The 140,278-nt window shown below is 35.4% G+C and overlaps 3 protein-coding genes, 1 long non-coding RNA gene and 1 pseudogene across 8 annotated transcripts; 3 read left to right on the top strand and 2 right to left on the bottom strand.

Moving 5' to 3' along the window:
- Positions 1-21,113: 21,113 nt before the first annotated feature.
- Positions 21,114-33,220, bottom strand: LOC138328060 (uncharacterized). The gene is made up of 4 exons (XR_011209156.1): positions 32,965-33,220; positions 24,199-24,359; positions 22,227-22,284; positions 21,114-21,479 (listed from the first exon to the last, which is right to left on the bottom strand). It is a non-coding gene; the product is annotated as an uncharacterized lncRNA (long non-coding RNA).
- LOC138328059 (uncharacterized) lies at positions 32,638-58,661 on the top strand. 2 transcript variants are annotated; one of them, XM_069274660.1, is made up of 12 exons: positions 32,638-32,789; positions 39,506-39,623; positions 42,032-42,187; positions 42,438-42,511; positions 43,474-43,519; positions 50,382-50,452; positions 51,091-51,181; positions 51,827-51,987; positions 55,018-55,222; positions 55,896-55,982; positions 57,459-57,554; positions 57,647-58,659. In XM_069274660.1, the coding sequence occupies exons 1-12, from the start codon at positions 32,782-32,784 to the stop codon at positions 57,938-57,940; spliced, it is 1,407 nt and encodes a 468-aa protein (XP_069130761.1). In that variant the 5' UTR covers positions 32,638-32,781; the 3' UTR covers positions 57,941-58,659. The 2 variants fall into 2 exon arrangements, with proteins under 2 accessions (XP_069130761.1, XP_069130762.1); XM_069274661.1 differs by lacking the exons at positions 42,032-42,187; positions 42,438-42,511; positions 43,474-43,519 and having other exon boundaries at positions 57,647-58,661.
- A 3,082-nt stretch (positions 58,662-61,743) lies between these two features.
- On the bottom strand, positions 61,744-65,166 carry LOC138327127 (glyoxylate reductase/hydroxypyruvate reductase-like). Its single transcript, XM_069273111.1, has 3 exons — positions 65,136-65,166; positions 64,031-64,201; positions 61,744-63,648 (listed from the first exon to the last, which is right to left on the bottom strand). The coding sequence occupies exons 1-3, from the start codon at positions 65,164-65,166 to the stop codon at positions 63,053-63,055; spliced, it is 798 nt and encodes a 265-aa protein (XP_069129212.1). The 3' UTR covers positions 61,744-63,052.
- A 4,950-nt stretch (positions 65,167-70,116) lies between these two features.
- LOC138326909 (piggyBac transposable element-derived protein 4-like) lies at positions 70,117-71,682 on the top strand (annotated as a pseudogene).
- Positions 71,683-94,948: 23,266 nt separating this feature from the next.
- On the top strand, positions 94,949-105,814 carry LOC138326908 (uncharacterized). 4 transcript variants are annotated; one of them, XM_069272886.1, is made up of 5 exons: positions 94,949-95,244; positions 95,713-95,808; positions 101,816-102,002; positions 104,928-104,995; positions 105,671-105,814. In XM_069272886.1, the coding sequence occupies exons 2-4, from the start codon at positions 95,728-95,730 to the stop codon at positions 104,993-104,995; spliced, it is 336 nt and encodes a 111-aa protein (XP_069128987.1). In that variant the 5' UTR covers positions 94,949-95,244; positions 95,713-95,727; the 3' UTR covers positions 105,671-105,814. The 4 variants fall into 4 exon arrangements, 2 of the variants coding, with proteins under 2 accessions (XP_069128987.1, XP_069128986.1); XR_011208973.1 differs by lacking the exon at positions 95,713-95,808 and having other exon boundaries at positions 94,958-95,244; positions 105,671-105,813; XR_011208974.1 differs by lacking the exons at positions 94,949-95,244; positions 95,713-95,808 and adding an exon at positions 96,342-96,677.
- Positions 105,815-140,278: the final 34,464 nt, after the last annotated feature.

Genomic DNA, 140,278 nt, shown 5'->3' with positions numbered 1-140,278 from the left:
CAGTGTCGTCACTAATTACGGTTTGCTGGTTGTGTAGTATACCACCATTGGCCGGAGCAGTGAACACAGTGTCGTCACTAATTACGGTTTGCTGGTTGTGTAGTATACCACCATTGGCCGGAGCAGTGAACACAGTGTCGTCACTAATTACGGTTTGCTGGTTGTGTAGTATACCACCATTGGCCGGAGCAGTGAACACAGTGTCGTCACTAATTACGGTTTGCTGGTTGTGTAGTATACCACCATTGGCCGGAGCAGTGAACACAGTGTCGTCACTAATTACGGTTTGATGGTTGTGTAGTATACCACCATTGGCCGGAGCAGTGAACACAGTGTCGTCACTAATTACGGTTTGATGGTTGTGTAGTATACCACCATTGGCCGGAGCAGTGAACACAGTGTCGTCACTAATTACGGTTTGATGGTTGTGTAGTATACCACCATTGGCCGGAGCAGTGAACACAGTGTCGTCACTAATTACGGTTTGCTGGTTGTGTAGTATACCACCATTGGCCGGAGCAGTGAACACAGTGTCGTCACTAATTACGGTTTGCTGGTTGTGTAGTATACCACCATTGGCCGGAGCAGTGAACACAGTGTCGTCACTAATTACGGTTTGCTGGTTGTGTAGTATACCACCATTGGCCGGAGCAGTGAACACAGTGTCGTCACTAATTACGGTTTGATGGTTGTGTAGTATACCACCATTGGCCGGAGCAGTGAACACAGTGTCGTCACTAATTACGGTTTGCTGGTTGTGTAGTATACCACCATTGGCCGGAGCAGTGAACACAGTGTCGTCACTAATTACGGTTTGCTGGTTGTGTAGTATACCACCATTGGCCGGAGCAGTGAACACAGTGTCGTCACTAATTACGGTTTGCTGGTTGTGTAGTATACCACCATTGGCCGGAGCAGTGAACACAGTGTCGTCACTAATTACGGTTTGATGGTTGTGTAGTATACCACCATTGGCCGGAGCAGTGAACACAGTGTCGTCACTAATTACGGTTTGATGGTTGTGTAGTATACCACCATTGGCCGGAGCAGTGAACACAGTGTCGTCACTAATTACGGTTTGCTGGTTGTGTAGTATACCACCATTGGCCGGAGCAGTGAACACAGTGTCGTCACTAATTACGGTTTGCTGGTTGTGTAGTATACCACCATTGGCCGGAGCAGTGAACACAGTGTCGTCACTAATTACGGTTTGCTGGTTGTGTAGTATACCACCATTGGCCGGAGCAGTGAACACAGTGTCGTCACTAATTACGGTTTGCTGGTTGTGTAGTATACCACCATTGGCCGGAGCAGTGAACACAGTGTCGTCACTAATTACGGTTTGCTGGTTGTGTAGTATACCACCATTGGCCGGAGCAGTGAACACAGTGTCGTCTCGTCACTAATTACGGTTTGCTGGTTGTGTAGTATACCACCATTGGCCGGAGCAGTGAACACAGTGTCGTCACTAATTACGGTTTGATGGTTGTGTAGTATACCACCATTGGCCGGAGCAGTGAACACAGTGTCGTCACTAATTACGGTTTGCTGGTTGTGTAGTATACCACCATTGGCCGGAGCAGTGAACACAGTGTCGTCACTAATTACGGTTTGCTGGTTGTGTAGTATACCACCATTGGCCGGAGCAGTGAACACAGTGTCGTCACTAATTACGGTTTGCTGGTTGTGTAGTATACCACCATTGGCCGGAGCAGTGAACACAGTGTCGTCACTAATTACGGTTTGCTGGTTGTGTAGTATACCACCATTGGCCGGAGCAGTGAACACAGTGTCGTCACTAATTACGGTTTGCTGGTTGTGTAGTATACCACCATTGGCCGGAGCAGTGAACACAGTGTCGTCACTAATTACGGTTTGCTGGTTGTGTAGTATACCACCATTGGCCGGAGCAGTGAACACAGTGTCGTCACTAATTACGGTTTGATGGTTGTGTAGTATACCACCATTGGCCGGAGCAGTGAACACAGTGTCGTCACTAATTACGGTTTGATGGTTGTGTAGTATACCACCATTGGCCGGAGCAGTGAACACAGTGTCGTCACTAATTACGGTTTGATGGTTGTGTAGTATACCACCATTGGCCGGAGCAGTGAACACAGTGTCGTCACTAATTACGGTTTGCTGGTTGTGTAGTATACCACCATTGGCTGGAGCAGTGAACACAGTGTCGTCACTAATTACGGTTTGTGGTTGTGTAGTATACCACCATTGGCCGGAGCAGTGAACACAGTGTCGTCACTAATTACGGTTTGATGGTTGTGTAGTATACCACCATTGGCCGGAGCAGTGAACACAGTGTCGTCACTAATTACGGTTTGCTGGTTGTGTAGTATACCACCATTGGCCGGAGCAGTGAACACAGTGTCGTCACTAATTACGGTTTGCTGGTTGTGTAGTATACCACCATTGGCCGGAGCAGTGAACACAGTGTCGTCACTAATTACGGTTTGCTGGTTGTGTAGTATACCACCATTGGCCGGAGCAGTGAACACAGTGTCGTCACTAATTACGGTTTGCTGGTTGTGTAGTATACCACCATTGGCCGGAGCAGTGAACACAGTGTCGTCACTAATTACGGTTTGCTGGTTGTGTAGTATACCACCATTGGCCGGAGCAGTGAACACAGTGTCGTCACTAATTACGGTTTGATGGGTCTTATGTGTGAGGAAGATATAGTGTTACTAACGTTACTTACACTTTAGAATATTCTAATAAATAACCAATCTCTTAACTAGGTCAACAACTAATCAAATGGTATGTATATTTCTTAAATGTTGGTGGCTGAAATATATCCGCTGTTTAAAATTAGAAAAGAAGATATAAATAGACTTTTGATCAGTAATTAGTGTATTTTAATCGTTCCTGTGAGATGTTGAAATTCATACAATATATGTACCTATGGTGTTTTCGGAAGTATTGCAAATTGAATGTACTCACAACAATGTACACTATTACATACTCGTGCTGAGTACTAAATAGAAACTTACTTGGTGTAAAATGATTAAACATATTTGGTAAAATAATGAATATGATGTATAATTTTTCGTTTACTGCCGTTGAACCCTATGTGTGAACGATGAAAGTATTATACTACTGTAGCGAGTGTACATTGTATTGAATGAAGTGATGCAACAACACTGTAGGAAATGTACGTCACAAACATTACTAAGAGAAAAACGTAATGGCTGCCGGGAGGCCCGCCTCGCGGTAAGTTTACCTTTGTTTGTATCGTTATCAATCAACTTATTAATTATCAAGACCGTCTAAAGTATGTTAAATGTATTCAAGATTCATCGACTGTTAATGGATTTCTTACAGAATGTGCCGTTTTTCAAACATTCAAGGACAAACATCGTTCGCTCGCACATCAAACGTGGTTATCGTAAAGACGTCTACGTGGAAATGCAGCAAATTACCCCTAAATCCCCTTTTTCTAGCATAATTTGATATTCTAAATTAATTGTAAGCCATACCAAACTCGTTTAGAACAGAGTTTGCTAAATGACGAGCAAGAACAACTTGTATAGGTGACTTAAGTTAAGGGGGATATCGTTAGGACACACACAAAACAGTGTTGTAGTCAGGACATGTTTCACGAATGAATATTCTTTTTGTCGGATCTTTTCAAAATGTTTTATTTGTGTTCCATATGTCCAATTAATGTATAAATATCGTTATCATACTGTATAACATCCCTTCATAGAGAGTATTTATATCAAGCTCTCTGTTACAGCAAACATGGAGACGGAAGTTGCTGAGAAAGTCCCAATTTGGAACCGTTCCGAAAACAAGAAACGAAAAAAAAAGAATACCATTGGAGAGCGGAAGAGTAAATAACTTACATTGGCGAAGTTAATAAATAAAAAAAAATATTATTCACAATTAGAGTCATTTACATACATATATAATATATATGTGTAAGAAAGGCCTGAACACGTTAGCGAAATAGAATGCCGTGTTGATATCTATATTTTCACTATACAATATTATATTTATGTCTTTATTACAGTATTCTATACGTTTGTCGTCCATAACATAAAGCTATAATCCACTTATTAGCAACAAAAAGGTTTGTATTTAAAAATTGTTTTGTGGTAAATTACCACTCTAGATTTCTTAATTATGGAAACGACTCTTATACAAGCAATTTTCAAAGGAATTATCAAATTTTAAAGACACGTAAATCCAACATTTGTAACTTTTAAAACATATGATAACTTATGATACCGAGATCTATCATTATTGTTACAAACTCAGAATTGGCACATTAAATATGTGAATATACGGTACATGTATAAACTTATTACTCAATCGTAAAAGAAAAGAGATGTATGCTACAAACTTTAAAATATATGTCAACATCATAATGTATACATAGAAAAAGAAATTGTGGTTATTTTACGAGATCGTGAACCACCCGAGAACAAACAACAGATTATATAGATTCTTGACACTCACATATATTTCTGTCAAATTAATCATCTTTTCAATGTTCTAGTCTTTTCTTTGCTCGTAATTTTATAAAAATTCAAAATAAAAAATGAAGACAAGAAGGTCCAAGGGGGACCTATATGCAATATGATCCCTTAAATTCTTTCTGGGAAATAGCATAAATATCAAAGCCGCATATAATATGCGTACGTACCGAAGGGGTTCTACCAATGAATTTAGAACGATCCCATTTAGTGCTTTCTGGAATACCAGTAACAAACTCCGATTGACAAAATTCAACATGGCTGTCTGGCGGGCATCTTGATGTTATTTTTGTTTTTGTTTTGTTTTTTATCACAACACTTCCGGAATTACATACGACACATCAAGGTACCAAGGGGGCCAACTCAATGAAAATGGATATTGTCATACATTTTTTTGTATTTGGTGGATGGGCTGATGAGTATATATGACAGTCATGTGATTTTTTTTCCAAAAATACCAGATTTGAAAAATTGTAAAAAAATCGGGATATTTACTATAAAACAGAGAAAGGGACGACAGTCGCCATATTGGATTTTTTACCCCCACCTCGATTAAAGTTAATTTTTTTCACAATAGTATACCTTATTTCCTAGAGTCATAGTCACGCATCAGTCCTCCGATAATCCATAATTACACACATACCATGCAAAAGCAGGGGCGGATTCAGGTTTTGAGGTTAGAGGGGGCGTGGGACCAAGCAAATCAGGCGAGGGGTCTGGGGGCCGCCTAGGCCCCCAGAAGCTCTAGAATAAATGGTGCAAAATCCTGCATTCTGAGGATTTCATGAACACATTTTCCAGAAAATAATTGAAGCCATTTAAGGATGTTTATTTATGGTTTTTCGTGTCAAGTGTCATATTTTTTTATTTGAAGTTTTGATTTAATTTTTTTTTTTATTTACAGAATTGCAATATCAAAATCTTAAACATTTATATGGACATAAAGCGAAGAAGGGTGGGGGTCTGGGGGCCGCCTAGGCCCCCAGAAGCCCTCGAATAAATGCTAATAAATCCTGCTTTCTGAGGACTTCATGTACACTTTTTCCAAAAAATAATTGAAGCCATGTAAAAATGTTCGTTTATTATTTTTGACGTCTAATATCATATTTTCAATATAAAGTTACAGAATTTCACTGCCTAAAATCTGAATATTTATAGAGGCACGAAGCAAAGAAAAGGATGGGGGTCTGGGGGCCGCCTAGAACGAATATACGTACCCGGCCTACTATGCGTTTAGGCCGGGTACGAATACATAGGGACCAATTCGTACCCGGCCTAAAGGCATAGTAGGCCGAATACGTATTGGTCCCTATATCGTAGTGGAGCACTGCCTCCGAAAATCACTCGGGCACAGTTTTTCATACATTTTTGAAGGTTTCCGATTATTTTACGAATATAAATGCATTTACATATTATTTTTGTCCAAAACAAATATAAATACCATGCTTGCTATCTACCGTACCGCTCACAAGACGTCAAAATCACATTTTGTGAACTTGCCGTATAAATTCCCTTCTGAAAGACCTTCATATGTATAATGTAAAACAATAATGCCTCGATGAGAATTTGATATTTTATGTGGTTCGGTTTTATTGCCTAGTAGGTAAGCTTTATCAAATAAGTACGATATAATGCAAACAGCCTTTTATAATGGTTTGCATAATCATCACTTTGCTCCATTAGCAGTAATAGGCACCAATTGTAGCTCTAAAGACGACACCATTTTCAGTCTAAAATACTTTTGAGCTACAATATTGCAGCTAGGGGTCGCCTATTGAAGGTTTTTATAGGACTAATAAAAATATATGTGAACTTTTTTAACGATATAAGCTTTTACTTTTATACATTATCTGTCAGATTAGATAATGTATTTTCACTAACATACACAATCTTCATAATTCATGTATTAGACAATGAAAGAAAAGAAGGCTAGTGGTCTGTCTATGGCCAGACGCTGCCTGGAATTATTACTGTCATCCTGTTTTCTAATGGGGAGCCTTTTGTCATGTGCATTAATTTTTTTAACATCGTTTGTCCTATCTTATAACATTATCGTTAAGATATGTTTTTTGTTGAAACAGAAAAGGAAGGCATCTGGCCATTTGGTTTGATTTTCCACTTTTTCTTTACACACATTTTCTGAGGACAAATAAAAGGCTTCTAGAAGCATTCGACGTCAGTAGTGATCTTGTAACTGGCGTTTTGAAAGTACGCACACATTTGTGAATTGATAGTCGGATTTAATACAGGACTTTAATGCTGATTCAAAAATGTGTAATATATCATTTGCAACCTGAAGAACGAAGGGCATGACATATAGTCAACCAGCGAAGACTCATGGCCAGCTACAATTCCTTCCACCCACCCCCTCCCCCTTTTCTTTTATTGCTAAGGATATCGAGATATAACCTGTCAATATTGAAAATTAATGACAATAAATTATCTAATATATTGGGATTTTATCGTTTTTTAGGAAAAAGTAAATACTTGACGGGATTTACATTGTACCTTTTAAAGCGACGGAGATAAAACCTTAACTTACACGGAAAAAATATATATAGTTATTCCATTGCGCCTGGATACAAGTATGTTCATGCATGTATGTACCACAAAGTCGAATACATTTAGATTTTAAAATGATAACATCAAACGGTAAAGGTAGGAAATGGAGCTTTCTGTCTAATTCTCACTCTTTATCTAATTCCTTATTTTTCCCCTTTTCCTTTCTCCCTCTATTTTTTCTTTCTTCCTTCTTTTCCTTCTTTCCCCTCTTTCTTTTTCCCTTCTTTTTCCCTTTTCTTTTTTTCTCTCTCCTATTTTAGGGGGGGCGTACGCCGGGTCCGCCCCCCCTTGGATCCGCGCCTGAAAAGCATATAAACGATGTCTATATAGTCAAACGCAATATTTTAATCCAAAATTACCGGCGCTTTCTGACTTGTGACATCGAAAGCAACGTTCTAGTGAAGAGCGATTAGAGTGACTTCCCCTGCAATGTCATTCAATGGGTTTAGTCAGAGGTATTCCGATACGTTTTAATATTCAAATTTTCCGCGAAAACAAACGTATCGGAATATCTCTGATTAAACCCATTGAATTACACTGCAGGGGAAGTCACTCTAGTCGCTCTTTACTAGGACGTTGCTTTCGATGTCACAAGTCAGAAAGCGCCGATAATTTTGGATTAAAATATTGCGTTTGACTATATAGACATCGTTTATATGCTTTTGCATGGTATGTGTGTAATTATGGATTATCGGAGGACTGATGCGTGACTATGACTCTAGGAAAAAAGGTATACTATTATGAAAAAAATAACTTTAATCGAGGTGGGTGTAAAAAATCCAATATGGCGACTGTCGTCCCTTTCTCTGTTTTATAGTAAATATCCCGATTTTTTAATAATTTTTCAAATCTGGTATTTTTGGGAAAAAAATCACATGACTGTCATATATACTCATCAGTCCATCCACCAAATACAAAAATGAATGACAACATTCATTTTCATTGAGTTGGCCCCGACACATCAAGGTACCAAAAGAACTTTCATATACTATACTCGTGTTCTATCTCTCTCTCAATATACGTATTATCAGAAACATACATGTATGTTTCTGGCATTATACCTCATACTTCTAGTTTCATTATTACATTCAACGTATATCAAATAAGTTATAAAAAATATCTTCCTCATGCTGACGGCGGTGCAGAAATGTATTTTTAAAGAACGCAACCCTGGAGTGACAAGGAGAAAGCAACTAAAGAATAGAATGATGGAGACATTCGATAAAGTAGCAGGATAAAGAAAGTGTAAAGTGTAACCACTGTCGTTGGCAACGGAAGTGTTTTTCTGTCTTAGTACATTAACATCATTTATTAAATCTTTCGCAGTGAAATAAAAGGTTTACGGTAAACATAAAAGCGATATACTTTACTTCAGTGATATTTTCACACACTTTTAACCAATCGGAATGCAGCCTTGACAGTGAAAATATCATTTTGATTTTTACGTCATTAGTTTGAGCGTGAAAATGACGTCATATTTTGTGTAGAAATATGACGTTATGTTCACAATAATACAAAGTAATAATCGCAAGGGCAAATTACTCTGTACCATACAATGGCGGAATAACCTTTGGCCATTTATTACATATATTTCTGTCAAAATAATCATGCATTAAATATTTCTTGTTTCCTGATAAATCAAGTGAGGTGGGAACTTTGATATTTTTACGAGTGCTTCCCTCTATATGAATCGCGAGTAAAATATTATAATCCCTCTTTACCTCCTTCCTCTCTCTGTCTTTCTCTATTTTATTATAAATTGGCAATATATTATTCATTTTGTCTCCCTATCCATGTCTCAACATTTATATATGAAAATATCTATAATGTAACATGCATATTTATGTAAATAATTATTTGTGAGGAAAAGGCTCTCTAAGTTATGGAAACTTGTGCCTAATACTTGTTGTTAAATTTTGGCAATAAAATAGGTTTGAAATAAACTTATTCTGATGTTATGCTATGACACGTCTTTAGATTTAAACCATGAGTGGCATGAACCCTGTTTCTGCTCGTGCCTTTTCTTATAACGTGCTCGAAAATTTGGTTGGAATACGATTTTTTTCCACATTTAAAAGCGACATTTCCTGGTTCTATTTTGAAGAATCTGCATATGCCTATTCAGGCTGGTTCGGTTAGCTAATTCCATGATGGACCATCAGTTATGGTGTTTCTTCCAATTTCACTAAGCACTGCCTACATCTTTTGCGCATCATGATTACACAATTACAGTGTATAATATTTTAGTAAGCATGTAAATGTACGTGTCCTAACGTTCTATGTCCAATGATATTCCCCTTCTTTGAAGTTCTCTATACAAGTTGTTCTTGCACGACATTTAGCAAACTCTGTACTAAACAAGTTTACTATAGCTTACAATCAATTATTTAGAATATTAAAATATGATAGAAACGGGAATTAAGGGGTAATTTGCTGCTTTTCCACGTAGAAGTTCCGATGAATCTTGAAGACATTTAACGTACTTTAGACGGTATTGATAATTAATTAGTTGATTGATAACGATACAAACAGAGGTAAACTTACCACGAGGCGGGCCTCACGGCAGCCACTACGTTGTTCTCTTAGTAATGTTTATGATGTACATTCCCTACCGTGAACAAGACAGTCGGTCCCACTGACCCTAATTAGGTGGCGATGATTGGCTGAACTTGAAGTAGCTGAATATAACCGAACATGCTGAGTTTAATATGACATGCTGAATATAATCGGACATGCTGAGTTTTCGGTCTTCACTCTGAATGTAACCGAACATGCTGAGTTTTAATCTGACACGCTGAGTTTAATAGTACACTCTTGAGTTTTCGGTCTTCCCTCTGAATTATAATGTAACACACTGAGTTTTCGGTTACAATTCTGAATATAACCTGACCACACTGAATATAATCGTGACACGCTGAAAAACTCAGAGTTGTTGCTTAAACCACCCAAAAACGAGGAAATTCAGAGTTTTATATTCACCAGTGTAGGCGGAGTTAAAAATCATTGAACTCTCATATGCTGAAGATCAAACGTCAGCTGAACGCAGTGGCTAAATTTCTAACCCGTTTACCTTTAGCGGCTATCAAAAAACATTTCTAGTACATCTTCATAAAAAACGGCTACTTTCGCTGTAAAGAGTGATAAAACCATCCTACACACATATACATACATGTAGTCACGTCACTAATAATTACCAGCCCTATTTGCAAAAAAAAACATTTCTCTAAATTTTTGACAATTGCCTAATTAAAACTCATGTCACCTGCTCGTAGAATATAAATGAGCGAGGCAAAAACTATGACTAAACGTATTGATAACATGTATAAACCTTAGTGATACTATATTTCATGTGTAACTCAGCGTATTTGCTTGAAGAAAGCAGAGTTTGAAATCAAATTTGATTTCATTTACCTAAAACACATATCTTTTAATCAATTTTGTAGCTATAGCCTTTCGTTGACAAAGAAGTTCCATTTCCCTTTAATTGTAGTTAATAATATTTTTCAAGATCATACAATTCGTTTTATTCATAAATGATGTCACAAAACAAAATTCTTGGCAAAATCTAAAATATCAAAATTTCATGACGAGTATAAACCGGGTTATAGATTCATGCGGATTTTACCTGATTGTGTTTAAATCATTACATTTCTTGGTATTCTTTTTTATGTAATATTTGGAGATGATAACATGCTGAGTTTTTTTTTTTTTTTTTTTTAAAAAAGTTTCCTTTCTTAAAGTAAATGTTCAAGTTATCAGACTTTAAATATTAGTCCCACAAACATTTAGGAGTTGTAAGATGGTACATGGAAAAATCACATAGATTATATTTAAAAACAAGTTTATCGTTTAAGATATACTCTAGATAGGAACTCTCTCCAAACTATCTACTTTTCATTTATAAGACCGATTCTAGAATATTATGATTTTGTATGGGACAACCTACCAAATTATATATGGCAAAATTTAGAAAATATACAATTTGAGGCAGCAAGGATAGTAACAGGTGCTACATGTACCAACTTATCAAGTATAAGTCTATTATATAAAGATTATCTATCACGTATAATTCCAAATAAGGTATCAGAAGGTCATATGTATATACTAGACATTCAGACAATTTACAGCTACTAAATTGCAAAACATAATTTTATAAAGATTCTTTTTTTAAATTCTACAATTAAGTTATGGAATTCATTACCAGTAGAAATCGTGAAAATCCGTCTATTGGCATAATAAAACGCTTTTTGCAAAAAAAAATATAAATAAACCCCCCCTTAGATTTTAACTCAGGAGTTAGCAATCTTCAAATTTTACACACTCGCTTAAGACTAAAATGTAGTAATCTCAAACAACATTTATATGTAAGAAACTTAGAAGATAGTCCACTTTATACCTGTGGTTTAGTCGAAACTAATCATCATTTTTTATCATCATGTTAATTTTAACTATAATACAATAAGACAAAATACACTACATCAATTAGATATAATTCTTACCGAAAAACTTTACTTTCGGGAGATGATAGCTATTCAATAACCAAAACAAAAAAAAAAAAACAAAAAAAAAAAAAAAAAAAAAAGCAAAACAAACAAACAAACACCAAAACGAAGAAATATTTCAAGCAGTACATACCTATATCAAATTAAGTACATATAAACGTGTGTTGTTAATACTGCCTGTTAATTAATAACACTTTATACTTTTGAATCCATTTTCTCATATTGTAATCGCTACATGTATGTTCATTGTATGTATTTATCTTGTATTCACCACATGTTTCTATGTACACGTATTTTTCTAAATGTAATATTTTTCTGCGTTAAACTTTCTTTATACATATCTTGTAAAAGGTGTTTCCTGTGCCGAACTTACCTCTGGCTTGATATTTCAGGGAAAGGAATTTATATACGCTTTAAGCTTGTTTTCCGATCCCGAAATGTGTTTATTTTACTGTATTATATGCAACATTATATGAATAAAATACTGTTTAAACTAAATATTAGTTAATAAAGTTAATTATTTTCAAATCCTAATGATATCGAATGCACGTAGATTTAAAAACTGTATTGTAAATTATATTATTGTTGAAATTAAAGTGAATAGTCGGGTAAAGAAACCCAGTCTAAATGCGTTCACTGGCCTTCCAAAAGTTCTCACATATTAATACGACGGTCAAGTTCTGCTTAGTTCCCCAGTTCTGACCATTAAAGTAAAGAAAAGTTGAAAGCATTGAAAGCGAGGCTGTGTGGAAATGTAACCACGGACATAGTGAGCCGGGAGGACGTTTTAGAATTACCATACACTGTACTTTAAATTAATTTCTTCGTACGCAGACAGATTTTGACGAGAGATTTTATTTTTCCATTTCATAAGAAATTATACTGGATACATTCACACCATTTTTACCGACTTTAGCCATCCTTGCCCGACTGTTCACTTTAAGTTCTGTACCATACAAGGTATTTTTATTACTGTAACTATACACTCGGAGTCGCTGTTACTACAATTTATTTCGCAAATATTGTATCGGTTCATAAGAGAAATCATTACGGTTTTTCGTATACGTATCTGCCTTTCATTTTTAAAACTCGTTTATTAGATCATGACTGGTTTCATTGTACATAATTATAAGCTTACATGTACATGTATTTAACACATATATTGTAATTTGTACCAGTTTATTACAGAAATCCTGACGGTTTTAAATTTGTAATCGTAAATTTATGTTCAGGTCAAATTTGAGAAGTATTAAAATTTAAGCAAACCCCGCGTCTCAATTTTCCTCGTGTCACAAAAATTTGCGTCCAATTAAAATTAGATGTTATAGGCCTATTCATGTGACAAAATTATAACCTTCCAGTATAATAGGCAAAATATACCAAAAATACCAGAGATGTTAGATAAAGATTTCTACATGTACGTACAGCACTACAAGCCGTACATTACGTTACATGTGTGCTTGATGCAGGGTAGATTTTATGTATAGATTATGAGTTTCCTGACCTTCCCGAATTCATATTGTCGATAATGAAAACTAAGGCCGGTTACTTATTACTAAAGAAAATAACACTAGCGATAATATGATCAATCTTATGATGCATGTATACATATGAAGGCCCCGTCCATCATCCAAACCCACGTACCCTTCAAACTATATTTGGCCCCGCCCATCTTGTAAACGAACTATCCAATAAAAACATTTTGATTTTCGACGCCGCGAATTACTTGTCTTTGATCATGTACTATTAATACTTGTCGTAATTGTATTACACTTTCGGCGTTCACAGATAGGGTTCAACGGCAGTAACGGAAATATTAGGCATTCAAACGTCATTGTTCAATATGTAATGTAAGCTATTTCAGATAATAAATAGGATGAGCAGTCGAATAGGAAGCTGACCACATACATTGTATGTAACTCTATACCAATATCGTGACTTAATGATGGTGACTGATGTACAGATGCTAAATTAGGATCATCATCATTCATTATCTATCAATTAGTGTTTTTCAGATGTATGCGGGTATGTGTGAAATAAATATAGGTTATACAACGACCCAGCGTATTTATACAATGCCAGATAGTGGAATAACACGACGTATTGTGGTAGAAACCGCATTTATGGAATAGGTACGTGCGAGTACATGGCTTCGGGGATGGGTTCACTTTTATAGTAATTTGATAAATTAAATTGCAAATTTTAAAATTTTAAAAGGACATTAACACATTGTCACGTATTTTGCAATCTAATTTATTAAATTACCATTACTTTGTCCATATTATGAATTAAATTACACGTTATACATATTAAAATGGCATTACCATTACACGTTTTTTGCAATGATTTAATTAAATTACCATCACTTTGTCTATGTAATTAATTAAATTACACATTACTTTTAATTTATACTTAAAATACACAACTTGTAGATATGCCAAGTGCTGTTCAACAAGTAAAGAATAACTTTATTGTTTAGGTTACATTTGATAATCATCACAGTTTCAAAATTGTTGTGCTTACATCTGATCACAAGTGTTACATAGCATGGTAGTTCGCGGTAACACAAATAAATATTTATCAATAATTGCCATTTTGTGAATCCTATAGATGTGATTGAAGTCTGTCCCGATGCATTTTAGCCAAAACTTTCATCAATATTCTTTTTCTAAGTTGTGTTTGTGAAAAAATCTGAAAGAAGCCACACTTATGGTGCCATCTTTGAATTACATAGTAGGTGTACATGTGATTCTTACCAAGCTGAATTTAAACCACCTGGTCAGGATTAGTGAATGTAACGATTAGACTGGATTGCCTGCCGTAGTTTTTCTACTCTCCGCTAGGCTTCACTCTGAAAATAGTATAAGAGCGCTGCCTAGCGGAGAGAATTGGTACTAAGGCGGTAATCCAGTCTAGTAATCACCGGGGCTAAATCGTATAAACCAAGCTACGCTATTTACGCTCATGGAAATGCTTCTTTTACACAGAAAACTATCGTCTGGAGGAGCGTATATGCTAAATATTTGCTCGGTGTTCAATTCACGGTCAAGAATCCAAATATGCAAGTTGTCCACGGAACAGTAGAGTGTTTGGCCAATGGGTAGAAGCAAAACTGATGTTCTATTGTATAATACGTTGTCCTGTATTTCGTGCACAGTATTGACGGGTATGTCATATTTTGGTTGAAATTTTTTATTATTGTTATATATTCAAACAGATATATACCTGAACGAGAGACGGAGGTAAAACTGAATTCATTTCATTAAATTATCACAGATTTCAATGATTAGGTGACCTTTTCTTGTTGAATGTTACTGTTATAACTACATATTCTAAATTACGCATGCGAAAACGCTTACCAGCATAGTGAACAACATATAAGGCAGTGGATATATTAGTTCCTAAATCATTTCCTTTTTTTCAGGAGAATAGTAGGTGCTGCCCCTATTGCATGATCGAACAACTGAATTCAGGTTCGTTTTAAAGAAATCACACGCGATTGTAAAAACAATCTGCCTCCAGTAGCTTTTCCTGGTGTCCGTTAATTTAGAATTACGAGGCACTTTATAAAGACTGTGTATTACAAAATGTTCAATTTTTCTTTCTTATAATCCATAGTCATCATCGGAAATCAGGCGAAATTTTGTTTTTTAATACTTTAAAAACAAGACCATTACGTTCCCGAACGAAAATGTAGAACAATAACATGAAATACAACATTTATATCGAATAATGATATTACAACAGTAAAATTATTGATTCTCTGTGCCAATCTTTAAACAATGAAGGCTCATGTGGCTGATTGGACGCATGACGTAGTGAAATACTGTGGAGTAGTTACATATAATACCAATGTAGCTAGTATAGGGCGACGCTGAGGAACAGACGACCCGCGTTATGAGAATGTATCTTTATTTGTTTTCCCTAAAACTGTTCATGAAGTGATACAGAGACAGTATTAATGGTTAATATATTCTGCAATTCTACAAAATTGTCAATTTTCATGTTCACATTATAAAAATATAAAGCCATATCGTTAGGTATGTAACCTGTATCTTTAAAAAGACAATTTTTATTTTAACATGTATGAAATAGAAACGTGCGATGTTTAACACTGATCATTTTCATATTAAGCAAGTTAATTAATTAATACACATGTATATATATATATGATCTTAAATGAATGCTTGTTTTATATCAGATTTTAAGGCTCCCAAAAAATAAAACTTTGAAATTCATAAAATTTTATTTGAAATGAACACAAATAAGATACTATTTATCACATAATTACAACAACCTACCTTTTAAAGAATCTCAAAATGTATCACGAAATTCAACGAAGGCCACCATTCTGTGCCGAAATCGAGACATCATTTTATTATTTCTGTCATGACGTCACAATGAATTTCCAGCCAATGATAATCACTCCATGTCATATTACACCAATGAAATACGCAAAAAATATAAAACAGGCGAAATCACTGGATATCAAGGGGATTATGTGATAAAAATACTTTTACCGAATATGTAGGCATCCTTTCGTTTCCAATTTGGTAAATTAGGTATTTGTTACTAAGATAGCATTCTAGGGAAAAATTAAGGCAAACTCATCTAAACCCACCAATTATCTTTCATAATTTGATTTTTTTTTCCAATCTCTAAAATCTATCATAAATTATGAATATTTCGTTTTAAATTATTATTGCCTTACGTCCAGATTTTCTTTATAAAACACTTTATAAATATAATTACCGGCACCGTATGCACTTGAAAACTTGTTTAACATGATCTCGGTAGACAGGGAGACGACATAAAAATATAATTGGATTAATGACAGGGTTGAGGGATAAAGAATAGTCACTTATGAGGATTAAACTGTCTGGCACATAGTGGTAACTCATAAACCATATAATTCTGGCTATGTAAGGGGAAATACACACAATAGATATTAGACTCATTACAATGAGGGTAATGTAAGGCTTCCAATAAGTTTGTCTCTTTTTTATTTTACCTTGTGGTAACATCTTACATCTGTTATGTCCAACCAATGAAGATGACTGAAAAGTTGTGCTTGCCTTAGTTGAAGTTATTGTAGTTCTTGTTTCCAATTTGCTGAGCACAGATGTTGATGGTTCCTCAATCGGAGTAAGTGAAGTCGCTTGTTTACATTTACTGTTTAAGTTATGTTGGTTTGCAATTGTAATTGATTTGATAGCACTTTCCGTCTTTGAAGCTGGATCAACGTTTGTTTGTTGAGTAGGACGTACATCAACACGGCTTGCTCTCCTCTTCAGGCGGAAAACAATTAGCAGATTAACTGTTGTAATTCCTAACACTGTAATCAGCAAGAAGACAGTGTTTGTATAGCCAAGAATGTGATAGTTTGACGGAAAGAGATTTATATCCATGCATTCATTCACTTGCCCACTGCTGTCGTATAAAGAACAGAATATTGTACTGTTGAATAACACAGCGAGTATCGGTACAACACACGACGATATCACAGAGAATGCTTTCCCTATATATTTCTTATGGAGGAGTGGATATTCAACTGACACATATTGTATAACTGAAAGTAGAAAAAGCATTGCCAACGATGATGAAGTGGAAATAAAATCAAGAAGCGTTTGAAGAAAACATGACATGTAACTTTTGTTGCCGATCACTTCTCCAACTCCCCACCAAACAGTTACCAAGCCAAACAGCATATCAGAACAACATATCGGCATCAAGTAAACCACAAAGGTGGAAGAATAAGTTTTCCTTTTGAATGTCACGAATAAAAAGTAACAGTTTAAGATAATTACGCTTGGACAAATTAAGCAACCAAAAGCAACAATAATGGTATACTCCCAGTTGGCGATATGGTTATCCGATTCCTGATGCGAGAGGTTTGATAACGGTAATATTTTCATATTAGCCATTGAGTCTTCAGTGATGCCAGGTATGATTATCTCGACTGGTGAGATGGGCTAATTTGTATGCGTGTGAATGACCACACACACATATGACGGTCACAACAGAGTTTGCTTCATCGCCTACGTGTAATTATGCAAATACCACAGGGGGCCAACTCAATGAAAATGGATGTTTTTATACATTTTGTGTATTTGTTGGATGGACTGATGAGTATATAATATATATGACAGTCATGTGATTTTTTTCAGAAAATATAAGATTTGAAAAATTATTTAAAAATCGGGATATATACTATCTGTTTTATAGTAAATATCCCGATTTTTAAAATTATTTTTCAAATCTCGTATTTAAAAAAAAAATCATATAACTGTCATATATACTCATCAGTCCATCCACCAAATACAAAAAATGTAAGACAACATCCATTTTCATTGAGTTGGCCCCCTGTAGCAAATACAGGTAAATGACGTCTTTACGGTTATCACCTTTTCCAACAAAAATGTAAACTATTAATTCATATTCAGTTAATTGAAAAAGTAATTTTGACTGAAATCGATGCATTCACCTTCCACCACAAAATTCAATACAAAATTCAATATATACTGATAACAATGCATTAAAAATGGATGCTACACCGCTGACAAATGGTATTTTGTCTCTATCAAAAACAGGTGCAGACGAATAAGTAATTTTGTACAGTTACAACAGTTACTTAATTAACACCATTACCAACATTGAATAGATTGAGCTTCTAATTTTACTTCAAATTAAAAAAAAAAAAATTAAAAGTAATTGATTGCGTCCCAAAGCAAATCATGCCACTATATCCTATATGGGAATACTGATAGCGCATGTACCAAAAGTAAATTAAATTATTTTTCATTATTTTTGTGTTTCTTTTCTTGTAAACTAAATCTAGAAAATAGGTATACAAGACTAGCACACAAAAACGTAATACGTGTACTAAGAACAGTTTTGGAAATTAGCAGGAAAATAGTAAATTATATGAAAAAAAAAATATATATAGCGTATACAGCAGTACAAAAGGTTAAGAGAACCTGTATCGCTTTATATATTGTATGACACATCATTTACAATGTATTTTATTTGAGAAAAAACTATGTTGAGGTTTTACTTGGAAATATCATTAATTATTCATTTATTTGTTCTTTTACATGTGCAATAAGATTGTTATTAACTATCATTTCTAATTTTTATAAATGTTAATGGGTTTTTTTTCCAAAATACTAAAAAAAACGAGTGTACTTTTTAATGTATTTATACTAACGCGTGGATATTGTAAATAATAACAAGAATAAGAAAAATCTGCATTCTATTTTGGTAGCACGATTCCGATCGGTGTAAGTGTAGCATTGACAATTGTGATGCTGTTTTTTTTTAGTTTTATTACGGTACTATACCATATGGGATATGGCAGAATACATGGGGCGCTGCTCTGTCGGGGACTGATACAGTGTTTTGTGGCTTGCAGATGCAACGTCCTGCATTGGACTTTGAATCACAGAAAAAATGCACCCGTATGAATATTGTATGATAAATATAATAAATGCAAATAGAGTTTCAGATCTCCTGGTTAGGTGTTGGATTGGAGGAGTCACCAATGCAAATCATCTACATGTACTATAGTGCTATTAATCAGCTGTTATGATATTGGCCCAGTTATTATGCCGAGGTCTGTGATATTGGACCGAGGCCGAAGGCCGAGGGCCAATGTGACAGACCAAGGCCTAATAACTGGGCCAATATCATAACAGTTGATTTATGACACTTTTATTAATTAACTATCTATGTCTGCATACATTTAACATTGTAATTTGTAGGTCTAGATATCTGATTTATAACTTAGTCTAAGTATATTACTAACTGCACAGTCAGTGATAAATCTACGTGTGCATCCCGCATCCATCATACCTAGTGATGTCATCCATCAAAACACCAAGCATATCTTCGCCGTTTTTTGCATATTTGTCCCTGGCCCTTTTGACAGACGACTTGTCAATCTCCATGTTGTTTGTTGACTGATCTCGTAAACCCTCTAGATGCTAGATCAAATAACTTAATAACACCGAGAACTTCCGAATGACGAGGCGCGTTCGATTTGGCGCGTTTTTCAATATTAGCCGAGTCCAAATCGGCCAATACGAGAAAAAGTCGGCCAATATCATATTAGACGAGTTGCGTCAATTTTTTTCAATATTGGCCGAGTTTGGCCAGATACAGCTCGGCCGGAAAATCCATACTAGTGTAATAACATAGACAGTTAATTAATAAATGTATATATAACAAGGGAGGCCTTCGGGATCTATACCTTACTAACAACTCGTTATACATATGTACATGTATGTCCTCATATCTAAACGATTTAAGCGATCTCTAAATACTTTTGGAAGAACTGCTCTCCTTTCCTCGCAAACAGTATACTAAATGTATACATGTAGATCTTAATATGCCAGACTTTCAGTTTTGAAATTTAAGTCTGATTTTGGACTTAAGGCTGCCTCAATAATTAAGATAAGACAGTCTCAAGGTTTAAGGCCAAAAATTAATTTTAGAATTTAGTCTTTGAAATAAGTCAAAAATCTTATATGCAAAATAGGCTTTATGTTCGTTTAGTGTTCCCGGGGCCTGGTTACTTACGTTAAATGTATAACAATTTCAGGTACTATAACTCACACATTATATTATCTTGCAGTGCACTTTAAATATACTCAACACACATAAAACGGCCTCATTCAATAGTAAAAGTTTTAATATGAATCAAGTAATTGATCAGTCCTCACGCCTTAGGCATACTTTCTATGTAGTATAAGTTTTATCCATTGTTAGTTTCAGAGGAGCCAATTATATCCAAATTGATCGTTTTTGGTTCACAGATAATATTTGAACCATTAGACTAGTACAATGTAGAATCGCCATATCACATAAATGCTACCAAATTCCATAAATGCTACCTGTATCCAATGCTTAGTTTCAGACACAGGGACCTGTGGTTTCAGGGAAGTCGTATAAAATAGCCAAATTGACCTTTTTTTGCGTTGGCACTCTGAGGACAAGTCCAATAATGTGAACAATTCTGAATCCATATCCCATTTTGAAATTATTAATGCAATATAAATGCTATTCGATACCTAATTTCAAAGAAGGAGTGGTGGTTCATTATGTACAGGCATTTGTACAAGCTTGAATTATCCTTGCATAGGGATGATGCTCATAAAATGATTGTTATTCAATGTTCAGGTTCAGAGAAGAAATCGTTAGATGGCCAGATTGACCCCTATTGGTTCCGTCTCTCAGGCCTAACCATGATCATTTATACAATTGTGAGTTTTCACCCTATAAAGATTCTAACTGTCAAATGTGGTTGAAGTTCACCAGTGGTTATGAAGGAGTTGATTTATTACGGATGAATGGACAGACATGCGCTGAACATTGAATGACCTTACCTTTGTTGTCAGGCGATAAATACAAGACAATTAATTCTTACATTTTATGTATGTGCTGATTTAAACATATACTTACATATCTAAACATATAGGAGTTACATGTAGGCGTAGGTTATCCATCTCATGTTAATATAAGTTTTATGATATGCTAACAAGATTATTGATGCGGATTCAATCAAGCATAAATGTCAACAAAAATAACTTTATTATTAACAAGGTACCAACACCAATTGTGTTAAAGAAGTTTATGCTATTCTCTGTTTTGGTATCACCGTCCATTATAGATTTTTGCTTACCCTTAAATTATAAGCTATTAAAGAAAATGTCCAAGTGATATATATAGATCAAGATTTCTTCGATCGATCATTCTCAGTTATCCACTTCAGTACCATTTCCTGAATATCCTCAAGGCAGGGGTGTACATTTGCAACATCCTCGTGAGAACAAAAGTGGTATTTCCCCTTTGTTTCCACACTCATGTTCGTCTTTTGTGATGCCTTTCCATCCTCCAGACACGATAAATGTGACAGGACTTCCTGTATCAAACAAAAAACCATCTCATGAAAGTATTAGCCAGATACTTTTATTACAAAAAAAATTCAAGTTAAATCAGTCAGTACTTAATTCTTTTCATTTTTATGGTCTTCCCCGATACTTTAGGGGTTAATGACTGTCATTATATCCAACCCTTAACTATTTCATATTGAAACTGAAGGCAGCAGAAAATATGTAGGTAAATTGATCATTTGATTTTTATCAAAAGATATTAAAAGTCCTTTGATGTACATCAAAATAGCCGTATAATGGTACTCTGTGGTTGACTGTGTGGCTTTGAAGTTGGGCGTCGCTTCTTTGCTGGCATGTGATTGGTTCAGTTTTTTCCCCTGAGCTGTCTTCATTTTTACTATGTCTTTGGGAAGCATCTTCCAGGAGTGTTGAGATCATAAGTGATCCGAACCCCTGGAGTATCGAGGATGGGGATATATTTAATGTCAGTGGTAGTAGCCGTCTCCTCTGGACCATCAAGGATGATTTATGGTGTGACTACATTTTATACAGCATAAATCAAATGAAACATGAAATGCATCATTATTTCCCTTATTAACCCTTGACCTAATTACATATTACAAAATATAAATTAAATAACAATTAACAAACATTATGTATGAAATCAATTCAGATGAAAGATGGCACTCTAAACAATAGTGGATTCAAAACAAACTTTTTAAGCAACTTATTTTTAAGCGAATTATCATCAGATATTGGCAGAAATACACACTTACTCATCCTTTCTTGTCTTTGGAAAGCTGCTTCAAAATACCAAATACATACTGCAGGTATCTAAAATATAATATTATAGATATCTTAAATAGATGAAACTGCGCGTATTGCATGACCTTTCCTAACAAGAGGTCCAATGGGTCCGTGTTGTTCAACTTATTATTTCAGCCAGTTTAACAAGTAACTTAGTATTATGAATCATAGTGTCATGCACTGCATTTGTTTTGAAACCTAAACTTATAATTTACATATGTTATATGGACACTTCGAGTTACCTCCATAATCACATTTCAGGAGTTTAGGGTGAGGGGGATGGTGGGGGTGGGGATGGGTGGTAGGTTAAGTAAGTTGATAAACCAATAACTTTTGCAACTATAAATGATGCTATGTGATACAATTCCCAGAATAATGTGAAAATTACAACTCTTAACTTACATTTCTACATGAAAGTACAATCATTATAGTGCTACAGCTGGGATACATGTATACCACTCACCTATATGTATGTGTTGTTAGAACCCTGATCGTGAGATGTACAGATATAACACTCACCTACATGTATGTGTTGTTAGAACCCTGATCGTGAGATGTACAGATATAACACTCACCTATATGTATGTGTTGTTAGATTTAGAACCCTGATCGTGAGATGTACAGATATAACACTCACCTATAGCTACATATATGTGTTGTTAGAACCCTGATCGTGAGATATACAGATATAACACTTACCTATATGCATGTGTTGTTAGAACCCTGATCGTGAGATATACAGATATAACACTCACCTACATGTATGTGTTGTTAGAACCCTGATCCTGAGATGTACAGATATAACACTCACCTACATGTATGTGTTGTTAGAACCCTGATCCTGAGATGTACAGATATAACACTCACCTACATGTATGTGTTGTTAGAACCCTGATCCTGAGATGTACAGATATAACACTCACCTACATGTATGTGTTGTTAGAACCCTGATCCTGAGATATACAGATATAACACTCACCTACATGTATGTGTTGTTAGAACCCTGATCCTGAGATGTACAGATATACACGCCACTCACCTACATGTATGTGTTGTTAGAACCCTGATCCTGAGATGTACAGATATAACACTCACCTACATGTATGTGTTGTTAGAACCCTGATCCTGAGATATACAGATATAACACTCACCTATATGTATGTGTTGTTAGAACCCTGATCCTGAGATGTACAGATATAACACTCACCTACATGTATGTGTTGTTAGAACCCTGATCGTGAGATGTACAGATATAACACTCACCTATAGCTACATGTATGTGTTGTTAGAACCCTGATCGTGAGATGTACAGATATAACACTCACTTATATGTATGTGTTGTTAGAACCCTGATCCTGAGATGTACAGATATAACACTCACCTATATGTATGTGTTGTTAGAACCCTGATCCTGAGATATACAGATATACCACTCACCTACATGTATGTGTTGTTAGAACCCTGATCCTGAGATGTACAGATATAACACTCACCTATATGTATGTGTTGTTAGAACCCTGATCCTGAGATGTACAGATATAACACTCACCTACATGTATGTGTTGTTAGAACCATGATCGTGAGATGTACAGATATAACACTCACCTACATGTATGTGTTGTTAAAACCCTGATCGTGAGATGTACAGATATAACACTCACCTATATGTATGTGTTGTTAGAACCCTGATCATGAGATGTACAGATATAACACTCACCTACATGTATGTGTTGTTAGAACCCTGATCGTGAGATGTACAGATATAACACTCACCTACATGTATGTGTTGTTAGAACCCTGATCGTGAGATGTACAGATATAACACTCACCTATATGTATGTGTTGTTAGAACCCTGATCCTGAGATGTACAGATATAACACTCACCTATATGTATGTGTTGTTAGAACCCTGATCCTGAGATGTACAGATATAACACTCACCTTTCTGAGTTGGTAGAATACCGGTACTGTGACTTGAGCCTCGTTAGTAAGGTTTCCTCCTGGCTTTCTATTCTATAATCCTCAGTAGAAACTCCAAGCTGGTCAACGATCTCCTCAAGAGTTTCCACAATGCTATTGCTCTTAGAAGTCTCACTGCACGTCTACATGGCAAGAAAGAAACACATAACTTAACAAGAGGCCCGTGGGCCTTAATGGTCACCTGAGTTTGAATATATGATGAAACAAATAATGAAACAAATAAACGACATATAAACACTATATGCTGGGCTTTGAAGTTGGTCAGTGATTTATAAATTTGACTTCTTTAGTCTATGAAGAGTATTTGCTGAACTATCAAACCTGTGAACTCAAGAAGAATTTGAAATTTTAGTCATTTTGACACTGTTTGGTCCCGCCCTTCTGGTCCCTCAGGGGGTCATCGAGGACCGATATGGATGTTAAGATGCTATATCTCAAGCTAATAATTCTAATCACGTTTGACTCATTTCCTATGTTCATGAATGTGTTTTTCCTATATAAACTAAAGTAAACTTGACCCCTGCCCAGGGGGTAACGTGAGGCCCCAGGATCATATAACTCACAATTTTTAAAAAACACCTTAAGACCTTTCCATCTATAATTATTTGATTCTACGTATACCATTTCCATAAATTTAGAAGATTTTTGTAGTTTTAGCCTATTTAACCTTTTAGGCCCGCCCCTCTGCCCCTAGGGGGTCAGCCAGGACCAATATGGATATTATATCGATATTAAAATGCTACCTCAGAGTAATTATTCTAACCAAGTTTGACTCATTTCCTATGACAATTGAGCAAAAAATGTCCATAAATGTATTTTCCTATGTAAACTATAGTAAACTTGACCCCCTCCCCAGGGGGAAATGTGAGAACCCAGGGTCATATAATTCACAATATTTATAAAACACCTTAAGATCTTTCCATCTATAAAGTGTATTTGATTCTACCATTTCAAAAATTTTAGAAGAAGATTTTTTAAGTTTTAGCCAGGGGGTCGGCCAGGACCAATATGGATATGATGTTAATATGCTATCTCAGGCTTATCATTCTAACCAAGTTCGACTCATTTCCTATGAAAATTGAGCACAAAATGCTCATAAATGTGTTTTACCTATATAAACTATAGTAAGCTTGTCACCCTCCTCAGGGGGAAACGAGAGACCCCAGGGTCATATAATTCACAATATTTGTAAGGCCTTTAAGACCTTTCTATCTATGAAAAGAATTTGATTCTACCAGTTCCAGAATTTCAGATGAAGATTTTTGAAGTTTTAGCCTATTTGATCCCTTTTGACCCCGCCCCTAAGGCCCGTGGGGGTCAGTCATAGAAAATTTGTTGATAGGATTTAATGGTCATTTCATACTGATAATTCTGACAACATTTGACTGTTTTCCTATTACAAATGATCAAATAATGCTCAAAATGTGTAAAAAAAACCTATGGTAAACTTAACCCCCTCCCCAGGGGGAAACGAGCGACCCAAGGTCATATAATTCACACTTTATGTAAAGGACCTTAAGACCTTTCTATCTATGAAGAGTATTTGATTCTACATCTGTGCGTAGAGAAGATTTTTGAAATTATGGTCAATTTTACCCCTTTTGGCCCCTCCCACAACCCTCGGAGGAGTGGGGACCATATAATTCACAATTTTGATTGGCCTTATGCCTTAGAAGGTTAGCGCAAAATTTTATTTTAATTTCTTCAGCAGTTTTGGAGAAGAAGTCGAAAATGTAAATTGTTTACGGACACAAGACGGACGACGGACGACGCACGACGGACAAAAGACGATTAGAAAAGACTTCGTCTCAGGTGACCCAAAAATTATACCAATATACATGATTACTCAATATGAAATTAATACAAAGTCGATTTTCACATCAAACCTGCAAATTAAGACCACGTTCAGTCCTTGTGGTCTATATTGATTATTATAAATACGAGGATATAGCAATGCATAGAATAAGCCCGAAAAAACGCCACGAGGACTACGAATTTGTATGGAAAGCCATAGCTGCCTTATATTATAAATGTCCATTATATGATACGATTTCATCGTTATATGATACAAAATCATCATTATATGATACGATATCATCATTATATGTTACGATATTGTCATTATATAATATGACTTATCATTATATGATACGAATTTATTATTATATGATACGAGTTCATCATTATATGCTGCGATATCGGCATTATATGATACGATATTATCATTATATGATACGATACCATCATTATATGTTACGATATTGTCATTATATGAAATGGCTTATCATTATATATTACGAGTTCATTGTATGATGGGATATTGATATTAATATAGCATTCTGATCTATCAGCTTTATCTCTCTTTGTTTATCACCTTATAAGTGCTACTTCTCAAACTAATCTAAAGTGAGTAGTCGGGTAAAGGATGGCTAAAGTTGGTAAATATTTTTAAAATAATATCCAATTTAATTTGTTTTGAAATAAGAAAAAAAATCCCATCAAAATCGCTCTGCATACGAAGAAAAAACGTTGTCTCGGCTGGCTATGTCTGTGTTGACACTCCCACACAGCCTCGTTTTCAGAATTATTTTCTTAAACTAAATTTCAATGGTCAAACTGGAAAATGTAAGCAGAACTTGACGGTCGTTTTGATATAAAAGAACTTTTGGAAGGTCAACGAATGTATTTAGACTGGTTTCATTGCCCGACTATTCACTTTAATCATATAATTTAAATTCTTTTACATATGAACCTGTCCTCAGTCAACAATGCCTTTAAATTGCTATCAGTCATTGGGTTTTTTCACAACATTACACATACCAGGTGAGTGATACACTTGTTCTTCTTAATGTATATACTACCATAACAAACGTGTCTATCGACTCGTCTCAGTCTTCATAAAGGTATCAACTATACACTCGAGTACGTAGTCTTGTGGGTAGTAACGGATTCCCAACCAGGGTCTGAAATAAAACACCGAAATCCATACTTCTGCAACTTATGTTGTTATCTTAGTAACAGGGGAGAAGAAAATGATCACACTATATACACTCCTCCCTCACTTTTCAAAGTCTTCGACCTCGAACACATATGAGACCCTTATACCACCACCGTGGTTATTTTAGTTGGGCAGAGTCTTTAATTTGGTATCTTGATCTCAACATCTAGTGACAATTTGAAATCCATGATAAAACAGGTGTCTTAAAACTGCTATATACCAATATTTTTAATTTTATTTTCCAGGTACTCATTATAATTTACAAGACAGTTAAGCTTTCTTCCACAATTATAATCTATTAACCCGTATTACATTTGCATCTAAATAAGGATTTGATGATATACCGTTTTTGATCTAAAGAGGGCGCCTTCTGTACTAAGGGCACCCCTGACTATATTATCTAAAAAAAATGATGCTGTGTCCAGCTAGTATCACAAATACACAAAGCACTTACCTTTGTTTGGAATTTCATTTATTGGGGGAGGAGAAATGGGTTCCCATGTACCCCTCTGGCAGTTTTTCGAAACATATTTTTTAGGACCGGTATGATGTCTAATTTCATTTTATGCTTGTTGCCATTTACAACTAATGTCCCATGGGGTCATATGGCCGCCATCTTGGATTTCAGGTATCAAAAATGGCCAAAATGACACATTCGCATATATGCGCATAGATAGAGAACAAGGCAATATTCAGAGGCAAATAAACACATTTTTTGATATGATTAAAACATGCTGAATACGATTAAATCATAATGACGTTATGTCTTCTCATTTTTGTGAAATGACCGGAAAACAATAAAATTTTCAGCTTTTTTCCCTAAAAAATCGATAAATTTCATAATTTTTATCACCAGTAAAACAATAAATGGACAAAACACCTTGTTACAGTCATTTCGAATTGCACTAACCCTTGTATAAACACATGTGTACTATAACATGATATATCGCATTAGTGAGGTGGGAAAAAGAGAGGGACTCCCTCCCCTACACACCGAAAAGAAAATGCAGAAGAAAAAAATTGAAAAACAAAATCAACAAATTAAAACTCCAAATATTCTGTCAACACACATTGTAACAGTTATTCTCAATCGAACTGACTATTGTCTAAACATATGTGCATTATAAAAGGATAGATTTATGGATAATTTCAAAAAATATATATTCCCGGATCCAGTAAACATCCAAAGGCTAGTTCACATGTTTTATCCATAATTCAGGCAGTTCCCAATAACCGTAATAATTTATTTCTTTTTTAGTGAAAACAACTGGCTTCGAATTATTCTCCTTCAATTTTGGATATACCTTCCCATGAAAAAGGTGTACCATTGTGATGCCTGCTCGCATAACTTAAAAACTACAAATACATATAATATCTGCTTAGGAGGTACAGTAACAGACTGGGCCGCCACAACGGGATCCTAGGAAAACAGTCAATTAGAATGAGAGGACAGGGACCCTAGGTAAAAGTCATTGAAAGTAGTCTGATCACGCCAAAAGGCAGCAGACATGATGTCCTGGAACCAGGACCCATTATGGAGAGCGAAAGAAGCCGCAAGGACTCTAACCTCATGGGCCATCTCCTTGCATTTCGCCCTAGATTGATAATTAGACTGCCCATAAGCAATCCTGATCACCTGACATATCCATCTGGAGATGTACTGGGAGGAGAAATCCTGCTGACCCTGTTTAATGGGCAAGAATAGTACATCGCCCCCTTGTTTTATCAAGGGAAAACCTAAGCGTCCGACTGGGACAAAGAAGCCGATGATTCTCCTTCGACTCAATAGAGATTGTGAATCTTTACCAAAAAGGCTGGATCAGTGAGTAGGGTAACAGAGCTATATCTGGCCCAAAGAAGCACGAACAGTGAATAGATGGATATCGCTCCTCCTACGGCCTGAGGCAAAAGCAAGTAGGAAGTCAAAAGTAAAAACCTTAATGGAGATCGACACTAAAGGCTCTTAAGGAGCCCTTTTCAGTAACACAAGTGCTAGATTCCACTGTGGAGCCAACAGCCGTACCCTAGGCCTGTCCAGACTGAACCACCTAATCAAGGCAGACAAAGAGTTGGAAGACCCTAACTCTGGTCTATCATTGAGAACACAGAACACTGGAAATAGCCATGCGATAGCCTGCAATAGTACCAGAGGCAAGTTTGCGTTCCATAAACAAATAGAGAAGAGTAGTGTACATAAAAGTATACAATAACGCGTATCAATGCATACAATACAAATATTATCAAATATTTGAGGTTCAATAGTCTGTTTTCAAGCAAAGCAAGAAGAGAAATATGAACTAAATGGTGTTACTTGTTATGTGAAAAAACAAACAAAATTTCGCTTTTACATTTAAGACGGAAAAACATAGTATAGGCCTATACATGTACATGTACATTTATATGACATGACCATTTGTAAGTATATCACATATCATTTCAAACCTCAAGTTCTCATATCATGCCACCCTTTAGTTTTCGGTATGCAGGTTGAAAGGAGGGTAATATTGATTGGTCATGTAAATACATTGTATAATTAAGGATTAACTTTAATAGATTTTGTATGTTATGGAGATATAACACAAACAATTTAGTGTTCTCTAAATAAACCGCAAAGCAGTTGATGTTGGGAGTATACATTCAGATTTTTGCGTTGTATCTCCATCACATAAAAAATCTATTCAAATTAAACCTTATATTATTTCAACTTACTTATTATGCCGTAATCTCTGCTAATCCGAAGCAACATTACAAACATCTTTCCTTATTGGCTGATAAAGTGAATTTTTCAACCAATGGAAATGCTCGTTACAAGCAAAATTGAATTATAATAACAATAGCCCGAGATACTTTGGCCCTGACACAAGCCTTTGATTTAGGGCCATAGTGCAAAATGGTTTGATTATTTCCCCGTTAAACCTGATGCTATGTAATTAATGTAAAAAGGAAGATAATTAATTAGCTTCCTCTTTGATTAAGGAGACTTAGAATGACATATAATATAGCCATATTTGAACCTGCTGCATTTATTAATAATATACTATTCATGATATCTTTTAACTTAATATCACCTGTACTCATCAAACATTGTCTAATAACAGCATGTCCAATTTAGACTTTTTGTTATTAACTCTTCAGTCAGTATCCATATGAATTTCTATATATTGATCCCTGTCTCAAGGTTATATATAAAGAGGGACGTTCTATAATGGATAATTAACTCGATATCGGTGCAACTATTTACAATCATTCATGACCAATTAATGAAAAACGAAGGTTAATATTCATTAGCAAATATGAGTTGCTCATTTACATATGACATACAATTTGGCCATAGTAACGACTAATTCTATTTCTAGTGACAATTTCCCCACCATCCACCCTTGCGTAATTTAGCTACAAAGCACTCTTGAACTGCATTAATGGTATTTCAGATCGCGCTATTTACTCGATATTTAGAGTACATCATATCACATGATTCTACACACAAATTTATTCATGTCTGGGACTTCACAGACTGCCGTTATCGACGAAAAACCGTGCGCTCAATTTTGTCGACCTGTCAGGTCGAGAAAATTGAGTCGTCGTTAATGGTATTTCTGATCACACCATCTACTCAATATTTAAAGTATATCATATCACATGATTCTACGCACAAATTTATTCATATCTAGGACTTCACAGACTGCCGTTATCGACGAAAAACCTTGCGCTCAATGAGTGAAATGTAGACTTACATTGAAGAACCACGACGTAGTTATTACTATAACACCTACCATATTTACATATATACAAACAGAAATGTATGACAATTTGGAAATAGTTAATTGCAAAAAAAAAAAAAAAAAAACAATTTGGAAATAGTTAATTGCAAAAAAAAACTAAAAAAAACCAAGAGGCCTTAACGTTTAAATATGGAGTAAATAGCGCGATTTTGTTCACAAAATAGGAACTTACAATTGATAGGTTAACATACAAACTTTCAAATTAAGCTTCACAAGGTTCAATAATTTCTATTGCAGAGGGCAATAACTCCATAAATGATCGTCGAATCAAGTTGAATTTCAAACTCGTCCGATATCTTTCTAAAATTTCATTAAGCTTAGTGCATATTTACTAAGTTATCAAGCTCACAAGATTCAATAATTATAATTGCAAAGGACAATAACTCCGTAATCAGGCTAATTCACTAACTTGTTCGAGATCGTTTCCAACTACATACCAAGTTTCATGAAGCGGAGTGCATATTTATTCAAGTTATCGTATTCACCAATCCAAAAATAATAACCCGTGCAAAGGGCAACCGCTCCGTAAATTACAGCCGAATCACAAGATTTTAGAACTCGTCCGGAATCTTTCCAATGTTAGTCTACACATAAAGTTTCATTAAGATCGGTTTATATTTACTCAAGGTATTGCGTCCACAAGGTCCAATAATAATTATTGGTGCAAAGGGCAATAACTCCGTAAATTACAGTCGAATCATCCGACTTTTAAACTTTTCCGAGATGTTCCAATGTTCGTCTACATACGAAGTTTCATAAAGCTCGGTTTATATTTACTCAAGTTATCGCGGTAACAATATCAAAATAATAATTTTAAGTGATAAGGGCAATAACTCCGTAACTAACTATCAAGTTACACTGGTTTTCGAACTCTTCCGAGATCTTTCCAGTATTAGTCTACATGCAAAATTTCATTAAGATCGGTTTAAATTTACTCAAGTTATCACGTTCACAAGGTCCAATATTAATCATTAGTGTAAAGGGTAATAACTCCGTAAATTACTGTCAAATCAAGCTGATTTTCGAACTCGTCCATGATCATTCCAATGTTAGTCTACACACAAAGTTTTATAAAGATCGGTTTATATTTACTCAAGTTATCAAGTTCACAAGGTCTCATATGCTACAATTGTTATCGTCTTGAAACTTATATTTTGTGTAACAATCTATTTTAGTAACAGTGACCTTTGTAGTTGACCTTTTGACCCCAAATTCTTTCAGAGGCTGTATGCTACTATTGTGCGAAGTTTGATAGAAATCCATCAAATGGTTCTCGAGTTATCATCTGGAAGCCAAATCCGGACAGCCAGCTAGCCAGCCAGACAGACAGACGGGAACTAACATTAAGTCCACTCAATATTCACCGGTAGGGGACTAATAAATAACTTTAAATTGGGGTTATATATTGAAAAAGTCAAAGACAGTGATACTAATTTAGTTTCACTCTTACACTATTAAAGTACGATGAGATATATCTACCTTCCTGGTACGTTAGCTGTTTGTGGGTAATAAGAATCGATTTTCTGCTTTTAATACATTGAATTTATTATTCGTGTAACTATACATGTAGCTATCAGTAAAGCTAGCTTTTCTTCTATATGACTTGGCAGTAATAATTCTAAATATGTGTACCCGTAGAAGGACACATACACATACGTTTAAAGGTAGCCAATACGTGTAATCAAGTTCGACCCGCATAGCAAACACACCTGTGTGCTGGTGTATACCATATGGTAGAACCAGGAAGTTTATACCGTTGTCAACATGCCGACGTAAGTACTTGTTTAGTGTGTATTTCATTAATATCAATTCTATAAAATAATTTTATATATAATATTGTAAAGGTTCTTATGGACAAGTGACAATGTTAGACTAAAATGAACCCGTCAACACATTGATGTTAAAGACGATTATCAGCCAAAACGTTTATGGAAGTATCATTTTTACCTGAGGTTTTTCGTCAATGACACTATTTGGCTCTGGTAATTGCACTTTCCCATTATACCTGCGGCTTATAGTAATTCATATCATTGTTTCTTTCACTTCCCTCGTCTTGAGGTATCGGCTGACATCTAAAATGCAGAAAGAATTGGATCACTTTCGTTTTGAGTTGAATAACTATAATTATCTTTTTCGTTGCTGTCCATTAGCTCTGGGTTCTGTCCCCTGGCCGAGACACCCCAAAGTCTGTAAAAGTGGTAGTTTCTGCTCCTGCTTAGCGCCCAGCATACAGGGAGTAGGACGACTGGTTTGCCCGTTGTCAGTATAACTTGACCAGATGGAATGTGTTGCTTGGTGTCATCGGTGACACGCTTCAGTGAGATATAGCACTATAAAAGGGCAACAATTCCACTATACAAGAAGAGACATTACGAATATACCGTAGTCTCCAAAAACACGCACTTCATACAGCTACACTCTGATTATATAGGAGGCCGTCCTTACATGACCCTGGCTGTAAATAGGACGTAAATTAAATCTTACAAATATTCCTTATAAATAAATAATAACATACTGTCTGGTACTGACTGATTACAGTACCTTTAATCAATTTAATATATTGACTTAACAGTATTAAGATGTGTACAAATCACGGATGGTTTGCCATTTATCATGACATATATCCGTTGAAAAACAAATACCCAATATTTATAATATAAATACAATATTTACATTATACTATTGTTGTTTTACACCCCAAAGCAAGTTGAAAATGCATTTTATTGCCTTAATGGCGTTACCATAATTGTGAGTTGATAACAGTTAAGAATTTATATTTTCCAAAGTTTGTATCATAACTCTTTTGATATATGGCAATTTTTTCCCAGACATTATCTCATAACTTGATTTGTTTTAGTTCATAATAACTAAATTATTTATTTGTAAGTTACTTCCCTTAAGACGTATGTTCACTAGTAATAGCCAATAACTTAATCATTAAAGCGCTACGTTGACGTTTGCTTAAAGGTAATACAAAATAATCTTTGACGCCCACTCCTCATTTTGATATTTTTCGAAGTTAATGCAATTTTGTTCAATCTGGATTCAATGGTTTATTACTCTATGTAACTATCGCTGCCCTTTTTCGCTTTTGAGCCAAAATTGTAAGCTTATTTCTGAGATGATGTATTTTTCCCCTTATGATATTTACCAAGTAAAATGATGTTAAACTGATATCAACGCTTTCAAATCAGTTTGATCTTAAAGGAGAAGTGTCATTTTGGGCCCTCTGGTGGCCATGACCGATGCGCATTATTTTTTGTTTACAGATACCCGGGGTTTAGGACATCATGAAACGGCATATGATTAAGGTCAGGTCGAAGTCCCTTGTGAGTTATGGGGGTCAACAGGAGGGTCAATTTTCAGTTTTGTCCAATTTTGTTGGAACCAAATGATATTTTTGAATGATTTTACATTAATATTAATGCAATTATCTGTTGAAAACAAAACATTTTGGAAAATATAACTAAGTGTCAAAATATTGGTCACAGTGACCTAATTATGTAAAATGTCCATTTTGTAAGAATACAGTTCATCTGATGCCATAAATTCACCAGACAAAAATATCACATTAAACAATATATATAAATATGTATATAATTTGCATATTGTATAAACCTAGGCATAGAATATTGTGGATGGGATGAGATTGGTAGGGGGAGCAGGTGGGAGGGGGTTGAAGATAAACTGGCTCAAATATTACAATTTTTCTGTAATGAATGACATTTGAGAGAATGTAATTATATATAATAGAATACACATTTAAAGCATTTACATTATCATTACTGCATTTCAAAATTTCATATCAAAGTATTTGAGCACGTATATGACCTTCTTAACACATGAAAACACATTTATTGGTGTTTTTAAAGTTTAAAAAAATAATAAAACCCTCCCTCCTGCCCCCCTCCTCAATCCTTTCTCATTCATAAATTTTTCGCCAAAGTCAATAATATGCAAATATATAGCTCAATACAATCTAATATATTATTCTGGTGTATAATAGCACCAGATAAACTTTATTCTTGAATAATTGAAACTTAACAAAATTAGGTCACTGTGACCTATTTTTTGACCCTAAGTAATATTTTCCAATAATTTTTTTTGCTTTCAACATATAAATGCATTATAATTCATGAACAATCATTCAAAAATAACAATTAGTTCCGTTAAAATTGGACAAAACAGAAAATTGCCCCTTCTGTTTGACCCCCAATAACTCACAAAGGACTCCGACCTGATCTTAATCCTATGTAAAATGATATTGTCCTAAACCACTCCTATCTGTAAAGAAAAAATAATGCTTATCGGTCATGCCCACCAGAGGGTCCAAAATGACACTCCTCCTTTTCTGAACTTACACAAACGATATTTAAATGATAAAACAATCTAACAAGAGGCCCATGGGCCTTAACGGTCACCTGAGTTCAGATACAGAATGAAACAAAGACATGCATATAAACACTATATATTGGCCCATCAGGCCCTTGAAGTCAGTTAGTGATTTTATAAATTTGACTTTTTCATCTGACGATTATTTGGTTTCATCAAATCTGTGAATTCAGAAGAAAATTTTTTGAAATGTTATCCATTTTGACCCCTTTTGGCCCCATCCCTCTGGCCCCTGGGGGTCGGCCAGGACCAATATGGATATGATGTTTAAAATACTATCTCAGGCTATTAATTCTAACCCAGATTGACTAATTTCCTATGAAAACTAAGCAAATAATGTTCCTAAATGTGTTTTTCCTATATAAACTATAGTAAATTTCACCCCCTCCCCAGGGGAAATCTGAGAGCTCCCAGGGCCATGAAATTCACAAATTTTTGTAAAGGGCCTTAGGACCTTCCAATCTATCAAGAGTGTCTAGTTCCATCAAATCTGTGAATTCAAAAAGAAGTGTTTTGACATTACCATTTTGTCCCCTTTTGGCTCCGCCCTTCTGGCCCCAGGGGGTCGGCCATTACCAATATAGATATGATATTAAAATGTTATCTCAGGCTAGTAATTCTGAACAAGTTTGACTCATTTCCTAAGAAAAATTGGCAAATAATGTTCAAAAATGTGTTTTCCTATGTAAACTAAAGTAAACTTGACCCCCTCCCCAGGGGAAAAAATGAGACCCCAGGGTCAAATAATTCACAATTTTCATAAAATACTTAAGACCTGTCCATCTATGAAAAGTATTTGATTCTACCATTTCCAGTATTTAAGAATTTTTTTTAAAGTTTTAGCCTATTTGCATTTTCGGCCCCGCCCCTTTGCTTCGAGGGGGTTGACAAGGACCAAAAAATGCTCATAAATGTGTTTTCATATATAAACTATAGTAAACTTGACCCCCTCCCCAGGGGGAAACGTGAGACCCCAGGGTCATATAATTCACACTTTTTGTAAAAGACCTCAAGAACTTTCCAACTATGAAGAGAATGTGATTCTACCATTTCCAGAATTTCAGAAGAAATTTTTTTAAGTTATAGCCTATTTGACCCCGTTTGACCCCCGCCCTAAGGCCCCTGGGGGTCAGTCATGGAAAATTGGTTAATAGGATTCAATGGCCATCTCATACTGATAATTCTGAAAATGAACAAATAATACTCAAAAATGTGTTTTCCCTATGTAAAACTATAGAAAACTTAACCCCCTTCCTAGGGGGAAACCTGAGACCCCAGGGTCATATAAAAGTCACATTTTTTGTAAAGGACCTTGAGACCTTTCTATCTATGAATGTATTTAATTCCATCACATCTGTGAGTGGAGAAGAAGATTTTTGAAATTTTAGTCAATTTTACCCCTTTTAGCCCCTCCCATAGCTCCCTGGGTGGGGGGGGGGGGGGGGGGGGGGTAAGGTTTGTGCAAAATTTCATGGAAATTGCTTCAGAAGTTTTGGAGAAGAAGTCGAAAATGTAAATTGTTTACGGACATACGACACACGACGCCGGACAAAAGCTACATGATTGTTCGGTATGAAATTAATACAAAGTCGATTTTCACATCAAACTTGCAAATTAAGACCAAGTTCTGTCCTTGTGGTTTATATTGATTATTATAAATACGAGGATATAGCAAAGCATAGAATACGCCCAAGGGTCATATAATTCAAAATTTTCATAAAATACCTTAAGACCTGTCCATCTATGAAGAGTATTTGATTCTACCATTTCCAGTATTTAAGAACAAGATTTTCAAAGTTTTAGCCTATTTGCCCCACCCCTCTGCCCCAGGGGGTCGGCCATTACCAATATGGATATGATATTAAAATGTTATCTCAGGCTAATAATTCTGAACAAGTTTGACTCATTCCATAAGATGTTCAAAAATGTGTTTTCCTATATAAACTAAAGTAAACTTGACCCCCTCTCCAGGGGAAAAAATGAGACCCCAGGGTCAAATAATTCACAATTTTCATAAAATACTTAAGACCTGTCCATCTATGAAAAGTATTTGATTCTACCATTTCCAGTATTTAAGAATTTTTTTTTAAAGTTTTAGCCTATTTGCATTTTCGGCCCCGCCCCTTTGCTTCGAGGGGGTTGACAAGGACCAAAAAATGCTCATAAATGTGTTTTCATATATAAACTATAGTAAACTTGACCCCCTCCCCAGGGGGAAACGTGAGACCCCAGGGTCATATAATTCACACTTTTTGTAAAAGACCTCAAGAACTTTCCAACTATGAAGAGAATGTGTGATTCTACCATTTCCTGAATTTCAAAAGAAGATTTTTTAAGTTATAGCCTATTTGACCCCTTTTGACCCCGCCCCTAAGGCCCCTGGGGGTCAGTCATGGAAAATTGGTTAATAGGATTCAATGGCCATCTCATACTGATAATTCTGAAAATGAACAAATAATACTCAAAAATGTGTTTTCCCTATGTAAACTATAGAAAACTTAACCCCCTTCCTAGGGGGAAACCTGAGACCCCAGGGTCATATAAAAGTCACATTTTTTGTAAAGGACCTTGAGACCTTTCTATCTATGAATGTATTTAATTCCATCACATCTGTGAGTGGAGAAGAAGATTTTTGAAATTTTAGTCAATTTTACCCCTTTTAGCCCCTCCCATAGCTCCCTGGGTGGGGGGGGGGGGGGGGGGGGGGGGCGTGAGACCCCAAGGTTTGTGCAAAATTTCATGGAAATTGCTTCAGAAGTTTTGGAGAAGAAGTCGAAAATGTAAATTGTTTACGGACATACGACGCACGACGCCGGACAAAAGCTACATGATTACTCGGTATGAAATTAATACAAAGTCGATTTTCACATCAAACTTGCAAATTAAGACCAAGTTCTGTCCTTGTGGTCTATATTGATTATTATAAATACGAGGATATAGCAAAGCATAAAATACGCCCAAAAAACGCCACGAGGACTACGATTTTGGGTATACTTTATTATAGAATGTAGCACTGTAAGGTAACCAAGATAATAACACAAGGAAATAGAACACAAATGTAATATACTCTTTCTTCAAACACTTAAAAACTCACAGGCACTCACCATTTCTAAGCATTATATCTAGCCGCCATCTTTAGGTTGACGTATATAATTAATCATTGTATTTGGCTATTCACAATGTATATGCTATATGTGGAATTTACATACTCTTAATAAGTTCGAAAAGGGTAACGGGTAAGCTATATAGAACATTAGAGATCAAGGTTAATGTATACATATCAACACAACCCAGAGCAGCTCTTTATAGAAATTCCTGACTCAATTATTTTCTATTTCTGAAAAAGTTGCGTTCAACTACACCCTACATGAGCAGGACATACAGAAAACGTCACCTTATATGACATTGCCTGCTGATGTGACATCAAAATGTCCAACCAAAACTAAGACGAACAATATATTATAATTCATCATTTTCCTTCAAAATTTATTTCGTATGGACACAGAAATTTAATAAATCAAATAACCTATTTTATGTAGATAAACTGTTATAGAGTAATTTGCAAGTTCATATTAAAGGGACAATTCAGTGAGGCTTATACGATTAAGCAGGTGCAACATGTACGCTGTACCCATACACGAGCCAAAGTCACGCGCGTCGAATAAAATACGATTATAACCATTGAGTAGTTGATGAAATTATTTTTAGACAAGAAAATGCATCTAATAAGGTAAACACGCTACTGTAAATGTGATTTCAGTTGTTCAAGACAAACAATTCTTTACTACACTGGCAAGGGCTAGGGTTCGGCATACAATACATCCGTCCACTATGTGTAATGGCGGACAGTAAGCAAATTTGAATATTTCACATATATTTCACTACAGTGTGCTTTTCTAGCATATCACAGTAAAACCAACTACATGTAATATAATTTCTATCAGATCTGGTTTCGTCCCGATATAAGTGCAAAATTGTGTGTACTCTTAAAATGAATTTAAGGGATTAATATACTTGACTTGACAGTCGTACATATGTAATCATTTCCAAAGTCCTAAAGTTCTTAAGAACGTATCAATGTTGTTTTTTTCTAAAGGACAAAAGAAATCCTCGATATAATGACGGATATGCAAGCGGATTTGATGAAACGTACCAATCTCCTTAGCAAATTCGACTCCAAAAAGGCATGGGGTAATCTTACAGACGACATTAAGGTACGTATAAAATTATGTTGTCATATATATACCAAGGCGAAATATCACAAGTTGTAAAGCAAACATGCTTAAATTTATAGAATATTAAAAGATTTAAAATTTGATCCGGATTTTTTTATAAAATATGTGATAAAACCTGTATAACAATATAATTGTAGCAGTTTATTATTATAATTTTATCTAAGTGACAATATATTTAAATTTGCAGACAGAAAATTTTAATTACAAAATTACCCGTTACAACTACCATTAAATAATGCCCACTAACCAATTTAACAAAACCCATGAGTATTTTTGGTCACCTGAGACGAAGTCTCAAATGACCTATTTTAATCGTCTTCTGTTCGTTGTCGTCCGTCGGATAACGATAAACAATTTACTTTTTCGACTTCTTCTCCAAAACTACTGAACCAAATTTGTAAGAATTATACTCTTCATTGATGGGAAGTTATTAAGGTCCTTAACAAATATTGTAAATTGTATGACCCTGGGGTCTCACGTTTCCCCCTTGGAAGGGGGTCAAGTTTACTTTAGTTTATACAGGGAAAACTCATTTTTGAGTATTATTTGGTCATCTGTTAAGCCAAACAAATGTCTGTTTAGGGTTACCCGACCAACCCTAATTTTTTTTCCACTTTTCTACGAAAAAAATACTTAAAAAGTCGGAATTACATTCATTCATGAGCTCTGTTTGCTCAATTTTCGTAGGAAATGAGTCATACTTTTTTAGAATTACTAGACTGCGAAAGCATTTTAGCATAATATCCCGGCCGACCCCCAGGGGTAGATGGGCGGGGCTAAAAGGAGTCAAAATAACTAAAAAAAACTATTCTAAATTCACAGATTTGATGGAACCATATACTCTTCATACATTGAAAAGTCAAAGTTATAAAATCACTGACTGATTTCAAAGGCCTGATGGGCCAACATATAGTGTTATATGTCTTTGTTTCATTCTGTTTCCGAACTCAGTTGACCGCTGAGGCACATGGGCCGCTTGTTGTAGAACTATGACAGTGTACTATGTCAGGAAAACTGTATGATACATTCTAAATATTTAAACAAAAGGTCTAATGGGCCTGTGTTGCCCTCCTGAGGTGTACACCAGGGTTCCTTTTTTGGTCCAAAACGATATCAAATCAATGTTTAATTTCGTAAAACGATATCATATTCAGTCAAAAGTATATATTTTTTGAAATTTTGACTGAATGCATGTATGTGTGGCTTAAAATTTGTTAGCAGTCTCCTTTTTTAATGTATATTTTCTCAAAAGGTATATATTTCTACAAATTTTGATTGAATATGTACAACTACAACAGAGAGTATTGAAATTCACATGGATAACGGGAATTGCAAAAAATATGAAAGTGGTAAAGTTATCATCTAAAGATCAAACTATTGCATTTGATTGGTTGTTTTGTTTCTTAACGTCATATTACTGTAACCGCCAGGTCATGTAAGGACGGCCTCCCATGTATGATGTGTGTGGTGCGTGTTTTGGCAGACTGCGGTATGTTCGTGTTGTGTCTTCTTGTATAGTGGAACTGTTGCCCTTTTTTTCTCAGTACTATATCACTGAAGCATGCGGCCGAAGACACCAAGCAACACACCCCCACTCGGTCACATTATACTGGCAATGGGCGAACTAGTCGTCTAACCCCCCGTATGTTGAACGCTAAGTAGAAGTAGAAACTACCACTTTTATGTCTCGACCAGGGGACAGACCCCAGAGCCTACCTCACATGGGCGAGCGCTCAACAAAAAGCCAAAAGTGAGGCGGTGTCAAGGGAGACGTGAGGAAGAACAAAGCCAGTTAGGAAGAAAACAAGAGATTATGCCTTTTTCGATCATGCATGCTTTAGACACAGCAGGTAAAATTCTAACGCCCTACCTGCAGGGCAGCAAACTGTTGCAAGGTTTAATTTAAAAACATCAAGCCAATACTACAACTTCGCTCGTAATACTTAATTAGGATTTTTTTTTTAATTTTCAAACCTGTTCATTATTACATCATTGAAGTTTTATCTTAAGTTCAAAGCGATATTTTTATTAATATATAAAGTGAAATAGCATATTTTGGGTGAATAATTCATGAAATGTCAAGAAATTCTATGAGGCATTTTAGACTTTTTTTGAAATCTTATTCAAATGGATTCCCCACACACAGTTTATGTACACTTTGGCAAAATAAATCATCCATAGCACAGCCATCAGGGATCTTTTGAATTTCATTGTTTTTTTTTAACAAATACTTTGCTATATTACTTGAAAAAATGCCTGTTTCTTTTAATTAGTTCAAAACAAAACCTAATAGTAGTAGCTGTAACAGGTCCATTCTAGGGTCAAAACACCTTTAAATCTGCAATATCTACCTTGTACAAATATTTATTCAAATCTGCTTTCTACAGAAAAAGAACAAAGAAAAGTTAAAAGAAGGTTTTCATCATCTCGAGGACGTGATACATCGTTACTTTTTTTTGACACCAGCAAAATTACACGAGCAAAAACCACAATACGCAAAAGGACGTGCTACCATACTGTCAACAACTGATGTATATCATCCGGTAAGAATTGCTCTTAAAACCATAAAATAATCCAAAACAATATTCTAAAAGATAGTTTCAAGAGAAGTTCTACTGCATATTTGTTGAACCGTGTTGAAAAACTAAAATCTAGGCAAGAACGTTGGACGTGCAATAAATGAGTATTTCTGTCATGATAGTATTTGTGTGTAAAATTACAGAATATTAAACTTGTAAATATAACACATGCAATAAACTGTTGGAATAATCAATAAACATTTATCATTCATAGCCAGGAATACCCAAACTTCGTGAAAAGGAGCAGGTACATTCAAATGGTGGAACTAAAAGTCCGTTATATAAAACGTAAGTATTGGCAATAATTTATCGAATTTTAAATGAGTCTGTTAAGTGAATTTCTCTATCAGAAGAAATCCCCATTGAAATACTGTTAATATTTGTCAATAACGAGCCCGACAAGGTTGTTTATTTGATTGATTGATCGATTAAGATTACCGTACATGTAACTGACAAGGTAATTTAGGGACGGTCCTCCATGCCATACATTTGACAATTGCACTTTTGTTTTGGAATATGTATAAGTCTTGTCCATATTACATGTGATTTCTCACAGAAGCGACTAAACACTAACATTATTCGTCGAATCTCCTTTCCATTGAAAGTGCGAAAGTCATCATCTTGAAAACTATCTTTCAATATTTTCTCATTTAACTGGTTCGCTCGTTGTCAGTATAATGTGACCGGGCGGGGTGTGTTGCTTTGTGTCTTCGGTGGCATGCCTCAGGGATAAGCACTATAAAAAGAACAAGAGCTCCACTATACAAAAAGACACATCACGAATATACACAGGTTCCAAAGACACACACCCGCACATAATACACGCAACACACCGCATACATAGAAGGCCGTCCTTACATGACCCTGGCTATTAATAGGATGTTAATTTAACCAAGCAAACAATCAAAACAAACAAGCTGGTGCCACTTAACGTTGTCAGTGTTTAGTTTTATCATCAAAGCAATTAAGTTCTGCGGATATGCCCTTGTATGCATAAATAAAGGTTTTTAAAAAAGTTGAACGCGATTGCCATTTGTTCAGATACAATCTAAGCTATGATTTTACAATCTAAGCTATGATTTTATAACTTTTCAATATATTTGTTAGATCTGGTATTTGTTACTTTTGTTTGTATTTAATAGATATTCATATATATATATATATATTTACAAAATATTGTTTATATTCATTCAAAACAAAATAATAAATTAAAAACGTTTTAAATTATATAAATCTTCCTTTTACTATAGAAACAAAGAGAGAGGATCAGTACCCAAGATGCAATTAAACCTTGTGGTATGTATATTTTGAATTATGCTTTTCTCAATTGAATTTGATATCAGCATACTGTAATTGAGAATATTTGGATTATATCAGTATAGATTAGATGCAACTACTTCAGTTTCTTATAACAAATAGATTTGACAAATTGACAATTAATTAATGGAATTCAAACGTTACAGTAATATCGTCTGGGACTATATTTTCAACCACATTAACATTGCATGAGTTTTCTTATGTTTTAAGTCAAAACTATTTTATCCCATGCAACATTTTTTTATGAAATCATCATTTACAATGTGTTTTAGTTCTTACTTGGCTATGTCTTATCCTATTATTTTTAGATATGCAATCATTACACGTACATAGTTTTATATATATATATATATATGTCCTTTAAACTGCTGTATAACTTGTAGTTTATGCCCTAGATAACCTTAGTTATTGATGGGCCGTAAAACACAAAGAAACAAGCAAACATCAATAGTCGCGCACTATGTTTTTTGGTGACGCTATTTGCACAGAAAGCTATGACGTCGCCGGCTAAGTTGGATTGTGTGATTGCTGGTTTTTTTTCTCTTATCATTCCAAAATCACGAACAGTATTTATGCTACAAGTACAGTATTTATATTTGGAGGCAAATTCTGTAATGTGGAGTGGTTTTCAGCTGTAACAATATTTGTAAGATGTTATCGACAACTTAATAACTGCAGAAACATCATCGTTAGGACTACTTTTGATCCTCTAGCGAAATGTTAAATGGACGACTATATCGATTATAACAATATTTATAGAAACTACAAAGAACAGTGTTTCTTATTTTTAATAGACTTCTGTTTGCTCATTAAAATGATACAAAGTTAACATTTTTCAGTTTCAGATTATGCTTTGCATTTATTCAATCATGGAATACCTTGTAGTCAAAATAAAACCATACTTTACAAACCATTTGTTTGCAATTTATCAAAAAATGTCGAAAAACGATAAAAAACGTATTTGATCAAAAGTGATAAACTTTTCATATATACTACCGACAGAATAAAATAATATAATTAAGTGCCATAAATCGTCTGTAAATTACCGTAGACATATTATTATCCGGCGACCGGAAGGGGGAGGCTGAAGTTGGTTCCAAACGGAACTCGAAAGTTCATTTAAGTAAACCGGAACTCGAAACTGGTTCCGAGTTCCGTTTAAGGATTTTGCTTTTTAAAATGAATTTGAAAAATTCAGTTTATGTTATTTGGCATATTTCAAACGTTCTCTGTTGTGTTTTTGTCATGGATCATTTGTGATAGAGCTAGTTTAAATACCTTTTCAAATAACATCTATTTCCGTATTTGTAAAACGAAACTCGGAACCGGAACCAGGTCCGAGTTCCGTTTAAGGAAATTCTCTATCATTATAGATGAAAACAGTCAATGTGCTTTGGACATATTAAAAATGTTACCTGTCGACTTTTTTAATGGATTAATATTGTTAAATCCACTTTAATTTAGTTTTCTATCAACTCCCATTTCCGAGTTCCGTTTAAGGATTTTGTTTTTTAAAATGAAATTTGAAAAATTCAGTTTATGTAATTTGAACATATTTCAAACGTTCTATGTTGTGTTTTGTCATGGATAATTTGTGATAGATCTAATTTAAATACCTTTTCAAATAACATCTATTTCCGTATATGTAAAACGAAACTAGGAACCAGTTCCGAGTTCCGTTTAAGGAAATTTTCTATCATTTTAGATAAAAGCAGTCAATGTGCTTTGGACAAAATAGAAATGTTGCCTATTATCTTTGACTGTTGATTGTTTTCATCTAAAATGATAAAGAATATCCTTAAACGGAAATCGGAACTGGTTCCGACTTCCGTTTTACTTAAACGGAACTCGGAACTGGTTCCGACTTCCGTTATACTTAAACGGAACTCGGAAATAGAAGTTGATCGATAACTAAATTCAAGTGGATTTACCAATATTAATCCATTAAAAAAGACAACAGGCAACATTTCTATTATGTGCAAAGTACATCGAATGATTTTATCTAAAATGATAGAGAATTTCCTTAAACGAAAGTCGGAACTGGTTCCGAATTCCGTTTTACATAAACGGAAATAGATGTTATTTGAAAACGTATTTAAACTAGCTCTATCACAAATTATCCATCAAAACACAACAGAGAACATTTGTAATATGTTCAAATTACATAAACTGAATTTTTTAAATATCATTTAAAAAAACAAAATCCTTAAACGGTACTCGGAACTCGGAACTCGGAACCCACTTCAGCCTCCCACCGGAAGGTATGTTTGAAGTATCGTTTTCGTCGTTTGCTAGGTATGTATATAGAACAAGGATAGCGTTTACTGCCGTTTGGCCCTATCTGTGAACGACAAAAATACTTTACTACTGCAGCGAGTGTTCATTGTATTGAATGAAGTGACGCAACAAGATAATCGCGTGCCACTCACCCTAAGGTGGCGAAGATTGGCTGAACTTGAAGTAGGCGGGGTTAAAAAATGATTGAAGTCTTATTTGTTGAAGATCAAACGTAAGCTGAATGTTGTGGCTAAATTTCTAACCCGCCTCCCTTTAGCGGCTACAGAAACACATTTCTAGCACATCTTCATGAAAACGGCTACTACAGTGAACGGCATTAGACTCCTCCTTCAAATGTTGTAGCATTCTGTAACGACAGCCAATAAAATTTCTGGGAAGTTACTTCGATTAGTTAGACTCCATGTGGTGTAGCGCAAACAATTTTGACTTCAAAGAAATCTATTGATTTGACTTTGTCACACCTTTGTACCAAAGATTTGTTAGCATACACTTGCAGATAAAAATATTTTAGCTTTCCCGGAACCGGACATTCCACCTCTAACACGCATTGTTAATTGTGTGAATGTGGATACACTGCAGTAGTGTTTAGAAGTTTTCTTGTATTCGGACCTATGATAAACTTTATTAAAACATTTTCTGTTGATGTAGTTCAAGAAAGCACGTTTGGAATACTTCACATTACACCAGAAACATAGTAGATATATGTCCCAACCATGTTCATATGCATGTATAACTGGTTCTCGGTCCTCTGTGGTTTTAAAATATTTTAGCAAATGCCACGGCTTATTCTGAGTATTTCGGCCAATCAGAGAACGGGATGACCTTGTACTATTTTCCATAGTACACGGTCATCATCACGCACTGCACGGACTATTGCTGCAGACAGCTAGCCCGTCTCCGATTGGCTGAAAACCAGACGGGGAGGAGCTGGGAATGAAACAAACGCAAACAAACAATTTAGTAGAAATGAAAGTTTTAATGCACTTCAAAATAACACAGCAAATCCCAACATTAAATTCCGTGTCACTTTAAACTTCATTTTTTTACCGTTCTGTATAATAACTCCATTTTCAGTACATTATGGAATTGACACTGTTAGCACATTATTGTCACCATGTTCATCACCATTTTGTGCTGGTCTATTTTCCTTGTTATCTGGGGTGTTTTCAACAACATTTTCCTGTTTCATCTGCGATTTTGTTAGACTGTTATTGGACCGCGGCTGCAAAACGTTACTTACTGTTTTAATCCTGTCGTCACTTTCCCTTTGATACACTTTGGTACGGCGTTGCTACGGTGACCACTTCGGCCCATGACGGCCTAGTCGGAGAGACCGGCATTACATAATGCCATACAGCATGTTACTTTGCCTGAGTGATTTGAAATATTACGGTTAGTAGTATCAATATTTGCCTCCACAAACATTTTTTCATGTACTTGTTTAAAGTGTTTATGGCAACAACATGTGATGAAAGCTTTGGTACATTATCAACATTTCCGCATGGTCGCCTGTAAAATAGCCCAGTTTTTGGAATGAAATCTAAATATGTTTCAAAAAGTTTTACCACAACGTGGATTACCTGCTGTGCTGTTTGATGAATTTCGGTTCCACGCGACGGTGATCCAGCCTGCCTTGAACGTTTTTGCTTATCCGTCAGGAGAACGACACATATTTTCTAATTGCGTCATTTGAAATAGCAAACTGTTCAACGACAAGATTCCTGTGCTCATCCATCCCTCTGAATCCAAAAAGCTTGCAATTATAGCAAAATACAGCATAACTCAAACATTGAGCTGTATTATTGCAAAACACGTTCCAAAGTTGTATTTCATCCTCAATAGTTACAGGGTCAGCATTTTTTACACCCCGACACCTGCAGCGGTCAGTTCTTTCATTCTGCTGTTGAGACACTGCCGGAAAGTTATGAATTCACCGTCATCTTTTTTAAAGAAATTCAATTGACGGCTGCTTTCGCGCAAATGTCTTTGTAATCCAGTATATTGGTGAGTGTGTTTGGAGGATAATAAGTAACATCTTTGCGTCTTATCTCTATAACGAATCTCGCTAGCCAATAATTCAACTGTGAATTTGACGCTTCACGTATGTCCATCGGGAGCAAAACATCGGCATACATTGTGCCCTGATGAGAGTTTCGATGGCTGCCCATTCTCGATAAACCTGCACACTCCATGAATTCGCCTGACGATTTTTTTTATATTCCTTCCGCCATTTTTTTGTTACTCTTCATCCGTTATGGGGTTAGCAAAACGCCTTGATTCGTCCCCTTTACCAAGCAGTTGTTGTGTCGGGAGCAAAACATTTCCATGTGTCATGTCAAATTCAATGTCTTAATCATCAAACGTGCCTTGGTGAACTTCTTCTAGGTTTGATGTAATAACACCTCCCCCTACGCCTAATTACACCGTCACACTGCTGGGTTGTGACATTTGGCGGGAGAGTTTCAATTGCTCCGCCCATTACAAAATACATGCACTGGATTGGTCAACGATGTCCTTTCATCTCTTTTAAGTGACATATACTAAGTTATTATATATTTTGTCCGTGTTCTATGCGAAAATGATATCGGCTGACGCCTCGATCAGTCTCGCATAGAACACGACAAAACATATAATAACCTTTACGTAGGTCATGACTGTACATGGATGTAATATTGCTTTTATTGAATGTGTAACAGCAGAAACAGGTAAGCTCCGCCTTAAGTGAGATTATCGTTGTTGACTAAACTCAGCCCACAGTTTGACTGACGCGTATACGACTGGTTGAAACTATTCACGTGATTTTTGGTTTGAACGATCCGAAAGTCAAATCCGGACGCTTGAACGCATTTCACTTTACCGCTGGAAGGGTAACTTTCCCTTCAAAATCATCCAACACATCCATACAAAGCCTCGTTACTAAAAATTACCAGCCCCATTTGCAAAATAACCACTTCTCTAGATTTTTGACATTCACGTTATAAAAATTCATGCGTCTCCTGCTCGTAGAATGTGCATAAAAGAGACCAAAACTATTATTAAACGTGTTGATCATTAACCGTAGTATATGATGTGTTATTTAGCTTATCTGCTTGTAGAATGAAAAGTTTGAAATAAACTTCATTTCATTTACCTAAAACATAATTGTTTTAATCAATTTTTTAGCTCTAGACTTTCCTTGATAGATACATTTTATTTCCTTTTAACAATAGTTCATTATATTTGTCATGATGATACAGGTTTGTTTTATTCTCAAAATGATATGTCACAAAACAAAATTTTCGTCAATATCTAAAACTTATTTGGAGATGGTAACATGCTGGCATTTTATACAAATTCCCATTTTTTCAAGTAAAGAATAGCTGCTTATCCGACTTTAAATATTATTTAATAAAGATAATTATTTTCAAAACCTTACCATATCAAATCCTCATAAATTTAAAAAATGTGTTGTAATTTATATTCTCGATGAAGTTAAGTTCCCTACCATAAAAGGTGTTTTTATTACTTCAATTATACTTTCGCTATCACTAAAATTCATTTAGAAATTCTGTATCGGTTTATAAGACAATTATTGCAAATCATTACGGCTTTTCATATACGTATCTGCCTTTCATTTTTATACCTCCTAGTTTATTAGATCATGACGGGTTTTACGGTACCTAATTATAAGCTTACACATATCTGTATTGCATTTAACACATACATTATAATTTTTACCAGTTTATTACAGAAATCCTAACGGTTTTTAATTTTTATTTGTAAATGTATATTGAGCTTAAATTGGAGAGGTATTAAAATTTAAACAAATCCCGCGTCTTAAAGTTCCTTGTGTCACAAAATTCGTCTACAATTAAAATAGATGTTATAGGCATCTGCATGGATAGGCAAAATATACAAAATATACCAGAAGTGTAAGATGAAAATTTCTACGATACAACACTACGATACGTACATTTGAACTGCATGCAGGGTAGATTTTATATATAGAATAATGAGTTTCCTGACCTTTCCGAATTCATGTTGTCGATAATGAAAATCAATTGAAGACCCCGTCCATCTTCGGCACCCACGCACCCTTCAAGTCATATTTGACTCTGCCCACCTTGTAAACGAACTATCCAATAAGAAAACATTTTGATTCTCGACGCTGCGGAGTACTTGTCTTTGATCATGTGCTATTGATACTTGTCTTAATTGTATTATACTTTCGACGTTCAATAAAACACCTAAACTTAATCATCAGCATTGGATAAATATTTGTGTATGATTATTAGTTTTACTTTTTTACTTTTATTTCATATCTGTATTTTACAAAGCGTGTTTTTTTCAGTGCGTGAAAAACGATACCTGTAGGATACAGATATATATAACAAACATAGGACTTGATAAATTTAATTAGTAACTATGCATTAACAATGTAAAATGTTAATTGCAGAAATAATTCATATACATCATTTTATTAAAATAAGACAAATAAGATTAAAAATAAATACTGTGAATGGGGCTATTTCGCTAGTGTAGTATCTAATCATTTCATTCGTAGACAAAAACGGGCGCTTCAAAAGGGAAAGAGAAGAAAACAGACAAAGGGGAACAGAGGAAACCAATAGAAAAGTAAGCTTTGGGTAAAAATAAAATTTCTCAGTAACTCTTTGAGCGGATTTTCTGAAGATGTTTAATTTTACAATGTTGGGATACGTAAATACAAAATTCTGAGTCAATTCATTTATTTTTAAATACCATTTATAATTAGTTACGCCCGATAGCCTGTATTTCAGAAACATAGGTTCTCTTCAAATACACACACTTTCAAAAATATTTAATCATTTCTAAATTTTACGTAATTACTAAGGTGTACATATGTATACTTTATCATATCAAATATACAACACGAACGGTCTATTCAGTGATGCTTTTGTGACATTATAGAAAGGTATGACGATATCATCGTGAGTCAAAAATCGTCTACTTTTCAAAGACAGTTTATTTTAGAAAAAAAATCGCTTATATTCAGTTATTAAGTTCAAACATTAGTTAAAAACACAATAGTCAAAAATCGTCGTTTTTCAAAGACAGTTTATTTAAAAATATTTGATTATATTCAGTTCTGAAGTTTTGACATTAGTTAAAAAACCTCAGGTTAGGCGTTCACGAATTATCCCTCTTGGGTTGTGATTTTGTTTTCACATCTTCTAGGTAGGGAAATATTCTATTAATGAATTATTGTTATAAGTTATATTTGGCTTTCGCAGTGGCTATGCAGACACAGCCGCACAAGGGAACTATAGCAGCCATTTCGATATGGGGCACAAACAGAGTGATGATAAGCGACCAGTCTATCAGGTACCATTTGTTCAATGATAATTATGGATTATTTTCATACACAAACGTATTTATTATTGCGAAATATATATTTTACAAAACTTTAGGAACTGATTTTGCGATCGAAGAATTGATAAAAAAAGTCCTCAATAAGTCCAACGGATATGTATCGAGACGCATCATATAACTTAAAAACAAAAGTCTGTTCATACAAAATCTTCATTTGTGGAAAGATAAACACAACAAAAATTGTCGTCCACGAGGCCAGCTTCATTCATTCACTCTAAAAAAGGTACATTGTATAAGAATCATTGTCACCAAGTTTCGTTGAAATCCCTCCAAAAATTCAGGAGGATGAGTCGGTCGATCGTCGCGTCTACAGAGGGACAAACACACAACCTGAATCCAGTTTACTCCCTCCTTACTTCCTTTCGCAGGGTTATGATAACTCGCATCTCGTGTAATTCACAATTTACAATGATTTTTTTTACGGATGTGATTCACTATATTTTTTTTTTCATTTTATCATAACTAACAAGTTGTTAGTAATACCTTAGATTGCTTTACTCAGTATATAAACAACCAATGAGATTTTATGTTAATTATTTTGGGATATATAGAACGGTGTCCTTAATTTCTGTTTTCATGTACAAATAAATGTCACAGGAAAGACCATCGCACCCGAATACCTCAAGGGGCGTGTTTGATGGTGACGAAAGAGAGAAAGAGGTTATACAAAGGAAGATGGAAAAAATGGAAAGAGAATTAAAAAACACACAAAACAAATTACAAGAGGCGGAGAAGGACAACGAATATTGGATGGATCGGTAGGTGTATTTAATCCAAATAAAAAACGTTTACGTACATAATAGCCTGTAAGTTTTAACAGTATTTTTTATTTGAATAACTACATGCTCATGTACATGCCAGGGCTGCACAAGTTTGTAACTTATATTATAATTAATTCCTTTCCTAAGACACCTACATTAACCGAAGACATATAATGAAATTATTCATAAAAAGATAAATATTAAACAATTATCGACCTAAGTGGTTACGGCGGTTTATTAATCTGCGGAAGCAATATACGGCCTCGGATAATGATACTTTTGAGGGTTGATAAATCACCGTAGCCGCTTAAAATATGTCGATACCTCTTCTATTGAACATATTAAGTTCATCAATGAGACTATAATAAAATTGACATGATGGTCTTAAAAATTAGTATTTTGTTTGTCTTATTCAATTAACGTCATAATAACAACCAGGGTCATATAATGACGGCCTCCCATGTATGCTGTGTGTTGCGTGTATGAAGTGCGCGTGTTTTGGGAGACTGTGGTATATTCTTGTTGTGTCTTATTGCATTGTGGAAGTATTGTCACTTTTTATAGTATCATAGCTGTTGAAGACACCAAGCAACACGCAACATATAATAACAATTTAAGTTTCCCAAGAGTAGTTTATTCAAATAAGTATATGATAAACATAAAAAAACCCGTCTTGTTTATCATTGCGGCGTGTAACATTAAAAAACCATTACAGTTGGATTAACTTCCCGTCTGGCATTCTTGTATGTTTTCAAATTAATACATGTTAAACATACAGGTGATTGTCTTTGATCGCAGTGAACTTGTTCCTTCCGTCATATTATCTGTGATAATAGATTATCCTTTATGCTCTGAGTGGGTACAACTAAATGTCCAAAGTGATTATACGTCACCTCTAGGGGTAAATTCCTTAGATTTATTTTTACACGGGTAACTGGATTCAGTTCAGTAACCTCGCATGCGTTTCGTCTATGTAATTGATATTGTAAGTAATGAAAATGTCCTGGCCGTCCAAAGCAACAAAAACACCATGCACTCAGACATAGATATATATATGTCTAGTTTCATGGATAGGTCTTTGGATATATAATTAAATTAAACCTCTATCTTTATAATAAACTTTGCACATTGATGAATTTAGTATGATTGTTATACATGTATATGGTTTGTTATGTGATCCCCTAGTTTATTGTAACCTATCTGTTGAGAAACTCATTGAGAAAATCTCGTTTCGAAATATACCCAATGTTATGCCTTTAAGAAATTTCATGATTGTTATCTAAATATTGATTGTTGTTAAAAAAACCCAGAAGTATCCATCTAATTGGTATTGGAGGAACATTTCGTCATTTTGATGCCACTTTGCCCTTTTTATTATATTAAAACAGCTATCCAAAAAATGTAAAATAAAGAAGCATAATCATAATCACAACAAAAGATCCCAGAGAGATCTTAGCGGCCACAAAAGAATGATCTATGTCTGACAATGGAAAGAGAGATTCCCTTTACACACTTTTTCAAACATACCACAAATAAGTTTTGAGATAGATCACTTCAGTACTTTATAAGAAATAGCGGTAACAAACTTCAACGATGTAATCTAAGATGGCGGCCGATTGGTCATCTTGTCCACCGATCGGTCCCAAAACGTAATTTGCACAACTAAGGCCCCAGGGGAACATACACATGAAATTTGGGAATGATCCCTACAGTACTTTCTGTGAAACAACGATAACAAACTTTAACAATCAAAATCAAAATCCTAGATGGCTGCCTGGCAGCATTCTTGTTGACCATTCGGACCCCAAAACATAACATGCACAACCAGGGCCCTAGGGAAACTTGCATATGAAATTTAAAAATGATGCTTTCAGAACTTTCTGAGAAATAGTGATAACGAACATTAACTATCAAAATCCAAGATAGCTGCCTGGCGGTCAACTTTTTGACGATTTGGTCCAAAAACGCAATAGGCACAACTAAGGCTCTAGGAGAACCTACATATGAAATTTGAGAAGAATCCCTTCGTTATTTCCTGAGAAATAGCGATAACAAACACTAACTATCACAAGAGATCCCAGAAGGATCTTGGCGCCCACTAAAGAATGATCAACGTCTGACAATAGAAAGAGGATAATTTCTCTGCTTTTCAAACTTTTACTATATATTACTACATATGAAATTTGAGAAAGATCCTTTGAGTACTTTCTGAGATACATGTATATAACACTAACACACTTCAATTTTCAGAATCAAAGATGACTGTCTGTCGGCCATCTTATTGACCGATCTATCCCAAAATGCAATATGCACAAACAGGGCGCTAGTGGAACCAAAAGGTGAAATATGACAGAGAAACCATCAGTGCTTTCTGAGAAATAGCGGTAACAAACTTTAACTATCAAAATCCAAGATGGCGGGACGGCTGCTATCTTGTTGACCGATCAATCCTTAAATGCAATATGCACAACTAAGGTCCTAGAGGAGCCTACATATGAAATTTGAGAGAGAACAATTTAGTACTTTCTAAGAAATAGCGGTAACAAACTTTAACTATCAAAATCCAAGATGGCTTCCTGGCGGCCATCTTGGTGACTGATCTGTCCCAAAATGCAATATACACAACTAGGGCTCTAGGGGCACCTACATATGAATGTTGAGGGAGATCCCTTCAGTACTTTCTGAGAAATAGCGGTAACAAACTTGAATGATCAAAATTCAAGAAGGCAGCCTGGCGGCCATCTTGTTGACTGATCGGTCGTTAAATGCAATATGCACAACTAGGGCCCTAGGGGAACCTACATATAAAATTTGAGAAAGATCCCTTCAGCCCTTTCTGAGAAATAGCGGTAACAAGAAATGTTAACGGACTGAAGGACGGACATTCGGACGGACGGACGATGGACCACGATGAAAAACGATTTGAATAGCCTACCATCTGCAGAAGGTGGGCTAAAAATCAAACTATCAATGTTCACTACCTGACCTTTCTTTATTGCTGTTACCTGTTCTGTGTATATTGTACAGTATGAGTAAGGTGACAGGAGACAGGCTAACCCGAGATAATCCAGATATAGCTGACCTTAGTGACCCAAAACGACCTCAAAAACTAGGAGAACAATACAGTATTCTGTACGACGATGAATGGACAGATGCTATTGAGATTTTGACCGAAAACAAAGGCAAAGTCACTGAACGCGATGGGATAGACATATTGGTTTCTATCCTTAAGGTATATATAAAATAAATCAAGATATTTCTTTTTGATATTAGACAGATTGCTTAATGGAATGGCAATTACGTTTTTTATACAATCGAATATGCTTACTTGTTATATTTTATAAGATCACTGATCTAAATATATTTATAGACAGGCATTGATTTTCATTCAATTTTGAAGCTTTGCTATTCAATTCCATTATATACGTGTGAGTAACGATAAAATTTAATTGAAGATCTATGACCTTATACCCGAGAAATGTTAACGTATTGATGTTTAGAATAAATCAAGTATGAAGAAATCATGTAGTACACATTTGCTGTGAGCAAGGTAAAATACCAGATAACAAAGCACATTTTAAAAAGGCAAATACAAAATAAAGTTTAATATAAATTCATCACTTACATTTTATTGATTTTCAGTATAACATGATATTTAAAGCATGAAAGAAAATACACAATTAATCAGTTCACAATTGAATATATTCAACCACTTAAGTACAAACTACTTCACTAGATGTAAGGATGCCAAGATAATCGTGATTAAGGGAGCTTAAAAATTTGTGGTATTAAAACTATATATAAATTAAATATATTATTTACTAGAAATAACTTCATTAATAATTAAACTTAAATGTTTCCAAAATACTAAGATTGTGTAGTAATCTCATTCTCTTTTCACACAGGGAAGTTACGAAAAATGCGTCGAGATTGCCGATGATCAATTTACGAAAATGCAAGCCGTTCTTCTGCAGAATGAAAATAGCAAAGATGTATGAGTCCATTTTCAAATTTTCATTTTATGCCATGGCGTGTGTGACCGTCAACGTTTTACAAAGATCCATATTAGTCATATATGGCTGAGTGAATTTTGCCAAATGTTGTCTGCAGTTTCCTAAATAAGTAAAGGGTAACCAATTTTGTATAAATGGTAGGCCTGACGAACAGGACTTCAAGAGAGGTGTCCACAAGCGGAAATGTAGCATATTTGTTAAAATTCTTTTTCTCTTTAGTAATGAAGGGATTAAGTTCAAATGCTTTGTCGGATTGCTCTTGGCCTTGTACAGACAAACGATACAGGCTGAATGGGCCTCTTGTCTTACGATTTTCTTAATGCTTATTATCTCCACACTACATTGATAGCGAGTTTTTCTCGTGTAGGAAGTGGCTTATACCAGTGGATAATAGTATATTTTTTTAAGTATATGTATCTAATTTTAGTGTTCGACGGACAGCATTGATAATAGTTTGTTCTTTTTCCTATTTCTTCTCTCTTCTAATATCTCAATTTTATAATATCAAAGATGCTCCACTGCCGACAAACGATACTCATTATTTGAACAATAACTGACGTTTAATCGACGAATATATATGTCTAATTAACACAACAAATAACTTATACAATTATTTATTTTAAATTGCTTTTAATGCGTGCGCAATCAACACTTCATTCCATATATGACATAGTGCCACCGAATTTTTCCGGGATGCACTTAATCATTTTTTAGTATTTTTTTTCTTGAAGTAAAATATTTGTTTGTTTGTTTGATGAATAAACGTGCTATTAACAGCTATGGTCATGTAAGGACTGCCTCCCATGTATGCAGTGTTTTGCGTGTATGTTGTGCGAGGTGCGTGTTTTGGGAGACTGCGGTATACATGTATTTATGATTCCAAGCAACACACCCCTCCCGGTCACATTAGACTGACAACGGGCGAACCAGTCGTCCCACTCCCGTAATGCTGAGCGCTAAACAGGAGCAGAAACTACCACTTATATAGACTTTGGTGTGTCTAGACCAGGGGACAGAACCCAGAGCCTTCCTCACAGGGGCGAGTGCTCAACTAAAGTCAAAATTGAGGTGGTGTCAAGGGAGACGTTAGGAAGAATAAATTAATTTAGAAAGAAAGTAAAGATAAGATCCTAAATTAAGTCGCCTCTTACGATCATGCAATAGGGGCAGCAGGTACAATTCTAACGCCCTACCTGCAGGGAAATGAAGTAAAATCAACAACTCAAACTTTGCAATGCTGGTAATGGCATAAAGTAACTTTTGTAACGGAAGAAAAATACTTCATCGTTGGCTCCTGTTTTTGGTAGCGAAAATACTTTATGTCAGCGGTGGAGCATCTTAAATAGTACTTACATGTTATTTTGCCAAGTCTTTTTCAATTTCTTTAAACATAAGATGTTTGCTGTATATTATTTTAACAAATATGTTTTTCCATCTTTTTCTGCTTACAAACAGCAAACAAATGACATAAAATGCCCAATAGAAGTGCAAAGAAGCCTGAAAGACGCACAAAAACTAGCTTCTGGACAGAACCTTTCGGTTGTACAAAAGGTGAGATGATCTTGCATTTATAACGCTGTAAATGTAATTTCACTTAACCATAATGATGGTATTATTTGTTAAATCTTGTTACTTTTTTTCAGAAAGTGAAAAAGGAACTGAAATTACCCGAGGGATTTGTAAAATTACCAATGGACGAACTTGAAGATTTCGTCGACAAATGTACCGATATATGCTGGGCAATGGTAATGCAAAGCCCACGTATGGAATTCGAATATCCCGAGTGCAAAAAAGGAGAAAAATTCAACAAAGACCATTTTAAAGAATTCACCAAATCTGGTGATAGGTTGGACTACTTGGTGTGGCCTGCTATGGTCACCCACAGACAAGGCTCTCTCCTTGTTAAGGGTACCGTTCAACCTATCACTAAGAATTAGTACATGTTAGGATACCTTATTTTAGTTCCACCGTTAGCCATTGCCTCCATGTGATAAAGTATTAAATTGTATTACAAATATGGTCGGAATACTTCATCGCAAACTTTTGTGATGCTTAATGTTTCATGCTGATGGCTGTAACTATTTAAGCATTATTCTCAATATATTTTGGGGTTATGAAGTCATAGACCAAAAAACGAAAGAATATTCTTCATAGAAAAAGAATGACTTCATAACCCCAGGTGATATTGAAAATAATAATGCTTATGATTTAATTAACTCAATCAGGTACTAATGATAATGGTACTAAATTTCCGTAATTTTACTTACTTTTACAATAAAACAAATTGAGTTGTGGCGCATTGATATCTTATCAAATAATTCAGTTTGGCCAATGACTGTGCCGCTTTTAAAATCCCCCGCGAAAACGTTTTGTATTTATGACGTCATAATACGTGATGTACAATTCTTTCGGTCTGCAAAAGTAATCTCAAAGATCTCACCAATATAAATGGGTTTAACATAAGAAATTAAATTAGTGTTAGATATTATTTGATAATTGATTTTAACAATGCTTATAGTATACAATTTTATTTTAAAAGGAAGCAAAAATATTTGAATACAAACCATTTCTGTATCTACGGCGGCGTGTTAGGGCCACTATATAATCTAATTTATCTTGTACGTACAAGTTAGTATCTTGTACGTACAAGTTATTATCTTCTACGTAAAAGTTAGTATCTTGTACGTACAAGATAGTATCTTGTACGTACAACTTAGTATCTTGTACGTACAACTTAGTATCTTGTACGTACAAGATACTAAGTTGTACGTACAAGATAGTAACTTGTACGTACAAGATACTAACTTGTACGTACAAGATACTAAGTTGTACGTACAAGATACTAACTTGTACGTACAAGATACTAAGTTGTACGTACAAGATACTAAGTTGTACGTACAAGATAATAACTTGTACGTATATGATAAATAAAATTTTGTAGTATCCCTAATACGCTGCCGTACTGTATCATCCAACAGCGACACTAACTAAATGTCAAACATAGCAATTGTCATAGTCACATACCTTTTTATTAGTCCTTATTCATACTTTTTAGCTGTCTCAATCCTATATAGATAATAATGGTTATTGCAGTGAATTATATTTGAATGTTTTGTCTGTGTGTATTGTTCATACAAAGCGGAAATGAAAACTAAAATTTTTATCACGTAATGAGGAAAAATAATGATTTTAAAGGGACAATTCAGTGGGGCTAATTTTGTTACATAACTACGAAAATTACATTACTTATGAAAAAATAAAACAGAAAGCATTGTCAAATTATCTGCCATATTGTAACTATTTCAAACAAACCGTTGTAATTCCAACTCGTCTAGCTATACGATTAAACAAGTAAAATCAAACAAATATTGATGCGATAAATATCCATCGAAAAGTTGATAAAATTGATTTACATTATAATCTAATAAGGTAAACAAGCCACTGTAAGGACGATTAAACTAGAGTAGTTCTAGACAAGTTTCTTTACGTGCGCAGGTCAGGATTCGGCGTATACATGTAAGACGTCGTACAAACTTGGGCAATGAACAGTTTGTTTGTTTGATGGTTGATTAATAAACGTCCTGTTAACAGCCAGGGTCATGTGAGGACGGCCTCCCATGGATATACTGTGTTACATGTATGAAATACGGGTGTGTATTATTGTGATACCAACTACGTTTACGTTTTGTTTATATATCAGATGCAAAGGACCTCTTTCACGAAAAATGGAAATTTTCCCACGAACTAATTTTATTAAAACTTAATGTTACATGAAGCAACAATAATGCAAACCCTTGAAATACGTTTAAAAATTCAAAAGGTTTCAGGGGCCTGTGCTGTAGTCAAATTAAAGTTGCCCAGTAGAGGTGTATGACAGGGTTCCCTTTTTGATCCAAAAAGGTATCAAAATAATGTTTTATGTCATAAAACGGTATTATTTTCTGAAGAGTATAAATAATTACATATTATGATCTCAAATATGTAGGCAAATTGTAATAAATAATTTTTTTTAAGACAGAAAATGTCGAAATTTTTTGTGTTTATTTTCGGCCATGTCAATGATTTATAATGGTGATTCACCCTCTTCTAGTTTGAGTGCACGGGTTTGCATTTATTTTATGTTGCCAAATACAACATCTAGTTTTATCAAAATTGGTTAGTGGGCAAATTTCGATTGTTCGTGAAAAAGGTCCTTTTGATACACTTTTGCCTGGTTTTTCCTTTTAAATGACTGACTTTATCTTCCTAATACCTCCCTTGACATCGCCTCACTTTTGGCCTTTAGTTGAGCGTTCGCCCCTCTGGGCTATGTCCCCTGGCCGAGACACACCAACGTCTATAAAAGTGGTAGTTTCTGCTCCTGCTTTGCGCTCAGCATACAGGGAATGGGATGACTGGTTTGCCCATTGTGAGTATAATGTGACCGGATGCTGCTTGGTGTCTTTGACGACATGCTTCAGTGATATAGCACTATAAAAAAGGCAACAGTTCCACTATACAAGAAGACACAACACGAATACCGCAGTCTCCCAAAACGCGCACCTCGCACTTCACACACGCTAAACACTGCATATGTGGGAGGCCGTCCTTACAAGTGGCTGTTAATAGGACGTTAAAATGATCAAACGAACAAACCCTGCGAAACGCGTTGTCGGGGATATTAAATTGGGCTCCGTCCGTCCGATATTCTTTTCCGGGCTATTACTCAAAAACCATTCAACGAAGCTCCATGGAAATGTCTGTATACCGTACATCGGACAAGAGCCCTAGTTGTACCTTTTGCTATTGTGGACCTTCCATTTTTGGAATTATTTCTGTTACCATGAAAACTTTGTCAAAAATACCAAATTACGGTTTCCTTTTGTTTCTGGACTATTACTCCTAAACCGTTCAAAGCAGCTACAAGAGACTTTAAAAATCAGACAAGTGCCCTGGCTATTATAGATCTTTAATATTCGGTATTTTTTCGGTTACCACGGGGATTTGGTAAAAAATTTAAATTAATGTTTCTTTTTTTCCGACTGGTACTATCTTTTATTTCAATTTTACATTACTCACATACATTTAAGGTTAACTTTAATAACTCTTAACTTTGTTTAGCTTGATATAGACATGCATTTGGATACCAACTGCCAAGCTTTGCGGCTTCTTGTTTTCTTATTATTGAAAAAAAACCCACTAAAATCGGTGCTTTTGGCTCTACCGGCCTAATATGCTGGCATCTGGTTCAGACAAGTTGTACTGTGCTAGCATATACATTTCATCCGAGATTATTCATTACTTGAGCTTGAAACAGTGCCAAATGTAAACTACATAATTAATTTTTATGTATTCCAAACATACGATATACTGACAATTGTTTCGAACTCCTTTGTTATCATTTTTATGCTTGTGAAATAAGTACAAAGTTGTTGTATTATTTTGAAACATTTAATCACGTTTAAGTGCAGTCGTATGAATTTGCATATTGCCATTCCTTACATAATACTTTCATCGCATATCCGATGCCATAATAAAAAATAATCTTTTAAACATTCCTCAAAAACTTAAGATACATGCATGTATTAGTGTTGCTGTTTTAGTATGCATTTTTTTTATAAATAAGTTCCCCTACATTTATTTTTGACAACTTCGACAACGTTTTATGATAATAATTAAAATAAAATGTATTATGTTAATAAATATAAACACGTCGTAACACTTGTCAAGTTTTGTGTATCATAGTACGTTTCTTAGCCTCTGAAATAGATTCTTAACTAAAGATGTAAGTCACTTCGTCTTGACCTTTAACTTTGCATTTTGTATTGTAAAATACGCATTATTCTCAATCCCTTCACATTTTCTTTTTAAAACGTAAAAACTTCCATCGTACTAAAATTGCCGAAGACTGTTTCAATTGGCGATATTCGTTTTAAACGTTCTTTTCAAAGTAAGATCTGCCAGCCAGTTCAAAAGTCCTGCATCAATTGGATATCAATGAAAGGAATAATCCATTTTTTTGACTGTTTTACCTTTGAAAAATATTTGGTCTATTAGCTTGAGCGAATTTAACTTATCTTAATGTCACCGAACTGTCAGAGTACAGCTTTCGTTTTGTATAGTAGTAAAAATAGCATCTGCGCGAAACAAGTTGGATATATCTACATTAATTGCTTCTATTTATAATTACAGATTGTAATTTAGGGCATTCGAACGGTGATCAAAAGACCACGAAACAATCTTAAATCAAACGCAGTCTTTAGTTTAGACATAGCCAATCGCAAATGACATTACAAAAGTAAACACTAAGACTTTTTATAATCTTGGGGCCGGGTGTCTCTATGATGTTATTGGTGTCAATGGTTGAGAAAATGAATAGTATAATTGTATATATTTTGGGGGTATACGAGGAAGAATATTTTTAAGTTGTGAATCACGACCCTCGGTCTCAATGAGATGAATGATTCATTTATACTTAAACTGTTCGTGATAACACTGTACTATTGACAGCTCTTAAATATACGACAATATTGACGTAATACATTGGAATGCAATAGGTATGACGTCAACACGGTATTGTAATGTCTTCATGATGTTATTGTCGTGACGCCAAACAATTGTTATATGCGTGCAGGCTGTCGGTAACCAAGACTGTGGGTATATCTCCAGGTTAAGTTAAAAAGAAATCTAATTGGTTCCATATATAATTGGACTGAGGAATACAAACATACAATAGACCAGACAAGCGTTCGAGTTTAAAAACGAATGGCCATCTACACGGCATGGATTAATGCACCCGATTTCATTACATTACTGAATAACTTGTTTCTGTGACGATGAGTTGATTTCAAATTTGTTTTTACGACATTCCACAGGTCCGTTTTATTTACCAAATGTATATAAGATAATTCGTTGTCAAACCTTATCAGAAATCGCCTAAGTCAGTTACTATCTGATGTTTGTAACACGTGAATATAATACATTTTCGTCGAATATTTCACAACTGCAATTATCTTATTGAAATAATAACTGCATTTTAAAGATTCAAAGTGCACAGTTTCTTTACCAAATCAATAGTGGACTTCAGAAGGAAGTTTTTCGCCTTTTATTCCAGCCAAAATATTCCTGGCGGTCAGACGTGCCATTCCGTTCCTCGTTTTTAGACTTGCGCTGCCAAGATGAGGCGTAACCAAACAATTCTTCAGAGAGAACAATGGACTGCAAGATGGAAGTGGTTCTGGTTCGGTGACGTCAAGTGCCGCCCCAAATATCTCTCCCGTTGTCAATACTTCAATGAGATCGTCATGGTTTACCAGTACGCCTCGGGAAACATTGACAAATATTGCCGACTTCTTCATCTTGGTTAATGCAAATTTGTCGAAGAGACCTCGGTTTTCGGCATTAATAGAGCAACAAGCAATAACAAAATCGGAGGATTCTTGAAGTGTATCGAACGATACAAATACTGCATTCACTGCGTCTGCGTAAGATTTCTTATTATTTCCGGTGTAAAGAAATTTAGCCGCATTAAATGATTGAAGTCGCTTAGCAACCGCAAATCCGATGCGTCCTAGCCCAACAATTCCAATTGTAGATTCGCTCACCTCATGCCCACAGAGATATAGAGCGTTTTCCGAGGTCTCCTCTCCGCTTTGGCAAGCATATCCTGGAAAATAGAGAACATCGTGGAGGTTATTATTCTATTTTGTTTCAAAGCGGTAATGTTATTGATGCTGACAAAGAAAAAAAATAAACAGCCAATACATTACGACAGTTGAAAGACATACGCTGTAAAAAAACTAATTCAAAAGATTTAAACAATGTATCTTTAAAGAAAAAATTAAATGACATGGAAGACAAAACCTAGTTCAAACATAATTGTTTACCATGCAGTGTTAACTTCTTAATTGTACAGTTGACATAAATCATTACTCAATGCATGCTATAATAAAGTCAAAACTGCCTTAACGACCATATCTGTACCTATACATTCATATTAGTTGATTGGGTCTTACTCTTAAGAGGGAAGACGTCCAATAAAACGTTACCTTCCTTTAGTCTGCGAGCCGCCGACTGGAAGAGAGCTATTGTCAGTTCAGCTACTGCTTCCGTGAGTACATCTGGGGTGTGTCCAACCTTGATACCACGACGTTTACACTCGCCGAGGTCAATATGTTCAAATCCAACAGACATGGATCCAATCACCTTCAGACTTTGACCTAAATCAGAAATCAAGTGATCACTAAATATAACCATGAATAAGTGTTGTTACTGACAACGTATGCTTCAACTTGTTAGCTGGATGGGTCCTTACGTCATAACAACTAGGATCATTTAAGGACGGCCTTCCCAGTATAGAATGTGTTTGTATGATTTGGGAGACGACGGTAGGTTCGTGTTGTGTCTCTTTGCAATGGTTGAGATTCTTGCCAATTTTATAGTGCTATCCCATTGAAGCATACAACAGATTTACCGGACAGCACACTTTACATGGCCACATTCTACAACTGACAAAACAGCTGCCGTACTCCCTCATGTTTAAAGTAAATTGTAAATGCTATTTTGCAGATGGTACTCAAGGGATCTTTATGGAATTTCAAAAGTAGTTCTTCATTGATCAAAAGTTGTGTTTACTGCATTCTGTGAGCGAACTATAAAGCATTGCCGGCATACAGTTATTTTTATTACAGATAGTTTATAAAAGCTTTTCCTATACAAATTAAAACAGAGGTATTTCAAAGTGTATAATAACGTTACCATGAGTCCCTCATTATTCACATTTGCGCTGTTTCCTACTGGTTTGTATCCCATATGTTACTGTAGTGCTGTATGAGGCTGTATTACATGGCTATCTATCTAATAAAACGCCTTGAAATCACCGCGTAAACAAAACTACCGTTTTCTTGGTAACATTTATTAGTCATTTTCAGAAACTATATTGGGGTCACCGAAACGGAGGCATCGGGATTTTCGTTAAGACATTAAGCAAGTTGCAGTTCAAGGCTAGATAGGAAGCCAGAAATGGACGTTTTGATAACATTATTTGTGTAAAATGAGTCAATGATCTTATAAGTTAGTCAAGGAGTTTTAAGTTACAGACAGTTAGATAACTATATATATAACCGAACCCCTGGTTCCGGAATTATGGCCCACCTTTCACCTTCCGCTCGTGGTTGATAATCATTTTTATCCACCGCAAAACTTGACTCATAGAAAATAATTATTATACATATTATGGGACTTTAATGTCACGCTATTCTTAGTATACATGTATATTGTAATTCCAATCCGTCAAACTGGTTACCGTGGTGAGTGAATATATATAGATTGTGTTGGAAACAACTTTAAGAAATATGTATATATCCAGTAAGAATGAAACTCTTAAAGAAGCTCTACCGCTGACAAATGGTATTTTTTCACTATCAAAACAGGAGCAGACGATTTAGTATTTTTCTTCAGTAACAAAAGTTGCTAACTTTACACTATTACTACATGTACCATTGAAAAGTTTGAGCTTGTAATTTTACTTCAAGCTAAGAATATAAAAAATAATGAATTGCATCCCGAAAAAAATCCGTAGCACTATATCCTATATGGAATTAAGTACTGATTGCGCATGCAAAATGGCAAAAAAAGGCAAAATGAATTATTTTATATTATTTTTTGTGTTAATTTGACATATATGTACACGATTAAACACCAATTATTGTTCAAATAATGAGTATCATTTATGCTCTGGCGGTGGAGCATCTTTAATAACTGTATGATATAAATACCCCTACATATAGATAGTACAGCAAGACGTAACAAAAGGTACGCGACAGACAATTTGCCCCATCCCATTTTTATGGCAGTGGTATTTATATATATATCTTTAGTGTATTTTTAAGTATTTATAAACAAATAATTTCTTAACAATTATACGAATTGCATGCTCTATGAGTCACAATTTCATAACCCTATATATAGGTAGCCAAATACAGTGTGATCAGCGGCGGATGCTTGTTTTTCAAAAAAAAAACAACAAAAAAACAATGAACATTTTTCTACACATTTTGTTATATATGTATATATATTTGGTTCCGTAGTGTTTCATTTCCGTCGAACTTATAAAATATTTTGTTCATCTTCTAACATTTACTTTATGTTCAATATTACAATGAAAACAGGAACAAATCAGCACCAGAGTTGACTTGACAAATTTGCATTCTACGTTATGTTACATATGATCGTCTTTCCTCACAATTTTATAACCCAAGTACATATTAATACACATTGGCAATTAGTTTTTTATCATCCTTGAATTACGGAATTATCTATATTCAACGACTATGATATTATCAGGCATCCCACCAAGCTCAGTCGGCGTAAAATGTTACTGATTAAAAGTCAATGAAAAGCAGAAGAAAAAGAAACAACGAAAAATGCTACATTCCCGGTCCGATGACGTGACATCATACAATAGTCGATTGTGTTACTGTGACGTCATATATATTCAAATTTCAAAGAGGTCTTTTCGGCCTTGGCACTCTCTAAAGAAAAGCATGTGGCACTCACAGAGTTAACGTTGACAAAGCAAATTGGAATTTTAAGCATAAGGTTTGGTAATATAAGAAGGACGCAGCCCTTCGTGCCCGAAGGGCACGATGTGCGAAGCACTTCTAAGGTAACAGATACACGAAAATATAAGAAAAAAACACAATCTTCAAAATTTAATCCTACACACTGACAGCTTCAGTTTGCGGCCGCCATTTTGTCATACATATGGGGAGGTTGTGCGTTGCTCCGGTACTGCTCTCCCCAGTAAATATATATTTAACTAATGCAAATGTTTATTATTTTTTGATGATAATAATAACACTTTAAAAACTAAAAACTATTGAAAGCAGTTTAAATATCCACGAAGCGATGATGAGCACAAGGAATCATGACGTCACATAACGTCAACAAATGGCGCAAAATCATAGGATTCGCATACGCGGCACTCTAGGACTTGAATTGACACCGAGAAATCCGAATCTTTGAGTTCATTTCTTTGAGTTTATGCTAGACAATTATTACATCATATACGTCTATAGTTTAAAGCACGTCCTTTTATTTCTAAATTATGTCTTCTACATGAAATAGAAAATAAAATAAACAAGTAGAGCTTCGCTCTAAGATTAGTTTATCATTGACGCTTTTGACTAAACTAAATATGCTAAAAAATATAACCTTTTAACTGCCGAGGGGCCGATGGGGGCCGATCTATCGTCCCGTTAACTGCCGGGGGGCCGAATGGGCCGATTTACGTGTCCCGTTAACTGCCGGGGGGCCGAGGGGCCGATATGGTCACACACATATTTGAAGTAAACACAAAATATAAAAATAAGTTTTTAAGTGTGGTTATCACTCGGTATTCATGTTTTATGTCGCCTGACGTCATAATTGAAGAACGTGACGTAAACTATATACATATGACGTCATTTTACGTCATATACGAATAGAATAATCATGGCAGGTCCGTGGATACGGACGTTTTCTCCGGAACCGGAGAAAACAAAACCGTTTTTGTCTGTTCCGTGTATGCGACATATGCCTGCCAGGGACGCAGAACCAGTGAAATACTTTAACCTACTCTTCCCGGACAGTCTTTCAAGGGAAATAATTCGCCATACAAATACGTAAGTTGTTTGTTTTAAGGATGTATTCTTCTGAGGTTTCAGTCCCGTTGAAGTCTCGTTTCAACATAGATCAAAGAAGTTTTGAGATTTTCGAATACAATTTATCAGTATCTGTAGCAAGTTGCCAGATGCAAATTTTGTCAAAAAATTACATTTCTATTTTTAGGAGATTTTTTTAGACGGGGGTTTTAAGAAATGGCTCATTTGGAGGTCATTTTGAAATTGTGTCTTTTTTCGCTTCAAGTAGAGCCACAGTTTTACCATTTTGTACTGAAATTGCTTTTACTTAAATCATCACTGCGCCAGCATTTTTAGCTGTATTGAGCTACTTTTTGCTGCAAATTGTTACTAGGTTCGTAGTAATTAAAATATTGAGCATTAATATGTGTATTGATACACTTTTGTGACTTTATTTTTACATTTAATGGTAATTTGGGGACTTTTATTTTTTATTCTAAAATACTGAAAAATAACAAAAATTCAAATGGAGCAAAAAAGTAAGCACACGGACCCCCAATTTTTCTTCCTGATTTAGAAAGAACAGTCGTTTTCCTATTGATATGCAAAATAATAACAAAAGTTTAATACCAGAACTTTTTCTATAAAGGGTTAAATTTGGCAAAAATGGCTGAAAATGGTGCATTTTGTAGCTCAAAATTAAGGGGTAGGGGTAGCATATTTTGTTATTCTGAGAAAAAATATTAGTCTAATTGATAAAATCTGGTATATTTTTAAAAAAGACTACCAGAAAATGAATTCTACAAACATTCATACATATCAAACACCTCATAAGGAAATTATGGCTTTAATCTCTATCTTATATGGTCAAAACGGCAAAATTCCCATAAAATCCAATATTTTGTCAACTAGGTATCTTTGAGTGACAAAAGCTCAAAAACGAGCCACACAGACATATGTTTTTTATTCCATTTTCTTTTATGGTATGAACCACTTCTTTTTCAGAAAATCTATATGAGAAAAAAAGTTTAATACAAGAAAATTTTGACTTCTCAGAGGTGTACATCCTTAAGTTACAGATACAGAGCAATATTCTCAAAGTTTAATCCAGAATATGCCTAGAATATAGTATATAAAGTACCGCTATGCTAAAAAATCTTCCTACACTAGACCTTCTTAATTAGATTTTTGAAATTTAAACAGATGTAAATGACATTAAAATCTAAGTAAACTAAAAATGTGGGTATGTTCAGTTATTCTAGGTAAAATAATTAGAAATGTTCACAATACATGTTTTCATACCTTAGAGTTCAAGGAACACATACTGACACATATTACTGTAGTAAGGCAATCAATTGTTTAATGACCATTTTGATATTATGAGTTCAGCTTTTAGATCTATTTTTTTTTAAATAATACACACCCTATAAAGATAAAATATATCAACAGCTAAATCGAATGGTTAAACTTCAACTTAATGTCAACACGCTCATTGAGCATTTCAGGTCTCCTAATCTAACATACAGAATGTGTATAGTTTCTAACTTCTGTACTACACAATACGCAAAGATATAGCGCAAATATTCTATAATATAAATATATATTCACTCTACTGTAATGAAATGAAACTCTACTGTAAACAGGTTCCCTTAAATCTAAAACATTTCGATTTAAAACAGTATATATAAACTCGATTACTGTAGACATTATGTATATGCATTTGTACATGTAGATATGCCAAGAATCAGCTCTCAGATCAAAACCTACAACCCAGATCGAGAACGGGAGAATGGAAAAAGCTGACTTTGCCAGAATTCAATGCCTTTCTTGCTATAATGTTCAACATGAGCATTATCAAAAAACCATGCATAAAGGATTATTGGGGCACATCCATAATAAGCCAAAGGTCAGACTGGTTTGGAAAAACAATGGGAAGGAATAGGTTCCTGTATAGCTTTTTATATGGTATAGATTTTACAACATTGACTACCATTGTAGTACAATATACACGATGAGATAAAACGACTGATTCATGCTTATGTCTCGAAGTACGGGACTGCAATGATGAATTTTATGTTCCATAATATATACAATACTATGTACATTGTATTTGTTACGTGTATAAATAACATACGAAAAATCGATATATAAACCAATCAAAATAATGTTTGAACCCTTAAATACTATAGGGGAGAGGACCAGTATATACTTAGCCTGTTGTTTGATTCCATTTCATATTTTGTATGAAATTAAATTTGTTGAAATTGTAATTGTAAATACTATATACCGTTAACATTACAGCATCCTGGGTACGATCCATCGGCAAGATTTCGACCTTTACTGAACTTTGTTAACCGACAGTTCATGCGCCATAGAGTCCCAATAAGAGAACTATGCGTTGACGAGTCGCTGGTACCAACAAAAGGCCACAGCGTCCTTAGGCAGTATATTCCATCGAAAGTGGCAAAGCACGGTGTGATTCTTTGCGAATCATCAGCGGATATGCACGTATACAGAGGACGCGAGTTCGACCCCACTCCGCATGGAGAACTTCAAGGAACAAATGTAGTCATGGGGCTCCTCGGAGGGACAGAACTTCTAGATAAAGGGTACCATGTTTATTGTGACAGTTTTTAAACTTCCATTCATCTCGGACACAAACTTCTTCAACGCTCCACATTTTTGACTGGTATGTATACTAGATACATTATTAGAAATGTCTTCAGAACCAGAATTATTTCATTTACCCTTATATATACACTATATAGCGTACATATACATGTATGTATTTTATAGATACACTCCGGAAGAATCGACCTATGCCATACACGGTGAAAAATGCAGATCACCAAGGGACAGTCTACATGCGACGTGGAGATTATCTGTGCATGTCTCACTTTGGAGAGGAAGACAAGAAACCAGTAAGGATGCTATCTACCATTCTACCGGCACAAGATCTGTCATCCGGAAAACCCCGCACCATTTCCTCTTACAACAGAAACATGGGAGCAGTAGACTTGAATGACGGGTTACTTCACTCCTATGGAAAACAGGAAGTGTAGGAAGGTTTGGAAGGAAATGTTTATGCACCTCTTCTTTAGAGTTTTAATGAATTCGTATATCCTGTACAAGGAGAATACTAGTAGGCAAAAAGTGAAGAGCCGTGTTGAGTACATTAGAACGGTGATCGAAGCCTTGGCAGAGACGAAGAAACCCAGCAATCCTCGCCGTCGAGTCACTGCCAAAACAGTTATGCTCATAACCCTACCACAGAAGAAGGAGAAAGATTGCTGTGTTTGTTCGTCACGACTGCGTCATGGTCGTGGCACCCGTCGCCGAAGCAGAACAATTTGTTCTTTGTGTCACCGCGGACTCCATCGTCAGTGTCGAGTTCGACATGTGGATTGCTTTGATCAATGAAAATATTCGATAGGGTCGAAATAATACTTCCTTGCCTTTTTTACCCTCCCGATTATAATATTAAAATCGACCTTGTTTTCAATAGTGCTCTGTGACTAACTGTGAAGTATAATTTTCTATGTTACAGTACTCTTTTGAAGTACAAGTTGAGTATATTTTACATTTAGAGTTTTACAGTTAGATAAATGAATAGTTATTCCAACATAGACGTATATTGTAAATAAAGAAATGATGCAAAGCAAAGTCAATATATATTTCATTTTAATATACTATGCATGTGTCTATAGCTATTGTTATTGTAGTTATTGTTTCGAAGCAGGCGCACTGAAACAATGATACATTTGTATAAAATATACAAATTGTAAATTTGAATTTCATGTGATGAACTTGTTCGCTTGCCACCGAACAGATGATGATAAGGCTGGTAAGATTTTGCTGACATTATATATACTGAGACTGTTATTAAATTACAGCTAACAGCATTCACTAGACTCCATTTTAAGTCAAAAGGTTTACAGCTTTCAAGAAACGTTGATTTGGCAGGTGTCTTGAGATATTCGATGTATTATGACGTCATAATATTGACGACGTCATAGAACGATACTTCTGTTGAATGTTTGAATTGGCGGAGCAGAACATTCGGCAGTCTAAAGGTTAAAGAAGAGTATTAAGAATGATAATTGGAAAAGATTTCAATAAAAAAATACTTTTTCATTTCAGAATATTTTATTGTAGTATTACAATTGGGATTGGGCAACACTATATTAGCCCTCTCCCCGGTAGCTACGTGAATAACAGTACAATGCATACAATCCATCAATAGAAATAGCATCTCGTTAACAGAAATTACAAAATAATTTAGGAGAGTCTCATAAGCTTAAAACAAAGCATAAGAAATTATCGTCAGATAAGTATCACAATTTTTACAATATGTTAAAGATGCTCCACCACCAACAAGGAATATATGAATATCATTATTTGAGCAATAATTAGTAATTTACAATACTTTTGGTGAATGTGTTCCATATAGGGCACAGAGGCATGGACATTTCTCGGGATGTAATAAATTATTTTATATTCTTATTTAGAAGTAGAACAGAAGTTCAGACTTTCTGTAGAAAACATCAATTCGTCTGCTATGTATTTGATGGAGAGAAAATAGCATTCGTTGGTGTAAAAGCATATTTAATAAATGTTCACAATATCTAAACGAATAGAATTGAAATGCTCTCAGTGTCAATGACATCTCGTACAAAACGCCTGGTATCTATAATGTATTCATGTACAATTTTCAATAATTAATCATTTGAATTAAAATATTGGCGATTATATCCATAGAGGTAAGTGTCGATAGAATAAGGAATGTTGATATCTAGTGCAAGAATAGAATTACACAGGTGAGTTCTTTGATTATTATAGAGAGGGCAATAAAGGAAATAATGATAGGAATCTTCAATTGGAAAACCACACAGGCAGGCAGGACTGTCGGTTAAATGAGAGTTAAATAAATCAGAGTTTAGATTACTAGCGGAATTTCTTAATTGGCACGATGTAATATTTGTTTGCCTCTCGCCAGAATATTTAAATGCTTCCAAACATATTCGAAAATTATCGGTAACACCAGATTGTAAACATTCCTTTTTTATTGCACGTATGGATGACATAGATGGAAACGGGCAGGACGGAGAGTTCAATTCTGACATTAAAGACGGAAAAAAGCTATTATTGTATAATTGAGTTCTGGAGGTTGGAATATTAAACAATCTAGTATGACGAAAAGTATAGGCAGTACTGGTGGTAATGAATGGTTGTAGTCGGTCTTTTATATGGTTGGGACAGTTATTGTTGAAAATATTATAAAAAGTGATATTTTGATGAAGATGTTTTCTCTTAATGAGAGGTACAATACCAATTTCATTATATAATATATTATGACTTGTCCCCTTTCTTAAACCTGTAATTATATGTATTGCTTCTAGCTGGATTGACTCCAAGAGGTCACATTCTGCCTGGGTACAATTTGACCACACGATACTAGCATACTCAAGAATAGGTCGGATAAAAGAAGTATATACAGTTGTTAAAGACTTTCTATCAATTTTGTATTTTAACATTCTGAGTATATTTATCTTTTTATATGTCTTTTCATAAATGAAATTGACATGATTCGACCAATTAGCCATAGAATTAAAGAAGAGACCAAGATGTTTGTGGTTAGTTACATTCACTATTGTACGGTTTTAAAGACCAGGTCAGGATGTAAAGCCTGGGAGTCAGTCCGCCTTGAAAATAGCTACTGTTTTATCTGGATTAAAAGCAATTCCCCAAGCGTTTGCCCAAAAAGCGATTTTTCTAAGATCAGAATTTAAGATATTTGCAGATTCATGTCCGTCTCCCTCTATAAGTGTATATAATGATGTGTCATCAGCAAACAGTGTAGAATTTAAATTTTCACTAATATCATTTATGTATAGAAGAAAGAGATAGGGACCTAAAACTGAACCTTGTGATAAACCTGCCTGAATGGTTTTCCCAGAAGATCTGAATCCATCAACGACCACTCTGTGGTACATGTCCCCTGAAACATTGCGGGTAGCAACTTTATAAAAGTTAGGCTGTCCTCCCGGAACATTGGAAAAGCGTTATTTTTTTATCTTGCTGAGGAACTTGTTCGGCAGTGCTTGTTTAATTTGTAAAAAAAGGAACAAGAGGCCCATGGGCCTTTACGGTCATCTGACTGATGGCACAAAACAACAAAGTCACAGTATAAAGTAGTGGTTAACAATTAATATAAATAATACAAGGAACTCCTTAGTTGAATATGTAAGTTTCTGAAATAGGTAAATGTCATTTGTTGAACAAACTTGGTAGCCCTTCATCCATATATGGTTGTAACCCATTCAAGGATTAATTTAAGGAGTCAGATTTTAAAGCCAAATTTCAGCTAAGCTCCCAGTTTGGATCTCCGCCGTACTATCCCCATGGGTCTTAGCCTGGTCCTTTATAAAATATGATTGTCCTCACCTAAAGTTCCCTCTTCTGAATCAATTAAAACCCCTATAGACCAATTTTCATTGAGATCTGGAATGAACCCGAACACAGGAAGTGGGCCAGCAGCCATCTTGAAATACCAAAATTTTTATGAAAATGTTTGTATGTTGTTCGGCATCAATTAAAATCCCTATAGACCAATTTTCATTAAAATCAGAGACTGAAACCTTAAAACAGGAAGTGGGCCAGCGGCCATCTTGGAATACAATAATCTTTACGAAAATGTTTGCACGTTGTTCGGCATCAATTAAAACCCCTATAGACCAATTTTCATTGAGATCAGAGACTGAAACCTGAAAACAGGAAGTGGGCCAGCTAAAATTAAGAAAATTTGCCCTTTTGGGGCCCCACCCCTCAGCCCCTAGGGGTCGGACCAGGCTCATTTATATAAAATATGATTATCTTTCCCCAATGATGTTTAACACCAAATATAAATGAAATCCATCCAAGGATAAAGGAGGAGTAGGATTTTAAAGCTTAAAATAAGAAAGTTTGCCCTTTTGGGGCCCCATCCCTCAGCCCCTAGGGGTCGGACCAGACTCATTTATATAAAATATGATTGTCCTTGCCCAATGATATTTCACACTAAATATGGATGAAATCCATAAAAAAGGATGAAGGATAAGGCTTTTGTATAAAATAGTCTTACGCACGACGCACGGCGCACGACGACGGACGAAACACGATAACAATAATCTGAACCTTGTGATAAACCTGCCTGAATGGTTTTCCAAGAAGATCTGAATCCATCAACGACCACTCTGTGGTACATGTCCCCTGAAACATTGCGGGTAGCAACTTTATAAAAGTTAGGCTGTCCTCCCGGAACGTTGGAAAAGCGTTATTGTTTGATCTTGCTGAGGAACTTGTTCGGCAGTGCTTGTTTAATTTGTAAAAAAAGGAACAAGAGGCCCATGGGCCTTTACGGTCATCTGACTGATGGCACAAAACAACAAAGTCACAGTATAAAGTAGTGGTTAACAATTAATATAAATAATACAAGGAACTCCTTAGTTGAATATGTAAGTTTCTGAAATAGGTAAATGTCATTTGTTGAACAAACTTGGTAGCCCCTTCATCCATATATGGTTGTAACCCATTCAAGGATTAATTTAAGGAGTCAGATTTTAAAGCCAAATTTCAGCTAAGCTCCCAGTTTGGACCTCCGCCGTACTATCCCATGGGTCTTAGCCTGGTCCTTTATAAAATATGATTGTCCTCACCTAAAGTTCCCTCTTCTGAATCAATTAAAACCCCTATAGACCAATTTTCATTGAGATCTGGAATGAACCTGAACACAGGAAGTGGGCCAGCAGCCATCTTGAAATAACAAAATTTTTATGAAAATGTTTGTATGTTGTTCGGCATCAATTAAAACCCCTATAGACCAATTTTCATTAAGATCAGAGACTGAAACCTTAAAACAGAAAGTGGGCCAGCGGCCATCTTGGAATACAATAATCTTTACGAAAATGTTTGCACGTTGTTCGGCATCAATTAAAACCCCTATAGACCAATTTTCATTGAGATCAGAGACTGAAACCTGAAAACAGGAAGTGGGCCAGCTAAAATTAAGAAAATTTGCCCTTTTGGGGCCCCACCCCTCAGCCCCTAGGGGTCGGACCAGGCTCATTTATATAAAATATGATTATCCTTCCCCCATGATGTTTAACACCAAATATAAATGAAATCCATCCAAGGATAAAGGAGGAGTAGGATTTTAAAGCTTAAAATAAGAAAGTTTGCCCTTTTGGGGCCCCATCCCTCAGCCCCTAGGGGTCGGACCAGACTCATTTATATAAAATATGATTGTCCTTGCCCAATGATATTTCACACTAAATATGGATGAAATCCATAAAAAAGGATGAAGGATAAGGCTTTTGTATAAATAGTCTTACGCACGACGCACGGCGCACGACGACGGACGAAACACGATAACAATAATCTGAACCTTGTGATAAACCTGCCTGAATGGTTTTCCAAGAAGATCTGAATCCATCAACGACCACTCTGTGGTACATGTCCCCTGAAACATTGCGGGTAGCAACTTTATAAAAGTTAGGCTGTCCTCCCGGAACGTTGGAAAAGCGTTATTGTTTGATCTTGCTGAGGAACTTGTTCGGCAGTGCTTGTTTAATTTGTAAAAAAAGGAACAAGAGGCCCATGGGCCTTTACGGTCATCTGACTGATGGCACAAAACAACAAAGTCACAGTATAAAGTAGTGGTTAACAATTAATATAAATAATACAAGGAACTCCTTAGTTGAATATGTAAGTTTCTGAAATAGGTAAATGTCATTTGTTGAACAAACTTGGTAGCCCTTCATCCATATATGGTTGTAACCCATTCAAGGATTAATTTAAGGAGTCAGATTTTAAAGCCAAATTTCAGCTAAGCTCCCAGTTTGGACCTCCGCCGTACTATCCCCATGGGTCTTAGCCTGGTCCTTTATAAAATATGATTGTCCTCACCTAAAGTTCCCTCTTCTGAATCAATTGAAACCCCTATAGACCAATTTTCATTGAAATCTGGAATGAACCTGAACACAGGAAGTGGACCAGCAGCCATCTTGAAATACCAAAATTTTTATGAAAATGTTTGTATGTTGTTCGGCATCAATTAAAATCCCTATAGACCAATTTTTCATTAAAATCAGAGACTGAAACCTTAAAACAGGAAGTGGGCCAGCGGCCATCTTGGAATACAATAATCTTTACGAAAATGTTTGCACGTTGTTCGGCATCAATTAAAACCCCTATAGACCAATTTTCATTGAGATCAGAGACTGAAACCTGAAAACAGGAAGTGGGCCAGCTAAAATTAAGAAAATTTGCCCTTTTGGGGCCCCACCCCTCAGCCCCTAGGGGTCGGACCAGGCTCATTTATATAAAATATGATTATCTTTCCCCAATGATGTTTAACACCAAATATAAATGAAATCCATCCAAGGATAAAGGAGGAGTAGGATTTTAAAGCTTAAAATAAGAAAGTTTGCCCTTTTGGGGCCCCATCCCTCAGCCCCTAGGGGTCGGACCAGACTCATTTATATAAAATATGATTGTCCTTGCCCAATGATATTTCACACTAAATATGGATGAAATCCATAAAAAAGGATGAAGGATAAGGCTTTTGTATAAATAGTCTTACGCACGACGCACGGCGCACGACGACGGACGAAACACGATAACAATAATCTGAACCTTGTGATAAACCTGCCTGAATGGTTTTCCAAGAAGATCTGAATCCATCAACGACCACTCTGTGGTACATGTCCCCTGAAACATTGCGGGTAGCAACTTTATAAAAGTTAGGCTGTCCTCCCGGAACGTTGGAAAAGCGTTATTGTTTGATCTTGCTGAGGAACTTGTTCGGCAGTGCTTGTTTAATTTGTAAAAAAAGGAACAAGAGGCCCATGGGCCTTTACGGTCATCTGACTGATGGCACAAAACAACAAAGTCACAGTATAAAGTAGTGGTTAACAATTAATATAAATAATACAAGGAACTCCTTAGTTGAATATGTAAGTTTCTGAAATAGGTAAATGTCATTTGTTGAACAAACTTGGTAGCCCTTCATCCATATATGGTTGTAACCCATTCAAGGATTAATTTAAGGAGTCAGATTTTAAAGCCAAATTTCAGCTAAGCTCCCAGTTTGGACCTCCGCCGTACTATCCCCATGGGTCTTAGCCTGGTCCTTTATAAAATATGATTGTCCTCACCTAAAGTTCCCTCTTCTGAATCAATTAAAACCCCTATAGACCAATTTTCATTGAGATCTGGAATGAACCCGAACACAGGAAGTGGGCCAGCAGCCATCTTGAAATACCAAAATTTTTATGAAAATGTTTGTATGTTGTTCGGCATCAATTAAAATCCCTATAGACCAATTTTCATTAAAATCAGAGACTGAAACCTTAAAACAGGAAGTGGGCCAGCGGCCATCTTGGAATACAATAATCTTTACGAAAATGTTTGCACGTTGTTCGGCATCAATTAAAACCCCTATAGACCAATTTTCATTGAGATCAGAGACTGAAACCTGAAAACAGGAAGTGGGCCAGCTAAAATTAAGAAAATTTGCCCTTTTGGGGCCCCACCCCTCAGCCCCTAGGGGTCGGACCAGGCTCATTTATATAAAATATGATTATCTTTCCCCAATGATGTTTAACACCAAATATAAATGAAATCCATCCAAGGATGAAGGAGGAGTAGGATTTTAAAGCTTAAAATAAGAAAGTTTGCCCTTTTGGGGCCCCATCCCTCAGCCCCTAGGGGTCGGACCAGACTCATTTATATAAAATATGATTGTCCTTGCCCAATGATATTTCACACTAAATATGGATGAAATCCATAAAAAAAGGATGAAGGATAAGGCTTTTGTATAAATAGTCTTACGCACGACGCACGGCGCACGACGACGGACGAAACACGATAACAATAATCTGAACCTTGTGATAAACCTGCCTGAATGGTTTTTCCAAGAAGATCTGAATCCATCAACGACCACTCTGTGGTACATGTCCCCCTGAAACATTGCGGGGTAGCAACTTTATAAAAGTTAGGCTGTCCTCCCGGAACATTGGAAAAGCGTTATTGTTTGATCTTGCTGAGGAACTTGTTCGGCAGTGCTTGTTTAATTTGAAAAAAAAGGAACAAGAGGCCCATGGGCCTTTACGGTCATCTGACTGATGGCACAAAACAACAGTCACAGTATAAAGTAGTGGTTAACAATTAATATAAATAATACAAGGAAACTCCTTAGTTGAATATGTAAGTTTCTGAAATAGGTAAATGTCATTTGTTGAACAAACTTGGTAGCCCTTCATCCATTAATACAAGGAACTCCTTAGTTGAATATGTAAGTTTCTGAAATAGGTAAATGTCATTTGTTGAACAAACCTGGTAGCCCTTCATCCATATATGGTTGTAACCCATTCAAGGATTAATATAAGGAGTCAGATTTTAAAGCCAAATTTCAGCTAAGCTCCCAGTTTGGACCTCCGCCGTACTATCCCCATGGGTCTTAGCCTGGTCCTTTATAAAATATGATTGTCCTCACATAAAGTTCCCCCTTCTGAATCAATTAAAACCCCTATAGACCAATTTTCATTGAGATCTGGAATGAACCCGAACACAGGAAGTGGGCCAGCAGCCATCTTGGAATACAATAATCTTTTACGAAAATGTTTGCACGTTGTTCGGCATCAATTAAAACCCCTATAGACCAATTTTCATTGAGATCAGAGACTGAAACCTGAAAACAGGAAGTGGGCCAGCTAAAATTAAGAAAATTTGCCCTTTTGGGGCCCCCACCCCTCAGCCCCTAGGGGTCGGACCAGGCTCATTTATATAAAATATGATTATCTTTCCCCAATGATGTTTAACACCAAATATAAATGAAATCCATCCAAGGATGAAGGAGGAGTAGGATTTTAAAGCTTAAAATAAGAAAGTTTGCCCTTTTGGGGCCCCATCCCTCAGCCCCTAGGGGTCGGACCAGACTCATTTATATAAAATATGATTATCTTTCCCCAATGATGTTTAACACCAAATATAAATGAAATCCATCCAAGGATGAAGGAGGAGTAGGATTTTAAAGCTTAAAATAAGAAAGTTTGCCCTTTTGGGGCCCCATCCCTCAGCCCCTAGGGGTCGGACCAGACTCATTTATATAAAATATGATTGTCCTTGCCCAATGATATTTCACACTAAATATGGATGAAATCCATTAAAAAAGGATGAAGGATAAGGCTTTTGTATAAATAGTCTTACGCACGACGCACGGCGCACGACGACGGACGAAACACGATAACAATAATCTGAACCTTGTGATAAACCTGCCTGAATGGTTTTCCAAGAAGATCTGAATCCATCAACGACCACTCTGTGGTACATGTCCCATGAAACATTGCGGGTAGCAACTTTATAAAAGTTAGGCTGTCCTCCCGGAACGTTGGAAAAGCGTTATTGTTTGATCTAGCTGAGGAACTTGTTCGGCAGTGCTTGTTTAATTTGTAAAAAAAGGAACAAGAGGCCCATGGGCCTTTACGGTCATCTGACTGATGGCACAAAACAACAAAGTCACAGTATAAAGTAGTGGTTAACAATTAATATAAATAATACAAGGAACTCCTTAGTTGAATATGTAAGTTTCTGAAATAGGTTAATGTCATTTGTTGAACAAACTTGGTAGCCCTTCATCCATATATGGTTGTAATCCATTCAAGGATTAATATAAGGAGTCAGATTTTAAAGCCAAATTTCAGCTAAGCTCCCAGTTTGGACCTCCGCCGTACTATCCCCATGGGTCTTAGCCTGGTCCTTTATAAAATATGATTGTCCTCACCTAAAGTTCCCCCTTCTGAATCAATTAAAACCCCTATAGACCAATTTTCATTGAGATCTGGAATGAACCCGAACACAGGAAGTGGGCCAGCAGCCATCTTGGAATACAATAATCTTTACGAAAATGTTTGCACGTTGTTCGGCATCAATTAAAACCCATATAGACCAATTTTCATTGAGATCAGAGACTGAAACCTGAAAACAGGAAGTGGGCCAGCTAAAATTAAGAAAATTTGCCCTTTTGGGGCCCCACCCCTCAGCCCCTAGGGTTCGGACCAGGCTCATTTATATAAAATATAATTATCTTTCCCCAATGATGTTTAACACCAAATATAAATGAAATCCATCCAAGGATGAAGGAGGAGTAGGATTTTAAAGCTTAAAATAAGAAAGTTTGCCCTTTTGGGGCCCCATCCCTCAGCCCCTAGGGGTCGGACCAGACTCATTTATATAAAATATGATTGTCCTTGCCCAATGATATTTCACACTAAATATGGATGAAATCCATTAAAAAAGGATGAAGGATAAGGCTTTTGTATAAATAGTCTTACGCACGACGCACGGCGCACGACGACGGACGAAACACGATAACAATAATCTGAACCTTGTGATAAACCTGCCTGAATGGTTTTCCAAGAAGATCTGAATCCATCAACGACCACTCTGTGGTACATGTCCCCTGAAACATTGCGGGTAGCAACTTTATAAAAGTTAGGCTGTCCTCCCGGAACGTTGGAAAAGCGTTATTGTTTGATCTTGCTGAGGAACTTGTTCGGCAGTGCTTGTTTAATTTGTAAAAAAAGGAACAAGAGGCCCATGGGCCTTTACGGTCATCTGACTGATGGCACAAAACAACAAAGTCACAGTATAAAGTTGTGGTTAACAATTAATATAAATAATACAAGGAACTCCTTAGTTGAATATGTAAGTTTCTGAAATAGGTAAATGTCATTTGTTGAACAAACTTGGTAGCCCTTCATCCATATATGGTTGTAACCCATTCAAGGATTAATATAAGGAGTCAGATTTTAAAGCCAAATTTCAGCTAAGCTCCCAGTTTGGACATCCGCAGTACTATCCCCATGGGTCTTAGCCTGGTCCTTTATAAAATATGATTGTCCTCACCTAAAGTTCCCCCTTTTGAATCAATTAAAACCCCTATAGACCAATTTTCATTGAGATCTGGAATGAACCCGAACACAGGAAGTGGGCCAGCAGCCATCTTGAAATACCAAAATTTTTATGAAAATGTTGTATAAATAGTCTTACGCACGACGCACGGCGCACGACGACGGACGAAACACGATAACAATAGGTCATCCTGACCTTCGGTCAGATGACCTAAAAATGTTTGATTAAAACCTTTTCAGATTTTCAATATATTACTAGGCTTGCAATATTGGTATTTTGTACCATAATAGCATTTCAAATAAGCCGGTATCTCTAAAGACGTCTATTTTGATACATGTACATGTAAAACCCGTCTGTGCAGTTTGTATGTCCGCCTGATTGTTTGGATTATAATGTTAAGTCTTTGTGCTATCACTTGACTGTGTCTTCGTACGTGTCCTTCCCGCACACGATACTGTTCTTACGCACATACATTGTATATAGCTACCTACACAATGGTCTACAAACTTTCCTTAGAGCAGCAGTTTATATAAAAATACTAAATAATTAATAGACGAAGGACCTTATACGGTTTTCTTTACAACCCCTGTCGGACAGATAGGGAATTTTCTTTAACGTTTAATAAATGTATAAAAAGGAAAACAACCGTCTTTGGCCATCAATGTAGAGCTGACCTGACTTCATCTGCATAGGGTACATTAGACACTCAACACCAGGGAGGTTTTAGTCAACAGGCCAACAAAGGTGCGTGTCCTACAGCCTTCCTCAGATGCTCAAAACAGATCAGAAAGATAATATATCTTAAGTTTAGTTGCCTTTTACGATCGCCGTAGATACGATCTAACGCCGTGTCAGCAAAGCAGGTCAAAGACAACGAGCAAAACTACGTCAGTGGAAAACAGATCAGAAAGATAATATATCTTAAGTTTAGTTGCCTTTTACGATCGCCGTAGATACAATCTAACGCCGTGTCAGCAAAGCAGGTCAAAGACATCGAGCAAAACTACGTCAGTTGACAGGGTAACATTTCGTTCTACTATTTATTTTCAGTCTTGTATATAATATTACAATCATAATATCACTAACAAATTAAATATTTCCGGAAAGAAAATCACCGTCAGTCATGTGTGTTAATCGTGGACGGATCGCCATGAACCTGCATCCCAACTATTACGTACTTTGTAATAGCTGTACATTGCGGACAAATACATACGATATTAAATACAATTTAAAGACGCTCCACCGCCGACAGAGCATAAAGATATTCGTCGCTTGAACAATAATTGGTGTTTAAACGTGTATATACACAAGATATATATGAACAATAATTGGTGTTTAAACGTGTATATGTATGTATAATTAACACAAAAAGATAATGAAAAATCATCTATTTTGCCTGGACATTGTGCTACGGATTTTTTGTGTGATGCAGTTAATTAATTTTTGTAATTTTAACTTGAAGTAAACCTAAAAGCTCAAACTTTTCAAATGTGGTAATGGTGTAAATGCAGAAAAATACTTAATCGTCTGCTCCTGTTTTTGAACGTGAAAAAAATACCACTTGTCAGTTGTGGAGCATCTTTAAGTCCAATAACGATATATTGAAAAAGTCGACACAGACTGTAAATATTTTGTTGATATGTTATCTCGGTTGTGTTACTGCAATTATTTTAATGTAATTCTTAATTCTGTAGTGAAAACGGATATTTTATTAATGTCATAGTATTGATATATTCTATAGCGATACCAATCTTTATCATTTGTATTTAATATAAATACAAATATTTTATATTTTTCAAATCTTTATTGTTTTTCCGTTCCATGTAATTCAAATTAATATAATACATTATGAAAATGGAATATTTCTGAAATGGCAGCTGTTGATGTGTCTGTCTATTGACAAAGGAAACAAATGAATATTTAATGGCCCATTATGTTTCCGAGGCGAAATTAAATCTATAAATACATTGTAGTTTACTTATAACATAAAAAAAACATATACAATCATGACTTTCATCAATCTCATATTTGTTCTCACACAATTGCGATGTGGTCGATGATATTCTTTCAGGGTTAGTGTTCATTGATCATATAGTACATTTGTATGTTGATCATTCACTGAATACGTTCAATATAGGGACGCGCTCCACAGAATACATTCTTAGAGGAATAGCTCCATACAAGCATGGTTAACATAAAAGCGAAATCCAATCCCTATATTTACACTCATACGACTTTTTTATTTATATTTTATGCAATGAAATCGTTATTTGAATGTGACGTAATTATTCAATAAAAGTCGGTCAAAAGTGGGAGGAGCTTAATCAATTGAGCAGTGAATGATGACTCTTCACGTAAGGTAAAATTATTCATCCGCTACGACAAAAAGTTCAATATTTTATTGTAAAAATAAGCATGACAAACAAAGTAAATTTCATAGAAAATTTTATTTCATCAGATCAGAACTTTAAATATATATTCAATTTTGCTAAAGGTTAATATATAGCGATTAACATAAAGAATTTGTACTCGGCCATATGTGTGAACTCGGTGACAGTTTTTGTGCAGCGAGGCGAAGCTGACGCACGCTTACACACTGGAGTTAGCCGAAGTTTTCAAAACACCGGTGTTCAAGTACCTCAACGTGTTTGAGATCGTCGTCTGACTTGACGATATAACATCCTTGGGAGCCATGTGATTATATAATCTACGCTTAGATCCATCGCCATCTACAAACGGAACAATTTTACTTGTGTTCGATGAGTACAATGAATTTGTGGTGATGCGTAACTGTCAACTAACAAGAGTATATGTTTATAACTGACTTTAGTCAGAGGGTCCCGCGTCCATCCACCCCAAAAACTCGATGTAATATTTACACCCCAAAAACTCGATGTAATATTTATATTTGACAGCAATGCACGTTGCCCCGGTCGGGATATTTCCCCCCGTTTCTTTATACAGTTGTTAATTTAAGAAATGTTGGTATCATATATAAATATAAAACATATATGTATTGTTTACATTTTTCCAAAATTCTATGAAAAACGACAACATGTATACACGTTATGTTGCGTCACAAATTTAAACAAAGCCTTGTGTTTCTTTAAAAAAGTAGAGCCCCTTTAAGTTGCATAGAACATTTTCATACGCAAGTTCAAAGTTCAATGTTACCATGCAGTTATGGTAAACAAAATCGGCTAGTATTTGCGTAAAGTGAGCAAGCCTAGTAAGTGTAAATATATATGAATGTCATACGTCTAGCGTACGGCATAATTGTGACCATGTATATTCATGACATTTAAATGGCATGGACTCTTTTTAGAGGAAAAATCAACCGTAACTACTCAATGCGCGAATCGCAATTAACGAAGTGTAATAATAGGTATATGTTTGTGTACATCTAATACATACAAAATACAGGGAGTAGGGCGACTGGTTTGGCCGTTGTTAGTGTAATGTGACCGGATGGGATGTGTTGCTTGGTATCTTCGGCACAATGCATCAGTGATAAAGCACTATAAAAAGAGCAAGAATTCCACAAAAAAGGCACAACACGAATATACCACAGTCTCCTAAAACACGCACCTCACACTTCATATACGTAACACACCACATATATGGGAGGCCGTCCATACAAGACCCTGGTTGTTAATTTAATCAAACAAACACAACAAACAATAAATGCCATGCAAATATGGAAGTCTAAATCAGAACCCTGCAGTACACAGTACTTTGAATTTAAATATTTTTGCTGTATTGATCAAATTTATTTTAATAATGGTGTATATCAGGGAGATGTTTTGAATCCTTTAGTGTTTGTCGAAAGAAAGTACATACATATGGATAAAGTGGAACTGCAAATGAGCATTAAAGACAATCAAATACGGACCCTTTTGTTTATACTGCACCTTCTGCACCTGTTAGCGATCAAACGCTGATGGAGCCAAATCAAGTGCAAACAACATACAATGTACAAACAATGCCCTGGTGAATGTTTGATGAACGAAATTATGAAATTGGTTGAAAAAATAATGGGTATGACGAAAATCACATTCTCCTGTTGGGATGCGATAAATTACCTCGTTGACCTATATATTCATTGTCGGCTGCAAAAGGTGTAGCAACAGTTCTTAGCGCTCAGCTTAAACGGAGTTGACGGGGTACACAAGTTTACAATAATAAAAAACTAACATTTATAACATCTTCATATTATTTAATTCTCAGTCAATCTACTGAGTAGCTTGTCAATAAGACATCAAATCGTATGATAGTATGCATTTTCAAGAAATCGAAATTCAAATGCCGATCTTTGATTTAGTTGTTACCTCCCTTCCACTGCGTACATGTTGCTTGTATAAGGATACAGCTGGCAGAGTAATATAAAAAAAAAACATGCAGCATTATGCTTTATGTATTTCACTTCAGATAAAGAATGGTAGTATATAGGAATTATAAATTCTATGTATGGAAAAATGTCCGTTTCATTTTTATACTTCTTGTTCGGGCCATAACTATATATGAACGCAATGCATCCTGAAATGAACCTTGCTCTAGAACTAGACTAGAATTGCAAAAGTAAAAATGTTTTAAGTTTTAATAGTTTGAGATTATGAACTTCTTTAGGATTGTTTTCATTATTCGCATTTGAAATGTTGAGATTGTGTTCATTTGATCAATAATAGATAATTAGTGTTTAGATCGAAAATTTAAAATTTAATTCACTTCCATTTATTACTTGCATATTGTTATTATATAAAACGTGATTGGTAGGATTGTTTCCGTCCTATGAAGAGCTAGTGTCATTTAAGGACGTCCTTCTTTGTATTCTATGTTCAAAATTTAAAGGGAGACTACTCCGTGATGTCGGTACACATTCAATGCAAACATAGAGCAGTGAACAGAAACAAACTTTATATGATTTTAATGCCAATCACTACTTTGTCTTATTATCGATTGAATAACGAAGTATTCATTGATGAAAAGAGATTTCAGCGCTTTTTTATTCTCACAATGTATATGTGTGAATGCAGTGTTTATAATACCTACCACGTTTTGTTGCTATGAACTGTGTTAGGGTATGAGGATAAATATTATTTGAGATGTAAGTATTCGGATGTAGTAAGTGGTTTCTGTCAACATGTTTTTTCTCTTACCCTGGGTAATTATACAATTGTTTAGCACCATCAAACATCTGTTGAAGCTTGTCTTTATCCTAGGGACGACTGGTTGGCCCATTGTCAGTATAATGTGACCGGTTGGGGTGTGTTGCTTGGTGTCTTTGGCTGCATGCTTTAGTTATATAGCACTATAAAAAGGGCAACAGTTCAACTATTCAAGAAGACACTACATGGATATACCACAGTCTCCCAAAACATGCACCTCGCACAACATACACGCAACACACAGCATACATGGGAGGCCGTCCTTACTTGACCGTAGCTGTTAATAGGGGAGCCTAATTTAGTTGCCTTTTACGACCATGAAATAGGGGCATCGTGTATAATTCTAACGCCCTACCTGCAGGGCAAGCGAAGCTAGAAGGTGACTGCAATACTATGTACGCTTAAAACCTCCTACATGTGTATCTATACATATATGATGTTAAAGGGATAATTAAGTGAGGCGTATTCTGTTACATAACCACGAGGCAAATTATAGCATAAATGTATTTTTCTATATTTCTAATGAAACATGTAACAAAAAATATTGACAAATTTCGCGCATTGTTAAGATTTCAATTTATATCGTTGAAATTCCAAATGGTATAGCAATACGATTAAGCTTGTACACTACGTACGCTATACACACACCCGAGCCAAAGTCACAAAAATTAAACAAAAGCAATACATAACATTACTCCACGTGCACGGGTCAGAGTTCGTCATACAAGACGTCCGACCATAATGTGTAAAGAAGAATAGACCTACCCTTTAATAAGGGGTGCTCCATATACTGGAGGGAAATTCCATACAACAACAATGGCGGACAGCGAGCGAGTTTGAGCATTTCACACATTTTCACCACCATGGACGTTTTTGGCATATCACAGTGAAACCAACTAATCAAATTTCCATTAGAACTGGTTTATTTCCGATATATGTGCATTTTAATGTTCTCTTAGACTTATTAATTGATCAATATTGATCGTAATCTTTTATCTTGAACGATAACCACTACTTGAAATTAATGAGCCGATTTGCTCGATTTGATAATGCAATTCGAATGATCCTAATATTTAAAGTATTATTAGTGACTTTATTGAATAATAATTATTACTTTACCTTTGGGGTTTTCTTTTTTAGGAAAATTTCTGGTCTTTGGTGTCTTACATTTCATACTGCGGTTCTCAATTTGCTGTAGATCTGGTATAAACTGCAAAATCAAACCAAAACTTAATGAATGATTTGTGCTGCATGTAATTTATTACAACATCCAGCAATGAAATCAAATATTGAAATATCAGGTATAAAATAATACATAACTTTATACATAATATAAACATCTAATACAACTTACTAATATTACAAAATAGATTTACCAAATCATACACTTGCAGAGACTTATAGTCTTACCCATGGTTTGTCAGGTTCTCGGATTCCTGGTGACTTTCCATGACGGGGTGATGCTAATTCAGGTAGTATTGCTTTGAAATAGAAAACTTTCAACTTTGGGAGCATCTCATTTTTCCAAAATACCTCATCACGGAAAATTCCATAAACATGAATTTGATTAGGGTTGCAGCGGCGAACAACAAAATCAAGCCAGGGTTTTTGGATTATATTCAGTTGCCCTTGACATAGGAAATAAAAATTATATCACCTTTTGAGTGTTATCTGACCACCAGATGCCTGTAAACAGAAGGATCCAATTTTTTTGGCTGCGTCTTGGAAAGACAGCTGATTTCTAGATAATAGAATTTTCAACTCCAAAAGACCAATTTCTGTAACATATTCATCTATCACCATTCCATCTGTGCTGGCAGCCAGAAACTTGTTCTCTGCATCTATCGCTAATCACATTGGCTTCACAGTCACACTCTCATTTTGTTCTGCTTTAAAGTTGATGTATTTCTTGATGGTAGATGATTCTTGTGCCAGGCCATATGATGTGTATGCATTTCCAACAAACTTCTTGTACAAAAGCCTCTCAACCAATAGTTTCACAGGTCTATTTACATTATTGCGCAGAACTTCACCAAAATCGGATACTGTCAGCCTAACCCGCCTCTATTCTTTCCATGTGCAGCTTAAACTTTGGGATTTTGTGACGTATTCGATTTTCTTCATCTGTGAAGTGGTCAAATTCACATGGGTTGATGGAAATTCATCACATTGCTCAGTAAGCTGTGCTGGAGATATGTAAGGAAGAATGTCTGGTACATCGGAACCATATTCCTTTCGAGCCTTTTTACTCGCTCCGACACTGGTAGATATCATTTTTCTTTTCCTAGCTCTGCCCTTAATTTCTGCGAAATGACGATTCAAATCCTTTGACCTCATGCGAATGGCACATATCACAGCAGTAACCAGTCTGAACAAGACGCGTCAATTTACCTTTGCCTTTATAGTGAGGTTTATCCACCAAAAGCTTCTCGAGACTTGAACGTAAACATTTACAAGCATGGTTGGCACACTCTAACTTTACAACATCTCTCCCCCAAACAGGAACATTCTCTTGAATCTTTGACAAAACTGAATTGTCACCATCAGCAATAATGTGAATATACCTTACTCCATGTTTGCTCTCTGCCTGATTGAAACCTTCGCAGATCATATCGGCCTCCATGGCTTAGCTACTGTCATTCCAATTTTTGAAGCACTCATGTGCTGGTGGATCAAGTTGTCTTTTTTCTGCCAAAGTACATTGATGGCAATGATGGCAATGCTCATTTCTTACCCTTACATACAATAATTTGCCTGTGGCAGCCCCAAAGATAACAGCGACTCCACCTAATGCGTCATAAGTATGCTTATGGCTTCGTTTCGACCATCCACCGTCACACATTACAGTTATTGCTGGAACGCCTTGGTGGTAGTCCCCGCGCTCAACAGCGAGTCGTCTGTCCTCAGCACCAGCAGCACACATGTCCCCCTCCAAACACGACAACCACATGTTACCTATGCTGTGCTCTAATGTTGAGTATAGTTTTTGAGACATACTTGGAACTCCCATGGTTGAAAATGATTCGTTCAATTGGAATACACCATTTTCAGTCACCATAGATCCCCATGCACCCCTCAAATTTACATCACGTGTAGACGTTTACTGGTCGGGTATCTGTACCTTAGGACTTGTTTCCATTCTGGATAAGTGTCCACATACACAAGAAAATGACACACAAGAAGCTAATCCTTGACGTTGTGTTTCTTTCATTAAGGTTAATGTATCTTTACCTTTCTTGAAATAAGACATGGCTTGTGAACAATTTACGGCATGTTTGAACAAAGCAGCAAAATTTTGCTGTAAAGTTTCCAAATGTATTAACCTATATCCATCTAGAATATTGGTTTCAGTAGTAAGTGATAATTTCAGTGATCCAGGTTATTTTAAATGGTGTAATTTAATCTGTTTCAACCTGCTAACAATCAATCGAACCGAAGATTTGCCACTTACAAATGAGTGTTTCCTACAAACAATACGGTATGGCTTACATCTTGCTTTCAAATATGCTATCCTTCAATGTAGGTACATGCTCATCCAATAACCTCTTATATTTAGCATACTGCAGTTTCCTCACGGCACTGTGTTAATACTGGCTGGTCTAGGGCAATACACTCATGTCGCCTGAGGCTGTATTGCATGGCTACCCATGCAATAAAGCCTCGTGACGTCACGGCGTCAACAAAATCTCTATTTCCTCGGTAAAATTTTAACATTTTTTTCACAAAATTGACTGGTTTTACTATAAAAGATGCAAGCAACGGAATTTGTGTTAAAAAATATTACGTAATTTTTAATGTATGGAAATTGACTTGCAGTCGTGGATTTCTTCGAATTTATTTCAAAATGGCGGGATATTATAGTTGTAAAATTGCAGTAAAACGTCGTGGTATGAAAGAAAAATACTCTTTCATAAGTGGATATGAAGGATAGGGATATTCTACCCTCGGGATCACAAAATGTTGCAAAACCCTCGGCAAGCCTCGGGTTTTACTACATTTTGTGACCCTCGGGTAGAATATCACTATCCTTCATATCCACATATGAAAGAGTCTTATAATATTTAGCATACTGCAGTTTCCTCACGGCACTGTGTCGGCCTGTTGGTGGGTTGAATTTTGATCTACGTTTCTTTTGGCGCCACATAATTGTGAGTAAGGATGATGTCTAATAATTCCAAAATTAGAGAACAATCCAGATGCAGGATATATAATACAACATGTAAAATGTAGTGAAAAAATATGTCCAAATGAAAGTCAACGTAGCTGTATATCACATGAAAGGTTAATGTATTCTACAAAAAAAATCTGCATGCTTCTGTCTTAAATACCATAATTTGTGCCAACGTGTCACCGTACAATTTCACGTGAAACGTGCAAATAGCACAAACCAGTTATGAGGGCATTTAGGGGTATCTACCCGATTAATAACGACAAGAACACAACGTGAATGTCATAAATAAATTGATTAAAACACTAAAATACAAAATTAATATATACCAGTTACAACTTGCTTGACAGATATGCTGAAATGAAATTGAAACGAACTGCAACATTTAAGAAACTCTGAGTATGCTCCGTTACGAGAAAGTGAAAATGTGAAATGACATTGCAGTACACAAGCAACTTACCTATCATTATTGAATTTCTTTCCCAATCTTACATCGATCTGAATGTCAAGCATACTAGAGATAAAATGTCTTTCTAGTGTAACTATATAATCCCTTTTAGCTGCAATATTGTAGCTCAAAAGACTTTTAGACAGAAAATGATGTCCGGCCGAAAGGTATAGTAGGCCGTGTACGTATATTCGTTCTAAATCCCTTTGTGTAGCAAAATCATACGCCGATTACAAATAATTTCAATTTGTTTATATTTTTGTCGTACATGCCTCCTATTCCGGAAGTGACCGCTTGACGCAGCGTTGATATTATCGTTACGGTTAGCCAAATATAATCCTTGGAACTAAATTAAAAGTACCATGTTGAAGTATAATTGCACAGTGTAATAATAAATACCATTAAGATATTATTTAATATAGTTTTGAAACTTAAGCAATGGTTTTTCGCGATTTTTTTAGTGAGTACGTAGAAAGGCGCATGAATTTTTGTTGACGGTAAATTTTAAAGATGGCGGCGGAGTTTCCAAACACACCTGACCAAGAAGTTTGAATATCGATTTGCATACTGTTGTAGTCCCGATTGCAATGCCTCATTATGTAAGAATGATTCATATATATCATTGACTACCATGGAGCCCTTAATTTGGCATTCTAGTGATTACGTCCCAAATTGTGAATCAATAATGTGTTGTGTAATATGGTGAGTGAAAGTATTCGATCGTCCACGTGCATCTAGTTGTCAAAAACAAGAGGCCCATGGGCCTTAACGGTCACCTGAGTTCAGATACAGAATGAAACAAAGACATGCATATAAACACTATATATATTGGCCCATCAGGCCCTTGAAGTCAGTTAGTGATTTTATAAATTTGACTTATTAATCTATGACGATTATTTGGTTCCATCAAATCTGTGAATTCAGAAGAAAGATTTTTGAAATGTTATCCATTTTGACCCATTTTGGCCCCACCCCTCTGGCCCCTGGGGGTCGGTCAGGACCAATATGGATATGATGTTAAAACACTATCTCAGGCTAATAATTCTAACACAGATTGACTAATTTCCTATGAAAGCTAAGCAAATAATGTTCCTAAATGTGTTTTTCCTATATAAACTATAGTAAATTTGACCCCCCTCCCCAGGGAAAATCCCAGGGCCATGAAATTCACAATTTTTTGTAAAGGGCCTTAAGACCTTCCAATCTATCAAGTGTATCTGGTTCCATCAAATCTGTGAATTCAAAAAGATGATTTTTGAAATAACCATTTTGACCCCTTTTAGCTCCGCCCCTCTGGCCCCTGGGGGTCGGCCATGACCAATATGGATATGATGTTAAAATACTATTTCAGACTAATAATTCTATCCCAGTTTGACTAATTCCCTATGAAAAATAGGCAAATAATGTTCATAAATGTGTTTTTCCTATATAAACTTAAGTAAACTTGACCCCCTCCCCAGGGGAAACATGAGACCCCTGGGTCATATAATTCACAATTTTTGTAAAGTTCCATCTATGCAGAGTATTTGATTCTACCAGCTCCAGAATTTCAGAAGAAGATTTTTGAAGTTAAAGCTAGCCTATTTGACCCGTTTTGGCCCCGCCCCTAAGGCCCCTGGTGATCAGTCATGGAAAATTTGTTAATAAGATTCAATGGCCATCACATAGGGATAATTCTGACTACAATTGACTAATTTGTTATTAAAATGACTAAATTATGCTCAAAAATGTGTTTTCCCTATGTAAACTATAGTAAACTTGACCCCCTCCCCAGGGGGAAACCTGAGACCCAAGGGTCATATAATTCAAAATTTTCATAAAATACCTTAAGACCTGTCCATCTATGAAGAGTATTTGATTCTACCATTTCCAGTATTTAAGAACAAGATTTTCAGAGTGTTAGCCTATTTGCCCCACCCCTCTGCCCCGAGGGGGTTGACCAGGACCAATATAGATATGATATTAAAACGTTATCTCAGTCTAATAATTCTAAACAAGTTGGATTCATTTCCTATGAAAATTGACCAAACAATGCTCATAGATGTGTTTTCTCTATATAAACTAGAGTAAACTCGACCCCCTCCCCAGGGGGAAATGTGAGACCCCAGGGTCATGTAATTCACAATTTTCATAAAACACCTTAAGACCTGTTTATCTATGAAGAGTATTTGATTCTACCATTTCCAGTATTTAAGAAGAAGATTTTGTAAGTTTGAGCCTATTTGCCCCTTTTGGCCCCGCCCTTCTGCCCCGAGGGGGTTGACAAGGACCAATATAGATATGATATTAAAATGTTATCTCAGACTAATAATTCTAAACAAATTTGATTCATTTCCTAAGAAAATTGAGCAAAAAATGTTCATAAATGTGTTTTCCCTATATAAACTATAGTAAACTTGACCCCCTCCCCAGGGGGAAACGCGAGACCCCAAGGGTCATATAATTCACAATTTTTGTAAAGGATCTCAAGACCTTTCCATCTATGAAGAGTATGTGTTTCTACCATTTCCAGAATTTCAGAGGAAGATGTTTGAAGTTAGAGCCTATTTGACCCCTTTTAACCCCGCCCCTAAGGCCCCTTTGGGTCAGTCATGGAAAATTGGTTAATAGGATTCAATGGCCATCTCATACAGACAATTCTGACAATATTTGACTCATTTCCTATTACAAATGATCAAATAATACTCAAAAATGTGTTTTCCCTATATAAAGTATAGTAAACTTAACCCCCTCCCCAGGGGGAAACCTGAGACCCCAAGGTCATGTAATTCACATTTTTTTGTAAAGGACCTTGAGACCTTTCTATCTATGAAGAGTATTTAATTCCATCACATCTGTGAGCGGAGAAGAAGATTTTTGAAATTTTAGTCAATTTTACCCCTTTTAGCCACTCCCATAGCTCCCTGGAGGGTGGGGACCATATAATTCACAATTTTGATTGGCCTTGTGCCTTAGAAGGTTTGTGCAAAATTTCATTGAAATTGCTTCAGCAGTTTTGGAGAAGAAGTCGAAAATGTAAATTGTTTACGATCATACGACGAATGACGCACGACGACGGACACAAGGCGATTAGAATAGGTCACTTGAGACTTCGTCTCAGGTGACCTAAAATAGATATTTTTTGTTTTAAACAAAAATTTATTAAAATTAAAGTAGGTTCCAATAGCTAATATGTTTGAGATTCTAATTGTGTATTTTTGAATTTTTTTTTTTCAAATGTGTCGTGCGAAGCTGTATGTATGCAGTTCGGCACTAGTACAAAAACACAAAAAAATCTTTCAACAAAGTCATTATTTTCTTATATTAGCGTGTCAACACTGTTTATCGTCATAGACTAAGTCATTTGCAAGCATTATGAAAATAACCATGTATAAGGGACTTTTTTCAATTTTCATATTTTGGATAGCAAAATGGCTGACTGTCCCAACCAATACCCCTTAAACAACATTAACGTTCACAAAATTAACTGTAAAGTGTAAATAGTTCAGGGTAAATGTTTTTCTTAGTTATAAGTTTGAATAGATTGAGTAATGGCGCAATTATAATCGACCGATTTTTATCGCCATTTAAATTTTTCACAAAAATACTACATTGACAATCACTGGGGCGAGACCTGGATATTGACGGGGATGGGGTAAGCCTACTTAGTCAATACGCATGCCATGGATAGTAATTAGACACACACTGTCTATTGTGTAGGAGAGTTCAAATTACATTATTAGCAAGAAAAATGTAGACGTGATCAAGGAAACAAATTAGATGTCAATACTTGAGTGATAGCACCAACACATACCTGGTGTATTGAAAAGTTTTGGCTCTACCAACCACACGGACATTATTATTGGAGGGCGGCTAAACACATATACAATGATTTTAGATCATTGAAGTTGGGCGTTTGTTGTAATATCAGGTAAGTAGCATCTAAACGTTGATTAGACTGGAATGTTTTTACACAGTCTTTAAAGATGCTCCATCGCCGACAGAGCATTAACAATACTCCAATGATTTTATTTTGCTTTTTGGTGCAAGCGTAATCAGTACTTCATTCCATAAAGGACATAGTGCTACGGATTTTTTTCGGGATGCAATTAATTAATAGTTTTATCTTGAAGTAAAATTAGAAGATCAAACTTTTCAATGGTGGTAATGGTATTAAGTAGGAAAGTTTGTAACTGAAAACAATACTAAATCGTCTACTACTGCTTTTAATATAAAAATACCTTATTTGGGTTTATAAAGTCCGGCAAAAACCGGAAGGATAGTCTTTGTAAAATACTGTTTTTCCCCAATTTATAATGGCCATTGAACTACCAGGACGTACGCGACACTGATATAGCGTATAATCTTAGCTTTTTTATGTATCGGTATATTAAAATAGGTGGAGCCTCGGGAAATGGACAAGGAACTTGCCATATCTCTCAATCCCATACTTAAACTGTATAGTGTCTCGATCGAAACGTCTCATCTTGCACAGGTTTGTTTGTTTGTTTGTTTGTTTGATTAATCAACGTCCTATTAACAGCTATGGTCATGTAAGGACGGCCTCCCATGTATGCGATGTGTTGCGTGTATGTTGTGCGAGGTGCGTGTTTTAGGAGACTGCGGTATATTCATGTTGTGTCTCCTGTGTAGTGGAACTGTTGTCCTTTTTATAGTGCTATATCACTGAAGCATGCCGCCGAAGACACCAAGCAACACACCCCACCCGGTCACATTATTCTGACAACGGGCGAACAAGTCGCCCCACTCCCTGTTTGCTGAGCGCTAAGCAGGAGCAGAAACTACCACTTTTATAGACTTTGGTGTGTCTCGGCCAGGGGACAGAACCCAGAGCCTTCCTCACAGTGGCGAACGCTCAACTCAAGGCCAAAAGTGAGGCGGTGCCAAGGGAGGCATTAGGAAAGATAAAGTCAGTTAGGAAGAAGAGAAAAGATAAGATCCTAAATTTAGTCGCCTTTTACGATCATGCAATAGGGGCAGCAGGTACAATTCTAACGCCCTAGACACCAAGCAACACACCCTACCTGGTCACATTAAACTGACAACGGGCGAACCAGTCGTTCCACTCCTTGTATGCTGAGCGCTAAGCAGGAGCAGAAACTACCATTTTTATAGACTTTAGTGTGTCTCGACAAGGGGAGAGAACCCAGAGCCTTCCTCACAGCGGCGAACGGTCAACTCAATGCCAAAAGTGAGGCAGTGCCAAGGGAGGCATTAGGAAAGATAAATTCAGTAAGGAAGAAGAGAAAAGACAAGATCCTAAATTTAGTCGCCTTTTACTTTCATGCAATAGGGGGAGCAGGAACGATTCTAACGCCCTACCTGCAGGACATTCTTGCACAGGTAACTGTTCCGGAAATCTTGCTGCATACACTATTTTCCTTGATTTGTTTTGTTGTTTTTGTTTATACAGGTCAAAGATCAAACACTTAGACATGGATGCGACTCATGTGCATTTAATATGGATTCCCTATCACTTTCAATTAGCTTTCGCTTGGGTTTATCTTTCAATCTTTAAGATGATACATTGCCAACAAATCGTATTTTTTTTCTTAATAAAAAAACAGGAGCAGGCGAATAAGAAATATTCAATTGCGTCCGGAAAAAATCCATAGCACTATGTCCCATATGGAATAACCTACTGTGTGTGCGTGTACCGAATGCAAATCAAGTTTTCTTATACAATTGGTATTTTTCTCAACGAAAACAGGAGCAGGCGAATTAGAAATAATTAATTGCGTTCCAAATTCTTTATATGTAATTATCTGTTTATGAGTTGTTTGTTTAGACATACATGTATATACACACATGATTAAACACCACTTATTGTTCAAATGATGCATATCGTTTACACTCGGCATTGAAGCATCTCACATGTGATTGAATTCTAAGATTGAAATTGGTCATTCCATATAGGAGTCGACGAGTCTGGTCGTATCCAGGAAGAAAGAGATAAAAAATGACTGTCATTTCCTTTGATATGGAACAAGAGAATAAACTATACATATCATTTGAACAACAACTGATGTACGCTTATAATCGTATTTATATTATATTCATATATGTAAGCAACACAAAAATACATATTAAAATATTTTATTTAGCTTTTGGTGCATGCACAATCAGTACTTCATTCCATATTAGGGCATAGTGCAACGACTTTTTTTCGGGACGCATTTATTTATTTTTAATGTTATTAATTTCAATTAAAAATAGAAGCTCAAAGTATTCAATGGGGGTACCGGTGTAAAGTAAGTTACTTTTGTAACTGAAGAAAAATACTAATTCGTCTGCTCCTGTTTTTGAAAGAGGAAACGTTCGTCAGCGGTGGAGAATCTTAACGATTCTTCAAATCTGATATTTCATTAAAGTATTTTGTTTCAATCTCAATTGCAAACCTTTTAACTTAATTAGCTAAATTGAATCACTAGCGAATAAAATCAGTCATACAGAATCTGGTAAAGCTGGTAAAATTAATTATGACTGTATTGATACCTACTCCTTAATTACGTCGCTGAATTCAAACGTCGATTTTTTAGGACAATATCAGCCTGTGGTTTTCATAAAAGGGTTGTCGTGGGGTATTTTAGGTGGACGGACATCTAGTTTGCATGTTACAACACCTCCCTACCATTCCATGGGGCACACTTTGCAAGCGCAATAGTGCCACATGTTTGCTCCATACTGAAATAACAAAGCAGAATAGACTTATTCAAGCATGTGTGCTATTGTTATCAAAAATGCTTTAGTTGAGTAATATATTTCTGTTACAAAGGTTTGATCAGGTTTTGGATATTATTATTGAATGGAACAATGTCAAAGTTTTAAACCCGATAAGGTAGCGATACTTATCTAGTTTCAGTTAAATAGTCAAACATAACTAGTAATTAGGTTAATTTGTTTTCCTGAACAAATCTACAACATATTTGTATTGCACATTGTACATCTGTGTGTCCTTAAGCTCAATGGTCGTGAACCTATTGAGCTTTTGCAACGTAGAAATTTGAATGCAATGGCAATAAAAGGGATAAATGAAAACTTAGCAATTGATTTTTGGTTATGATTTATCAGGAATTATAGCAGTTGTAGATGATATCGAGCAAATATTTCATATATGTAGGCGATACCATTGTTCTAAAGATGAGATAAGTTTATTCTGGTTCAGGATAACAACAGATACCAAAATTACATAATATTGAATTTATAAACAATATGTTTAACTTACGATGTACAGTAATTTTAAAGTTTGATGCTATAAAAGTCCTGGGTTGATGTTTTACTATAATTTGAACATTTAAATTAAGTTTAGAAGTGCATTGCAACAAATCTGCATGTTTTGTCCCATATACACCGGTTTAACATTTTCTTTTTTCAAACATAGTCTTTGTTTCATATTATTATTTCTAATCCCCATCAATGTACACACATAATGTATCACCGCCCGATCACGATCGACCTCACACCTGACCGCCTTCGTGAAATGCAAGACAGCGACCGCCCCTAGCTTATATACAGGAAAAAATCAAAATCGGCTAAAAGCCTATTTTAATTTCATAAAATGTGTCTACACAATGTGTTGTTGTGATTTTGATATATTTAATTTTTCTTTGTTTTCATACCAAATCTGGCTTTCTGATTGACCAATATTTTTTTGCATACCACTATGAAAAAATATCCGAGAACGGCGCGAAATCCCGATATAATCGTGGCGTCACAAAAGAGACATTGACGTTGCGTATTGATTCGGAAAAAAAGAATCCCTTGAAATACCACTATAATGTTACATTTAAACATACTTCATTTTATCAAATAGAGTATAAAATTTATTATAAGTATTGATGTCAGTATTTTTTAATTTTATCGGGTTATGAAAAAAAAATTGTTTGCAAATTTTTGTGAGAATCCGCTATCCCGATAGAATTAAAAAATACTTAGCAATGCTTAAACGAAAAACGCCGTAGATTTTCCCAGTTCCGGATACCACTGTAGCCTTTGGACGGCCGTCACGTACTAATGCGTGATTATGCATTAGAATAGTCAAACAAACAAACAAACTTCAATTATTGTTCACATTGTGCTTTTGAATATCATAACCACATATAAATATATATTGTTACAGTTTTTTTAAGATAGGGACATATGTCTACCTTGACACTAGCCAGTGAGAAAATACAATGGAACTTCCTTAAGACTTTTATTGTCCGCTGTAAAAATAAGACGTTTAACCTAAGACAAATAATTACAACAATAATACATACCGCTGTTGATGTCACGGTCGGGAAACTTTCATTCTATTTAAGTGAAGTCCGGGTTAGAGAAGTAAATACTGGGTGTATTTGAGACATTTGTGACAAAATTCAGAAGGATCGGTTTTCGGAACTAGTTTTATTACTATATATTAAAAAATGGTCTTGTTTTAGAAGGATCACTTAATTTTTGAAGCCAATATGAGGTAAGCAATATCGGTTTCATTGTGATGGCTATAAATAGTGGGGTTTTTTCCATATAATCGCGCCTCTTGTTTTAAAGCTCGATACGTTTTGTTGATGTTTATTCCCTTCCTTGGAATGTGACAAGTCTGTTAACGTTACATCCAATTAAACGTGCTCCGTTGCCGACAGAGTATAAACGTTACTCATCATTTGAACAATAATTGGTGTTTAATCGTGTATAAATACATGTATTTCTAATTAACACAAAAAATATATAAAATTATATATTTGCTTTTGCTGCAAGCACAATCAGTACTTTTTTTCATTATGACACAGTGCCACGTATTTTTTTCGGGATGCAATTAATTATTTTGATTATTTTGAATGTTTTCATCTTAAAGTAAAATTAGAAGCTAAAACTTTTCAATTGTGGTAATTGTGTAAAGTAAGTAGCTTTTGCAGTCAAAGAGAAGGATGACGACTTGGGGGTAAAGTCAAGGTTGCAATCATAACGATAATTGTTAATTGTGTCCGATTTCACGAAATGTCGAATGTATTGACTATTAATCAAGCGCCAGTGTATTGGCATGGATTTACTCAATATTATTTTAATATTGACATTTAGGTTGTCATCCTCAACCAGAATGACAGAAACAGACACCATGCGGATAAAATATGCTTGAAATTGTGACACATTTTCGTCATTCATTAAATATGAGTTCATTATTTTGCAAAGGATTCTATTTGAGAATAGGAGGAATATTCATGTGAAGTATTAATGGTATCTGTCCACTCAAAACATAAAAAAACGGCAAAATATTGATACCTGAACAGAACGAAATGAATCGTTAGTACAACGTTAAAAGGGCCAACCTACTCTTTCTGATACATGGCCACACACTGAAGTACATTCAATTTGAACAAAACTATTCAGTAGTAAATATAAATTTCTTTATGTATCATGAAATTTTCGTTGATACAAGAATACAATAATTTTTTTTTAATATCTCATAATGTAACGGCGTATATCATTTACCAGGTTTGAATTTTAATTTTCAATCGATTAAATATCATTATAGTTCAATATTTACAGTCAGTTGTGAATTGATAATATAAACCCCGTTGATTTCAACCAAAGGCTACTGAACTTTATTTCTCGATAAATTGAGTATGACACGGGCATTTTTGAGACACGCGGATAAATATATATACATGATGGTCCTCATCAGAAACTGTTAGTGTTTTAAGTACCGACCGAAGAACATATGAGCTATGGAAAAAATAATTCACGGTCCATTCCAAATATCGATACCCTACTCAACTTTATCCTTCGATAAAACAACCAGAAAGATACTTTAATCCTTAATTGTTTTGTTATCATATGACGTCAAAAGTGACGTATAGAATATGATGTTCAATAAAATTGAATTCTTGGTCGGTGTTGCATTTACATTTTATCACTCAGCTGCCGGAGCGCATGATTCTTTGGTCCAGGGCCGTGATTTTTCACGCCGGAGACTCTAATTCGATTCCTCATCGTGGCACTCGACAGGAATGTGAATCTTCCTTGTTTTTGTACATTAGAGCTGAACTAAATACACCATACAAGATTTGCTGAGAGTGTTAGGTTCAGATTTGGGAAACACGGAGAACAGTGTGAAGGAAGCGTGCAGGATGCTGGGAACTGACTGCGGGACGGTGGTTTTTTCTCTGGGTACTCCGGTGACCCTCCACTATCAAACCTGGCACGTCCTTCAAATACACTGGCTGATAATAGAACGTAAAATAAACAAACCAAAGCATGCAGGTGTGGCTTGCACAAAGTGCTAAATACTGTCATTGTGATTATGCTTCTTAGTTTGTGTTTAAAATGAAAAACGTTTCCTTTTTATTAAAAATTTACAAATAAAACTCAACGATGAAATGCAATTAACAAAATGTCAAAAGCATTGATGGTGAGATGTAAACCATCCCTATTTCAAATAGATTGGATACAATACACTATATTGTTGTTTTTGATAGTACTTAAAATATGTTGTTAAATTTCAGATATTGCCTTTCTTACAAAATTTTGATTATGGCTGCGAAAACCACTCGGAGGAACTTTCTCATCTTTACTATAATAATAGCAGCATGCTTTATAGTGCTATTTCACCGCCGTCACGTAGTCAGCACAATCCAGGCATCAATGGCCCAAGTCTTGCGGAGGGACGTCTTCTTTCCCAGTACAGATCAGGTAAGTAGCATCATTAGTATGTCTCTAATGTAAACGTACTCAATTTGACGCAACCAAATAGCGCAAAATAATGATTTTTGATAGGTCATCATAGTGATGGGCTCGCGCATTCGTAATAAATGTTGCATGGACTTAGAAAATAGATTAGCGCGAAAAGCGGTTAGTATGATTACAGCTAAATATACATTGAAGTATTTTGATAGCTTAGTTTTGTTGTTTATTGATATTATCTTAGAATTTAACACCATACGTATTTTGTGCCTGATATTTAGTCCCGTGATGGCCGCTTTATGCATATAATACTTCATTCGAGAAGCATACATAAAATAAAAAAAATATTCTCTTGCTGTAACTTCTAAAAGCAAGATTAATTGTAGTTCCCCCTCCCCATTTTGGCTTAGAACAATGATATATACAGCGATTGGTATCTTATATTACCTCCATGTGACATTATAATAAAGACGGGTCGAACTGATGTACATGATATATAATATGTGGAATAGGCCACACACATACATTGTAATGAGGTTTTATGTTTCGTATATGTTATCCGATAAAATCTCCCATAATGTTCCCAATCTATTGTCATGTATTGTATGACCTTGGTATTGAGCACAATGCCGTTGGTTCATTGAAGTTTGTTTTGTTTTGTATTTTATTTTTTGATGCGCTTAAAGTCACAAAGAATAAATACACTGAGGATGTAGGGTATTATCACCTACCTATCAACATTTTACACAATGCATAAAAGACCATGTAACAATATGTTTACTCAAGCATTTTTGTGTGTTTTTTCAGTCCATTTAAAAGGTTATGTTGTAATGAAACGCTTAACTATTGAACTATGCTGGAACTTTGAAATATAACTTAAACGATACCATCGCTCTGCATTCATTATAAGTATTTGTTCTATGTCCTGCTATTGTACGTGTTGGTAAAATCATATGAATTAGACATTTGATATAATTGGCTGAAGCCTCCAGTCCATCATTAATAATTACAATGTACAACTAAACTTGTGTTATTCGGTATGTTATGTTAATTTAATTGATCTAATTGTTTTTAGGACATAAGTGTCCTCCACATATAAATTATCATGTCAAAGTAAAATTGTTGAGGAAATTTGCGACCCGAGTCCTACGTACTTTTTCTACAACTTTGGCTGAATATATTTTCATTGTGCATACTGCGAGGATGTTCAGTACAATTTGCAATGAAAATTGGACCATAAAGCGGGTCGCAAATAACAATTTTACTTTGACAGGATATTTTACTAAACCTGTATACGCACAGTGTGCAATGTCTTTATTTGAATTCCCCTTAAAGAAACTCATAGAAGGACGAATCGGGCAATTTCGTTTTTTACCTAAGGAAAGTAGGTAATTATGCAAATAGTTCCATTCACTAGATTTTACAAAGTAAAATGTATAGAGAAACATACAGTATTTACATTATTTCTGAGATATCGGTTTCAAAGTGACTGTGTATAACAATTAACTATGCTGAAGGAAACATTGATAATTTGCTGTGGTTCTATTTGCTGTGGAAAATTGTTCACGACTCAATGCACCAGGCTTTTTACGATTTTTAGTTTAATGTGCAATATTTAAAAAATATAAAAAAAAAAAAAAAAAAAAAAAAAAGAAAAAGGGGGGGGGGGGGGGGGGGTGGGGGGACGACACCGGTTGAAAACGTCAGGTGAATTATATAGGTAAGCATATACTGTCAAAAGTAGTCGTGATACGGAATTACGACCAATATACAAAGCTGTATATTTAGAAATATCCGAACTGAAAATGCTAATTAAAGGGACAATTCACTCAGGCTAATTCTTTTACATAACCAAGAAGCAAAATATAGCATAAATGTATTGTTCTACATTTCTTATGAAACATATAACGTAAAACATTGACAAATTCCACGACATTGTTAAGTATTTTAATTAATATCGTTGAAATACAATGTATCAAATCGTTGATCAATACGTTCAGCAGGTATGGACGCTGTACCCATACCCGAGCCTAAGTCACGCACGTTAAACAAAAAAACTACATAACCACTGTGAAGGTGATAAAATGATTTTTAGACAAGACAATTCACCTAATAAGGTAAACATACTACTGTCAGAGCGATTTGAGAAGTTCTAGACAACAGTTGCATTACTCTGCGAGCAAGGGACAGGGTTCGGCATACAAGAAGTTCGACCACAATGTGTAATGGCGGACTGCGAGCGAGTTTGAACATCTACACACATGTCACCATAATGGGCTTTTCAGGCATATCACAGTAAAACTAACTAATCTAATTTCCATTAGAACTGGGTTTTTTCCCGATATTTGTACAAATTTTAATGTTCTCTTAGACTGAATTGTCCCTTTAAGGAAGTTGGTCTTCATATACAAAGCCGTATATTTAGAAATATCCGAACTGAAAATGCTAATTTAGCAAGATGGTCTTCATATACAAAGCCGTATATTTAGAAATATCCGAACTGAAAATGCTAATTTAGCAAGATGGTCTTCATATACAAAGCCGTATATTTAGAAATATCCGAACTGAAAATGCTAATTTAGCAAGATGGTCTTCATATACAAAGCCGTATATTTAGAAATATCCGAACTGAAAATGCTAATTTAGCAAGATGGTCTTCATTATAAACGCTGTCATACGGTTGTAGGTCGAATTAGTAAAATCCGTTAAAACTGTACCGGACATATGTTAAGTTATAATCATTGTTATGTATAAAATTTCGATGTTAATTATAAATCTACTAATTAGCCGGTTGCTCGGTTTAAAGATTTTTTGAGTAACCGCTTTGCCAATTCTGACCAGTGTGACAACCCTACTTTATGTTAATTTCATTGATACTGTTTTAAACTTAAAATACTGTAATAATGCTATCTTACAAATGTTTATTCTTTATAGAACCCCATTCCGGAAACAAATACCTTGCAGACTCTAGATTTAAAAAACGTATCAACTCTGTATTTTAGGTAAGTTAAACATAAACCTCGCTGAATATGATCTTTCTTCCGATAGAATTTTTTATCTATTTATTTATTTATTTATTTTTGTAATGTGGATCTTTAGGTCGTATTAATACTCTTGGAAAAGCGATATGTTCAAGATTCAGAATACGAAAGCAAAGGCTAGGTGTGAATTTGGGCGCTCTGGTGGTCCTGAACGAAATTTGTACTTTTTGTTTATATGTATATATATATATAGTGGTCAGGTGGTCATGATATGACGTTTAGGTCAGGTCAGAGTTCATTTCGTTTTATTGGAGGGAAATTTTTGTTTGGTCCAAATTTGACGAAACAAAATGATGTTTATTAGTTTAATGCTTTGATCTATCGAAAATAATACAAATTGAAAAAAAATATATACTAAGAACAAAGAAACATGGCAAATCTTACTTTAAACGTGAATAGTTTTGAGTGAGGATGTGTTTGCTAAGTCAGCTTTTAAACCGTTCGAGTTGAGGTGATTGTCGCACATCGCAAACTTAAATAAAGTTGTTCAAATGTAAATTTTGCACTCGTAAATATGTTTGCGCGTGGGCATTTTAAAAGAGATTTAAATATCGAAATAAGGAAGTAATAATAAAGATGTATACGCTGCAAATAATTCCACTTCTACAGTAGGTGTCTTTTGTTCATACTTTACAGATATGTAAACTCACTTCAAGTTTTTTGTCCAGTGAAGAAGGTTTATGGTGGCGTCAAGTTTGGTTGGTACACTTGCGACACAGTCAGGAATGGTAACCCATGTGTGGCCTATATGATAGCGTAAGTATAATATTAGTTTCATCTGCCATAACTGGGTGTAAATGTTGGCGACATATTTTACTTCTGTAGTCTGAAATCCATGCGTTTTGATAAATTAAGCTGTGAAAATTATTCATACAAACAACCAAACATGTATGATGCCTTATAAACATTAGGTACAAAAAAGTTTATGCACTATGAAATTATTGTTTTTTAATGCAGTAGGTATTTTAAGATATGGAAACACACCTGCATAAATCACTTTAAATTTTTTTGATAACACTGTGAAATGTAAAATGAAATTATTGACCACAAACTCGTTTTATGACATATAACTTTAAAAGATAACCATATCGCTATTATCTAAACAAAATCTTACTCCCTACCATTAAATATTATTTTTTGGGAAATGGTGAGATAACATCTAATAGTAAGCAAATTGACTAGAGAAAGAGATAACGGAAGTATCAAAGGGCTCATGGTACCGCATTTTTAAAGGCAGTATGTAAATTTTACACTGTATTATTATTTGTATGTTTATATATCTGATAACGTAATGAAGAATATGAATGTGTAAATGTTGAAATCAAATCGGAAAAGGACTTTTGTAATAAATAAGCGAAGCCTGATGTCCAATTTATATGATGAATATTATGTCAAAAAATCGTTTGTTGTTCAACACAAACCTTTATATTTCCAGTCTATGTTGGAATATGATGTGAGAGTTTTATCGTACCACTGATCTAACATAACTTTACCGTCTAATATTGGGCCAAAACGCTCAACTTCATGTCAGTATGATGTCTACATGAGTACGGTGTGTCTGGCTCCGTGACCTAATAGTGGAGTGAAATTCGGCAATCCAACGGTCAATTCCGGTAATCAATAGTTCGCACTACCCTGTGGGATTCTAGATCAGTTACTTCCTATTGGTCCCTGTGTAATATATACAAATGTTACTAATACAGCTTTCAGTGGGGGTCTCCTTGTATCGATATATAGTATTTATGGATCGTTAGGATATCAAATCGTTTTTGCCTGGATACAATCTATGCATACGAATAGAAATTAGCGTGTGAACTACATCCCCGACCCGTTTGCATATTATAACACAAGACACAACCTTATCACATAGTACCGAGTAATGATTTACACGATATGTAAATTATAATGTAATATGTCTTGGTAATATTTGCCTTCGTTTTGTCTGGGAGATGATGACGAATGAGTTTATCCAAGCAAAACATAACGCCATCTAACCTAACTTACCGTCAATATTGGCGCACCAAAACTGTCAACTTCATGTCAGGGTGTGTATATAGAAACGGTGGGTCCGTCTCCGTGCCAACTCTAAGTTGAGTGGAATATTCGGCAATCCTCAGGTCAATTCCGGTAATCATAGACGCTAAAAGGAAGATCGGAATTTTTATATTGATATATAAAGTTTTTATAATATTCAGCATTGGAACGTTTGGTCTCAATATATACCTTCATGAATGTAATATGAAATGATGTATATATGCGTACGGATGCAGTTTTATATTGGTTGTTAAGGTATGTAACGGTTCCATCTAATAATGATATTTGGACAACGATAATACTAATGTGTGTTACGTATTACAATGCGAAAGGGTCCACCGTTTAAAATGGAACAACACATATTTGGCAATACATGTGGAGTCTTATAACATATTAATCATAATATGTTATTAGTTATGGCTACATGCCTGTTTGATAGGTGGCATGGAGGAAAACTTCAAAAAAACCTAGGGTCCATCCAGGGTTTGTTATCTGGGATCCCCCTAGTTTTTAAAAACAAACTTGGCATGCCAGATTTTCACTCTGCTTAAAATCATCTTATGGCCCAACCCCCTGCCTATCATGTGATTATCACGGAAATGACCCAGATGTGGATCTTGTCTTCTATACATTGTAATAAGTGGATGACCTCGATAACATATTCAAACAGTGAATTTGTAAAATAACAATACTGCACTACATGATCAAGTCCAGATTTATCTGATGAAGATTAAACATTACCAAATATGTTCGGTCGTATATTAACTGACTGCAATAGGTTTTAACCCCCTCGACTATCCCATCCTCTTCGACGTTTGGCTATGTATAATATTGAACTATTATAAAATTATGTTTCTTGAAATATCCTTTACGATGCTAGCAGATCCGAAGAGAGAATCGTAATTAAGAAAGCTAACCAGAATGACAGTTGAGATACCAAGCAGAGATGTGATGGAGAGATTTAAGTACAAGCAGCGAGTACAAGAACAACGATCTAGTACATTTTTGTGTTCTTTGTCATATAATTAATTTAGATTTCTGTAGGGAGGGGACTTCTATGAGTTGGAAAACTTGTGCCCAATTACCATTGTAGTATCAAAATTACACAAATCATATTTTGTTTTAAATTAATCAAAATGTTATTCTTGGTCAAAACCATTTCTCGATTATGTTTTGAGTTAACATGTTCATATCTTCAAAATGCTGTTGGAGTCTCTCGATTTTTATCAGATTTATTCGATTTTCACAAAGGTCTTTCAATAGTTGAAATAAAGGATATTAATGTGTATATTTATTGATTATGTCTGATGACATTATAATAAGCAATGTAACTTGAATGTGTCTTTTGTTAAAATGTTTAATTATTATTCAACCAATCTTACTTTGCCTGAGGGTCAAGGGGCCGTGGTAAGGCAAATTGTTAAGATTCCTGACAAGTCCTTTTTCTCTGTTTTAAGTTAGAAACCCATGTGGAACAGTTGCTGCTGTGTACAGACCGTAGGTTGATGATTTATTCTCCGGCATTCCTCCACTTCCTTTTACCAAGTACATCCATTAATAACACTGACTGTTAATAGGATGTTAAAGCCAAACAAAACCAATGTGTCAGGGTCATGTCGTGGTAGTGAGTGTGTGGTAGCACTGTCTGGGATAAGTCGGTGGTTGTTTTTACCAGTACTCCTTTTCCCACTCACTTCTAACATCAAGTACTGGCACATCATCAAATAGGTCTGCCGGTACACGAGGCTTAATCTCAGAATATTAACATGTTCACAAGTTGACATTATCTGTGGAGTAGTTAGGTGTGACCTTTATCATATATATATTTTTTGACGGAGTAATGCCAACAGGTAACCAGTGTCATCCGGTTTCTTCAAAAGCTTAAAAAAGGAATTGATTCATTTATCAGATAAAACTATATTCCAAAAACATGTAGAGAGAGGTTATTGTATGGTAAAACATCAGTGTATGAAAATGATATCACTGTATAAAATCGTTGTTTTAAATTCAATAAAATATTATCTTCTTTTGATACTTATATTTTTCACGTTTGAAATGCGGTAAGAATGTAGATTTCTAAATGTGGTAAAAATGTATCGCCGAAAGTTTCTATGAGTTCATTTATAAGACAGAAAGCACTGAATTCAAAGAATGTCTTTAGCGACATCTCTGAGGATCATTACATCTTAAAAACAACAGCTATTTTAGGTATCATAAAATTCTGAATAATAAAAATTGAACCTTAATGACCATTCAACTGGAGTCAATAATGTTTTCGTTTTCGCGACAAAGTTTATTGTGCGCTTGAAACAGATAATAAAATATATTAAAAACGCAAGGGATGCTTAAATGTGTGTAAATTTAATTTTCCAAAGACAATTTTCCTGAAACTAAGAACGAAAGCAAAGAAACTAAGGACATAACGATGATGATTAAAACAAATTTGGATTTTCCTCTGGAGAACAACAACTATTTGAAGGCGTCGAAAACGCTACAGTGTTGAAAAGTGGATACAAATATAAATATATTAACAAATAAAATACAATAATTAAAGGTAGTTATTCGCAACAGCTTGTGGTAGTTAAAAATAACGTCTTTCGTCATATTAAAGAAAACTTGCCTGTTATCCTTTCCAAGGGATCACAGTTTGACTGTTACTCTGTGATACATGGGACTCACCTAGACAAGTTCTGGACTCATGATGTTCCTGCGGGACTCACCAAAATTTTAAGAACCCTTTATATTTATTGTAGGTGGACTCATCAAAATTTGAAAACTAGTTTTGAACTCGCCTGAAACTTCTACATAAATAGTTGTTTAAGGTCAACACTACGCCACTTGAGAAAGTAGCAGTTAGCTTCATGAGTAAATCATAATCGATACATCTTGCAGCTGGTTCGTGCAGGATAGTCATGTTCCTAGAACTCTTGAACAGGTTTTACAAGCAACAAGCGAAACACTTATAAGATAACACATACGTGAAATATAAGACAAACACTATCTTATATATTTAGGCCTACACACTGGCAGCTGAAGTTTTGGATTCATATTCATATCACATATCTCTCAAAAACTGTCTATCGTCGTAGATGTGGTGATAATTTCATCATTTAGTAAGTGCCCTGTTACATGAACTAGTTAATGTGGTAATAACGTAGGGTTTGAGTATTTTCATTCTTTGTTTTACAGTACACTTGACGAGTCCATCCCATTGACATATAATCCGAAATATTGAAAGCGTTCTTTGCCGAAAATTAAATTGTTGTACTTTTTGTACCAGTTAAGTCGATATTTTTTTTTATCATTATATTTTTTCCTTTATCATACTTATGAAATTCTTTTACATTTATAGCACAAAATGTATTGTTCAATCGACTTATGAAACTTACATGACATAAAATATTGACAAATTCCACGTCATTGTTTTCGTATTTCAATTAATATCGTTGAAATATCAAATCGTTGATCAATACGATTAAGTAGGTACAATATGGCCGCTGTACCCCATGCATGAGCTAAAGTCACCGCAGCGATATGCAAATAAACTACATAACCATACGAGAAGGTGATGAAATGGTTTTTAGGCAAGACAATTCACCTAATAAGGTAAACTACACTACTGTCGAGCGATTTGAGGCAGTTCTAGACAAAAGTTGCATTACTTCTAGAGCTAGGGACAGGGTTCGGCATACAAGAAGTTCGAATTACTACAAATGTGTATAATGGCGGACAGCGAGCGAGTTTGAACATCTACACACATGACCCACAATCCAAGGGGCTTTTCAAGGCATATCACAGTAAAACCCGAATAATTAATTTCATTTAGAACTGGGTTTTTTCCTGAAATATGTACAAATTTTTTAATGTTCTCTTAGACTGAATTGTCCCTTTAACTGTGTATAAACTTTTTCCCTGATTGCTTGATTTATCTCGGCGACATGCTGAGAAAGATTCCGTTTCAAAACCCAATTAAAATATTGAATGGTCCTTGACCGAAATCGCCTTCCGTTTAACATTTTTGTACGATTAAATTCGATATTTTTTTATTACCGAAAAACATCATCAAAGTGTAAATCTACTGTAGCATTGTGTGATATTTTTAGTTGTCATGAATTTTTAATCGATTTTTTTTTAAACGAAGTTTCCGCTGTAATTGTGTTCGAATGATTTTGATCTGGTATTCACGTGTGTGGTATTTTCGTTGTTGATTTTCATTACTTTTCACAGATTATTGCTGGTGGACTTTACCGTTGCTTGCATATAACAGAGTTGTCAGCCCTTTCGAGTAGGTATTGATTGTGCCGTAATGTGTTTGCGAACGCAACGTCACTCTTTTTCAGAGAAAAAAACGACGAGAGTTTCGTTTCGTTCACAAATTAATGACGTCATAATGAATGTCTACCCGCAAGGGAGGTAACTCTGTTATATATGGCGATAGGTATGACGAGATAAACTGGCGCATTTGTAAAGACAATGTTATTACAAATATTAAAAACAAACAAAGGTATATAGACAGACAAGTGTTGTTCGTTATCGGATATAGTGTGTGTCGCTAGGGTTTTTGGGCTTACATTATGAATTTCATATCGCAAACGTCAATAAGATACAATTAACCATTTACGACATCAAGCTAATTGTCAAACGACATGCAAAGCCAAAAGTATCTCGCACAAAACGAGACTTGGAAAAGTCTCAACGAATAGACTTTAGAAATCTCGAATCTCGCATCCCGTGAGATCTTCAGTTTTAAAAATGGCTTCATGCTAGCTGCAGTGCACGTTTTACTAGAAGTAATATGCCGATTTTAAAGGTGATTCTTAAGTCGAACCCCACTCACAATGTGGAGTAGGGGAACAATAGACGATTTACCGGGCTTGACCCGGACTCCCGACGTGCGGCGTACGTGACCCAATGTACGAGATAGAAAGAATACGTTTCAACTACGTGGTTGGAAAATGGACACACACTATGGTGGTGACCGTTAGTTCTCTTTCTGATGACCAGGAAAAATGTAAGATCTTCTAGATATGATCGTTACATTTTATGTTCCCGATTCCAATCTCATTCTAGAGATGTTTAAACTTGATCGATTTCCGTTCTCGGTCTAAAGATCGTTCTGTATCACGACATCCCTCCCGGTCTTAGCGTGGACGTAATCGTCGTTATTCGTATACTAGATATTGTAGTGAGGACGATTCGATTCGTCTCGGCGTAGTTCTAGCTTTATGTCCACCACGTAAACGTAAGAAAGCTTAAACATAATAGCAGTGACTCTCGTTCCAATTACGTCCGTTTTGAGGTGGCCGACACGGAAAGTGAGGAAACCAGTACTACCATCAGATATGGCAACATTATGTAATGAACAGATTTACATCTTTAATTCCATAAAAATTCTGGATAAAATTCTGGAAAATTCCAGTGCCAAAGAACATTTCTGTTACGGTAAGGGAGTATGATCAAAAAACTTATCTTCAATTTAGACACGGGTTGGGTAGCGTGATTAGGACCACTCTCAATGGGTGGATATCGATGGTGTGCGCTCAGATGAGACAGACAAGAAATAAGATTTGTTTTAGTGTCTAGATCTCGTAGAAAAGAACTATTACATTAGTTTTTCAAGCATTCAACGCTACTACCTATCACAGGCGGGGCTATGAACAACCTATACAATCTAACTAAGGACGTTAAGAAGTCCAATCAATTTTGTTGAAAGAAAACAGTGACAATTTAACATCGGACAGTAACATTTTTGGGAAACCAAAATTCTACAACGCGTTGATGAAATCTTTAGCCGTCGCATCGGGGAGTAACGTGAGATCTCCAAGGAATTAACAGCCATGTCAAAATCAAGCAACGACCACTCTTGGTCAACGACACTCAGAGGGACCTTGGCCAGGCTAAACCAGACAATAAGCCCTTTCGAGAAGCAGGCCCCATTTCGAGGAGGAGGAAGTGCGTGGTCACGATCCAACTCTTTCCGGTGTGACAAAACACTTGACAATTCAAAGCACACTCTGTACCGTAGTACCTCTACTTCAAAAGCTCGGGCAATGGGGACTATATTGTCAGGAAATAATGGAGAGAGGCCACTGGTCATAAAAGTCCCAACTCCCCAACCAGTTTCAGCAGACATTATTTGAGGGAATCTTCATTTTTGATCTATCGAGTAAAGATAACTTTACATAAGCACAGTGTTATCTGTAGGTTAGTACAGATGTATGCTTTAAACATGCTTAATTTTCAATCTTATTAAGGTTTGCGATATGAAATTGACAATTTCATAAATGCATGTAATGCACACAATGAAATCAGAATTTCATGAGCTGGTTCCCGAAATAACCCTTGACCCATAAACATATAATTTCCATTTTATGTATAGGGACTAAACACATACTGTAGATTAAAATAATGGACACCCCGCTACTCTTTCATGAGCTTACAAAGTTATCTGCTAACTGGCTATTGTGTAACTAATCTACAGCTTACAGGTAAGGCCTATCAACCAAATGTGACACTGTTTATGTCATACAGTACCTGTTTGTAATATGTCTACTCTGGTCGTGCATGCATTTGCATGAATTTTTCATGAAAATTCCATACCAATGTTATTACCGTAGAGATTTTTTGTGAGTTTGAGTTCTCTTCATTCTGAGTGGAGATCAGTACAGAGAGGCAACATGGCAGACAATGCAGATCAGATCTTTAATGAAGTCAAACTATCTAAAATGATTATCAAATTTCCAATAAGAGAGTTATTTTGTGATATTTTAATTTAACTGCCTCTTTATGTCAGAGGCAGACCACCATTTACTTGGATATAACTTGTCGGAAAAATTCACAAGATATGGAGGATTATCATGGAAACGAGATTAATTTTGATATACCGCTCTACGTTATGAAATGAAGAATATGATTGGTCCTAAAAAACTGAGTAAAATATCAAGATTTAGTGGATTCTAAAGGAAACTACATTGAAATTCAGTGAAAACGGAAAAGTGATGAAAAGTGAGCTTAAATTTCAAATTTGTTCAGTAGGCTTTGTGTGATTCTTGGATAAGGAATTATACCGAAATCATTCAATTTGGGAAAACGTGGATTTATGTGTTTACATTGTATGTATTCAAGACAAATGAAGCAATTAAACCAGTTGAAATTTTGGGAAATATACCGAAAGAATTCATTCAATTTTCAAAGAAAGAAAGTACACATATCTATCTAAAATTAAAACATCATTGTAGGAATGGGCCTGTGCTGTAGAAATACTAAAGAGTCTTGATTTTCAACACAAGGAGTAATTTATGCGTTGTGGTTGATGTGATTGGATTTATGCCGATGTCCAGAATCAAATATATAAAACAGAAAATTGTAATAATATGTATTATTGCAGTTTTCCTATTACATTTATGTTGAATTGATTACATTTGCAATTTGTTATTTATCTGTCCAATTTTACAATGCTGCATGTAGTGTCCACTCTCTACCTTTCATTGAACATTAGTTTACCCGAACTTGTAGATTAGTTGAAACTTTTTATATATATGCACGAGCAAAGTTGGCTTGCGTTCCATATGAATTTCCTTCTTTTTATGTTACAGGAGGAAAGAGCGCAGGTGATGTCAAGACAGACAATGAGGACTGGTTAGACGAGTCGACAGACCGATATCCGTCCATGGATTTTGAAATTTAAATGGATTTTGATGTTTAATGCAATAGATATTGCAGTGTTTAATGTTTCTCTTTGTTTACGTTTTCCTTCACTATCATTCTTCCATTTTTAAAACGGAAGATCTGTGCGAGATTCTAAACTCTCGTTTTTTTCAAGTCGAGAGATTTCGCTTTGCAGGGCTTGATATTTAGCATGATGCCGTAAAATACTTAATTATATCTTATTTCGGTTCGCTCATGAAATTCTTATTTCATTGTGTGCATTACATGCACTGATAAAATTCTCAATTAATCCAGGAAAACGGTGTGCCTGTTCCTGGTGAGACGGTTAATACATTATACACATCTTCGCGTATAGAAAACGTTTTTGCCAAATACAAAATATTTGTCTATAGAACAAAAACTACATATACCTTTTCAACTAATAAGCTGGTTGAGGAAAACAGACTTAAGTTTTACAACTATAGATATTGTTCTGTGTTCCTGGAATTGTATTAGATTTGAAATTTGCCATTACTCAGAGAAAAGTTTTGACTTACACGGACTGTCACGTGATACTAAGATAAAGTTGCACACCGGTGGTAGGTCCTGCCCCTCGTCTCTTTTCAAAAATGATTCTCTTTGTTTAATGACAATTGCCACTTTAACTCTTCTTTTTCATGTGGATGTCTTCTGTAGTTACTATCTTTGTATGTTCAGGGTTGATGTTGTGACTGACTGCAGGTGTCAGTGAATTACCGAGTTGGATCTAGCTACGCGTAGTCTAATACCTAATGATCCCTGTTGCCCCACGTAATCATTGTATGGCTTGTAATAGATGTTGACACCATGCTAACGAAACATTCTGTACCGATATTCACCTTCATCTTGTTTTTGTTGTATTTCTTTTGTTTTGGGTGTTTCTTTTCTTTTCTCTTTTGGACTGAGAATATCCACTCAGAATATCAATTGGTCCATAATGCTGGTTTGTTCTCCTTCTCCCACTTTTTGGGAATCTAATTAAGAAACTATACAAATACTTGAGAGCAATGCCACATCAATAATACTGTATACTTGTTAAATTGCGCGGTTTACTGTTTGGAACATTTTGGCGGGGTTGCGGGGTTGATTGAGTTTTGCGATTTATATTTATAGCCTTTCAAATCGTCATACACATGGCAGCCTCTGACAGTAACCTTAGTGGAACCATCGTTATTGACTTTAGATTCAATTTCTAAATATTTTATTGACAAAAACTTATTGAAATATAAATAGGATTAGACATCATGCATAGCCAATCTTAGTCTTTTCCTGAAGTCGTTGACATGATGAATCTAGAAATTGAGAATCTCCATCTTCAAATTATGGTGTAAATATGATGTGTTTGTCCAAGTTGTTCAGATGGTCAGAGAATTATCGGCTCGGATGTGGTATTCGTGGAGTTTGCTCATAGTGGCAATCGCGTATCTAAAACAAGCATTGATGGGGTTTGAGCTTTCTCTTAGTATCACGTGACTGTTTATCTTCACTACACTGTCCACTTATCAGTAACGACCGGGAGAAACAATCGTGGTCACGAGTAACATTATTCATTCACTCAGGATACTGTTATTCAATTTCAATTCTTAGCGCTAAGCAGAAAGGGAGTATACCCATTTGCAGTATATGTCTAGTTATGGTGTGGTCATTTGACATTCGGCTGGACTTTTTCCTGAGTAACGGAAAATTTAAAATCTAAAGCTTAATTTGTGTTTGGTGACTGTGATCATTATGCATGCTCATTCGAAAATTCAATTCATTCACAGTTCAATCTGTGACACAAAGTCTTCGCAATTTTGAATGACAAATACAATTACGTGAATTGATTTGATATTTCAATAGAGATTTGTGAGTAGTTCTTTTGTTTCTAAATTTAATACAAAAATAAGGACGACTCAATGCTCCACGAAATTGAATTACAATATTTACTTTGGTATACTTCTAATGCGTATGACATTTCTTCCAGTATTTTCCATCTATGTCCCAATTATTTATTTGAGAAGCTAATTAGAATATAAAAGGTCCCAATTCATATATATCGTACTAAAAATGGAAACCTGCATACTTTGCGCTCATTTTTTTCTTCTTGGAAAAGGAATATAAAAATCCATTTTTCCTTAATGCCTAAAGTTTGTCTTAATAAAAATATCACCGAGTAATTCGAAGTATAAGTATAAGCAGCAGACCCATCACTCAAGTTAATGACACATACGCGTTACAAAGGCCAGGTCGCATCTGTTTGAAACGTACGTGATGATAATCTATTAGTAATAGTTCTTATTATTTTCTTGTTTACAAACCTGGCAATATATATGATATCAGGATCTCCAGGGGTTCCGTTTACTTACGATCTCTACTGGACTTTCATAGTAAACCTGAATGCATCTCAGGGGAACAAATCTGAATCAATCACAGGCCTGCAAAGATTTCCTTGAAGACTACAGAGAGAGCAACGCCCAGCATCACAGCCACACAGTCAACCACAATGTACCGTTATACGGCTCTTTTGATGTACATAAAAGGACTAAATTATCTGCTCTGTTCTATTATCACCAGTTTTACTATGAGATAGTCCAGGGGCGGATATAATGTCAGTGACAGTAACACCTGGAGTATCGAGGATGACGTATGGGATAATGTTTGTCAAACTCTTTACGAAACGAAATCATTGAAAGGATCCTAACTTTAAATGGGTTGCACAACGACCTGTCTTTGTAATCTTGAGTGTTTTCATTGTTCAGTTGCGTGTAAAAACAATAGGTCAACCATGGAAGACAGGTGGTTGCTATCGGAACGATTTGTAATAATTTGGTATTTAACAATATATCTAAAATAAAGCACGATGACATGCTGTTACTTCGCAGCCGCCACATCTGTTGAAGAGATGCATAATCGTTTCAAATGCAATAATTTCAATTGCCGAAATCTAATAAAATATAGACAATCATTCCACATAAGTGTCGAACGCCGAGTTATTGGTATGTCGAATTTAATATCCTTGACAATAACGTATGTTAATGATACGTATGTGTTCGCAACAGATCTTAATTCTGTAATACAGATGTCAGCTGGCGGGAGGCCACCATGCAGGTCTTATCAATTGAGCAATTTGTCGATTACGATCTTGAAGAAGAAAGCAAGAGCGAATATATCAAAAGCCATAACATTAAGCCCTAAGGTAAAGTATATTTAATTGGTGGAACATGCGGGAAAGTCAAAGAAATCTTCTATACAATAAACTGTGTTTATAAGGCTTCAAGGCTGATGGGACCTTAACTAAAACAAGAGGTCATTTTAATCTTGCACAAATCACCACCTACGCAATCTAATATGGTTTTTTGCTAAATGGTGTCATTATCAAGTCTGTAATGAATTGCATCCGTAGTTTCTATTTTGGTTTTATTGTTTAGCGTTCGACAGTTTCTGTGAATTCATGATTGAAATCTTTCGTGCTTTTCATTATTTGTAATTTGTTGCTTGCACGGATTTTAAGCATTCTATTGCATTGTTGCAATACTGATGCATGCTTCTGAAATCACTCTGAGTAAACCTATCGTAACACAACCAAACCGGTCACTGACAACGAGCAATCATGAGTTTAAAAGTCTACTTATGAGCATCCTCGATACTCCATGGTTACTATCACTGACGTAATATCGACCCCTGGACTTTTACATAGAACAACTGGGAGCAGTTCAAGAGAAAAAAAACCCGTGACCAATCACAGGTCTGCAGAGACTTCCTTTGAAAATTACAACTTCAAAGCCACGCAATCAAAAACAGTGTACCGTTAAACAATGACTTTAATGTACATAAAAGGATTAAATTACTTGTTTCTTTTGTTACCTCCAGTTTTACTATGAGATAATCCAGGAGTATCGAGGGTGACTTACAGGATCTTGTTTGTCATTGTCTCTATGAAACGACATCAAAGTAAGGATTAGGACTTTAATTTGATTAGACAATGACCTGCTTTTGTAAGATTGTTTTCAATATTCAGTTTTGTGTTACAACACGACAAATAGGTAGACACATGTGGTTGCTATGGAAACTGTAATAATTCGGTATGTAAAAATGTCCTAAATCAAAACACAATAACTCTTGTTATTTCTCAGCCAGCCATGTTCACATCTGTTGAAAAGATTATAATCGTTCCAAATGCGATTTTTTCAATTTCCGAAATCTCATGAAATATAGAGATCGTTCCATATAAGTGGACACACAAAGAAATCTTCTATACAACATATTTTATCTATCAATGTCCGAGCTCACTGGGTATTTCGCAGGCTTAAGGGAATATTGTAGAGCGCGCGAAATGACGAAAATGATGTAATGCGTGCAGCACGACACGTGGATTACGTGGGTTAGAGATGTCTTAACCATGGCGTGTATTTGACTTCGCGCGCTCTACAATATTCCAGGGTCAGTTGAGCCGGACAGAACTCTTATTTTCATTACATCCCCCCCCCTAAAGTGGGGTCATGACCCCACGTCCCCGCAGCATTGCTACGCCAGCGGCTATTCCCGTAACAATCGCCGCCCGTTTTACTATCATTATTCACTGATAATGATAATACTAGAAAGTATGGTTATTGTGTCCATGTCCGTGCAAACTGTAAACATATTAAATATTTTTATTCCAATTTATTAACGGTGTAAATGTAGAAGCGACCATGTTCCGCCATATTAAATATTGTTAATTGCCAAAAGTCATAACGTCGCCTATGATTTTATCATTTATAAGAACGAAACGTCAGGCGGCAATTGTTACAAGATTTCAGAAGAAACGGAATATGATTTTTCAGAAGGAGACACGACATTTGTTCACATCGTTCACGTGATTAGATGAACCAATCACAATTGTCATTTCAGTCGATTTTTAGAATGAGGTGTAATAATATTTTTTTTGTTTCGGGTACGATAAGGACAAATGAAATATGTCTTAGAACGGACGCCAAACGACAACTAGAACGGTAAACCAAACAAAATAAATCCCAGTTACTCCTTATTTCAAACCATGACAACCAAATGATCATGCATTATGTTTCAATGGTAACCGTTATTGAAGCATGTGATGTGTCAAATTATGCACATCCATACGTTATACCAATTGACCAAATTTGAACAAAATTGACCAAAAGATAATGACGTATTGGCCATTTTACTAAACCTGTGTATAGTCACCTGGTTACTATGGAAACCAAACTTTTAGGAACATAAAGCTTTCATGAACATCCACAGATGATTCCCAACATTCCTGTCAAATTTCATTGAAATTGGCCCAGTAGTATCGAAGGTGTTGTCCAGACAATTGTTCTGGCTATCATGGCAGTCAAATGCTTTGGGAAAGAAAACCTTTATGCACCTCTACACATGGCCCCCAGCATTTCTGTTATGTTTCATTTCATTGAAATTGATACAGTAGTTTAAGAATTGTCCGGACAAAATGCTTTCTACAGACAGACAGTCAGACAGAGTCAGACAGACAGGCACTCTGATATCAGTATACTTCCTTGTTACAGTGGGGAATGAAAGCTAGGCAAAAGTATGACTCAATTTTGTAAGTGCAGATGTAGTAAAGGTCGTGGCATTAAGTCCAATCGGGGCAGTTTTATTAGATTATATAATATGCGGGAACTAAAGAGATCACTTATACATAAATCTTGTGTCATAATCAAATTTGTAGTATGGAAAATGTGAAAATGTCGAACACTTAATTTTAGGATGTTCATTTCAATAAAAAAAATGAGATAACAAGTGTGGCAGTAAATAAAATAGAAAGAATTATCACACATGTCCTGTTATAAATCCTCTAGGGATAAAATGATATAATACTTAATTTCGTACAGCACCGAGAATACTGGTAATAACTTCGGTGTCTCAACCGATATTTTAAAATGATTTGTTTTCAATATAAGTATAGATAAATTAGATATTATTTATCCCATAAGTTTGCTCGCCTCATGGAAAAATCATGAGAGGTAGTCCATAACAGTTGATCAAAATTTATGTTTACACAACGTACAGTGCATCTAAGGCCAAAAAAATAATATGTCTGCTTCGGGTTAACCGACCGACCCTTAATTTCTTACCCCCGACCTAATTTTTCCACTTTTCTAAAAATAAAATAAATAAAACTTGGTATTTCGATCTCAGACTCCGGTAGCGGCCATTACTTTAGAGTAAAAACCAATAAAAAAAATCCTACTGACCTACTGACCCTATTGTTTTTTGCCAATATAACACCTTAAACAGACATATATCTTTTTTGGCGTAATTGGTCATCTACGAACCCCTTTTATTATGATTGGTGATATATTTAATTTAAGAGTCAGTCACTTGTTGGTACCCCTAGCTAGGCCCTGCTTTCATATGAAATCTGGACTGGTCGCGACAACATACACGTACATGTAGGGATAGAAAATTTTGAATATTTATCATATACTCGTATGGATAACCTACTATTGAACATAAAACTGAAACTATTTGTTAAATATTATCCACACAATTTTAGTATATCGATAGTCTCTTTGAAAGGGCTATCAATTTCATATTTTGGCCTCGAGTTATATTACATACTCTGGTTGAAAGCTCATCGTATCCACTTGAAAATAGGTCAATAACTGTATATTATAATGTCATCTTGTTGTGTTTAACCAAATACAATACAGATACAGTAACACATCTACAGTTTTCCAGCATCCATTAAAAATATATTTCATTCACTCTATTTTAAAATTCATGTAACTTTCAGACAGCTATCAAGTTTTTTTATAAACAATTTTGTCTTAAAGAGAACACTTTTATTAAAGAAAGGGCGAAAAAAGGGACATATTGTACATATTAAACCACATCAGCTACCGAGTAATCTGCAAACATAAGTCTTGGATCAGATGGTGTGCGTGTCAATGTCTCTTTTCAAAAACAAAAACAGTGATATTTTACGGGGAGTAAAGAGAACATATTTCAGTAACATTAAACTTTATTTTTTAGATACAGGCCTCAAACTAACGACCAGAATGGGAGTGCAATTTTCCATCCCTTATTCAGCTAATTTAAATAACAAAATCAACCGTTGGATTTTGTGATATTGACATCTCTGTGAATTTTTTTTTACATTTTTTGTCATGTCTTCTTGATGTGAGGTGGCTGTGAATATTGTTTCCCTTCAATTACTCATTACAGCTAATTTAAATGGGAAAATGAACCATTGGTTTTGTGATATTGACATGTCTGTAAAATGTTTTACAATTGTTGTTATGTTTTAGCGATATGAGGTGACTGTTTGTCGATAATTCACATGTTGAACCTCTCGGGAGTTATAACAAATGTGCTTAATATCTGTTTGAATGATATAACACAAGCCGAGATAATATATGGACCAATAAGCCAAATAAAGATTCATTAACGGGATCGTAAACGATAAATTACTCCCATTGCCCTTTTCAAACACATGTGCTATCGATGAAAAAATCAAACAGAACAAAATTTCCAATATCAACATCATAGTCGTAATCCTACTCAGGTAATCAATAAAACGAAAATATGACGAAAATTAAAATGTCTTGTGTCCTCAGTGGCAAAGTTAGCGGCGTCAACATTGTGCAGTTATCCCCATAACCTTTGTAACAACTAACCGACACTTCCTCCATCAAAACACATTTTTTTATTTTCTTGGTGTGTTTTTAACTTTGTATGCAAAGTGTTCCACAAAATTCGCATTTTGTGATCGAAGAAATTACTTTTTGAAAAGAGGTCTGAGTTGTCTTTTCTAGTAGTTACCATGATGTTGTCACTCTTTTTGCACAATTGAAATACTTCAGTTACGGTTTTTATGATATCTTTGGATTTTTTTTCATTGGCACATTTTTGAAAAGTTGGGATATTTTGGTGTTTTTGGGGGTTTTTTGTTTTGTTTTGTTTTTTTTTTTTTTTTTTTTTTTTTGGGGGAAGATTTTATTTATTACTATTTTGTTACTTAAAAGTGCTATCTTACTGGAATATACTTTGAAATTCAAGAGCACCATCCATGGAACTTAGTTAGTGACGTTATTGAGAAAATGTCATCTCTTATTTCAGTGTTTAGGAATAGAACCAATAGCATTGGTCCATCATTCCAATTTTGCATGTGACGGGAATTCCCTTTGGTTAAAAATTTATGTTATCGTCTTATCAAGTAAATAATGACAATAGTTATAATATTTTGTCATTTTTCGCTTCCAAATCAAATAATTTTCTTTAAATCTTTGTAAGCATATTTCCTGTAACAAATTCCCTCGGATGTTACCATCGGATAATAACGTAAAGTAACTTGTAGCGGTAACAATCAATTTCGGTTTGAACGATTTTGAAAAGGAGATATATCTTTTAATAACGTTATACTCGATGAATTTGTCTCAAACCTCATTAATGTATATCCTCAAAATAAAAACGCGTCGACTTGTACAAACTACAAAATTTACAGAAAATAAAACAGGTTTGCAGAAAATGAAAATTGAGCAATTACACAAAAACACGTCTTCAACTAATACCGACTGTGTTTGAGTTTCCCTGAACTTTGCACATGTTGGTGGTGTTTAATGAAGAATGGGATTCAGCTTCAGGTGCCAGCTGACCTTTACTTAAATTGGCGCTTCAGGTGTCATATGAGCTTTACTAAATTGACTCTGGTCTAAATTGATAGTTTGTGATCAAATTAAACCTGCAGTATAATTGAATGAAGAAACGAGTACAGCTGTACATATAACGGCAAAAGTCCCTTGTGGCCTAAGGAGAGGAGCGATATCAGTCTGCCATAACGTTAAATGATATTTCAGAAGCATAATTTTACTTTCGTTAATCGTCGACATTTCTACCATGAGGTCAATCACCTGCTAAGATAATTTAAGAACGGCCTTCTCAATGCTTAAATGCATGCGTTTTGCCACTGAGATGAGTGTTTGCTTTGCAGTGGAAGGCTTTGAGTTTTATAACCTGGTCGAGAGACACTGTAGCTCATAATAGGATTTTAGCCAGATTTTTATCGGCCATTCTCTATGCTTAAATGCATGCGTTATGTGCCACTGAGATGATTTTTTTTTTGCTTTGAATTAAATTGTCCTTGTTTAAAAAAAGACTTTTAGCATAATCAACCAGACAATCCCGCCCCTTCCGCGATCGTAAAAGGCGATTAGATTTGGTATAACGTTTTGCTAATATTTCCATTGTCTTCATTGACATCGACTCACTTGTGGGTTAAAAGTTCGTACAAATGAAGTACTAATGGTTTAATGAGTTTCAAAGCCATACAGTGTACCGTCTTTCGAGTCTTTTCATATAGATCAAAGGACCAAACTTGCACACCCGATGTCATCCACCGAGCCTTCAGTTTTGCTATGATATCCAGGGGTGTAGAAGACCGTACGTGGTCATATTGACGTAACCCTGGAAATCGAGGACGGTACCATCCTGTTCCACAATCTCACAGTAAAACCAGAGGCAACAGAACAAAACAGGTAACTTAGTCATTTGATGTACATCAAAAGAGCCGTATAACGGTTCTCTGTAGGCAATTGTGTGGCTTTAAAATAGGGAGTCGCTGTCTCTATAGTCTTCAAAGAAAATCAATTTTTGCAGGTTCAGATTTGTTCCCTGGGGAGCCTTCAGATTTGCTATGAGATATTCAAGGGGTGTAGAGATCGTAAGTGATAGGAACCCCTGGGGTATCGAGGATGGACATATTGAAGACAATGTAAGTTCATAAACTAGCCAAGCTCAGGAATGTTTTTTTTTTATATTATTAAACTATTACGCGCCATGATATATGCCTGTACAAGTATTTTACTCGCCTTTTACGCAGGGTTATGGCCAACACCACTACCGGACAAACCCTCGTTTGTTATGGCCAGACGACGGTGACCCGTAGCGAAGCCGAGAACAGATAAAGCTTGTAACAAATCAGACTTGTAATGCTTCCATCCATCAAATTTCTTTTTTAGCCAAAATCTGCTAATTATTCACGTTCTAAAATAGGGAAAGGCAACATAAATCACCATTAGCGCCCCAAACTGTTGCATTTGGTGTGGATGTGCGGGGATTCTAAATGGATAATTGTTAAAAATATTGACTCTTCCTTCGGTGGAGACGCATGCGATTTAAACTCGACTGCCATTGTTGCTATTTCCTGATTTCTACATGCTTTTTATATAAATCATCCCAGGCAGGAAGAGAACATTCCTCGGATCTTAAACCTTTTTCTAATGAAGCCCATTACGTCGATTCTTCAGTCCAAAAGAACCTTTTCATCGTGTTGAGATATGATACTTTAGATCTTGTTATTGAAGTATCTTAATAGATAAAATAAATATCGTTGTCCTCAGAGGTCTGAAAATTAGTTACAGTTTACATTAATTTGAACCACCAAGATTGACGTAGACCGTTTTGGAGGTCTTTTAAAAGAGTCTAGATCAAAAGCCATATTCTATATGGCATACAATAGGAAAAGGATGTTTCGAGATGCAATGTCGAATCTCCGCGGCAATCTATTTAGATTTTTCAACTCGCTTTATTAGAAGAAAAAAAGGACATTGACAAATGAAATTTTCAAGGTCGATAAAAATATCAAAAGCGTTTTGAACTTCAGACAACTTAAACGTGATAATCGATTTTATAAAACTTTAGTAGGTGATGATGAAAGGAAGTCAGGCAAGATCTGTGTAAAAAACAAATGTTTGACTGGCATATAGGATTTATGGCAGTTTTAGTCTAGACTAAAACAGTTATCATTATAATTTATAACAGGCAGTTGCATTACCTGTCTATATTTCAGACAGTAGTGTAATGTAGTTTTTTAGAGAGAGGAGGTACCGCGGCGGCATGAAGGTGAGGGTAGGGGTAGGGGAAGGAGTGAAGGGTGGAGAGGGATTATGGGATGGGGGTGAGGGTGGGGGTAGGGGAAGGAGTGAAGGGGGCAGGGGGATTTCGTGATTGGGGTGAGGGTTGGGGTAGGGATAATGGGATGGGGATGAGGGTGGGGTAGAGGATAATTGGATAGGGTGAGGGTAGGGGGTAGGGGGATAATGAGACATAGATGAGGGTGTGAGAAGGGGGTGATGGTGGGGTAGGGGGATTATGGGATGGGGTGAGTGTGGGGATTGATTATGGGATGGGGGTGAGATAAGGGGTAGGGGATAATGGAATGCTGTTATGCGGGTGAGGGATTGGGGTAGGGGATAATGAGACGGGGATGAGGGTTGTGTGGGGGTGATGAAAGGGTAGGGGGATTATGGGATGGGGTGAGGGGGGGTTATTGAATGGGTGTGATTGCGGGAGTAGGGGGATTATGTAATGTCTATATATGATAACTAGTATAGTTTTATTCTATTCTAAAGAATGGAATATTATGATTGATGGTAGAAATATAGGTGGCATTTTTCAATTAATTGAAAATATCTGTTTGATATTTTCACTCAGTATTGACCAATCATAACACAATATTTTTAGTGAAAATCTAATTTGGCGAAAATAACTTTTTATTAATAATAAACGAAAAAAGAACATTAGGTGTATCAGTTTGATTAATTATTGAAGCAATTACGTGTTGCATTTGATAATATTATTTTCACGTTCATCACAATTTGCGCTCCATGTAAGGAACTAAATTAGTAATTGAAATAATTAAAGGGGATTTCGCAAATTTGGAAAGATTAAATTTCGCGGACTGAAAAATTTAATAGAATTTTCAATCAATAAATGTGAGATATACATGTTAATTCGCAGAGATAAACGTTCGCGAATATATCTGGATCGCAAAATTCGCGAAAGTAAATCGAACGCTACAGAAAGTTGGATTGCAGTATCAGGGCAGATTGAAATACAGTAGCACAGGACAGAGATGTAATTTTGCCATAAATAGAAAAAGGTACGTATTACTTGTTTCTTGATGAACAACAGATTTATTTCATCTCATGGGGTGGAAACTTTGATATTTTTCGCTCGTGCTATGTAATAAAATAGAAAAAATATATCCTGTTTCTTGATAAATAACGGATATATTTCATCTCATAGGGTGGAAACTTTTATATTTTTCGCTCGTGCTATGTAATAAATAGAAAAAAATATCCCTTGTTTCTTGATGAACAGCAGATATATTTCATCTCGTAATAAGGCGGAAACTTTGATGTTTTACCCGCGCTATGTAATAAATAGAAAAAGACATTCTTTGACGGACATTTTCCCCTCGTAGCTCACTCGATGAAGTATAACTGTTATTGGTTACAAGGAGTAAGGTTTACATAACTTCGTGTCTGAACGTCGATTACGTCTTTCGGGGTCGTATCGCGTGATGGAATGACCGTGGTCAGTTGTGCGGCATTTCATCCATCATTCTGTTGGCTTTAGTAGCATGAGCGATTCTCTATATTACAACAAACGCATTACAATCAGATACACTCCACGCATTCCGAACACTTTTCGATGAAATCAACACGATACTGTAGAAATTTAATTATTCGCGGTGCGGAAAGTTCGCTTCCATTAAATATCTGCAGATTTGGAAAATAAACGCACAACGCAAATATTACACAGTTTAAAAATTGATTTTGTAAAAACAACGACGTTTTTAGTATTATAAACTCAATAATCTTTTCGCTGATAATACACTATATTGTTGATGTTTTTCGTTGTAATTCTATTTTGCTGTATGTGCGTTCAGATTATTTCATTCCATGAACTTAAAGATGTTCCACCGCCAACAAAGCATAAACGATACCCATCATTTGAACAATTAGAATGTATAATCGTGTTTATAAATATGTCTCCAATTACCACAAAAAATGCATATGAAATAATTTATTTTGCTTTTGCTGCATGCACAATTAGTAATTAATTCCACATAGGGCATATTGCCATAAAAAATTTTCGGGACGCATTTTACTATTTTTTTTTTTTTTTATTTCTATCTTGAATTAAAATTGGCTCAAAACTTTTCAGTGGTGGTAATGGTGTAAAGTAAGTAACTTTTGTAACTGAAGAAAAATACTAATTCGTCTGCTCCTGTTTTTGAAATCATTCGTCGCGGAAAAAATAAAAGAATGGTAACAAAGGATAACATACACTTTGCTTATTAATGTCCCACATTTAGAATTTGGACGAAGAATTTAAGAGAAAATCACGGCAACTATGCAGTATATTTTTCATAAGAACAAAATGTATCAATCTCAGCTGGCTGTTGGTGACATTTTAAATAAGCGCCTACTCTTGTAACCTTTCCTATTTAATGTCGACAACATGGCTGTTGAAATAGTTGACTAAGTAAGACCTTTTCTGTTAAGGAAATTGGTAGAGTATCTCAGGAAGACATTCATGTATCACTCGTAACCCACGACACCGGACCACTGTGTGCACACAACCAGTTTAGCCGGAACGACGACGGGAACCTGTGACATTTAACACACTTCCGTATGACGTCACCAAATGTGGTTGTAAATCTTGTACGAAAATTCTTTTTTATGTGACGAAACCATTTAATTAAGCGCTATCCATGGAAATGTAAAATTGTCCTTTCCTGTATTTGATTTGTCCCCTGGCTGTGATTTAGATAAAACTCAGCGTATCATCTGTCCCGACGAAAAAGAAAGAGACACTTTCAATTTGCTTTATTCTGGTAATCATGTAAATCGATGTGTACGACGGTCAAGTAAAGTCTGGGAAAATATATAATAGAGATATATCTTGTACTCAGAATTCCTTTGCCGGTACTGAAAGATGGTTTATGACCGGGAAAAAACCGTAAATTTAGCACAAGTCTGGAAGTAATTGAAATTAGTGAAATATACATATTGAAGACAAAAGAAAATTACAATGCAAGGCTCTCAATGTCTGATCGATGTCATCTAGTTTGGCGCAAGTATTGTGCAAGCTGCTGCCATTGTGTGCTTCGTAAGATCAAAACGTAATATGTAGCATGCTTATTTACCCTTCCATTTTTTTCACAGCTTCACTGTTACTGAACATTCATACTTGTAAGGCAGGTATATAGTCTCGTTAGAAACATTCTTAATTGGTTTGGTTTCGTTATTATATTTACGAACAGCCAGGGTCATTTTTTGGGAGACTGCGGTATATTCATTTTCCTCTAGTACGGTGAAACATTCTTAATACCAGTTGCCCCTTGGTATTTGGAACAACCATAGGACTGTTTCCATAAAACAACTGTATAATAAATGTGACCTTGAATGAAGATCAAGGTCATTTGTTTGAAAAATAAAACATTGATAATCCTATATCACAGCATGCTACCCGTCTAATATCAGTTCTCTATGCATCTTAATTCTTGACAAAAGAAGTCGTTTAATGATTTTAGCCTATTTGATCTCTGTGACATTGAAAAACAATCAAGGTCATCAATTTGAACCAACCTAGTAGCCCTTCACCCCAGCATGCAACATGCCAAATATCAGTATCCTACGCGTTTTGGCTATTGAGAAGAAGTTGTTTGAATGAAAATGTTACGAATGGCGCACACGGTGCACAGCGCACGGTGCGCGATGGGACATAGCACGATGACCAAAAATGGTTCGTGTAAGACTTGAAGTCGTAGCACAAAGATTAAAGACTATTTGCAGAATGTCGGGAACATTAAAGCTCCGAACATATCTCTTTAGGTTTAATTTAAACCTTTGATAATAACACCTTTCACAAGGACGTGAATCCAAAAACTAAAAATCTTCCGCAACATATTTATGAACTTCCCTCAATGCCAAATTATGTGTTTTGATGTTGTTAATGTGACTTTTATGGCGTGTGGTGTTCTCTAATTACTGTATAACGTTGTTTACGAGTCTAACAGGAGTACAGTATCGGGGGAATTGATGAAATGTTTGTATAATAAACATTTTGTAACAAATGGATAGTGTAGTGAATATACTGGCGCAACGTTCCTCACAATGACACAATGTCTGGTTAAATATCAAAGAAACACAATTTAACAAAGCATGACAATTTATTGACTCGTGCCCTATCCGGGCCTCGAACTCACGATCTACGGAACCCAATCTACGGCACCCAAGAGTGCGCTAAGACCATTTTTAGGTGTTTTAGTGGTCTAGATCAAAAATCGGTAAAAATCATACTCTAAGTACTATAGAGCATGATTTTACAAATTTTTTATCTAGACCCCTAAAACACCTAAAAATGGTCTTAGCGCACTGTGGGGGGTCCATAATTATATAATATGTAACTAATTTTCATATCCATGTGGCTTAAATCTGGACAAACGCAAGTCCCTGGAAAAAAATGAAAAGTTCTGATCATGATTTTGACAACGTAAATTTAAAAATAAATCAATTGTTTGTAGATTTAATTAGACTAGTCAATCAGACAAAAATCCGTCAAATCTCAGAGAATATTTATATTATTACAACTCGACCGTTGATTGGAAATTCGTGCCAAGTCCCTGTGGTTATATATTGATCAGTGAGATAGCACATCAGAATGATTGACATCAAAACATGGAAATTTGATGTTGTCACGTGACTTGTACCCATCAACAACCCACAGAGAAATTTATCCCGTCTCTTTCATATATTTCTTTTGAATAATACTAATAAAATATTCCTGGCCGATCGAGACATTTCAGCATCAAATGTAATTATCTTGATGTGATGTAACCAAAATACATAACATCATTTGACAGTTGGATTGTTGTTATCACTACAAAGGTCACGAAAGGTCACCAGACAAAGGGCAGATAATCAGGGTCACCAGACTCGATGTCCTTTTGGCGCAAAAATGTAATTCATTTTCCGTCAAAATAGAAGTACTGGTATTACTATTAAGATCGTCCATGGCGATGCGATGACACATGTAATAACTTATTGAAATGGTAAAAGGCTAAATGTTATGTATAGATACTAACGTATATAGATGACAAGCTACATGTTCATGTATATTCAAGTAAAAAATGAGCATTTTATATCAAATGAGAATTCAAACAATTAGGCACGTAACTACCATATAATCCGGTGCATCCACATCATTTTCATGTTCTTTTTACAGAAATCAGTACTGATTACGTTTATACATAAACTTTAGTGAACTAATCTTTTATCTGAATCACAAATATATGTATAAAATTAAATCAGTCATGATGAACTTTTATGTGCCAGCTCATTTATTTTTTAATTCATTTTAAGATATGCCAAAATGCTTTATTCACTACAGTAATGATCCAAATTTACGCAAATTACACCTGCAATACAACATTAAGTACATTGTAATTTTGTTCTAAGAATACCAGGAAATCACTGGGGAGAGGCAGCTTCGCTATAACTAGCCAAGGGTATTCAGTACGATATGCTCTCCCTGAATACCCTTGACTAGATAGGCTAGCGAAGTGGGAGAGGGTAACGGGGGTCAATAAGATTTGCATCCGCATTGTGTTTACGATGTATACTTATAGCTTTTTAGCAACACTTTTTTTGTGTTTTAATGTTTTATTACTTCTAAAAATCACACATAGAATTTTTTTATCCATTTCAATAAACATTATCTTGAAATAATTTAATCTCGCCATTTTGTGTTGTTAAAATTACATGGGGGTTCAATGCAATCGTATTTCAAGGATCGTAATTTTTTCATTGCATGTTTTGTCCAAATTTTAAAGTTGTGATAACAACTCACATGTCAACTATAGCGTTCGTGGTCAGCACAGAGGGATGGTCATCCTCAAATGACCTCCGATGTTCATTCCCTTTGCGCTGGATGACGACCGCGTTTCGACCTACAGTCAGTACAACACTGGCCATATTACGATACCATATGCTTTTAATTTTTTAAAAACATAAAAATTTCAAAGTTTACAACATACCTAGAACTTATTTTGAAATAATGAGAATGATGTTCCGGTGCAATGTATTCCTGTTGTGAGCGATTATATCCAAACAAAGTTTGATGACGTCGCCATTTCCTTCTTTGTCATTTGAGTCCAATATCCGTATCTGTCTTATTTTATAGCGTCATGAAATAAAAATATGTCACGGAAAATATTTTAGATACATTTATATAGAATGCAAAAATAGTTCTTAGTCCGTACATAAAATGCTGTTTCAAAGCAACAGTAAAATGTCGGGAACATGCGGTGGACACGCGACGGAATCATTCAAATAATTGAAGTTAGTCACATAAAGTATACTTTAGTTTGGAAAACGTCGGATACTGATACTTTATTGTGTGGTGTATATAAAGTAGCAAAATTTTCATTTAAATATTGTATTGTGGACACTGACTGTGCATGTGCTAGGAAATCGCTTAAATCGAGAAAGGTCGTCACAAGGTCATGATGTGCAGATGGATCGACATTTCGCGTGGTATATTGCGAGGACTAGTGACCTTGAATTATGGTTGGTTGACAACAACATGTAGCTAAGGCCGTTGAACGACGGCCTCCTATGAAATTATCATTGATTTTCCAGGGGTTACTGTCAATGACGTTATATCCACCCCTGGAAAATGTCACAGCAACACTGAAGGCAGCAGAACACAGGTAATGTGGTTCTTTGATGTACATCAGAATAATCTAATAACCTCCCGCTGTGGTTGACTGTGTGGCTTTGAAGTTGGGCGTCGCTCTCTCTATAATCTTCAAAGGAAGTCTCTACAGGCCAGGGATTGGTCAGTTGTTTTCTCCTGAGCTGCCTTCAGTTTTACTACGATATACTTCAGGGGTGGATATAACGTCAGTGAGAGTACATGTAACCCCTGGAGAATCGAGGATGCCATGGAATGTATCGTTTGTCAAGGGTTAGGAAGTGTATCTACTGAATACTCTTGGCTAGCGAAGTTGGCGAAGTTTGTTGTTCTGTCTCATAAAGGTCAAGGCCATTCCTTTGAACAAACATGCTAGCCTTCATTCAAACATGCCAAAAGTGCAATATTAAGTCATGCTTAGTTATTGCTAAGAAGAAATCAAAATATTTCAGTGTATTCGTCTCTGTGATCTTGGAATGAAAATCGAAGTCATTCATTTAAACAAACTTATTAGCCTTCAACCCAGTATACTACAATTACAATATCAGGTCGTGTGCCCCTTATGGCATTGTCAAGAAGCCATCTAAAGAAATAAGCCTTATAGACCCTGGGCTGTGGTCCTGAAGTAATGCCAAGGTCATTCATTTAAATTAATGGACGAACGGACAACACACCATGCCATAAGCTCACAGACCCTTTGAATCAAATGAAACAAAAGTCGGGAAATAATACACAATCTACAAAAACAACAAAACAAAAATGTTGAAATATTAATTTTTCTTTATTAATTAGATCACAATATTTTGGCACATATTGCTGGTTCTCAAATGATGGGATTCAATCGTAAAAATTTTAGATAATACAAAATTAGACTCCAATTAAATACATATAATTCAAACAATACAGGAAGAATATTTGATAATCATTCATACAGATAATTAAGATACATATATAGAAAAAGTGTTGTGATACCCATGTTTGTAAATTTTCAAAATTTTTAAATTAAAGTTTGTAAGTTGGTGATAGTTTCACTGCTGCATTCAGTCATAAATTCTCTTGATTAATTTACAAATAAAAAAAATTGTGTGATAATAATTAGCAAGCTTAATTAATACTTTTATAGATTGTTTATGCTTAGAAATGAAAAGATGAAGATTTGCTTTAGCAAGCTTAATTAATACTTTTATAGATTGTTTATGCTTAGAAATAAAAAGATGAAGATTTGCTATAAAGGTAGAGAATGGGTACTTATACATGTATATAATCATATATTTTTTTACAAAAAAAAATCATAATTAAATAAGATTGGTTTATTTGGAATACACATTCATAAATCATAAATAAATCTGTTAATTATTTAAATAAGTAAAAAGAAGTTGAAACAGACGTGATAATTATTTGAAAATTCAGAATTAAATATCCCATAGTTATATTAAAAATGAAAAATAATTCTTAGTATTGCAACTGTCCATAGAAAATTCGTGTGAAACATATAATAATAAACAAACCAAAAATTGATTATCCATATAAACACAATACAATGACAAGCTCATTCATAGCCTTTTACTTTATACATGTATTTGGTAAAAATTGAAATATACTTGATTAACATATCTTTATAATAATATATCTTTAGTAAATAGCATTTAAGAAGTAAAAATTTGGTTGTTTTCACATTTTTTCAAAGAACAGACTGAAAAGATTTTCTAAACTCTAATTTTAGTCAATTAAACAAATTATCAACAACATAGGAATTTCAAGTAGATACACATCAATAACAAATATTACGTGTAATAACAGATTGAGAGTGTACAAATTTCCATGCAAAAACAATCACTCAAAATAGGATTGAACTTAAAAATCATACAACAATTATCACAAATTAACTATACAGTAATAAAGTGCAACATCAAAATTTTTAAAGAAACTGTGACTTTTTTCTCTACGTGTAAAAATTCATTTATTTTTGGCTTCATTTGAGTTCTTATTCATCAATTATTGACTTTTATTGGGGTAAATTTGATGTTATACCAAACTGCTAGAATCGACCAGGTTAATATAACACATTATCAACAGAAGCAAAGGTGATTAATTTTCATATTATATATGGATTCCTTTCTTCAAAAAATGTTTATTGCATAATCTGATATTCGTATTAATTACAAGAAAATTGATAGTCCAAGGACAGCACCCTGAGGAATTCCACAACTTTCTTGATTAAATCATGAGAAGAACAAAGGCATTTTGGTAAATTCTTGAAAACATAAATAAAGGTTCTCATTTAGCACTTCTTTAAGCTTTTAGCGTTATACTGTAAACTGACTTTCTTTCGCAACTACCAAATTTCAGGATTTTTCTGTTTCCTAGCAGTTTTGCAGATTTAAAAATGAATAGAATACCTTTCAATTTAATTGTGGAAGACCATTATTTTGCACAGATACACTTTTGCGAATTTAAATTCCTGATCATAACATTTGTGAAAACAAAACTCATGAAAAAGAAAATTTGTTTTGTAGGTAACAGCATTCTGATATCAGCATCACAACTTTTTAAAGCTTAAGTATGGATTCGTTGGATTTAGTTAAAGTTAAACATCTTTCACTCCTGTTCAATATCAAAAATTGCTTTGTTTAGTGAACTGACTGATTGACAGACAGAATGTAGCCATGCCTTGTACTCGCAAATGAACATGTACCTATGCAATGTTGTAGCATACACAATACAAAATGCCAAGTCATATGCGGTAACCGGAGGGTTTGATTGACAGCTGGTGGTCCGTCAATTAAATAGAAAATTACGAAAAAAAATCAAAATTCAAACAAAGAGAAAGAATACTGGCAACATAAGGAAGACTTGTAATATATGGGACCATATATAATCATCAAAACATCCTACAATATAAATAGTACATTATACATAGGTTATGATTTGAGTATATTACACATTATGGTTTTCAGACGCTGTTTGGCAGGTTCAAAGGAAGTTTGAAGACCAAGGGTGGATTCGTAAAACATTTTCGCCTGCTCCCATTGTTCCTGAAACAAAAAGGTTGTATCAGAAATGTAAAGTAGGAGTCATAGTTAAAGGGAGGTAATTCAGCTTATTAACAGAAAAAACAAAGGTACAAACTAAATTAACCCGAAATTAAAAAAATTGTTTTTTTTTTTTAAATTTTTTAAGTTTAAATGTAAAACCAATTTCATAATTTTATAAAGATGGATATATGGGTCAGAGAAGTCAACAGTAATCTGTTTTTTATTTTCCTTATTGCGTCTCAAAGAAAATGTGAATCTGTTTACCTTTGCAGCATATAGATTAGCCATTGTAAAATGGCTGACTACGAGTCGCTTGGAGATATGGAGGGCGAGATCTGTGGCCACGATGGCATCGTTTATGTAGCCAGCTCGATGGAGGACGTTAGCTATACTGATAAGGGACGTGTCCTAGAAAAATAAAACACAATGGAATTTGTAAAAACTTTGTACATAAATAATAATTTTAGCATGAACTGCTTTCACTTGGCAGTTATGGAAGGCTGAATGCCAAATAAACAATGGCAAAGTCAAGAAAGATTATTCAGTGCAACACAGGACTTGTTTGAGTAGTTTTTCATCCTGATATGTACATTATTTTGCAAGTTTAGCTGAACAATTCACACCCCAACAGCAAGGTCTATGATTAGCTTGAGAAAACCAAAGTAACAATACTGAGCAGGTTAATTCTATTCAATAGTACCAAAGTATTTATTTTTGGACTAATAAGGCTAGCAACATTAACTAGATTTGCTCATGACATGTAAATCTAAATTATTACATAAATTGATCAGGTGAATTATATAAAGTTGATTTCTTGTTGGTCCCTCATTGGTCTTTATAGACAGCTAAGACTATATTCTGATTGATGGATTCATAAAACATGATATATATACACATAGATAGTTATGTATTGTATTGCAAATGAAAATGATGTTTGTTTTCCATTATCATACCTTGAAATATGTTTAAAGGTAGCACCATACTTTTGCGGAAAACCCATTGTCATTTTTTATCTAACAGGTCTTTATCTCTTTTCTGCATTTTTTCATGTAGATTTCCAAATTCTGTCTAGAAAAATCGGTTGTTTCCCGCACTACTTCTTTTGAGTAATATTAGAGCTTTGAAATATACCACTCCATGCAAATTTGCAGGCCGAAAACTAGAAAAAACACTTCATAAATTTAGTTCTTTCTGTATTACAAAGGGTGGAATGTAGTCTCTCGGTCCTTCTTAAATTATTTTAGACCACTAAGATTTCTACTAATTTCGTCAATTTCAAATATCATATAAAACATGGGGTCCTCGAGACAAATTACTCACAATTTCTGTAAATCATTGAAAGTTTGTAACTCACACCACAACCCCCATTTCACATCCAGTGTTGAGTATAGGTCATATTTGACTATTTATTAGAAAATCATGCCCGCAAAAATACATTCCACAACTCCAGACTTCATATGTTTTTTTTTGATAGATATATCTGGTTTAATGTCTGTTGATTCCGGAATTTCGGGTCCGGCCGGTCCCCCACTTATCATTTAATGGCGACGAAACGTCACTTCCGGTGTTTGAAAAATCCAATCCCATTTACGACAGGAGAACGCAAAAACCTCAAGAGATCAGGCCATATAATTTTCACCTTCACTGCATTTTATTTGATTTAATTAATGATTAATAAACATTCAATAATATTCATGACAGACAACTTTTCACCTATTGAAAAAATACCCATGTGGAGGATGGTCGTTGGCGTACTCGGAAAACCATTCGGGAATTTCAAACACAAACCTCCGCAACTTCCGGGTATTGCGCACAAATGACACAATGGCGCGGTTTTCAAAAGTAATGGACCTACCCTATAAAACAAGTGAACAAGAATGGACCACAGAAATGTAATATTACGAAAATCTACCGTGTGTGCAGCCACATTATATTCGCATTTTCATATTTTGGATGTGTGGTACTAACTTGTAATTCCCTGCACTGTAAAACTTTACGTGATTTCAATTTATTGTTTTACAGTTAACATCTTTCACCCACTGATATTCCCAAATGGCCTATTCCAAGCCTTGAACTGGAAGAGTCAATGGGGTGAATGGAGTAAATATATCTGTTTCTTTAACCTTCTTTTCAATATGCATTGAGCGATTCTGGTACAACACCACTCCAATTGAGTTGTGACTAACCGCCAAGTCTCTGTAGAACCTTTGACAACCAGACAACAATTTTTTATGGATTATTGCCAACATAGTATGGTATGCAATCCCCACAAGTAGATTTAGGAGGAAAATAGAGACAACTCAATTGTTTGTTCGTCCAATCAGACGGTGGGACACACGAGAGATTAGTACAAACCTGACAATTCAGAATCCATCAACCCCCCACCATACCTAACCTTCACGCGCTTGCGGGGTATATCAATGATGCTTTAACCCAAATAAGCACAATATAATATAGTTACCACTAGCTATTTTTGATTAGCTATTAAAGATATCACAGGACAACATTTGACGTCTAAAGTCTCCCATGACCTGGCAGTTCGTTATCAGGAAACCAATCGTCTTCAAACAGACCAGTCGTTTCCAACCGATGAGATAGAGGAAATTCTTGGCTTTCCAAACTGATAACTTCCATCGAGCAAAACTCTTGTGTTGGGCGGTCCCTCTGGATCGGGAGAGTAAAAGGGCGTGTACCTGGGGGGGGGGGGCCCGTCCGTGTGTCCTAGGCCCGTCGTGAGACACCATGGCCCATACATCTGTAGAGTCTAGGTGTAGATAGGGGTGGAAACAGGTTATCGTAGTCGTGTCTCAAAGTCTTTTACTCCACAATCACAGATCGGTGGCTCAATAATTACCATCGGTTATTACTGAGGGACAAAATTTGGTCTACTTTCAATTATCATTTAAATCAACATTATGGGTCCTCGAGCAAAATTCTCACAATTACTGTAAGCCTTAGATAGTTTGTAACTCCAACAACCCTGACACCACCATATTCAATCCAGTGTTTGAAGGATAGGTCATATGTGCACCTATTTTTTTGAAACAATCAAATAGCCGCAAAAACACAAACATTCCACATCAGTTCATATGTTTTTGTCAGATTTGTATTATCTGTTTTTATTTCTTGTTGATTCCGTGCACGGAATTTCAGTTCGGACGGGTCCCCCCCCCCCCCCCTTCTTATCATTTTATAGCGACGAACTGGCACTTTCCGGTTGTTTGAAAAATCATTTACCCAATTACGGACCAGGGAACGCCCAAAACACCTCAGAGATAGCAATATACAATTTCACTACACTGCTTTTTATTTGATATTATTCGATGATTTTAAACATTCATAATATGATATGTAAGGACAACACAATTACAACAACTATGAAAAAATATCCAAGTGGTATAGTCGTGGCGTTATCAGGAAACCAATTCTGGAATTCAAACCAACCATCACAAGCATCTACTCCACGTAAAGCGTCAAAAGAATTTGGCGCGGTTTTCAAAGTATGGACCTACCATTAAACATGTGGAAAAGACATGACACAGTAATGTACATTTTGAATTTCTAACCGTATGTGCAGCCCACATTATTTCGCATTTTCATTTGATTGTGCTTGTTCTTCTGAATTACTGCCTCATTAAAAGTTTTCGAGATTTCATTTAATGATTTAAACAGTTAACTCTTTAAACCACTGAATATTCCAAGATGGTGACTTATCCAATCCTTTGATCTGGAAGAGTACATTGAGGGTGGAATCGGGTTATTAACATAATCTTACTCTTTACCCTTTTTCAATTGCACTGAGCGCACACTGGTACCAACCACTCCAATAGGGGATTTATGTAGACATACGACCGTCCAAGTCTCAGTGAGAACCTGTGACCCAGAACATCCAATTTTATTATGGATTATTGCCCAACAAGTTTGGTGAAAATCCCTTCATGTCGATTTACAGGAGGAATAGTCAATTCACTAGATGTGTCAACAAGACGGAAGGGGGACCCAACGACGTGATAGAAAAACTGAATTCAGTATCGTTTTCATCAACACTCCACCAAGTTCCTCAAATTCGTTTGCGGGGGACTTCAATGACAGCTTTCTTATCCTCTAAAAACATAAGAACACAATACATACTATATTAACCACGCTACTATTTTGATAGCTTTTTAAGAAATCACAGAAAACTTCTGAGTACTTCCCATTACACCTGGAAAAGTTCGCTATCAGGAGAACACAATCAGTCTTCAATGACGTTCGTTACCCATCGTATGAGATGAAGGAATTCTTGGCTTTCCACAACACTGAGAACTGGCCATACAGCAAATTCTGCGTGTTGGAGGCTCCTTTGGTTTTCGGGAGGCAATAGTGCGTGTACCCCTGGGGGGGGCCCCCCGTACGTTGCTGTCCGCACAGGACCCGTCGTGATTCCATGAGGCCTCATCAACTTTAGACTTATAGGTCTGTGCTGATCGGGTGTGGGAACACGGTTTGATATCGCGTGTAACAGTCGTAGTCCACATTGTTTCATCCATTTCCAGAGGTGCCGGTCCACAATAAAAATACCATCAGTATTCATGAGGTCAAATCTTCTTCTACAAGAAGCGTGCAACATTTATTCAAGATGAAACATGGAATCAGTTGTCATATCAAATTTACCTAGAGACCATTAAAACTGTTAATTCTAAACTTTTCTATATACCTAAACACTCTCATCTATAACAAAACAAGTCCTAACTATATAATACCAAACACATGTTACAGCTCTATATTACACAAACAACGCACACACTCTATCATACCAACAATGTACACACTCTAGTTTACCAAAACATTGTACACACATATATATCCAACAACATGTCACACTACTATAATACCAAACATGTCAACACCACAATCATATTCCAAAAAAAACATATTGGTCATAAACCCCCCCACTTATATACCAACCATGTCACATTCTAAATATCAAACATGTCAAACACTATAT

This window comes from Argopecten irradians, chromosome 7, assembly GCF_041381155.1.
Source record: "Argopecten irradians isolate NY chromosome 7, Ai_NY, whole genome shotgun sequence".
Classification (NCBI taxonomy): Eukaryota; Metazoa; Mollusca; class Bivalvia; order Pectinida; family Pectinidae; genus Argopecten; species Argopecten irradians.
Note: the sequence above shows the minus strand (reverse complement) of the source record. Positions and strands in the feature narration are given on the sequence as shown.

Coding starts and splice junctions, on each gene's coding strand:
- LOC138327127 (XM_069273111.1), bottom strand. CDS start 65,166: ATGATTATCAACCACGAGCGGAAGGTGAAAG. Junction 64,202..65,135: donor CCACGAGCGGAAGGTGAAAG/GTGGGCCATAAT, acceptor TTTCTGATTTAG/GTCAAAGTCTGAAGGTGATT. Junction 63,649..64,030: donor GGCTCGCAGACTAAAGGAAG/GTAACGTTTTAT, acceptor TCTATTTTCCAG/GATATGCTTGCCAAAGCGGA.
- LOC138326908 (XM_069272885.1), top strand. Junction 102,003..104,927: donor TCTTTCCCAGTACAGATCAG/GTAAGTAGCATC, acceptor TATTCTTTATAG/AACCCCATTCCGGAAACAAA. Junction 104,996..105,670: donor GTATCAACTCTGTATTTTAG/GTAAGTTAAACA, acceptor CATACTTTACAG/ATATGTAAACTCACTTCAAG.
- LOC138328059 (XM_069274660.1), top strand. Junction 42,188..42,437: donor CAACTGATGTATATCATCCG/GTAAGAATTGCT, acceptor TATCATTCATAG/CCAGGAATACCCAAACTTCG. Junction 51,182..51,826: donor ATAAGCGACCAGTCTATCAG/GTACCATTTGTT, acceptor TAAATGTCACAG/GAAAGACCATCGCACCCGAA.